General features: G+C 48.8%; 26 protein-coding genes across 26 annotated transcripts; 11 read left to right on the top strand and 15 right to left on the bottom strand.

The window, feature by feature from the left end:
- Positions 1-2,077: 2,077 nt before the first annotated feature.
- On the bottom strand, positions 2,078-2,188 carry FOXG_22535 (uncharacterized protein; the record flags this gene model as incomplete). The annotated part of the gene is made up of 1 exon (XM_018402950.1): positions 2,078-2,188. The coding sequence occupies one exon, from the start codon at positions 2,186-2,188 to the stop codon at positions 2,078-2,080; it is 111 nt and encodes a 36-aa protein (XP_018257399.1).
- Positions 2,189-12,208: 10,020 nt separating this feature from the next.
- Positions 12,209-13,188, top strand: FOXG_16654 (uncharacterized protein; the record flags this gene model as incomplete). Its single annotated transcript, XM_018396682.1, has 2 exons — positions 12,209-13,116; positions 13,170-13,188. 2 exons carry the CDS (start codon positions 12,209-12,211, stop codon positions 13,186-13,188), a joined length of 927 nt encoding a protein of 308 aa, XP_018257400.1.
- Positions 13,189-16,292: 3,104 nt separating this feature from the next.
- FOXG_16655 (uncharacterized protein) lies at positions 16,293-17,652 on the top strand (the record flags this gene model as incomplete). The annotated part of the gene is made up of 2 exons (XM_018396683.1): positions 16,293-16,301; positions 16,363-17,652. The coding sequence occupies 2 exons, from the start codon at positions 16,293-16,295 to the stop codon at positions 17,650-17,652; spliced, it is 1,299 nt and encodes a 432-aa protein (XP_018257401.1).
- A 1,314-nt stretch (positions 17,653-18,966) lies between these two features.
- On the bottom strand, positions 18,967-19,287 carry FOXG_22536 (uncharacterized protein; the record flags this gene model as incomplete). The annotated part of the gene is made up of 2 exons (XM_018402951.1): positions 18,967-19,082; positions 19,179-19,287. The coding sequence occupies 2 exons, from the start codon at positions 19,285-19,287 to the stop codon at positions 18,967-18,969; spliced, it is 225 nt and encodes a 74-aa protein (XP_018257402.1).
- Positions 19,288-19,414: 127 nt separating this feature from the next.
- Positions 19,415-19,928, top strand: FOXG_22537 (uncharacterized protein). Its single transcript, XM_018402952.1, has one exon. It carries the CDS (start codon positions 19,492-19,494, stop codon positions 19,789-19,791), a length of 300 nt encoding a protein of 99 aa, XP_018257403.1. The 5' UTR covers positions 19,415-19,491; the 3' UTR covers positions 19,792-19,928.
- A 1,601-nt stretch (positions 19,929-21,529) lies between these two features.
- FOXG_16657 (uncharacterized protein) lies at positions 21,530-22,021 on the bottom strand (the record flags this gene model as incomplete). Its single annotated transcript, XM_018396684.1, has 2 exons — positions 21,530-21,836; positions 21,903-22,021. The coding sequence occupies 2 exons, from the start codon at positions 22,019-22,021 to the stop codon at positions 21,530-21,532; spliced, it is 426 nt and encodes a 141-aa protein (XP_018257404.1).
- A 5,219-nt stretch (positions 22,022-27,240) lies between these two features.
- FOXG_16658 (uncharacterized protein) lies at positions 27,241-27,843 on the top strand (the record flags this gene model as incomplete). The annotated part of the gene is made up of 2 exons (XM_018396685.1): positions 27,241-27,300; positions 27,352-27,843. The coding sequence occupies 2 exons, from the start codon at positions 27,241-27,243 to the stop codon at positions 27,841-27,843; spliced, it is 552 nt and encodes a 183-aa protein (XP_018257405.1).
- A 4,689-nt stretch (positions 27,844-32,532) lies between these two features.
- Positions 32,533-32,785, bottom strand: FOXG_16659 (uncharacterized protein; the record flags this gene model as incomplete). The annotated part of the gene is made up of 2 exons (XM_018396686.1): positions 32,533-32,587; positions 32,685-32,785. The coding sequence occupies 2 exons, from the start codon at positions 32,783-32,785 to the stop codon at positions 32,533-32,535; spliced, it is 156 nt and encodes a 51-aa protein (XP_018257406.1).
- A 1,309-nt stretch (positions 32,786-34,094) lies between these two features.
- FOXG_22538 (uncharacterized protein) lies at positions 34,095-34,493 on the bottom strand (the record flags this gene model as incomplete). Its single annotated transcript, XM_018402953.1, has 1 exon — positions 34,095-34,493. The coding sequence occupies one exon, from the start codon at positions 34,491-34,493 to the stop codon at positions 34,095-34,097; it is 399 nt and encodes a 132-aa protein (XP_018257407.1).
- Positions 34,494-37,874: 3,381 nt separating this feature from the next.
- FOXG_22539 (uncharacterized protein) lies at positions 37,875-38,269 on the bottom strand (the record flags this gene model as incomplete). Its single annotated transcript, XM_018402954.1, has 3 exons — positions 37,875-38,075; positions 38,135-38,194; positions 38,243-38,269. The coding sequence occupies 3 exons, from the start codon at positions 38,267-38,269 to the stop codon at positions 37,875-37,877; spliced, it is 288 nt and encodes a 95-aa protein (XP_018257408.1).
- Positions 38,270-40,373: 2,104 nt separating this feature from the next.
- On the top strand, positions 40,374-40,970 carry FOXG_16660 (uncharacterized protein; the record flags this gene model as incomplete). Its single annotated transcript, XM_018396687.1, has 2 exons — positions 40,374-40,612; positions 40,739-40,970. The coding sequence occupies 2 exons, from the start codon at positions 40,374-40,376 to the stop codon at positions 40,968-40,970; spliced, it is 471 nt and encodes a 156-aa protein (XP_018257409.1).
- Positions 40,971-46,377: 5,407 nt separating this feature from the next.
- FOXG_22540 (uncharacterized protein) lies at positions 46,378-47,576 on the bottom strand (the record flags this gene model as incomplete). Its single annotated transcript, XM_018402955.1, has 2 exons — positions 46,378-47,399; positions 47,528-47,576. The coding sequence occupies 2 exons, from the start codon at positions 47,574-47,576 to the stop codon at positions 46,378-46,380; spliced, it is 1,071 nt and encodes a 356-aa protein (XP_018257410.1).
- Positions 47,577-56,682: 9,106 nt separating this feature from the next.
- FOXG_22541 (uncharacterized protein) lies at positions 56,683-56,868 on the bottom strand (the record flags this gene model as incomplete). The annotated part of the gene is made up of 1 exon (XM_018402956.1): positions 56,683-56,868. The coding sequence occupies one exon, from the start codon at positions 56,866-56,868 to the stop codon at positions 56,683-56,685; it is 186 nt and encodes a 61-aa protein (XP_018257411.1).
- A 9,603-nt stretch (positions 56,869-66,471) lies between these two features.
- Positions 66,472-67,387, top strand: FOXG_16662 (uncharacterized protein; the record flags this gene model as incomplete). The annotated part of the gene is made up of 3 exons (XM_018396688.1): positions 66,472-66,634; positions 66,741-67,264; positions 67,331-67,387. 3 exons carry the CDS (start codon positions 66,472-66,474, stop codon positions 67,385-67,387), a joined length of 744 nt encoding a protein of 247 aa, XP_018257412.1.
- Positions 67,388-71,779: 4,392 nt separating this feature from the next.
- FOXG_22542 (uncharacterized protein) lies at positions 71,780-72,181 on the bottom strand (the record flags this gene model as incomplete). Its single annotated transcript, XM_018402957.1, has 3 exons — positions 71,780-71,792; positions 71,906-71,943; positions 72,092-72,181. 3 exons carry the CDS (start codon positions 72,179-72,181, stop codon positions 71,780-71,782), a joined length of 141 nt encoding a protein of 46 aa, XP_018257413.1.
- A 1,022-nt stretch (positions 72,182-73,203) lies between these two features.
- On the top strand, positions 73,204-76,552 carry FOXG_22543 (uncharacterized protein; the record flags this gene model as incomplete). Its single annotated transcript, XM_018402958.1, has 4 exons — positions 73,204-75,804; positions 75,827-76,117; positions 76,148-76,410; positions 76,468-76,552. The coding sequence occupies 4 exons, from the start codon at positions 73,204-73,206 to the stop codon at positions 76,550-76,552; spliced, it is 3,240 nt and encodes a 1,079-aa protein (XP_018257414.1).
- A 6,488-nt stretch (positions 76,553-83,040) lies between these two features.
- On the top strand, positions 83,041-83,837 carry FOXG_16665 (uncharacterized protein; the record flags this gene model as incomplete). The annotated part of the gene is made up of 3 exons (XM_018396689.1): positions 83,041-83,148; positions 83,202-83,305; positions 83,363-83,837. The coding sequence occupies 3 exons, from the start codon at positions 83,041-83,043 to the stop codon at positions 83,835-83,837; spliced, it is 687 nt and encodes a 228-aa protein (XP_018257415.1).
- A 1,668-nt stretch (positions 83,838-85,505) lies between these two features.
- On the bottom strand, positions 85,506-87,482 carry FOXG_16666 (uncharacterized protein; the record flags this gene model as incomplete). The annotated part of the gene is made up of 1 exon (XM_018396690.1): positions 85,506-87,482. One exon carries the CDS (start codon positions 87,480-87,482, stop codon positions 85,506-85,508), a length of 1,977 nt encoding a protein of 658 aa, XP_018257416.1.
- Positions 87,483-90,042: 2,560 nt separating this feature from the next.
- Positions 90,043-90,633, bottom strand: FOXG_16667 (uncharacterized protein; the record flags this gene model as incomplete). Its single annotated transcript, XM_018396691.1, has 1 exon — positions 90,043-90,633. The coding sequence occupies one exon, from the start codon at positions 90,631-90,633 to the stop codon at positions 90,043-90,045; it is 591 nt and encodes a 196-aa protein (XP_018257417.1).
- A 4,014-nt stretch (positions 90,634-94,647) lies between these two features.
- FOXG_16668 (uncharacterized protein) lies at positions 94,648-98,690 on the top strand (the record flags this gene model as incomplete). The annotated part of the gene is made up of 5 exons (XM_018396692.1): positions 94,648-95,020; positions 95,084-95,400; positions 95,447-95,580; positions 95,628-96,326; positions 96,764-98,690. The coding sequence occupies 5 exons, from the start codon at positions 94,648-94,650 to the stop codon at positions 98,688-98,690; spliced, it is 3,450 nt and encodes a 1,149-aa protein (XP_018257418.1).
- A 1,962-nt stretch (positions 98,691-100,652) lies between these two features.
- FOXG_22544 (uncharacterized protein) lies at positions 100,653-100,804 on the bottom strand (the record flags this gene model as incomplete). The annotated part of the gene is made up of 2 exons (XM_018402959.1): positions 100,653-100,714; positions 100,759-100,804. 2 exons carry the CDS (start codon positions 100,802-100,804, stop codon positions 100,653-100,655), a joined length of 108 nt encoding a protein of 35 aa, XP_018257419.1.
- Positions 100,805-101,178: 374 nt separating this feature from the next.
- FOXG_16669 (uncharacterized protein) lies at positions 101,179-102,010 on the bottom strand (the record flags this gene model as incomplete). The annotated part of the gene is made up of 1 exon (XM_018396693.1): positions 101,179-102,010. The coding sequence occupies one exon, from the start codon at positions 102,008-102,010 to the stop codon at positions 101,570-101,572; it is 441 nt and encodes a 146-aa protein (XP_018257420.1). The 3' UTR covers positions 101,179-101,569.
- Positions 102,011-104,555: 2,545 nt separating this feature from the next.
- FOXG_16670 (uncharacterized protein) lies at positions 104,556-105,363 on the bottom strand (the record flags this gene model as incomplete). Its single annotated transcript, XM_018396694.1, has 2 exons — positions 104,556-105,172; positions 105,318-105,363. The coding sequence occupies 2 exons, from the start codon at positions 105,361-105,363 to the stop codon at positions 104,556-104,558; spliced, it is 663 nt and encodes a 220-aa protein (XP_018257421.1).
- A 5,195-nt stretch (positions 105,364-110,558) lies between these two features.
- On the top strand, positions 110,559-111,413 carry FOXG_16671 (uncharacterized protein; the record flags this gene model as incomplete). The annotated part of the gene is made up of 1 exon (XM_018396695.1): positions 110,559-111,413. The coding sequence occupies one exon, from the start codon at positions 110,559-110,561 to the stop codon at positions 111,411-111,413; it is 855 nt and encodes a 284-aa protein (XP_018257422.1).
- Positions 111,414-113,424: 2,011 nt separating this feature from the next.
- FOXG_22545 (uncharacterized protein) lies at positions 113,425-113,650 on the top strand (the record flags this gene model as incomplete). The annotated part of the gene is made up of 2 exons (XM_018402960.1): positions 113,425-113,437; positions 113,529-113,650. 2 exons carry the CDS (start codon positions 113,425-113,427, stop codon positions 113,648-113,650), a joined length of 135 nt encoding a protein of 44 aa, XP_018257423.1.
- A 29-nt stretch (positions 113,651-113,679) lies between these two features.
- Positions 113,680-115,366, bottom strand: FOXG_22546 (uncharacterized protein; the record flags this gene model as incomplete). Its single annotated transcript, XM_018402961.1, has 5 exons — positions 113,680-113,943; positions 113,999-114,213; positions 114,272-114,701; positions 114,754-114,766; positions 114,822-115,366. The coding sequence occupies 5 exons, from the start codon at positions 115,364-115,366 to the stop codon at positions 113,680-113,682; spliced, it is 1,467 nt and encodes a 488-aa protein (XP_018257424.1).
- Positions 115,367-115,750: the final 384 nt, after the last annotated feature.

Raw genomic sequence — 115,750 nt, forward strand, 5'->3', positions numbered from 1 at the left:
GGTCCTGGATATGGCTCTGATTGGTATCTGGGAGGGCGTTGATGATCATCTTTTGAACGGCGGCGGCACTGCAGGAGACCTGGATGTAGTGCTGCTCAGCTCGACGTGCGAGGCCACCATTCTGGAAAGAGCGACAAAGATGGGCGACATGGTTGCGGTCGAGGGGCCTGTTACTGCCGCGAGACCAGGAGAAGTCGAGGAGATGGATGGGTAGCTCAGCGACGGCAAGGCGGTAGGGCTCCGCCTGTTTCCTCAGGGAATCGACCTCGGTGAAGGTTTGTGGAGCAGGCTTTGGGGATTTGGCGGGCTTGGATGGTGACGGTGGTGGTGATGATGATGATGGGATGTCGTTGACGACGGGGGTAAGGGAGGGAGAAGTGGATGGATGATGGGGTTCATGAGAAGGGTGGATAGGTGTAGTTTTCCGGCGCTTGGAGGGCCGGGGATTCGTGTTAGATTTGGGAGGCAGAGGGCGACCAATTTTGATCATGGTGGTGGTGAGGATGATGAGGGCAGTGGATTGGTATATATTATGTATGATGTATATTTTATCGTTACTTTGTTCCCAAGTTAGGTGAGATGTGGGAAGGAATAGTTGAGGGGAGAGAAAGAGGATATGGATGAAAGTATGAGGAGTATTATTATATCGAATGGGAGACGGGAGAGGATACAGGGATCAGAAAGGCGACCAATCAAAGAAAGGTAGGAGACAAAGAAGGGAGGGCGAATGAAAAGTGCGGAGAGGGAAATAGAAGGTTAAAAGTTTAGAGGGAGGATGGGGCGCACGGACACTTAAACCTGGGATTGAGATATGAATTGGCAAAAGTTTTGGAGGATTGAGGGTGCACGGACACCTGAACCCAGGTTCAAAGAATGAATTGGCAAAAGTTTTGGGAAAGGTATGGTGCACGGACACCTAAACCTAGGTTTAGGCGGGTCTGGTGTAGAAAAAATGGCAAGTTTACTAGCAAGGTTATAAAAATGTAGAGACCTATAAGTAAAAAGGTCTAAATATTTATGACTTGTAACCCTAACCAGGACCCCTTCGGCGTGTTTTTTGACTACAATATATTCTTCTGACCATTAGGCTTGTTTATTTGTTTGTTTGCTTGTTTACCTTGCCTCTAGGTTCTGCTTCCCCTGCTTAGCTTTTGCTTCTTAGTGAAGTGACCAAACTTTCTTTTCTTTTTCCCTCTCTCGTTTTCCCTGGATAATATGTGATAGGCCTTATCGATAGAGGGCTGGCTGGCCGGCTGGCTGGCGGTTCATTTGGTTTTTCTTTTTCTTTCTGGTTATGCTGGGAAATTATTTTCTTTTTGGACCAATCACCGTCCACTCTTTCACTGAAATCCTCTTTCACTTCACTTTGCTCTGACCCCTGCCGACGCCATGTCACTTCCCCCGCACATTTCGCCGTGCCGGTTACCTCCCCAACCTGGCAGGGGTCTCCTCTTTCACTGAAAGAGTCCCGAGCCATAGCGGCTAGGAACGCCGCGCGCAGCCAAGGGAGCTGTCCTGCGATGCATAAGCCGAGCGTGACCTATGGTACTATAGTCAGACTTGAGTCTTCGTTATAACAAGGAAGAAGTGTTGTTTACTGCTGGGTTGAATAATCCTCCGCTGATCCGGTAGAAAGCCCAGACGTTGACCAGTAAAGAAAATCCGTACGATATTGCGATCCAAATGTCCGTAGTACTTGCCAACCCACCATTGACAGCAGGATATGGTGATTGGAGAACAGCCATCATGTTTCCAGCATAGCCAAAGTAGAGGAAAAAGAATGTCCCAACGAACTCTCCTGATGCGGCGACCAAGTGAGCGTTGAATGTGCTTAGATGACGTCGTGGATGGCCTGGATCATCATGCCCATTTTTCTCAGCGGTAGGCCCCATTTGTCTCTATAATCGATGCTCCTTGGTTAAAAAGGTTTTTTAGTGTTTGATGCCGGGGCAGGAATTAGTTTCTAGCGACAACAAAGAGGTAAGGGTTAAGATGGGTTTATATCTATCGAGTTAGATACGTAGTACTGTCAACTAAGTCTTTATATGTATAAAGCGTCCCGGAGATAATTCTCCTGTTATGATGCGTATAGCTTGGGGTATGACGTATACAAAACTGTTCTCTGGAAATCAGTGTGGCCGCCACCTTGGATCAAAGAGTTAATCATGATAAGCTTATTGTCGCCCATGACATTAAGCGTGCCCCTACTCGGGTAGGGCCTAGAGACCGACCTCCCTTGCTTTCCGTCAGTCACCAGTGACCGTGCCTTAAGCACGGGGGGTACGGTGACCAGGCAAAGGGTCGGTTGACAAGGGAAATAAAGGTACCTATATTTCTATAGGTTATGGTATGGAATTAGAAGTATATTATTTCTCCAATTTCAGAGAAATTTAGATAAAAGTCACATGACTTTTGCAATTAAAGATACCTTTAATAGTAAGATTAGGCCTAAGAAAAAGAGGCATCTTTAATTTTCCGTATCAACCGACCCTTTGCCTAGTCACTCTACCTCCCGTGCTTAAGGCACGGTCACTGGTGACTGACGGAAAGCAAGGGAGGTCGGTCTCTAGACCTTACCAAATAGTTTATGCGCCAACCTCATTTAATGCAAAGACCCTCAATAATCACTAAAGCCACATTTGAGTAAAATGTTTTACTATTCATGCTTTTAAAAAGTTCTGATAGGTTAATTTGGGCATTGAGGACGCTCTCAAATCCTTTGGTTAAAACATCAGGGACTTGGTGGCCAAGCTCGCGTGCCTCAAGCGAGGAGGAGTATCGTCAAGATTCACTAAATCAGCATCTTGACCGAGATGAAATTGCATAATAGCACCTCAGTTCAGTCTCAATCCAATTGATAAGCTCATTCCACGTTATATTAAGAGAATCCTGCCAAGTACCGTTACTAATACAATTAGGTATGTGCTCAGCATGTGGTCTTGTTTCTTGAAGTAGCTGTTGATCTTGTCGCTGAATATGTAGATCTCCAGACAATACAGATGTAGTTTGAGTAGTGGCTGTGCGTGATCCAGGAAATAATCGCGCCGGTTATGGTCTTGCATATGTTTGCGAAGCGTACCGCTACGAACCCAGTGTTATTTCTCTCAGACGTGAAGGGGGTGACCATCCTGGTCTGACTGATCTTGTTGGAGGCGGTAGCGGCCTTCTCGTCATCTTACACCTCTCGAGCGTTAGAGCCTATTCCTTTATCGCGCGTCGTAGAAACACCGACGATTAACTAAACTGCTTTAATGATCGTTCTACTCTGGCTTATCCCTTCCTTGCAGGTGATCTGCATCTAGGGAAACGCGTCAACCATCGGGATGCCATGGTCTTCCTGGATCAACAGTGAACCCTAAAGCCGGCGTCCCGGCTTACGCGGTCATTGTATCTTACCATCTTGACTGCATGCAATACGTAAAGGAAAGTTATTTGCTGTAACAAGGGCGCTTGAGAACAACGTCTCGCAGTTGTGTTTCACTTCGTCGGCTTAGACTTTCGAGGCATTGCCACGGTGTCATCACTAACAATGCTTTACAACAATATTTGGAAAGTGAAGTGATGGCATGTTCTGTGAGCCAGTACATGGAATGTACGACCAGATGTGGAGCGGAGACGATATATCAGTGGAGAAACAGGGCGAGGCGGATCCGATCATTGACTTGATGAACGATTTCATGCTTAGGAGCCTCCTTCGCCGGGGCACAAAGACGTGGCAAAGCGGAGACTACGAAACAACCATTGACTTGGCTCTGGCTTCCGAAGAGCTTGCGGACGCAGACATCAAATGCGCGATACATGGTACGGAGCACGGATCGGACCATCGCACGATAGAGACGGTGTTCGACATTTCGGTCCCAGTGCTGAAACAGGAAGAAAGACTGCTCTTTAAGAATGCACCCTGGAAAGAGATTAATAGCAGGATCACAGGCACGCTGAGGAGCAGGCCACTGGGGAATACGGAGCAGCAGAAAAAGGATAGATTGATGTCGGCGGTCTTGGATGCGGTCCAGGCACTGACACCCAGAGCCAAGCCGTCACCATACGCAAAGCGGTGGTGGACCCATGACCTCACACAGCTGCGGCATGTATACACATACTGGAGAAATCGAGCCCGAGCCGTAAGGCGTGCGGGGCAGAATGTTAAAGGTCTGGAAATTACGGCAAAGGCTGCGGCGAAGCAATACCATGATGCCATACGGCAGCGGAAGAACAATCACTGGAAGGAGTTTCTGGCGGATAACAACAGCATCTGGAAAGCAGCCAAATACATGAAGTCTGGGGATAAGGCAGCTTTTGGAAAAGTGCCCCAATTTGTTCGGGCAGACGGAACAGCAACAACGAGCCATAAAGAGCAAGCCGAAGAACTGCTAGCCAAGTTCTTCCCGCCATTGCCAAACACTATCGAAGACGAAGGACCGCGACAACAGAGAGCCCCAGTAACGATGCCCGACCTGACTTTGGAAGAAGTGGAACGTCAACTGTGGGCGACAAAATCATGGAAGGCACCAGGAGAAGATGGGCTACCAGCGATCGTCTGGAAGCAAGTCTGGCCCTCGGTGAAACACGACGTCCTCGCCATCTTTCAGGCATCACTGAAGGAAGGCGTGATACCAGACCAGTGGAGACATGCTCGAATCATCCCACTCAAGAAGCCAGGTAAGGATGATTATACGATCGCGAAAGCGTGGAGGCCGATCTCGCTTCTCGCCACGTTGGGTAAGGTGCTGGAATCGGTCGTCGCCGAGAGAATCTCCCACGCGGTGGAGACTCGTGGACTTCTTCCGACCAACCACATCGGTGCGCGCAAGCAGCGGTCAGCGGAGCAAGCCCTCGTACTTCTACAAGAGCACATCTTCTCGGCTTGGCGTTCACGCCATGTCGTGAGCCTCGTCAGTTTTGACGTGAAAGGCGCATACAATGGTGTGTGCAAAGAGAGGTTGCTGCAGTGGATGAAGGCGAGAGGGATCCCCGAGGGTCTCTTGCGCTGGATCGATGCCTTTTGTTCAGAGCGAACTGCAACCATTGTAATTAATGTCCAAAGTTCCGAAAGCCGACCCCTACCACAAGCAGGACTTCCGCAGGGGTCGCCCTTGCCGCCGATACTGTTTCTATTTTTCAACGCAGATCTAGTGCAGACTCAGATCGATAGGAATGGTGGTGCCATCGCCTTCGTCGACGACTACACGGCGTGGGTATCGGGACCGACAGCCCAAAGCAACCGGAGAGGGATACAAGCAATAATTGACAAAGCTCTTGACTGGGAGAGACGCAGCGGTGCGACGTTTGAGGCGGAAAAAACGGCGATCATACATTTCACCAGGTACACAGGCAGAGTAGACTCAGAACCATTCACTATTAAGGGTGAGAGAGTCTTTCCGAAGGATCAGGTCAAGATCCTGGGTGTCATCATGGACTCACGGCTTCACTACAAGCAACACATCGCAAGGGCAGCAACGAAGGGTTTAGGAGCTGCGATGGAACTGAAACGACTGAAAGGAATGGCTCCCTCGACAACGAGGCAGCTTTTTACAGCCATGGTAGCCCCTGTGGTGGACTATGCTTCCAACGTCTGGATGCATGCGTGCAAAACAGTATCGGCGTATGCGATCCATCGAGTACAAAGGATAGGAGCACAAGCAATCATAGGATCCTTTACAAGCGTGGCGACAGGAGTGGCCGAAGCTGAAGCCCACATAGCGACCATCCAAGAAAGGTTCTGGAGACGAGGAAGCAAGCTTTGGGTAGACATACACACGCTGCCGCGGACCAACCCGGTCCGGAATCTCCTACGAGGAACCAAAGCCTTCAGGCGCTTCATATCTCCTCTCAGGCGCATCGCGGATATATGCAGAGAGTTACCGAAGGATACCATGGAAGTCATTCAGCCATTCACCCTCGCTCCGCGGGAGGCACGCCTACAAGTCATACTGAATAGTCAAGGAGAAGAAGAAGAAAACAAGATCAAAGAGCTAGCCAAAGCAGGATGGGCGGTCAGGATAGCGACAAGCAGCTCCGCAAGAAATAATCTGGTCGGCATAAGAGGAACTATCAGAATCCCCATATCCGTGGCAAGAGCCGGCAAGATCAGCGAAACCTTTTCAGTCACCCTAGGTACGAGGGAAGAACACAACCCCTACACAGCCGAACTAGCAGCGATTACTCATGGCCTCGGCTATCTGCCAGAGATAAGGTATCAAGTTATTATTATTTTAACGAGTAACAGATCTGCAGCCCAGGCTATAGGTAACCCACGCCAGCAGTCAGGCCAAGGGCACATCCGAGAGATATATATTACTATAGAGAAGCTCCGAGGAAACAGCAACAAAGTCAATATCATCTGGCTATCCTCTAATAGTAAGCTCAACATTCAAAAGACAGCCAAGATGTCGGCCCGTCATACAACAGAGCCATACATCACGCCGCAAAAAGGAGTTACCAAAGCAAAGACTACAATTCTCAGTCGAACAAGAGCAGATTTGCAAAGCGAGAGGAAGTTGCCAGAAGGAGTTGGCAGGCATTCGAGGAAGGTCAACTCAGCTCTGCCTGGTAAACATACCCGCCTACTATACAACCAGTTATCATAGAAAGAAGCCAGCGTGCTGGTGCAGCTTAGAACCGGAATGGCGCGACTGAACGGCTATTTATATCAGATCAGGGCAGCACCGACGGATGAGTGCCCATGTAGGCGGGCAAAGGAAACGGTAGAGCATTTCCTCTTTCGATGCGTGAAATGGACGACACAACGCAAAGAGATGTTTCAGTGTACGAATGAGAAACGCGGCAACCTCCCTTTTCATCTAGGAGGTAAGGCAGCATTAGACGGTCAGGAATGGACGCCAAACATGGACGCAGTACGAGCCACAATCAGATTCGCGATCGCTACAGGTCGCCTAGAACAGAGATGACAGGAACACCACTCACCTAGCAACATTTTATCAACACTAACCGATAACCCACGACGCCCTCAAATAGTCAACAGCAGGCACCGCTTCAGCCGCCGAAGATAGGAAACTGAACACTTGGAGGGATTGGGCTTCAAGTTGACCTGCTACTACTAACACTCACGAGGACTAAGAAGGAAAGCAATGACTAGACTGGAAGGAACAAGGTGAGAATTGTATGGGCTTGGCGAGAGCAAGGCAATAACTAGCGAAGTGTATGTATCTTTAGCTTCAGAGCCCTTTGGGCGTTGTCCTACCGGGCGTAATAGACTTGTATTGTATTGCATCTAGGAATCTCGGCCTCCAGGCATCGATGACCCGTCTTACGACTCTCTTCTGGCTGCTTCGCTCCTGGGGGGGTTAGCCTTGATTTTCAATTTTTTGAATGTCCGGCCTTGGCCATAATTCATGTTCGCTTTTGATCATCAATACCCATCTTGATACTGTTAGTGAATAACAAGAGCGGTAGACTGTGCGTGCGCCACGGTTAGTCCACTTTTGGGCATTTTCCACAAACATACAATGAAGGATTACTGACGGTGGACCCGCACCTTACTGTAGTTCGCAGACATACATTGACTTTCATATATTTTAAAGCGATAAGAGAAGTTGGCTAAGTGCAAGGTTAAACAACACAGGGAACATAAGACTCAGTGGTAAGGGTTTTCACTGGAGTAGTATCAACTATCTAAGCTACTTTGCCTGGGTGTTTTCTTCTAGTCATATATATAACTTATAAGGATAAAAACAGAGATAAAAAGAGAGACTTTCTTTAGGTATCCTTATCCCTTTGAGTGCCACAGCCCTTAGGCGGGGTCACGACAGGGGTATAGAGCCAATGAAGATAAATGAAACTAACGGTACTTTTCCACACATACTAATTTGTATGATGGTAAAAGTCCCAGCAGTTTTGATTGTTACAAAGGGCTACCTTACAGACTTGGCAAATCTCTTACGAACTTCTGGTACCCTGCACGTACTAACCTTATGACTAAGTTGAGTGGGGCGAGTGACCTTCCTAAGGGCTGTGGCACTCAAAGGGATAGGTATCTTTATAGCCTAAAACTACTATCCCTTTGACTGGCATAGCCCTTCGCATAGGTCACTCAAGTGGGGTAGAGCCAATCCAAATGCGGGAAATTCAAGGTACCTTCTCTTCCACCTATTTTAGGTGGTGATAGAAGTCCCAACACTTTTGACTCGGTCCGGCTCAGTAGGGTCGACGTATGAGGGAGGATTACGTACAACTGAACGAGGAGACGTGGATCACTGAAATGGCTGAAGGAAGCGCTCATGGAGCAAAATAGCAAGCAGCAGGAGACGACCCAAAAAAAAAGTCTCTCCCAAGCCTTCCGCTATGACCTACATCGCGTTGACTGTAACCTTGTTAGTAGTTTAGCTGGTGAGATGTGGCAAATCAGGGCAGTGCGACGACCTGGTCCTGATTGGAGGACGTTGCAAGCCTCTCTTGGGTTTGCGTCATGTTGGCATCACCGATGTGTGTGCTCGGATCGTCGACTACTTCACCCTGACATTCACTTCCCGATCCCGGGGGTAGATTGCAGATGGTTCACATGCTACAGTCGGCTTCAGCCCGAAAGTTCAAAAGATCGTGTTTCGCCGGGTAATATGTCTTTCCACTAATATCAATTCAAAGATAACGTCCAGTTCCATCACCTGTCGGTGAATGAGCCTTGTTTTGAGACAGTGTGGTGCAAAAAGTATTCGCATCCCCCTTTGCTCAGGGGTATCTCGTCTAGCCGGATCGAGCTATGGTCAAAGGTGCCGCTTTAAGCTTGTATTTTCAACGTAATAACATCACCTAGAACAGCTTTAGTACTTTGTGTACCAGCCTTCTGCAGCAATTAGAGCGTTAACGCGGTTCGGCATTGTAAGATCCTTTCTTCGAGGTTATCCCAAGCTTTCCACCGCGGCTGAGACTAAGGCATGTTGTGTAGTGACTGTATCCTTCGCGTACGTCAGTTCCGGGTGTAACCGATAGATCTCGGCCTTCATCAATGCCCACAGATTGTCTATAGGGTTCAAATCAGGCGAATACGGCGGCCAAGCCATCAAATCGACCCCTAGGACTTCTAGCAGGGACCTGACGAATTGGGCCGTATGCACAGAGGCATTGTCATGCATGAAGATATCGCCTGACTGAAGGAACCACGGCAGGATAAAGCTGTATACCTAATAGATGCCTACGGCGTTGACGTCGCCGACGAGAGGCACTAATGGCGTACGGGATCTGTGACGATACCCTGATATCGTATGGCCCAATCGAGCCTTTTGCGAGCCTGTAGCGACGTCAGGGCCACGCGTTTTCTCTGTATCCATTTCCTCTTATTCATCTCGCATAGAAGGTATCGTAAAGACCGCACTTTAACAGCATTATCAACGGAGTCAAGCAAATCCCTCATCGTTACATGTGGATCGGTTGTAACGGCATCGTATATCTGATCGCGTTGCTCTTCCGTGAGTTTTCGAGGCGCGCCGGGGCGGGGCAAAGTGCAATTATCAGGGCCGCGTTTTTCTTCGTGTTTAACGGTCGACCGGACCGTTATTTTTGGGATTTCTGAAAACCTGTGATAAAGCTCTCTCCAGCTATAGCCGGCACGCCGTAATTCGCAAATGCGAGACTGTAAAGATGGCGATAATTCCTTGCCTCGAGGCATCGTTATGGTGTTGTTGTAAGCAAGAGAGTGACCTGCAAAAGCAGCGTAGAAAAACGCAGTCCAAATCGGGCTAGGTTGGGTGGCCCCACAGCTAGGGGGTGCGAATGCTTTTTGCACCCCACTGTACCCTCAGAAAAGAGGCCCAGGGGATTTCAAGTAGGCTGACCTTGACGCTGAGTCTGTCTGTGAAACAGATGGTGGTACCTCTGGATCACGGTGGCTAATTAGGTCACTGTGGCTTAGTTTGATCTCTAACCACCCTCCTCAACTGGTGTCCCGCCCCTTCAAATCATGAAGTTAGTGACGCCGCATAATGATTTCCGTTTCTGTGAGCTCTGTCATAACATTATATGCCTAGTGATCGCAAGTGTCCAAGATGTGGAAATTTTGAACAGACATGCCCTTTCGTCTCAGAATGACAGCTCCCCAGGTATAGCCTTTCATGGAAAACACAGACGGAGAAGAAGGTCCGCTGCATCTGTACAGCGCTGTAGTATCAACATCAAGATCATCGATGGCATGACTAGCCATGTAACTACTGAGAAACTGCTAGTGGAGGCGATGGGATGATTGACTTAGGCTGCTATTAAGAAGGGATTGAGCTCCATTCCGACAGGTTTGGGCCCAATGTCTATCCCTGCTTAATTGTGGCCGCCATTTCCACGTAGCCTTACCTGTTAAAGATTTAGCGTAAAACTAGTACGTATTAACTTTTACTCCCCCATTCGTGAAACAACCCAATCACCCAAAGCTCAATCGCACATGTGAGTAAATTGCCCCAACTGGGTTCCATATTAGTATTTGTTACATAATCGATCCCGAAGCAGCTCATGGCAAGGCAGGGCCGGATAGGAAGCACGTAAACCTGCAGGTTCAGTGACTGTGAGCCTTTGTTCTCGAAATAAGAAGTTCCCCGAAAACACCCGACTGGGGTGGAGGGTGGGGGCAGAACATAGAAAAGACATGCCACTCAACTTGTACGATACTGTACAGTATTGAGCACTTGGATCTTCGTCTTCTACTAAACCTTGTAAATTGAGAGTATCCCCACGTAGTCTTAGTCCTGCCTCATTGGAGACTGTGCAAATTACCGAGCGACAGTAAGCGTGGAGGCTGGTGAACTGAGGAAGGTAGCGGCACAGATCACTCGCACGGTCGAGTTGGGCTCCACTTTCCCAGACCCCCACCCTGGCTTTTACATTTTTGGGGGGGGGGGGGGGGGGGGCAAAAAGTATTGGCAGGTGTGTAAGTCGCGTTGAGAGCCTCCAGCTGCTCTAGTTAGTAGCTTACCTAACCTCAGGTATTAACTACTAGAATGACAGGATAAGTTTCGTTAGCAATTAGGTACAGAGAACCTTATGAGATACCCCAGACTAGCTTCCGAGCATGAGACCTACCTGCACAACTGCAAATACTTTTTGCCCCCACTGTAGGTAGTTGAGCGAAAAATCGCTTACGGGCGGATTCAAGGGCCTATTCCTGATGAAACATCTGCTTGTGGGGTAGAGTCATGTACTGTAGGATCATCGTCAAGCACCGGTGCTGGACATGGAGTAAGAGAGCCGTCGGGTTGGCTCCCACGTCATGTATCCGCAAGTTATCCAGCCCAGGCCCATCATGTCCCATGCAAATAAGGCCACAGATATTCACCGCACCACAGGCGTGGGTGACGGCACCACTCCCAAAAGGCGCCGGGGGCTGCACGCCTCCGTTGGACGTTCTTTGATCCGTCTTGTCGCAAATCTAAGAAGCCAAGGCCATATCTGGCAGAAATTGTCGACGCTCACGCCGCTCCACGCGGAGGCGCTTCGGTCATTAACGTCGCGGTTAGCGACCATCGCCAGTCAAGGTCAAGCCAGTGCTTGTCGTCAAAAACTCTTCTACGTATATCACTTGGCCATCCTGCTATCCTTTGAATTGGCTTCTTCTATTTCCCCCCTTTCTTCGCGCTGTGTCTTGAATTCTGGTTCGCTTTATGAATCGGCCGACGACCGTGGCATTGTTCTCTTAGCCTTGAACCATCACGCTCAACCTTCCCTGCAGTCTGAGCCGTGTTAGGATGGGTACATCCCCTCCTTTCCTTTCCTTTCCTTTCCTTTCCTTTCCTTTCCTTTCCTTTCCTTTCCTAGACCAGCTTGTTCCTGATCTTGAACTATCCGTATTAGGGTACCGCCGCGTCTTTTACGGTGGCCTGTCTTAACAACACTGGCCCCAAAAGAGTCGCGCTGCTGGCGTAATAATTGTGTCCGATCCAAGGGGGATAGATAATTACTGAAACCCCCCCCCCCCACAAACCGTTCCGTGCTGGTTTGGTCGACCTCGGGCTTTCTTCCTTGGCAGTGATTCTTCAGCTTCAGTTATGCTCTTTTGCTGCCTCTCGAGCCACATCGAGCATTTCTCTCAATGGGTGTCTTACCTAGCATAGATTCTCGTCCTCGTTTGGTTTTCCCAAATACCCCTCCAGAGTTGGTGAGCCCAGGCGCATCATCCTACTCTACTAACTCATCATCTGCAGATCGACCTTGGATCTCACCTACGCCTACTTCACCATCAATGAACAACTATGATAAGTCTCTAACAACAGACATGCCTGCTGACCAGAAGATGAATGGCGAGCAGACTAGGCCAGAGTCGGCCACCCAAGCTGCTACTCGACAACAGCTTCCTTCATTAAGTAGTATCTTTGGACCTCCGGTGGCTGGTCGACCAACACACTCGCCTCTTTCAGAACACAACAACTCTTACTCTGCTACATCTCCTCTGGGTCGCACTCGTGCACCACCTGGCGATCGGCATCATTCAACATCTTACTTCCCGCCCACCCTGTCGCCTTCCATATCGCAACCTCGAAGCACCTACGACAACAAGTTCGAAGCTGAACGACAGCCATTTCATGCTCTCCCACGGTCTTGGTCTGGCTCAGCGTCGCCTAGGTTCCACGATGGCGAGCATGCCCGCCAAAAGTCCGTCGCTGAAGGACAGTCGGGTAGATGGTCAGTACACCAGGAGAAACGACCTGAGTACTCTCTAGGATCTCGAGATAGTTCCATACGGCCACCCCAGGATCAGTTTCGACTGCACTTTCCCAGCCCCAAGGAACGCGTGGTTCCCACTTATAACGACCAAAGGTCTCCCCAAAGCGCCCGGATTCCACTACCAACACCCAGCACAACGGCGACTGAGGGCGTTCCCTCAAAGGACGGACTAGGCCCCAAGATCTGGACTGGAACACACTTATTGCCCCAATTCGTAAGGGCCGCGGAAGTACCTGGAGAGGGAATGTGCTATTTCTACGACGATGGCAGTCACTGCAAGACAGTGATTGATGGGGAAGCAGTGAACGCTCACTGGGGTGTCACCAAGGCTGGCAAGCCCAGAAAACGACTTGCGATTGCTTGCGTAACATGTCGCGAGAAGAAGATCAAATGTGACCCCGAATATCCCCGCTGTGTTCAGTGTGAGAAGTTTGGCAGAATATGCAAATTCAAGAATGCGTAAGTGCTGCTTATACTAGCTGATTAGTTTTGTTTGCTTACCATTTCTCTAGACCTCGAGGAGGGGCATAACACGTCTCGCTAAACACCACCGGCTGAGCTTGATGATATCCGGACCCTCGGTCAGGCTTTCTATCCATACGGGGATGTCGTATTCCATAAGTATGGCAATACGGCGGAAAAAATTTGATCCTTGTAGTAATCCCGTTCAGGGGCGATTTTCCAACTCTCCACTCTTTCTTTAATTCCAACATCACTGTGTAGGGACGCTGCGTATGTCCTCGCTGATGACGTCCACTTCCACTAACCCTGCGGGGTTATAGTGTCCGCAAGCGAATTGTGCTCTTCCTCAATCTTCAGCACGAACCCTCGATTCTCAAGCGGCGATGTCCAAGAGCGCATGGCTCGAAAGCGCAAAACGACCGCAAATACTTGGGCACACGCCCGTGAACCCCCCAATTCGGAGCCATCTCGTTGCGGTCGCAAAAATGAGAAGATTTACTACTGTATGCATTGTGTAAGTCTGACTTACTCCACGACCGTTTCAACGACATTTCGAAATCATCTGCTCAAGATACACGGCATTGAGCTGGAAGCCCATGAACATCCGATTAAAGAACGGCGTGACCGTCTTATTCAGGATGCTTTCGCCAAGGCCGGCGAGGTGCATGCTGCAAAGCAACTGGCAAAACGAGAAGAAACTCTGAGACATGCCATCAATCACAAAGCAGCGTTGGAGACACTTATTCAGCTCGTGACTGTCCGTAATCTCTCTTACAACTGCAGTTCTTGGGCAGAGCTCCTGCGCTCATTTCTGCAGTCAATGCTGCGGCAGATGACCTCATCAGCCTTTCTCCACGGCTCCATACAGAAGCTTGTCCTCCAATTCCTTCTGTGTGCACAAAGACATGTTGCGAAGAAAATTGCAATCTACACCATGGAAACTTCATCTCTGCTGACGTGTGGTCTGCTCCAAATCACAAAGCCTTCCTTGGGATATGCGTCAAATTTGTAGATCCGGATGCAAAGGAAAGCGCTGCAGGCACTATTAGCTTTGTCGGAGTTGCCAGGTCTTGACGGGCCGGGTAGTCACGGTGGTGCCGAACAATGGAAGCTCCTTCAGCACGTGCTCGAGGATTATAATATCTGGAATAAAGTGGGATTCCACACTGGTGATAATCACGGATCAAACGACAAATTATGCCGCTTACTCGGCAATTATCTCCAGGAGAAGGGCGTTGACTGGGAAGCCAAGACCCGTAGAATCCGGTGCCACGGCCATATAGTGAACCTGGCAGTTCAGGCTTTCCTTTTTATAGACTCAAAAGAGGCTGCTCGAGCGGCTTTGGAGCATATCGAAGACGCCGATGAATCGGCTTTTGGCACTGATTTTTCTGAAAGGATCAAACCACAAAGGGCGCAAAGATGGCGGCGGCTTGGGCCTCTTGGAAAGGTGCACAACATATCGATTCACATGCGCGAAAACGACTATCGATGGAATGAATTCAAGAAGCGCGCAGGAAGATCGCTGGGGCTCGACAACGATACACGGTGGAACTCATGGTTTCTCCTGCTGGCAGTGTGAGAAATAGGCGGTTCGGTCCAGTCCAGACACCCTGGCTGGACCGCCTGCCTTAACTGGACTGGTACCAAGGTCGGACCAAAACTTGGTATGGCGATGAAGTTTCGGTGTTGTAGTGCTTAGTTATGCTTCAGCATCTGCCTGCACAACCATACGGCCAAATTTTTACTCTGCAATGTCTGCTTTATAGATTTCGAAGGTATGTAGGCTGGCCAAACAATCATATTTTCCACCAAGCTCAACCAATCAGCTTGCACTATTTACTCACCTAACAATATGGGCCTTAAATGAGCGGTCCAGTCCAGGAGCCCATTATGGACCGCCTATTTCCCACACTGCCTGCTGGACACCACGCTCAATCTTCAGAGCTATGTTCAGTGGTACCAGAAGAAGCATTACCAGGATTTGCGAGATGATTACCTGACGCCTGATGAGTGGAGTGCTCTAGGGGAAACGCGCGCATTCCTTCAACCGTTCTGGAAGATCATTCAGCTTACAGAGGGTCGTTACGCCACTCTAGACCGTTCACTTTTTACCATGGATGTTCTTCATAAACATTATACACAAGCATTCCAGAAAGACTCAATTGAAAAGTTCAAAGAGCTCCTGGTTCGTTGGATCGTGTATTGCCACATCGCTTTCTTTCAATTTGAAAACCAGTATTTCCGAGAGCTATTATTCTTTTAAACCCGGCGCTTCTCAGTCATCTCCCAAAAGCAGCGAAAACTATCCGAAGTTGGGTTATGGATGCCTTTAGGTCGAAAAAGCAACGGCTCAGGGAGGACCTCCGGCAAGCGAGGAGTAGAATCTCCATTTCCTTTGATCTCTGGACTTCGCCAAACCCTTACGCTGTTCTTGGGGTTACCGCCATGTGCATCGACACTGCCGGCAAGCCGCAAGCGACAAACTACCGTTTTGGGTATACGACGTGTACGGCGAACACACTGGCGAGAATATTGGGTCAGCGGTTCCTGAATTGTTAAGGGAATATTATGTTGGCAGAGATCAGGTCGGATACTTCATGCTGGATAACGCCTCGTCGAATGATACCGCTGTTGAGTTCATACTCAAGGAGCTCTGCCCATGGATGACGCCCAAGCAACGCCGCCATCGCCGGCTTCGTTGCTTGGGCCATATTATCAATCTCTGCTGCCAGGCATTCCTTATGGGCCGGGGCTGTGAAAGGTATCTAGCAAAGCTGAAATGGTCCAGTGCATAAATTACATTTAAATGCTCTTTTCATTGGGCGCTTCAGGTGTGGATTAATCCGAGCCCGGATGAAGTGACTGTACTGCGGGTTGCCCCAGGATATATTATGACGGATTGTTTAGCATGGTCGTGGAGGTTGCAACAAGAATCAGCAGTACTTGAGTTTCCACACAATTTGGGTAGGAAAGAGAGTATATTAGATAGTGATGAGATAGTCAGGCTAGGCTGATTCAGGCAACTCAATGAGTGTCCCTGGCAGACCAATCAGCTCGCGCCGTCATGTCGTCACCCCACCAACTAGCAGCCCCGCCTTATTTATCGTCGTCATCCCCATTGTTATTATTGTATCATCGATCAAGTCAATATGCATCCGCAATCTTAAGAAATGACCAGCGTCAGCATACAAGACAGTCGCGACGACGAGTACGACTTTATTTACTCCTGGCTAAGCACAGTTGAAACTACATCCCGATCCAGCTCCCGATTCAACGCATCAGCGAAAGCGCCGCAAGATAAACAACACCAAGTCCGACCTTGACAGTCAATATCATCGAATTCCAACACCATCTGAGTCATCTCACGCCGGTCGCTTCGCAAGCGACACGAAACCCCGAAAACCCAGCAATACCCGACATTCAATGCCAAAGAAACGCAGAAGACCATCCACCGAAGACCAAGAACCCGTCCACTCCGACGGAGAAGTTGACGCTATCGAGGATACACCCAAGGCTTCGTCAAGAGGGCTGAAGAAGAAAGTCCCGAGTTTAGCACACGAGTCATCAACATCATATGGGTCTTCCTCCGCACTCTCTGGCACGTCATCACCCACAAAACAACTTCGATTCGCCGCAACACAAGAGACTGGCTTCGATGAGTACAAATTCGACGACTACATCGATCAATTGCCACCTTCGCTGCAGACATTGCACCAACAGCTCGTAAACATCGGGTACGGATTTGCGCTTATACCTGATACGCTGAAGCCCGAGTTACAAAGCTTGCGTGGCTTTCCAGATTTCGCGTTTTATGATCCTGATAAGCAGACGAGTCAATGGCGGATTCCTTCGCCGGCATTTGTCCGGAATCTCTTGAAGAGGGCGACCAAGTGTCAGTTTGGACATCACAGCGAAGCATCTTGGAACATGGAAGTACATCGTTGTGTTCTTGATTTTGCATTCCGAGAGGCCAATGATGTTTCGGTCAGCGATTACAGATACTGCACTACTGCGCACATCATACAGGAGTACAGGCCATTTGGCACATCATCAAGATGCATCGATTTTTGCATCTGTATCGAACCCCCAAAACCGAGTCTTGAGCAGCAGAAGATAGAGGAGATGATCAGGACGCGACCGGGATTATCCATCAACCACACCGATTGGGGAGATTTATGCAAGAACCCCATCGCTCTCTCGATCGAGACTAAGCGTCAGGTCAGTTGGGAGAAGGCATTGCTTCAGATCTGCACCTGGCACTCTGCCCAGTGGCGCGCACTCCGAGACCACGTCAAAGATATCGAGTTTCTCGCTGGTATTATTGTCCAGGACCACGATTGGTTCTTTGTTGCATCTACACTCGAAGAAGGAAAGTCGACAACGTATCATCGGCTCCCCCTTGGTAGTACATATAATGCTTTTGACTCGTACAAATTACTCATCTCGTTGCAATGTCTAAGGGCGTGGATCAACGAGCAATACTGGCCTGCTTTTCGGAGTGATGTTCTTAAGTTACCTGTTGAGGAGTAAGCGCAATAGACATCTCTAAATATTTTATAGCTTTTATGATTAACGAAACGATATTATATAATCTCAATTGACGTTATCTGCTACGTAACCATCTCATAAGCAGGAAACAGTATTATTGTCCCATCATTCGCGACCAGGCTACCCTGGATCTGTGGATTCTTGACAGGAGTAAAGCAGCATCCAACTCTCTCCTGTAAAAATTCTTTCTTGGCACGCACTGTTAGTGCGGTGCTAAGAGCGGGATTTTCTGCAGGCCACGCGACCACACAAAAACTGCGGGGACGCTATCGGCTCCCTAACAGCAGTTTTCAGAGAAGGAATTTTGGAGAGTTCGCCTTCTCTGACAACACCTTTGTCGGATCTAATGGCGGCACCTCAGAACCAGAACGCCTTAGATATCGGAGGGCGATGCCCCGGGCATTCGTAGCGACATCCTTCCGATCAACGACGCCGATTGCGATGGGTTTTTCTCCTTTAAAGGCAAGCCGCACCGTCGGCCTCTGATCCCTTCCCGAGGTTTTTCCCTGCCGCCGCGACAGTCGACTACGAGCTACAACTTGGTTACTGGAGATTGTGGACTGCGTCAGCGGATGTAGTGATGCGCGAGAGAATTCTGGCCGGTGGAAAAAGTTCGACAATAGATTGCCCTCGAACCCGCTGACGGGGGACGGGCTTGAGAAATACAGCACCTTTTGTGCCATTGGTATGCTGGATGGTGAAGGAAGCGGGGTATCCTGTACCTAGCTAGCTCAGCACGTCTTTTGCTCCAGTAGGAGATTTGGCTTCGTTACAGCCACCCAGACGAAAAATACACATACATACATACATACATAGTAAAGCAGCATCAACTCTCTCCTGTAAAAAAAAAATTTCCTTGGCACCCGCTGTTAGCGCTCTGCTAGGGCAAAGAATTTTTACAGGCCAAAATGGCAACAAAAGCAACTGTGGGATCAACGGGGCCTTAACAGCTGCTAGAAGAAAGGGATTCAGAGAGTTGACCTTTCTTCGTGACGAGTGTCTTCAACGACACTGAGCTTCGCAAGCTCTTGACATCGCCCCCGGGCGCCATTTCATACGTGGTATTTGCGACTTCTTCTCACCTCGACATTTCGGCTTCGCGAGCCTGCGACATTCCGGCCTCTGTGCCCCTCGACTTCCCGCTGACGGGATGCCCTCTTGAGAGTAATGCGCCTTTGTGCCGATGATATGCTGGGATGAACTAGATGGGAGACGCTGCCGGAGGGAAGCTCTGCGAGGATTAGCTGTATTGATGTCCGGTGGGACGTGCTTCACCGACAACTACTGTAGGGTCAGCTACGGGTAGAGATGCGCCTTTTGGGGGGATGCGTAGAGGAAAAGCTCGAGCATGTATACGGCTCCGACGCAAGAGGCCTTGCAGATGACCTGAGTGATGATCAGTACGGCAGCGACTGTAGACAGTTTAGCTCAACACGTCTTGTGCTCCAGTAGGAGACTTTTCGGGGCCGATGGCCCCCCGGACGAAAAATATACATAACATAACATACATAAGAGTAAAGCAGCATCGCCGCATACACCACAGCGCCGAGCCCCCGGTCGCGCCAACCTTCCTTGACCACCACTCAGGGCTGCCGTCAGATACAGGCGTTTATACATCTGATATATCTGATGTTTCCTGCACAGCGAGCGGCTACCCTAGAACTACCGGATTACCAATTTGTTCCGGCTCCGCACCTTCTTTTGTCATCACACTTTCTTGGCATACAAGTGTTAAGAAAGTGGCTCTGTCTACACCAAAATCCTTAACAATTGCACAACAAACGTCTCAATCTGCGCTTTGCGCAGTCGCAAGCCGCGGCGATGGCTTCGTCTACAGCGAGCCCGCCTGCCGCCCCAGACCCCTTCGATATGGGGATCCACACTCCCGCTAATCTAAACCGAGGAACCCGTGCAGCCCTCTTGCAGAACAGCCCTGCGACTGTGAATGGCACCATTGGTGTTTTGCCCGTTCCCAGGTGGATGGCCCAGACACCATCCTCACCACTTGTCGCCGCCACCGCGTCTGCAGCCACGGAAGGAGCTGCGCGCGCTAACTCATCGTCGATCTTTGAACAGCAACCAATCTCTATTATCGAGTCAGCCAATAATCTCGCGCGATAACACGCGGAAGAATACAACGCCAAGCTGATGGTCTTGCAGACCTTCTGCGCCAAGTTTGAAGAAACGGCCCAGCAATTCGCTATCGGACCGCAACGACGTTTCGCTAGGCAATTTGCTGACAGCTTTCTTGGCATTTGGAAACAAGAGCTCTCCAGCTCTGGACCTACGACCCCCAAGCCTACCTACAGCAGCGTCGCCGCCACCTCGCTTCCCGCTGCCCAGGTCCGCCCAGCCCGCCATCATCAACAACAACAGCACCGGCAATCCGACCCACCTCATCGCCAAGGGCAACAAACAAGCATCGCCCCACCCCGACAGGACCTCCGTGTCTTTATCCGTCTAGAAGCCGGAGCTCCGGCCAGGGCCCACAGTGGCTACGCAATCCGGACCTTGATCCGGGAGAAACTCGGCGCCGTCTCGGACAAGATCCGACAGGTGTTCCTGGTCCGGTCTGGATGGGCCGTTCTGGCTGCTGACTCGTAGAAACGAACAGAGAATGGTTCACCTATGTGGTCTCGGACTTTCCCAAAAGACTGACCGACTTCCACGGCAATGAGGTGGATAGCGACAGCATCGTCAGCGACGAGATAGAAATCCAGACAGGGCTCACGCCTGTCGACATTCGCCCAGCGCGACAATTCTCGGACAACCCCCGGACCAAGGCCCTACTTGTGTCCTTTCTGAAGCCCACCAAAAAGAAATTCTGGTCGCTGTTTTGGCAGCAGCGCGGCCAGACCCGTCGACAAACCAACCGACTGAGACAATGTGAGACGTGCTGGGGCTATCACTTTGCCCGCAATTGTTATAGACAGCCAGTATGCCAACGCTGCGGCAAGACCGGCCACTCTACGGACGACTGCGCGGCACCGGAGCAATCGGCCGAAGAAAGTGCGAGGCGTGCTCCGCCGGCTCACTAAAGAGCAGCGAGGCCATGTCCGGACCATAGGTGCGGAGGCATACCGACAACGACAGCGAGAGCGAGAATCGCAACCGGAATCGCACCAAGAAGCCCGACACGACACGTCTGAACGACAAGGCGAGGATGACACATCACAAGAACAGCCGAACGCTCGTGCTCCGAGCCCAGCTGTATCAGGAGCACCTTCGTGCATCATGGTGGCCACAACGCCCCAGGTCGGTTACGAAGCAGAGGAGGAGCCTGAGCATCCCAGGCCGGGCTCACCGCGAAAGCGCCGAATAGTTCTCATCACTCGTCCTCATGACTAGGAATAGACACTCGCAGACACGAAGGAACGATAAGAAGCCGCTCAGGATCTTTCAGGCCAACGTCGGCAAGATCGCCCCGGCCCACGACTGCGCCCTGGCGCTGGCCGACTCGGAACGATATGACATTGTACTCCTGCAGGAGCCGTGGACGTCTCATACCGAGTCCCGCCTTCTGACCAAAACTCACCCGGCATACGACACATTCACGCCAGTCGACATGTGGAACAACAACGACAGTCGGCCTAGAGTGATGACATACGTCCGACGAGACTCAAGACTTGTTGCTGACCAGATTCGGCCCTTTCAGACCCGAGACATTCTCTGGCTCACGGTCAACAGCATGACGATAGTCAACTTCTACCGTCAGAACGACGAGAGGGATGCCCTGAATACGCTGCTTCGATGGGCTGTCCCCGAACGCTGCCTTGTAGCTGGCGATTTCAATGCCAGACATAGTAGCTGGCAGACAGGCCAAGCTACGAACCGCGGACAAGAGATTGCAGGCTGGGCGTCAGAGAATGACCTCGACCTTCTCAACATTCCAGATATACCGACAAACCCACATGGAAACACGATTGATCTGGCCTTTACCAACATGCCATTGGCCGAAGCTACTGTGGAGGACCATCTCGCCACTAGCTCGGACCATTTCACGCTCAGCTTGACCTTTCCTGACATCAAGGCAGCTCCATCGCAGCCGGGAAAGATCCGAGTGACGACGGAGGACGAGCTTAAACGATTCGTCGAGATCGTAGAGCTGGGAGCCACGGAAATCCCCACAACAGACTCGACCTCCGAAGAGCTGGACGAGCTTGCGTCTTCACTTGTAAGCCTACTAACATCAGCAGCAAAGGCAGCTGGCCGGCCCGCGCGGAAAGGCGGACGTCCAGCCCCCTGGTGGACGGAGGAGTGCGCCGGCGCTGCGGCTGCTTTCCGAGCCATCAGAAGAAGCTACCCTCTCGGCTTCAACCAGGACGTTCAGATCGCCAAGAGAGACCTTCATCGTATAGTCCGTCGGGCCAAAAGACTGTATTGGCGGAACCTCATCGATAGCTTCTCCAGCAGTAGTGCTGTTTTCAAAGCTGTCCGGTGGCTGAAATCCCCTGGCGCTTTTCAGCCTCCGCCCCTGCAGGTCGACGATGTTGTGTACGAAACCCAGATAGACAAGGCCAACGCACTCCGGCAAGCTACGTTAGAACGGCGAACTGCAGAGGACGACATTATAAACCCTTGGACGCCTGTCACTCCTCGTAGACCGATACCGTTCCCTTCAGAGATCTCCATGGAAGAGGCGCAGTACGCAACCCTAAGCACAGGCAACACGTCCCCGGGATCGGACAACATCACAGTCAAACTTCTCGAGGCAGTATGGCACATCATCGGGACACACGTCCGCCGCTTGTTTGAAGGATGTCTCTCCATGGGCCATCATCCGAAATCATTCAAGGAGGCGGAGGTGGTCATGATCGCAAAACCGGGGCGCAGAGACCTCACAGAGCCACGAGCATGGCGACCAATCTCACTGCTCTCTTGCCTCGGCAAGGGACTCGAGCGGCTGATCGCACGCCGTCTGGCCTGGGCAACGGTGCACTTCAGCGTCCTTCACCCACAGCAGACGGGGGCGCTGCCCAAGAGGTCGGCAACGGACCTGGTGACAGCCCTGATACACGACATCGAAGAAGCGTTTGCGAGCAAGAAAGTGGCGACTCTAGTCACAATGGATATCCAGGGTGCTTTCGATACCGTCATGTGCAATAGGCTCGTCCTGCGTCTTCGCGAGCAGGGCTGGCCTAACCATTTGGCTCGCTGGGCTGGCTCCTTCATGAGCGGCCGGTCTGCGCGTGTCAGGTACCAAGACACCGTCACGCCCTCTTCTCCCCTGCAGTGCGGCCTCCCTCAGGGGTCGCCGGTATCGCCGATACTCTTTCTGCTCTACACTGAGCCAATCTATCGACTAGGTAACCCCCAGGGGCGCTTCGGCTATGCAGATGACACGGCCATCCTGTCCATAGGGGACACAGTAGATGAGACCACTGCTATGGCATCTAGCTCCATCGCTGAGATGGTGCGATGGGGCGCGGCGAACGGCGTTTCATTCGACACGAAGAAGACCGAAGTCATGCACTTCTCCCGTAGCAAACTCAGGACTGCCCCAGCAGTACGTCATGGCGACGCAGAGAAGCACCCCGAATCAGCGCTGCGCTGGCTCGGCATCTGGCTGGACAGCAGGCTATCTTTCCGACTTCATGTCGAGAAGTGGGCGGCTAAAGCGAAGACAGTAGCCTATCATTTACGGGGTCTCACTAACACGATACACGGCCCTCTACCGAGCGCCGTTCGAAGTGCTGTCAGAGCATGTGTCGAGCCAGTGCTGCTTCACGGCTCGGAGGCGTGGTTTCCAGGCAGCACTAGGCCGCGATGGAATCAGCCCACAAAGGAACTGCCGTCGAGTAATCAGCATCTCATACAAATAATGAACAAAGCCGTGAATCAGGCCATGAGAGCGATACTACCTGTCTGGAAGACGACTCCCACCGCCATCCTACATAGGGAAAGCGGTATACCACCAATTGACCAATTGCTCGAAGCAAAGCGACTAAGATTCTCCGCACGACTCAAATCGCTGGACGAGGCTCACCCTCTGGTGGGCCGAACGCGCCCGCGTCGACCGCCTGACCAACCTACCTACCACGACCTCATCAAACGAAGATATCAAATACAGACAGAAAGTGTCTTCAGGACACGTCTTCGACGCACAGACGAACTCTTGGCATCTTGTACGCGGCCCAAGCTCGTCCAGCGATGCTCCCATCAAGAACAGATGCCTCCACTCCAGATGGCGTCAAAGGAGAAATCGGCCGACGCCTTTATCCGCTGGGTCGAGTCTCTGGACCCGCTTACCTTGATCGTATACTCAGATGGCTCTCTGTCCTCAGAAGGGGTGGCCAGCTACGGCTTCACCATTCATCAGAACAATGCCCCAACCTTTGACGGATCAGGCCGTCTTGGACCTGCCGAGGTCTTCGACGCCGAAGCTGCCGGGGCATTAGAGGGCCTAAAAGCCGCCCTTAGCCTGCGAGGATCAGCATCACAGAACATTTACATATGCCTAGATAACCTCGCAGCTGCCACGTGCCTGCGAGGCACACCATCCGACTCCTCTCAAGGCGTCTTTCTCGAGTTCCAGGCTCTGGCGACATCGCATGGAGCCGTCCAAGTCCGTTGGGTACCAGGACACTGCGACATCCCTGGCAACGAACAGGCCGACAAACTGGCAAAAGCAGCATCATCGCTCCCCGAGCCCGAAGGCGCTCAGCCGACGCTGGCTTATCTACGAAGAATCGCAAGACAGAAATCGAAAGAAGCATTCGAGGCGTGGTGGTCCACCTCCGCCCCTGAGCTGTATAGGAGACTCAATCTCAAGGCGACTACAGGCTATCCGCCGGAGCTGTTGCTCCCGCGCGCAGCCTTGCACCATCTGCTGGCAGCGAGGTCTCTCCACGGAGACTTCGCCGCATACCACGAAAGATTTAACCACGTCGGTGCACGTCTGGTCTGCTCATGTGGCCGACGCAAAGGACCGGATCACATCTTCTACTGCAGAAAGGTACCGCCACGTCATCGGATGAGGTTGGCACCCTCACCGAATGCAGCAGTCAATCTAGCAATAGGACAAGACTTCACTAAGTTTACCGAACTGTCTAAAGCGAGCGCATTCTTTGGAAAGATCTGTCTTCGCTATTAGACGAGAACAACCCGGGACGCACTCGCATCCCTCCTCCCCTCCTTTACCCTTATACATCTCTTTTGTTACCTTTTTCTCTCTTACCTGTTCTAGGCCAGACAAAGGGCGCTAGCACCCTCCGCCTGACCGCGATGACTTGAAGGCAGCCCTGAGGCTACCGCGCCCAGAGGCTCACGATCGCCTGACAACGGGCTTACCTTGCGGCTGTTGTTCATCAGCCGCGTCTGATCATCCCGCTGACGGGTAACAGGCTCGATAACATGCGCCATTTGTGCCGTTGATATGCTGGATAGTGTGTGGTCTATCGACTCGTCGGCAGAATTGGATAGTATTCTGTAATTAGCGTGTAGATAGGTTCCAATTTCTCTAGCTCAGCACGTCCTGTGCCCCAGTAGGGGACTTTCGGGGCCTACGGCCCCCCGGACGAAAAATATACATAACATAACATAACATAACATAAATCAAGGACCGTTAAGGTGGGAAACTGAGAAATTGGGGGTTGCTGAGATATTCGACGGTCAGCCATGGGTACGTGGGGCATTGTCACTGAGCTTAATTCTACCACATTGGTAGCTAGATATCTGACAAGGACGACCCGTCCCTGCGCTGTTCTGAATCGAGCGGCGAGTTCCAGGCACCCAGAGATGTCCCCTATCAAAGTTTTGGCTTAGGGTCATATGGGAGTATGGTGGTTAGGGTTCACGTGTGAGTTCAGAGAATAAAAGTTGTTTTCGAAGCAGAACAAAAGTGGGATATTTGGTAGAGCAAGAGAAACGTAACTCAATGAGTATAGTCCCCGTGTTTTCTCTTATCTGTGAAATAAGTTATCATGGTCTGAAATATTCAATCGATTGATGTTGGACAAGTTGGTCGCTGATATCGGTTTAGCGTAGCGACTGAATGGCTTAGCGTGCACGATCAGCATGTCGATCAAAAATCTCAACCTTCTTAAGCTAAATCGCAATAAAAAACACAACAAACTGTCTGATCAGTTAAAACTGACTACAATCCTCATCTCCAGCTGCCTCAATATCCTCCTGGCATGTATTACCCGGAACGAACGCATTTCTCCCTGCCAAGGGCTAGGCTCATCTGTAATTTAACGCCAAGGGTGACGTGACGTTGATGCTGGCAACTGTCATGGCTGCAAGCAAAGAGGACCACTCCGGGACTCAGCAGATCACTCTCACTTCTGTAGAGAGTCCAGATTGATAGGACGAGTCTTGGTGTTGGAGAAAGGGAAACGTTATTGTGGGGGAGTGGGGGAGTGGGGAGGGGTGAGGAGCCACTTTCACATGCCAGATCAACAGAGGGCATGAGCATGAGCATCAGCACGTACCTTACAAATGAGAGCTCTGGTAAGCAAGCAAGGCAGTGAAACGACGAATGAGCCTTGGAAGACAGGGAGTGCAGCTGAGTTGGACCACTCTGCTCCAGCCGCGATGATGTCACGGCAGTCCAACAGTACCCCACCATTGACCACCAGGAAAAAGCGAGATAAGTTTAATCATGATGGTGATGATGGTCATCACAAGAAAGATAAAGTGAATATCATCCAATTTCTGTGGCTGACAAATCAGATAATTAGGGGAAGGAAGAAACTGCGATACAAGCTCAAGCTCAAGAAAAACCAAGCTTGGAGAAACAAGAATCAAAGGAAGACTCATCGATGCTCTAGTAACAAATAATTCAAGACGTGGGATCAGCCGCAGATACAAACCATCAAAGCTACGTCAAGTAGCCGCGCACCTAAGACAGCTAGCAAGGATACCCGCTCAAGTACCAGCACATGTCCGCGCATTTGCAACGGGCACACATGCTAGCAGGAACTGCCAAATGTAAGGTAGCTCGCGGTGGTGCAAAAGCTGCGAACAATTGGATGTCGATGTCGATGACAAGGCCCCAAAAGGTAGGTCACTTTGCGGGTTTTTGAGGCACTTTTACCCTACCTAACAGATTTTAGATTCTTAGGCAACTTTAGAGAATTCCCTGATAAGTAAATCACCCTGTACAGGCGACTTCTTCATTGCTACCTACACTCTATCGTCGACCTGGTCTGCTTGTGGCGCCAGACCAATACCTCCTCCACCTCCTCTTCTTCCTACCACGCACACACACTCATAATACTTTTCTGATTTCACTCGCAGCAACTTTTTTTCTCCATTTGTCCTCTTTTTAGCGTCTGCAGGGCCCTTTTAATTATTGTTATCCTAGTTTCTCTCTTCTTGTCTTCCCATTTCTGTCACCACTACACCACCGCCTATGTCTACCTTGGAATATCTCACCTCAAGGTTCATTTTGCGATTTCATCGCACCTAACTTCGAATCCAACCTTATCTACTCGTCATTCAGTCGTCATCTCAACTCGGCATCTGCCGCGGCTTGACCGACTGAGCCCTTCAGCTTAACTCCAACGCTACTACCTCATATCATCCCCACTTACAACAGTTCTTGTTCGATCATCCACAACCATCAACATGTCTTCTCCTCAGGTGAACGGCGACATGAGCGTTGCTCAGTACTCTGCTTTTATCCAGGTATTTAAAACCATGCGCTTTCTCTCGAAAACTTGAACTGACCCCTCATAGCATCTGCTCAACTACCCAGTTATCAGCGACGGCGTCCATATCTTCAAGTCCAACGAATACGGCCAGCGCTCTATCAAGCTCGGCGAAGCCGCTTACCAGACCTTCGCAGCTCCGGTCATTCCCTACTTCTCTAAGCCCTACCAGTACGTCTCGCCGTACGTCCAAAAGGTCGACTCCCTGGGCAGCAAGACCCTCGATCGCATCGACGAGCGATTCCCCGTCGCCAAGAAGCCCACCGAGGAGCTCTACCAAGATACGAGGGCTCTTATCCTCCTCCCATACCATAAGGGTCTCGAGGGCAAGGATCACGTCTTCCAGGTCTTTAACTCGGAAGTCAAAAAGAACGAGCAAACAAGCCTCGTCGCCCACGGAAAGGCTGCTGCTACCACCGTCCTTGTCGTTAGCAACGAGACGCTCTCGTGGATCAGCTCCTTCTTGCACCAGAAGAAGGCCGAGACTACCAACATGGCCAATGAGAAGATCAACCAGTAAAAAGGTTGCCATTATGCCATGGCACCACGTGATGACCACCCTCAGCTAAATCACACTTATATCCTCCCCGTTTCCTTTTTATCAGAGAATTACCTTATGCATATGGGTCTTTCCCGTTGTACTTCTCTTTTATGATTCCGGAAGTTCAGTCTGTGTCGAGAGTTGGCATATTCACATTTTGCATTTTCTCAGGGTTTACTCATATGTGTTTCTTAACTTTTCTTTCATCCAGGACTCCGATGGTCCTTGTTCGCTCTTACAGCATACTTATGCCACTTACGATCCCGTGTATTTGCTACTCATCGTGCCTCATCGGTGCGCTAAGGGAGCTCTCTGGATTTTACACTCTGTATTCACACACACGGGTCGTCAGGTCGATGTTGAGAATGGCAAACGCAACGTGCCCACATAAGAGGCGCGACAATTAGGCGGATCGGCCCTCGAGATCTATGTGTTATAGATGCGCCTATGGTAGAAGCTGCAATCGTCACGCGGATATGGACTCTAAAAGACCTGAAAATGAGAACTAATAGATTTCTTGTATTCTACATCTGACATGCTTGATGTGATCCACCATAAACGTCTTCAAAATGATTCTCTAGACAGCCAAGGTCTGTAAGCTTCAAAGCAAAGGCTTAAGCGATTAAGCTAAATGTTACTAGTGCGTTAAGGAGTAGAGATTTCCAACAATCCAGACAGTCGAAGAATGGAAGGTATAAGGGACAACACTGGAGTTCAAGATCAGGAGTTCTTTAGTTTTTTTTTAATTTTTTTTATTTTTTATTTTTTATTTTTTTTTTTTTTAAAAAAAAAGGAATATTCTAACATTTGTCGCCTTCCATTAGAATAGACGATAGTTCCATCGCCACTCCGTCACTTTCAACACCAGCAGCCTATTTTGTCGCCAAATCGAGCCAACCGTGATGCGCTGCCGCAGCCAGACCCGAGCGAGATGGAGACCCACCAGCAGGCGCATCACCCTGCCCCTGACAACATAAGCGGATATCACAGCCATCTCCCGCACGCACCGATAGACACCGATTTCGCGGACAGCAGCGACTTCGTCACACCGCCCAGCATACAATATTGTGGCCACTATGATAGTGGCTTCCCAGTCATTGGGATAGTCCTTTGAACCATAGAACTAGTACTCCGAAAGTATCGATACCCACTGGGCACGTCACAAGGTGGCAATAGTAGCGCAGGTGCCGGTGCTCTTTCACTGTCTGACGCAGCTAGCCCCGTCATAGAGTATGTGAGAGTATACTAACCCGTATTGCCGAAGCATTTATGGCTTAGGCAGTCCTTAAATGGTTTGTGGTTGGCATGATCCGTGATTTACATGTAGGACAGGTGTCGTGGCGCCTGAAGAACCATTCACCGAAGCAACTTGAGTGAAAGACGTGGCCGCATTGTAAATGACGGATTATGTCCTCGTCCAGCATAGGCTCCAAACAAATTGCACTGAGAAGTAGTAAGAAAATGGAGTCGGCGTGGCAATAGACTTTGTGTGCTTACCAGGCATTAAAATCGAATTCGATGTCGGCCACATAATTCGTTTCGGCCTTCCACTGCCTGTAAGCTCGTGCAGGGGCAGTCTGATCTAGTGTCACCGGCTCAAAAATATCGTCATTAATCAACTCAGGCCTATCGCCGGGTCTTAAGAGATAAGAGCTTGATGCACTTCAGTACATTACCACAGAGACTATGAGGTCGGAGAACAAACAGCAAATAAAATGCTAGCGCTAGGATGAAGATGGCGACGATGATGACTACGAATGGCAAGTCCGTATCTGGAGGCAAGTGATCACTAGCCGGGTCGGATGTGGCTGTAGGATTAACGACTATCATGGTGAAGATAGCTGGTCTATTTTCCGGGATAGTTAAACTCTGAATGCAATAAATCTAATGGCGGGTTCACTTAGTCTGATTATATATAGCATAAAGCGGAGGTATCCCTCACCTCGTCCTCCTAAACAAGATATGCCTCATCAATCCCTCCAGCTCATCCTCAGGGCCTCTTCCGCTGCACCACTTCCGCCACACCCTCGGTCACGCTGTCGAGGCCACTTTGTTGTCTCGAACGCCCGTTCCGGGGCTGCACAGCGCCCCGTCGACCTGCTGCCCCGTCGCGCCCGTCGGGTCAGTGACTGTATTCCATATTGATACGTTGCACGCCACTGCTCCTGTGACGTTGACGAGTGAGCTCGTAACAAACTCAACGACGGGCGTGGTCTGGTCAGTAGTGATGTTTCCGTAGATTTAGAGGGCATGGTGTTTTGGGTATGGGTGGTTTGTTGGTCTTAGTAGGGGGTCTTGCACATACTCTTGGTTGGATTATTGAGTTTATCTGGCAAAATGAAACAAGTTCCACCCACCAAAAGACGCTAAGTAACACAAACCTGTCATCTGCACACCTCCATTGAATTAACTTTCCCACGACATTCGCCTCCCTCGCCCATGATGACGTCTCTGGGCAAAACTTTAGGACAAAAGTCTGACAACACCAGCCCCACTTCCAATCACTCTTATTATCTCCTTGAGCGGCTGAAGACTGTAGCTGGTCACTCGCCCCACTTTGGTTACTAACCCCGCTAGTACCTGCGGGGTACGTGAAGTTCTCGTCAGACAGCTGCTTGATTTTTTTCACCACCAAATTGATCAAAATCCTCAGACAAATCATCCCTAAGAAGTCGCAAAGGAAACAATAAGCTCTCCAAAGATACAAGATAGCATAGATGATCACAGCTTTGAGACCCCGCCTTTGAGGGCAGCTAATGATCCTACCGGCGTGCCTCATTTTCCGCCCGAGAGGGCCACGGTGATGATTTTCAACCTTTCAACCTAGAATATCATGATTTCAAGATCAACCCTCTATTCAAGGAACCACTTGATTTATTCCAACTTTTCCTACCTATTTCCCTTTTTGAATCATGGACTAAATACACTAACAGTTGGGTCGTTTACCTACTTGAAAATTCCGTTATTGATAACTGGAATACCCCCCTTTCCAAACACTCACGCATCCTCAAATGGGAAGGCATCACCACAGCATCAGCTTACGTATAGCTTGGAGTCATTATTTACCTAGAAATTCGATTCATAGAGAAATTACAATAAAGGACCATTAGAAGGCACCCAGCCTAGGAGATCAGCACCGTCTTCACTCAATCATCAAGTTCATGCCGTTACAGAAGTTCGAGCTAATCAACAGGTATTTCCGCACTTTTAACTACACCTAACTCAATATAAGGGATGAGAGCGATCTTCCAAAGACCTTCCAAGCGGCTAAAGAGTGGTCTGATCACATACAGAAGGTGTTAACCAAACTCTATCCTCCAGGGACTAATCTGACTGTAGATGAGTGCATGATCCCGTTTATAGGCAGATCAAAAGAGACAATAGTCGTCAAGAATAAGCCCACTCCAGTGGGGTTTAAAGTCTGGGTTACTACGCAACAGGGCTTCTTTCTACAGTGGCTTTGGCATGTCAAGTCATCACCATATACCGCTATGATCATCGAACTACCTATGCCGAAGCCGCTTGGCAAGAGGGGAAAGCTATAGACCGAGATTCCTCTCAGCAATACTCAAAGCGTCGTTGTTCACCTAGTGAAAAGTCTGCTTCCTTAGACATATCACGTCTTTACAGATAACCTCTTCTCGTCATCGCAGCTCTTCCGCCTTCTTCGGTAGCTTGGCTTTGGTGCCACAGGCACGGCACGCCCTAACTGAGGCATCAGCACCGAGATGAAGCAGATAAAAGAGACCAGCAAAGCTCCTGACAGCACGCCTTTGAAGTATAATGAGGTCATACTGATCCCGACGCATGATAAACAGGTACGGACGACTGTTAGCTGTATTCCCCTTATTAATTTGTCTCTTTTTATTCCCCCTAGGTCATCTAAATTGCTTGGAAGGATAGCAGCGTGGTGCTCTTCCTTTCAATTGCGCACAGCGGGGCCTCTCACAACCGCACACTAAAAAAGAGGAAGCTGCCGGCTAAGAGAGGGACGAAGGCAGAGGCACAACAGCTGCAGCAGAGTTTCAATGGGGATAGCTTCAAGATAATCCCTATTACTACTATAGCTGCTCAGTATAACGATGAAATGAATCACGTTGACCGCAGCGATCAGATAAGGTCCTATACAACATACGAGCATCGCTTCCGCCGCAGTCCTTGGCAGGCGCTGCTTTGGAATTTCCTCCTCGAAGTCGCACTTGCGAATAACTTCATTTTGCAGAAGAAGACCCGGCACCCTCGTTGGAAGCCCCACGGCAGGCTACAGGCTTGGAAGGAATGCATTTATAACGCCATTTTCAACCGTTATGCCACTAAAAGTCATGAAAGGAAGAGAGGCCGCACAGGGAAGGAGGAAGACATTGAAGATAATGAAGCACGGCAAAATCACCTACTGAGAGATATCAATCATGTCTATAGAGGCATAAATTCCGACTGCTTAGCTTGCAAAGGCTGCCGGCAGGGACACCCTCAACCCTTCAAAAGGAAGAAGGAAAAAGGAGGTTATCTACAGCCAATATCAGGAAATAAACGAAGGGTCCAGACCCGATACGGCTGTAAAGTATGTGATGTAGCTATTTGTAACACGGCAAACTGCTGGTACTTCTATCACACATAGAAATAGGTGTGTGAGAATGTACCCTTCGTTGCGCTCATTTGATAAATCCTTTACCCCGGTCGTGACCCCGCTGCTGTCTTATGCCGCTCAAAGAGATAACACCAACTACATAAACAGCAATTGCAATAGGAATATTCATTCAATTTAATCATAGAGTATATCAATCAATAGCCCTGAATCAGAGCTTCAATATTGTACATACCACCCCGTGCCTGAATGACTGCACGAACTTGCTCTCGCATTGAAGTTGTCAGCTTCAAAATCAGGTGGGGAGGCAAGGCTGCCCACGCCTCTTGGCACCATCTGATCAACTCGGCTCTATCGGTCTTGTTATTCTTCAATTTATAAGTTCAGGGCGCATCCGACGAACCTTGTCTTTTAAAGCTTTCCAGATGTGTTCAATGGGGTTTAAATCAGGCGGATGGGACGGCCAATTAATGGGAATAATCCCATGTAACAGCAGCCAATCCATTGACGGTTTTGCGATATGAACCCGGGCGTTGTCTTACTGAAATTGCTCAAATTCATCAATAAAAGGAAGAAAACCTTCTGTCAGGGCTTTACAATAAGACCATGCTTGAATATCCCTTCTTATTTGCTGTAATATCTCTATTATAGGAATAAGATAAGACTGCTTGTCTCTAGCAAGGGCTCCCCAGAACATAATAGAAATAGTCGGTTTAATATGCTGCCGGATAGTAACTAGATCTGTACGGTATTTCTCATTAGGCCGGCGAAAGACCTAGCCGTTAGGGTTGTTCGGCGCATTCGAAACCGTGACTTTGTCTGTAAAGCAGATCTTTGAGAAAGTTAGCGTTGAAAGGGTTGGATTTTAGCGGCATTTACTAGTAAATATTCGTTAATACGGTGAATCCAAAAACGCGCATATTATAGCCGTGCTTTTGCATCGTCTTGTGACAGTTTAATCCTCTTCTTTTATCTCTATTTGCGCCGCCAATATCACCCCAACCGACGACGTAGTGTCCGGGCTGATACCTTAACACCAAGCTCTAACAAAGCTTCATTCTAAGTAATTGAGCGGCTCTGTTTAATAAATGAGTTAATCCTTACAATCTCTAGCGCGCTGAGTTTCCTGGGACGCTCTTTTTGTGGTCTAGAGACGTTATTGTGGTGTTCTTTCTACTGTTTGATTGTCCGGGAGACTGTCCTGGGATGGGTAACTGCAATTGTACTCGCATCCAAACGAGTCCGCTGAGGAGAGACCATATTACCAGCGGAGGAAAATGCTCTCTCACATTCGGCAGCCATTGCAGGGACTGATAAGGTGTCCATGATGTGAGCTTTGTAAGTATGGAACTCGGTGATAATCCTGATCCGAATCGTTTTATGCCTGAGGTTTGCTGAGGTCTCTTGAACCAAAGAGTCAAGGTAACCAAAGACCTTCTAGAGCCCCTCGTACTCAGAGACACGTAAAGAGAGATTTGCGTCTGTGATCCACTGGGTAAGCAGGCGCTGAAAAGTTAATTTGTCAAAGCGAGCAACTAGCTCATCACGGAAGTCGTCCTCCTTCCGGTTTTTTTTTTTTTCTCTTTTTTTTTTTTTTTTTGCGGCAAGGTCTTGAAGTGTTAGTTGATTCAGAGTCCGGTGTGTATCACTTTACCTTTAAGGGGTCTGGATTGAAAAGGTTGTGGGCTTTGCTAAGGTGTCCCTCAATTTTCCGGGTGTTAGAAGAGACATAAACCTTTGGCTTATGCACCTTCTGCTGGATACAGTGACAGCAGAGCCAACTGGACGGGTCAGGCTTGCTGGCTGTATTTCTGGTCTGAACGTCATAGCCATGAGCCCAAAACCCCCCAGTGGCTAGCTCAGTCCGGATTGAGAGGACCCAACGACCCCGAACAGGCTGAGAAACTGCGTCCCAGTCTTTGATGATCGCGGAGATGCCGAGGGATAGTGACAAATCCAGCTTTCGTAGCTCTGCCAGACTTGATATATCTGAAGAGCCATTAGGATCGGTTGAGAAGCTGAATATATCGCTAGGGGTTGCCATTATGAAATGGTTTTGTGGCAAAGACCAGGCCCACTGAGTCCGGGACACTTCGCAGGACGAGCAAAATTTGCATGCATGATCTCAATAGCAAAATTTGATCTACGGTTTGACGAGGAATATGAGTGCAAAACGAACGAAAAAGGCAAGACATGAACAAAAGCAAAAATACAGGGAGGGGTACCAGTACTACCCCACATTTCATCTATCTACCTGGCGGCCAGATAGATAGGTGATGCACAAGGGCCAGCAGTAGATAAATAGATGTAGTCTACATCTATCTACATTTACATTCCATCTACATCGGTAAATATATTCCCCACACTGATCGTATGCTTTTATTGGCCGGTATTTTCCTATTCTTCCTTGTTCACTCCTCATCAGCACCAGTATGCAAGTTGAAAGAAAGAGCATGAGGTTGTTATCTTTCCAAGCGATTTGAGAGACCTAGGAAGGAGGGAAAGAGATAAATTGGTAAAGGAAATAAACACAAATATATCTAATACACTCACAAGGTTGTCCACTGTATGGGATAGCTCTCACCTGATTATAGTGAAAGGCGGCGCCGGTGCCCGCCTTATCCCTCCTTTTGGCCTCCTTTGGCTCCTTGCTGATGCCGCAATTTGGGCGTGCTGTGCCTGTGGCCCTGTTGCCTGCCTCGCGAAGGGCACGGAAGAGATTTGGCGAGGAGAAGAGGTTATCTATGAAGACGTGATATGTCTGCTTTGGCAACATATTACATCAGTGAAAGACGACACTCTGTGTATTGCTGAGGGCCACGACGGCCTTGGGCTTTCCCTTCTTCCCCTGCGGCTTCGGCGGAGGCGGCTTAAACAACCACAGCAGTGTATAGTGATCCCTTCAAATGCTAAAGCCACTGCAGAAAGTGGTCGTGTTGCGCAATAATCCAGACTTTGAAGCCGACTGGTGTGTGAGGGTTGAGGTATTTCACCCGTAACCCTAGCAAGTCCAGGTTGTTTTTCCGTTGTAATACGCCAGCTACAGCACAGCTTCCCCCTTCCACGATGATACCCTGCTCATACCGTACATGAACAGCCTTAATATTCATCGAAAGAATTCAGGCTCATTCAGTAGCAAGACTTTACGCCATAGTTAGGGGTACAGGCCGCAGAAATGAAGTTGCTGGAGCTTGAGGTTCTGTACGATGTGGACCGGAGAATTGTGCCAACCCAGAGATTCTGATGGCATATGACTATGGCCTGTTCGAGCGCACTCCTGGGTACACATTGGCAATGCTCCGCCGGAAATAATGGTAGGTCGCTATACAAACACGATGTCGCCCGCTAAGCGACTTATTCCAAGGCTCCAAAAAGCATTTCTTTTTTCAGCAATACTCCGGCGAGGCGGATGAGTGAGGGCAGAGGCAAATGCGGCTGTGGTTTCAGAGGCTCGCTGAGTTAGAATATGTAGGTGTTGGGGTTCGGAGGGGGATCCGCCTCGTCCCGATGAAGGGACTGGTCGAAAGTTATCTCTTCGTACCGTCGATGTAGTATTCTGGCTTGCCGATGATGCAGGTTCAATTGTCTATGACGGTGAGGCACGTCGTTCGATGCAAGTGATGTCCTGGGACAAGATTCACAAACAGGAGTGAATAGCCCGGTGATTTAAGGCTGATGGGAGTAAGGCATAGGCCGAAAAGAATATGGTAAGGGAATGGGGCTGGTTATTTCGGTGACTGAAATATAAAACTCCCAAAGCTCGCTGCCGTCTCCGCCATGAGAGACCCCGCTCTAGTCGGATCTGCAATCTGTCATCATTCTGATGCATACTATTTTGTGCTCTCTTCGCTTAATCGGATAGAGAACTGACCCACCTGCCCAAAGGGCACTCGGCTTCTCCTGGAATTTCCAGATAGCACCTTCATTTATACAGTAAAATTGAGCCATTGTCAGGCATTCAATTACAAGCTTGAAGCTACGGCCACCTTCGACTCGCAGAATGTGGGGAATTTCTGTATTTCGAGACCTATATTTCTCGCTGGTGTTGGCGTTTCGAGCTGGAAGAAAAAAAAAGACACGAAGTGCTGTGAGTTACAAATCTAACATCACACCTTACAGCATCCTTGCTGACCGACAAAGAATCATGCTTATGTGCACGTTGACTGCTACGACAACTTGCTATTGTCTGATTCTGTAGGGTTCCTTTGTTCACGAATGCACCAATAGGCGGATGGGCGGTAACCAGAGCTTTAGGAATCCATCTCCTCTTACGAGCGGCCAGCCAGCGACGAATATCGCAAGGGATCCCTCCGCTTGTGAGGGAGTGATTTTCATTCCCTAAATGAATGTCTTTTCTTCTTCTTTTTTATACAAAAAAAGCGAGAAAAGAAAGAAGAAGAAAATGGAAGAAAGGAAGGAAGACAAAAAGAAAAATAGTCGAAAACGACCAGGAGCATCAGTCCTCAATGTTCAAGCCATGGTATGCATCAATGGCTTCATGTTGGAGGCCACTTATGAAGGAGACCATTTAAGAGTGTGATTCCTGGACAAGCGAATACGATATGGGAAGGCAGAATACCCTTGTTCAACCCGCTAGGCTAAAGACTTTCTTCAGTGGTAGCTACTCACTAGTAGCTGTTCCTTATGCACCGCTTGCTGGCTTAATGGCCTCCAAGCAGTCTGTCAATGGCTGAATTGTAGGATCCGACGTTTCGAACTGAACGTTGACGGCAAGTCTTCCCCGAGCCTTGCAATATGGCGCATAAAAGAAAATATACCTGTTCCCAGTGACCGGCAAATAAAGAACGGAACAGTTGAACGAAATCAAAATCAGTGCGTTTCCCTCGCAGAGTGTTTTAGTTGAAGACAGGAATTCTTCTATGATGACTGGACGGAGGGGAATATGGCAGTGAGAGTTGTTGGGAATGCTAATATTTTCACCCTCTAGGAGAGAGTGTGTTCCTCATATTTATGGCAGTTCCCCCTCACCCTAGCCTCATGCCCCCAACAGCCTGATGTGGTCGATTTTGGAATGAATGGGCTATAGACCGCGCAAGGATTCTCTTTCTCCCGGAACACATACGCGTCACTGAAGAATCATATGGCATTCAACCATGAATATCAGCTTAGAGCGTTTGAAGACATGATTCTCCCGGCCTCGTGACCGGGTTTCAGTAAGATTTAAATGTTACTTACTCTAACATGCGTCTAGAAGGATTTGAAACGGCCGCTATGCCCCTTGATTCAATGGCCTGACCAGCCAGTTCCAATATCACCCCTCACTATACGTGGATGGGGCTATCTATCAATATAACACCTCGAGGACTTCCAGTGGATGACATTGCTTGCGACCCATTTAGGAGGTTCCATGACAGTGGCAGTCGCTAACACTTAATATCAGAAAGAAGGAAGCAGAGTTGCCGTCTCAGAATCCTAATTCACCTGGATATACAAGTTTCTGAACGGACCAAGGAGAAGCATAGGCCCTCTTCAAGTATGCTACACCCTCCTTACTAGCAGCCGCATTATTCTTCCGCACGTTCTTATTCATGGGTTTGATATATTCGCTGGATGGAGTCGAAGGGTGTGGCAGCAAATTATCAATAGGCATCCCAGCACCTGCGGTCTAGTACCATATTCGGGGTCAGCGGGGGAACGACACAATTGCGCCTGGGAAGACCATACCAGACAGAAATCGCATCGGGCACCAAACACCAGGACACTATTGCGGCACTTGGCAGAGCCCTGTTCGTGGTCAGTACTCTAGACTTCAAACCAGGAATGGAAGCTTACATAGTAATTCGCGCAGGGGCTAGTCATCTTAGGCAAGATGCAGCAGATCAAAGATAGCTTAGTCGTATATCGATTCTCCAACGGAACGAAGAGGAAAGATATAAAAGGATCAGAAAGAATGAGATCAAGGATCCGCAGGGCCAGGGTATGAAACCTTCCTAGTACAGCCTTCAACGCAGCACAGCCGGAAGGGGTAAAATACTATCTATAATTAATCAATAACCCAACAGCTAGAGCGAATGTCATTCCGATGGCAAAATCCGCCAGCTCGTGCCGTGGCGGGTTCGATTTTTGGCTGTATTAATTAAGCAATTCTTACATTCAATGGGCGGGTGGCCACTTACGCTAAACATGGATGTTACTGTAGTTCAAGAATTGCCAAATTATTTTGCCTTATGGAGCCGGCTGCAGTGTAATGTTGTGTCTGCACGGTGGTAGGAAGCTTGTTCTGACCAACCAAGTCAAGATGCTGAACCAATCTCAAACGTCCAGCTATTTGCTGTGATAGGCGCTGGTTTCAGAAAGTTCGCCATTGCCATGCCATGTCGTTGCAAAGCCGTATGCGTGACACCTTGCTGATCAAATCGTGCATGTGGAAAGCTCCCTGCATCCTGGCTCATGTTTGGTTAGCAACAGGTAGGAGGCTTGAGAGGGTCACATGCTAAATCCATGCAAACTGCACAGCCGACGCTGTTTAACGCCTATTATGCAAGCCCCAAAGCCATTAGGGATGCGGCTAAGGGGCCACGGAGTTACATTTTTAAGAGTCCGAGTTAGTCGCAAACGGCACGCCCACGACATGGCACAGCTCTTTCTGAACTCTGATAAAGCCATCATGGAAGTTCTCAAAATAAAGGCGCTCCATGGGCAGGAACTGCGAGGACTAGAGGTCGTTATAAGTGATGCATAATTTGATATGTGAGTAGCTCAAACATAATCCCAACTTCGTCTCTAGATAGTACGCTATTTTATATCATAAGCTGGTATATAATAGCTGCTCGTAACAATGTAGCAGTATGATGTACGCTCGCTGACGTCAGAAAACAGATATAGTTAGCACTAACGATTACGCCACGTTTCAAGATATCATCGAGGCGCTCGCTCTTCTTTAACGCTTACATTAATGGCTTACTGTGACCAGCCGACGCGCAAACTATGCGGTGCTGCTCAAAAATCCAATCCAACAAATTATCAAGCAAATCAAAACAAATGTACGAATGACTCGTTGCGTATCGAGAATATCAAATGCTGTATTTGAAATTTAATTTGATATATTTGTGACGAAGCAATATTGTGGGTGTCGAAGGTATCACTAAAAGGTTTAATTAACAACTCCTTACATAGGATCCACATCTTAGCCACCGGCAGATCGAACCATCTTAGTCATACGGTCTCAACAATTTAACACGCACCATAAGTGAGCGGCTCTCGGGGAGGTGGCCGTGCCTACCCGGAATCTGTCGTGGTTTTCACGAGGCTGATTAGGTTATTACAACCTCCACTTATAATCCCATTTTCTTGGCATGCAGGTTTTGAGAAAGTAGCCTTATCGACAGCTTATTCTTTAACAAGTGCGCAACAAACGTCCCAACCTGCCCGAAAGTGGCGGCGATGGCATCCTCTACGACAAATTCGCCCACTGCTTAAGACCCGGACGGATGGCTCAAACGCCGTCATCGCCACTCAACGTCGCCAACACTGCCGCAACTACGGAAGCAGTCCACTCTGCGTGCCTCTTATCCCCTCAAGGATAGTAAGCGGACTGGAACGGCAGTTCATCCAATAGTTTTCCAATAACTTCCTAGACTTCTGGAGCCGCGAGCTCTCTAGTTCCAGATCTGCCTCCAAACCTACCCACAGCAGCGTCGCTGCCTCGCCTCCTGCTGCTTATGACCACTTAAGCCATCAGCGTCAACATCAACGACAATGACGAGAACAAAATACCGACCCCCTCATCTCCAGGGGCAACCGGTTACTACCGCCCCCATTCCGTGAGGACCTTCGTGACTTCATCCTCCTGGAAGCCAGAGCTCCGGGCAGAACATAATAACTACGCAATCCGGACCCTCATCTTGTGAAAGCTCAGCACTGTTTTGGACTGGATTCGGTAGGTATTTCAACTTAACTCTGAATGGCTATCCAGACCACCGACCCTGACATCCGTGACTTCCTCGTAGAGAAGCAGGCGGAGTGGGCAGCAGACTCTAGGACCACCACGGTGGAGACTAACAAGAAGTGGTTTACCTATGCGGTCGCAGTCTTTCCCCGTGGACTAAACGACTTCCATGGCAATACGTTGGACAGCGGAAGTGTTGTGAACGATGAAATAGAAATCCAGACGGGGCTCAAGCCTGTTGACGTGCGCCCTTTGTAGCATACCTCGGATACCCTCTTGATAAGACCCTGCTTGTCTCTTTCTTGAAGCCAACTAAGAAATACTGGTCTCTATTTGGCAACCACACGGCTACCCTTGTTGACAAAAGCCGATCGTCATAGGCAGTGTAAAACACATTGGGACTATCCCTCCTTCGGCGCCTTCCACAAGAGGCCTCCCTGCTGGCGTTGCGGCAAGACTGGCTACGCTCCGGATGATTGTATTGCCCCAGAACAATGTGTCAACTGCATCGGTCCTCACCGCGCCAGCCTTCACAAGTGCCCAGCTCGCCCAAAGTCCATGGCGTCTTTCGCCGACTGGCCAAGGAACAAAGAGAGCATGACCGAACAGTAAGCGTTGAAACATGCTGTCAGCACAATCTAGAAACGCAACCAGAACTGCAACCACGCGCAGCTGAACTGCAGAGAGACAACACTGCGAACAGAACCGAGCATCGATTTGTATGGACGATGGTAGTTAAATCGCCTGTTGATAATACCGAGATAGATTCGAATGGGCCGATCCTTGAAGGTCGCAAGGGAAGAAAAAGTGTTGGTCATTGTTCTCATGGCCTCGGTTGCCCTCCGTGTGATGCATGGGGGTCAGCGGGACGGAAGAAACAACAAGGTTTGATGACGTCAGAGCCGCTCGGTTGGTAACGCCGGGGATGTAGGCGATCTGTATAATATTGGAGGCTCGAGTAAGAATGGTGGGAGCCATAGAGTGAACGGTATGTGTCGATAAGAGAGAAGTTCTCCTCGAGGCGGCATCCATTTCGGAACCTTGCATAGGGTCCATGTCGAAGACATGGATAGATGTGGGACTCTGTGACCTCTTAGGCTTGATATAGAGCCTCCAAACTAAATATGTAGCGGCGAAAACTATTACAATGCTAGCGATGATACCGCCAATGATGCCGCCAATGGTTAGGCCGCAGCCGCCTTTCTTTGATTCGGCCTCTGTATTCCTCCTGGAGGCAGATGTAGCATATTGGACACAGTAGAGGGGAACGGTATATCGGCAGCTCTTGCTGTCTGAGCACTCGGGACATTGAAGCCCAGTGCTATTGCCACAACTGATCGCGTCGTTTCCCTGAGGGATTAACTCAAGTACTGTGGACAGTTGTCAGCGGCAGTCGATAGGCATGAGTACAAGGGGCTAATAGTCACTCACCACGACTTAACTCATCCCAGACTCTAGCACTGATACATCGAGACACACCCATATTAATGTCCCAACTGTGAGAGCTCGGTAAGAAATTGAGAGAATATCAGCGCTCGAGATTTGGCAAGTATCGATTGTTTGGGCTGATAATTCAAGCTTAAGTTGGGTAGGTTATCAGCACTGGCTTCGCAATGGCTAGATTTCGATATCGAATTGTGATAGAATCTGACAGTGGAGGAAGAAAAATGAATGATCGAATGGCTAATTGGAGAAATCTGGGGTGAGGAACAGCTATGGATAGAGCTGACTGGGGCTGGACTTTGGGTAGATTCTAAATACACCTTCTTCGCTGGAAAACTAATTGGTCCTGGGTTCGGGAGGAGTTAATAACTTTTCTGTAGGAACGAGCTGTAGGCGGCCTTTCACGGGTTCCTGAGCAACTCCTCCGGACTAAACATTTCAAATCACCTACTGGGCTGAGCACGGACCGTATGATAACAAAATTATGTGCCAACCTATCCGTGCACACATCCGTGTCCCAAGCCCACTCGTTTTTGGCATGCTGGAGTCTTACTTTTACCATAAGCGTAGATGCGGGCCCAGGAGAAACCCGTATAGAGCGGGAATTTCGGGTTGTGCAGGCGACTGCGTAGTATAACTAGGTGATGTTTGGACTGACAGTAGCTCATAATACGATTATGTTCATATGTGGCTCCAGGAGTGTACCGCTTCCCCAAAGTCGGGATGAATTAGTTAACGGCTTCCATAAATGATATGCCAAGCTGAGTATCGGGTGGTCAGGGCCTGAGATTAATGTAGCCAAGGCGGAAGCATAAGAGGGATCGAGAGTTGGGTGAAAATAAACGCTAATTTTATATATCTCTTTGTTAGAGTCGATGTATATATGATTACTACTTTCTTACCTGACTGCGTCTACCTCATCCGAGTCTGTTATTCCACGAAGGTGCTTGGCGATTCTGCGTCATATGATCGCGTTTTCATACAATCTGGCTTGCCCAGGAGGCTGTCGTGAGGATCTGGGATTCGATTGGGCAGGATAGGAGCTCCTGAAATTCTTCCCTTTTGCATCTTCAAGGAAATCCATAGATTGGATTGGATGAGTATTTCATTTTCAAGCCGTGTTTGCTGTCGAGTTATCAGATCAGGCTGTAGACCCTTTGCCTCAATCCATGGTGAGATAATCAGCACATCAGTGCTTCGGAAATATTGCTAAGAGGCTGCATATTGTTCGATATTGATGGACTGTCCTCTGCTGCTTCGAGCCGGGGCTCATGCATAAAAAAGGTTGCTTGTATCCTAGTAGCTCCTTCTGCGACTGCTGATGGTGCAAGCGTGGTGTTGTATCTGACGTAGGGGTGCTGAAGTGAAATGAGGTCAATTTCCTAATCCTGGGCTGGAATATAGGCAGGCCGAATCGATGGAGGATATGCTCGATTAGGGACTTAAGTATGGTCACGGAGGAAGCTATTATCAAAATGGCCTCTTCCATTTGAAGCCAAAAGTATACCGGTATTAGAGTCCTGAACCTTTCTGGAGAAGCAAAGTCCAATATGCATACCTTGATGAGCCTCAAGATGATGGTTATAGCTGCAACCAGGCCAAGCGCCATCAAAACGGTGATAAGACAGTGTTCCACTGTCGATTAGTTAAGCTTCCAGATTAAGAACATTAGCATGATTGCTAAAGTTAAGTCATCAAATAAAGCAGCTCCTTGCAAGAGGAGTTAGCATCATGCAATAAGGGCCAATATCACGCGTGGTTGATAACTTACCTATAGTCACGCAGCCACATATCTAAATCTGCTGCGCACTTAAGCACCGCGCATCTAGAACCTCTTCCCAGTGTGAATTAATTGGTCGACACTGGATGGGCTAGAAGATTTCAGTGCTGACAATGCAGGCAGCTTGAATACCAATTATCCCTTGAGTTGTGTTGAGCCTCCCACCAGGTCACGGCAGGGGGTTACAGCCAATTAAAATGCATCAGTACAAAGGTACTTATTGCCCCCCCCTAATTTAGCCTATGATAGAAGTACCAGCAATCTCTCGAGTTACAAATCGCTACATCACACTGCTCACATCCTCAAATTGACTGGCGCCTTCTTTTATTATAGCTTACCGGCGCCAAAGACCTCCTTGTACTTTTTGACCTTGGCTGCCCTAATTGAAGCCCCTTACAAGCAAGGCAGTCTGACTTTTTACCTCTTCGGATGTGTTTATGTTGTGATACAGGCGTAAATTCGTCCCCGGCTCGGAATGCCTGCCTTGATTGGCTCTGTAGATGGAAGACCTTGAAGACCGCGTTATAGAGGCATTCCCTCCACTTCTTCTGACTCATATAATGGCTCCAAACCGGCTGCCCATGTAGCTGTAAGAGGAAGCTATTTATAAGGACTACATCTAATAAGAAGGTCCAAGCAATAACCTGCCAAGCGCCCCGGCGGATAGGATGATCATAGCCAAGATATGACCTCCTTTGGTCGCCTCGGTCAACATGATTCATTTCGTCGTTGTAGGAAGCGGCGATAGTAGGGATCGATATGAGCTTGACCGGCTCGCCACTAAAAAAGCGCTGTATTGGCCGTGCCATTGGGGTCTTCGTTGACGGTCTCTTCCTCCAACGATCACACCTCTCATCGCCAGTGAAGACGGTTGAAAGGAGCAATACGAGGGCATTATCCTTCCAAGCGATCTGATTGACCTAGAGAAGAAGAAGATAAGTTATTGGCTGAATTATCAGGAAGAATGTCGAGTCTTCCTACCTGATTATCGGCCGTTGGGATGACCTTGATCTCATTAAATTGGAACCCTGACTTCCCTGCCTTATCGGCCTTTTTGGCGTCTGCAAGACCTTTGTAGATGCCACAATTAGGCCTGGCTGTGCCGGTTGCACCGTGGCCGTGCTGACGAAGGGAGCGGAAGAGGTCTGGCGACGAGAAGAGGTTATCCACAAAGACGTGATATGTCGACTCCGGCAACAGGTTAATAAGGGCAATAACGACGCTTTGGATCGAGTTCAATGCCATGATCTTATCCCCAGCTTCTGTAATGACGTGGATAACTTCCTTGACCTCATCAACCTCGTTAGGAGCCCTCCGTTGGTTACTTCTTCCTTTTCCTTTCCTCCCCCCTCGTTGCGATGCCGGCTTCTTCCTCTCAATACCAACTGGGCCGTATTTTGCGCCAGGTTGGTGCCAAATCCACCTCATAAAGAGGCCTAGCTGGGCAGCTATCCAGACCTTGAGGCCTGTGTCGATAGGCTTGTTGGGGACGTATGTAACTTGCTTATTCCTTCCGGTATATCGGATCATACCCTCGTCTACGGCAAGATGTGAGCCCGGATCACAAAGCTCTGTTGTTGCAAGTTGAATATGTTGAGACCATAGCTCAACGCATTGGAAGATGATAGGAAAGTCGTCATCGTTAGAGAATTTAGTGTGGTCAAAGAGCCGGAGGTGACGATGAAGGAGTTGAAATCGGTCATAAGTCATGAACTTAATGATTGAGTGTTCAGGCCGCTGATCCTCTAGCTGAGGGGTCTTCCAATGGTCTTGGACTGTTATTTCGCTATGGACCCCTATATAAATAAGGATCCCAAGCCATACATATACCTCTGCGGCGGTAGTTGGCTTCCAGGTACGGAGGCGTGACCTTTCTGTTATTTCATGTTCTTGGCTATCAATAACGCCGCTCCGAAGTAGGCTATTAACCCAGTTATTAGTATATTGAACCCAGTTATTAACTAAGGAAATAGGCACGAAGTGTTGGAAAAGTAATAGCGGGCTTTGGGGCAGCTTGTTAACGAGTAGCTCTCGTCGCGGCACCTCGAAGGGTTGAAAATCGAAGCCTCGGTCCTCGGCAGCTGGAAAAGCCGGTCTCCGGGTGCTATCACCCTCATGCTCTTGACGGCTATTCTCTTCGTTGATGAAGCTACTATCATCATATGCGTTAAGCGCCTCCGCTGATATCTCTGTAAGTATTGATTGGGAAGTCATCAATTAATTCGAAATGATTTGTAGGGTAATAAAGGCGAAATTAATTAATGACGTATTACTATGTTCCCCTCATGTACCTCATGACAAATGTGGGGATGTGGGGCTCGGTACGGCCGGGAGGCTCAACACAACTCAAGGGATATCGCTTGAGAAGCTTGTTTTCCTCATCGGCCGCAAACTCATAACTTCTTGCGTTGATATCGTGAATATTATTGAATACGACATCTAGCTCCAAGTATTCATTTGAGGCAGTTACAGCGGCCACAGTCGCTGGCTCGATTGCATGCGATGGCGTGGGTACAGCTGTGGCTGTACAAGTCAGGAGGGAGGCAATGAGGTTCTTGCACGCCACTGCTGAGTGTTTGCGTAGGTTTTCGAGTATTTCGATTCGTTCAACGGCAAGGCATGGTTTTATTTTTATTTTTTATAGTTGTGAAGATGCGAACGGTGAATTTGATTTTGATATGAAATGCGTGAAGATTAGGAATGGTAAGCAAGGAATCAAAGAAATGACTTAGGAAAAAAGGGATGAGGTATGAAAAGGAAGGCTTCACATCATCTGAACAAGGCAGGAGGCGGGTTTTATAGCATAGTACTCCCATGCTGAAAGTCCATCACGGAGGGTTGCCACATCGTACCCATCCCGGTCGGCGAGGGGTGGATTGAACCATCTAACATAACATCGCTAATCGTGCTCCTCCTCGTGCTGATGGTGGACGGACTAGATCCGTCCACCAAATTCTCGCTCGTGTGAAAGAATATCTGATGCTCAAATCCAGTAAAACAGTCAAAATCCTCGTCGAGGGTTTGGCTCAATGGTATCTCATTACAAGACGGCGCAAACGATGAGGCCTGTTCCAACGCCGTTGATTGCGGTAAATCACTGTAATGGAGGGTATGGGGGTTTGTAGTCGAGCTCGGTCCGAAAAGGAAACCCTCAAGGTCGAATTCAGTGTTGAAGGCGGCCATTGGCGGCGCTGTCTGCAGGCCTTTGCTGAACTCTAGGCTGCTCAAGGTGTGCGTTTCCAGCTTGGGCAGCCCGTTCTGCACATCTCGGAGTCCTCTGGCAGCTGACATGCCACCAGAATTATGGTCCAAGCTGTGGATGGGCGAATCGGCCAGACTCGAGTGTCGGCTATGGGTGCGGCTAGGGTACATGCCTCGTACGACGGAGGAGTTCGCAGCAGCCATCATCTGCATCGTGCTGTCGTCAACATGGGTGATAGTGTTTGCCCGCGGCCTCATAGAAGTGGCCGGTGCATTGGATGCAGTTGGGTTGGGTCGTGCGACGCTATTCTTGCGAGCTCGGCTCTGGCCGGGGGCGACGCCGCTGGCAGAGCCGCGACGATTTTGGGGACGTGACGAGGGGATCGAGGTCTGGTGCAGCTTCTGCCGGTGGTGCAGTAGCAGATCGCTGCGGGCGAAGCATCGTGAGCATTCGGGACACTCGAAGGGTTTCTCCTTGGTGTGGGAGCGCTCGTGTCGCTTGAGATGTTCCAATCGGGCGAACGAGTGCTGGCAAGTGCCGCAAGCGTGCGGGCGAGGCTTGTCCGTCTTGGGAGGAATATTTGCCGGCGCCTTGATGTTCGGAGTGATTGTGAGCGCTGGAATGGTCAGTATGCAGTGTCGGGGGCAGGGTCGGAGGGCGGGGCCGGGCAGAAAAAGAAAAAAAAGAAAAAGAAGAAGAAAAAAAGAATTGAGGGGTAGTGCTGGCAACGGCGGGATTGCTAACCAGAGGGCGGGCTACCGACAGTTGTGTTGGACGAAGGCGGATCGCACATGGCGATTGAAGAGCGTGAGACCCTGACGCCAGAGTCGATTAATCACACTGCCAAGGTGTTCCAAACTCGCACGGGTACGCTCGGGCGTCAGGAGGGTTTCGGAGGCGGTGTTGTCGTGGGTCGGCGATGAGCGAGGTTGTTGGGCGGTTGCAATAAGAGATAGAGACAGAGGTAACAATAATAAGGTCAAAGCTCCAGTGTGTGGGCACTTTGCAAGCTCTTCCTGAAGCTGTAGGGCGGCATGACGCGAAGAAGCCTGGGCACCCGATCTCCAAGGCTCCGGGGGCCCGCATCGCGGGGGCAAGAGACAGAGACCCAGAAAGAGGCAGGTTCCAGCGAGAACGTTTGTTAATGCTGGTAGAACCGTCAGAATGCGTCATCCCTGAGACTCGCGGCCGCGATAGGACTGGCTATAAAATTTCCAGTAGCACAGCGGCAAGGTCGTTCGCCTTGGCCAATGTTCAGATAAGAACATCATGACTGCGTTACACCTGCGCGAGCTTAGAATGGAGCTCTCACGGAACTTCCCGCTACTTCCACGTTCAATGCAGCTTCCAGTGGTAGAAATAATCCCGGAGAAAAACATGAACTATCGTCATTTTCGTCTCATAATCCTGATTCACCCAGATGTGTAACAAGAGTTTCTGGACGGATCGAGGAGCAGCATAGTTGTTCTTCCATCAGAGTATTAGCCGCCGCCTTATTCCCCCAGACCGTCTCGCTCATGGCTTTGACATCGCTGAATGGAGACGAGGCATGTGGTAACAAATTCTTCATGGGTATTCCAGTGCATGCGATCTAGTACACATTCGGGGTCAGCATGGAAACGACTCAATTGAGCTTGAGAAAGGCACACCAGACAGATATCGCAGTAGCCGTCGAAAATCTGAACCCTGTCGGGACACTTGAAAGAGCCCTCTTCGCGATTAGTACTCTGGACCTCGAGCCAGGTATGGAAGCTCACATAGTAATTTGCGCAGGGGCAACTCATCTTCAATGGAGAAGCGGTCGATCGACGATAGCCTGGTCGTGTGTTGATTCTCTCACAGAACGAAAAGGTCAGGCCTGAATGTCGATTTGTCCAGCTGGCGCGACGCAGCTTTCGGCGCGGGACCCACTAAAGAACACTGCAATTTCAGCTCAGACAAATGGGAACGCGAATTGACCACGTTCCACCGCATGGAACGGATGTCATTCTGACGATAGAATTCGCCAGCAGTGACGGCGTTGCCGAGGAGGCGAAGAGGACGGCCGCTGGCATGATGGCACTCATCATTCTGCATCAAATGGATGTGAGTCAAGAGGATTTGGGAGATTGCCTCTCTCGCTTGACGTAGGTACAAAAAGGAAGAACAGATCTCCGCCACGACGACGGCCGGAAGACGATCACGTGGGGTCTTAGCTGCCTTCTGTACACCGTGATGAGGCGCTAACAAAGCCATCGGGTCAGCAGAAATTACCCATTTGAATTTCGCGGTCATTAAGCTAGCCTCTTCGGCTCTTAGCATAGAATCTATCCAACCAACCAGATTTTAGTGGTCATGCACTAACTTCTTTCGATTTTCACGGTCACTCTACTAACCTAACCAGGATTTAACGGTCAATTCAGGGGCATCTCATTTCCTGATGACCAGCACTCTATTGTTTTCTATCTATTACGTTCTGTCGTGTTTGCCATGCCTCAAACGCCCAGAAAACGGCGGTCAATAGGCGAACGGGTACCCGTCCCAATTTCCATATTCGGTCTAACTCTCTCCGCTACCTCGAGCGTCTCGTTCAACTGCACTCGCTGGTGATCGTGTCAAGGTTACGTGCTCGCGACGATTCTATTCATATGGGCACTGGTCAGTCTCAAAGTTCAGCACTGTTGCCTGGTGACTGCCTCCCTCCCGAGGGCGAGTTCGAGTCACGGGAGGCACTTTTTGAAGCGATCAACGCCTGGGCAGCCACCAGGGGCTACGCGTTCATAACTGGAAGGTCAACCAAGGAGAAAACCGGCAGGAGGACGATCACGTACATGTGTGATCGTCGCCGTAACCATCCAATCCTTTCGAGGGAACGGCAGCGCAAGACGACAACTCGAACAACGGGCTGCCAGTTCTCGGTGTTGGCGAAGGAGTCTATAGATAAGAGTACCTGAACTCTACGGCACCGTTCTGACAGCCGATTCTCACTACATAACCATGAACCAAGCCAAGACACCACCGCCCACCCAGTACTTCGAACACTGTCTAAGGAGCACCTGTCTCAACTGACTGGCCTTGCCAACGTTGGGATAGCCCCTAAAGAGATTAGAACATACATACGGCATAATACCGACAATAGCAACACAGCAGGACATCTACAACCGTATTGCAGATGCTAAACGAGAAGTCTGCTAAGGACAAAGCAGCATTAACGCAGTTGCTGATCAGCTGGTTAGAGAAGGATTTTGGAGTCAATTCCAAACCGGGCTAGATGGCCGGGTCAAAGCTGTTCTGTTTGCGCACCCCGATTCAGTGGCATACCTACAGGCTTATCCGGATATCTTAATCTTAGACTGTACCTATAAAACTAACAAATACGGAATGCCGCTTTTGGACTTGATAGGGGTCGACTCTTATCAGCGTTCATTCTGTGTTGCGTTTGCTTTTCTGAGTGGGGAATGTGAACAAGACTATTTTGGGCCTTGAATCGGTTCCGATCGCTATGCGAAAACCAAAGGATTAGACATCCCTCTGTCATCTTGACTGATCGCTGCCTAGCATGTGTGAATGCTGTCGATACTTGCTTCCCATTGTCAAGCCCGCTGCTATGTCTTTGGCATGCTAATAAGGCAGTTCTCTGCTACTGTCAGCCAAGATTCACGCGTCAGGCTCAAGGAGATAACCAGGGAATCGAGGCTCGGAATGAGTTTTACGGCCATTGGCATTCGATCATTAAGTCACCGAATGAACAAACCTTCCATGAACGTGTGTCCGAGTTTGAGAAGAAATACCTCCCGGATTATGCCGAAGAAGTCAGATATGTCAAGACAAACTGGCTTGATCCATACAAAGAGAAGCTAGTGAAGGCGTGGGTCAATCAACATCCCCACTTTGATAACGTCGTCACTTCGAGGGTTGAAAGTATACACTGGTTGCCTAAGAGCCACTCTAAAATATCTACGATGGACTTGTTCGAAGCTTGGCGATCGATCAAGCATGCATTGCTCAATCAACTGGCGGGGCTAAGGTCAAACCAAGCCAAGCAGAAGATCCGGATACCTATTGAACTCTCCGGCACCCTCTATGGTGCAGTACGTGGTTGGGTATCTCACGAAGCTTTGCGAAAAGTTGAGCAACAACGAAAGCTTTTATTGCATGAAGACTCGACTCCCTCGTCGGCCCGTACTGGTTCTTTTTCACGGTCACGAGGGCTACCCTGCGCTCATAAGCTGGAAAGTTTATTAGCTCGAGATCAAGCACTACAACAAGAAGATTTTTATCCGCACTGGCACTTGACTCGGAAAGATAATCGACGACCCCTTTTAGACCCCCGCCAGCGAGTCGATCCAGTCGCTGTTAGTTCATCTCTGCCGTTATCTAGTGTAAGAAGAGAACTTAGTGGCTTCGAAATCATCTAGAACGCAAGACCGATGCGTAACCCTCCTTTGTGTAGCAAATGTCATATCCTAGGTCACGCAAGGAATTCGGAAGATTGTCCATTACGATACTCGGAACTAAGAGCATTGCCAGTCGTATCTTCAGACCAGCCGCAGGCGTGTTCAGAAAACTTTCAGTGGATATCCTACGCAGCCCCCCGTTCCACCTACTCGGCACTCTAAGTTGCACCCGATTCCTTGTTTCATCTGATGCTGGTCAGTTCGGTATTTTCTGTTTATCAATAAGATAATCCATTTGAAATCTCTCTACGGCAAAGGCAATGAAAACGTAGGAGATAGAGCTGAATGGCCTCTGATGAGCACAATTTGCGGGAAAAAGATAATTTCGGGCATGGCCATACCATCCCCCACCACATAAAGAATCACACCACTTAAACATAGCACAAAAGATCATCGCCCCATACAAAATCCAATATTTGATTCACGCAGAAACCAACCACCTTGTCCATTGAAAATGAAGCCACTCGAATTTTATATAGAGAATTGCTTAAATTTTACTCTCTGCATGGTTTTTTGATCTCCCGACTGCTCCGTGTGCGCTGGCAGTGCTTTGTTACGACCTTAAAGTCCTCACGTTCGTCCTCTGACCTGACACCCACCTCAATCACTTCCTCGACCTCCTCATCCACATCTACCTCTATTTCTGCCTCCTTTGAGTCACGAAGAGCTTCTCCAGTCGCTAGAGCCTCCGCTAGAGCCATGAATCGTCGGTTCGGGTTCGGTACCGCCTTTCTTTTCTTCCCTCGCCGCACCTGGGCCATCTGCTCCTCGAGGCCAGTAATCTGCGCATTCTGAACGGCCACTTTCATCTCTAAAGCTTACAATCCCTTTGCGATCTTACTGTACTTCCGCCTGGTCGGAAGGCTTCGGTGTTTGGCCATTTCTCTTACTTGCCGGCTCGTTTTCGGCATATCATCTGAGTGCAACTGAGGAGGGCTCGGCGTCTTGAACTCTTCTAGCAGTTTTTCTTTGTCCGGTTAAATTTCCGGATGTGTTAAAGCTTTATAACGATTTATTGGCCAATTTCCAGTAAACCTCCAGCCGGATAAGATAATCTCCTTCCTCATGCCCGCCTCTCTAGCTTTCGCATATGCCCGAATAAAGTTGACTTTATCAACTGGCGCAGAATCGGTTAAACTAGCCAGATTTTGGAGTTCTTTCCGATACGCACCTTTAATGCCATTAAAAATTCCATTGTCTAACGGTTGTAAACCATGGAAACAATGTGCTCGTAGGTAGCAGCGTAGACGTTGTTCAGAAAGCACGTCGCCATCCACTCGTCCTGACTGCTCGTTAACGACCCTATAGCGGGTGACTCCGCAGCGAAAACACCAAAATGCTCACCTGCGCATGGCTCCCGTGACCGTCAAGGATAATAAGTCCCGCATCCGATACATCACGAAGCTCCGTTTGAGGTGGATAAACATCCTTCAACCACTCGTGAGCTATGTGGTTGTCGGTCCAGCCGTTAAGGGATGTGATGTAATGCCAGTCCGCTATTAATTGTTGGAAAATCCGGGAATCCCCCTTCCCTTCAGGATTCAGACTGTTAGTCTGAAAGTCCTAGATTTAAAGTTCAAAGTCCTAGATGAAATCATCCGGAGATATAAACCCGAGAAGAACTCTCACCTCAATAATGAACAATTAAGTTTCATAAAATATATTTTCACCCGGCACTACTGAGCAATATAAACAACATTAATTCGAATTTGTTCAGAAACCACTGCTTCTACAACACTTTTCCTTTAAAGATAATTCCCTATTTTAAAGCACGGTTAGTTGCGGTAATAGCCTCAATAAACGAAGTCTAGGTGCGCGACTGGACGCCTTTTAATAACGAAGTCTTCTTCGGGTTGGAACTCCCAATTATGAGGTTGTCTAAGCCTTATGGACAACTAATTAGTTATGGTGTATAAAAACCCATAAGGAATTTATAGAGGACTTACCGAAACCCGCCATTATGCCGCCCTCATCCACGTTAACCCTATTCTCAGGCTTGATCCAGCCATACTCGTTCTCCCGGATATCGAAGTACCAATTGACCGCCTTCGGAGTAAACCCGTCAAATCTGGCGGCTTCCTGGTGTTTTCCAAGCTTAGTAGATAGTTTTGCATGACGATTGATGAACCTGGTAGTCCAGCTTTTACCCAATGGCTTGTTATCTCCCTGTTGATGGAGGAGAGCTTTGAGGTACCTTCAAAGTTGGCTATGTGTGAGAGCGTAGCCCGAGGATTCCTGCTGCAGAAGCCAATGAAGTAGGTGGTCCTCCTGGCTTGTAGAAACACATTGGTGAGGGTGGGTAGACTCTTTCCTGCTCTTCTGGCCAGAAAGTCTTTTCGAGAGGACGGGTTGAGGCACCCCGTACTTATCGGAGGCCTGGTAATTATTGTGATAGATAATCTTCAGTAATATCGAATATAGCAGTAATAACGTTTTTTTCGGTATAAACATCGCGACACATTTTGGAGATATTTTACGCGCGTAAACTACGCCGAGAGTCTTTACAAGTGTCGAAGGATGAGAAAGCGAGAAATGCAAATTTTTCAATATCCTGAAACCCTTATGATATACACGAAGTCAGAAGAAAAATGGCCTAGGATAAGACACAACGTAAAAAGTAATTTACCATAGGTTTTTTTCTCTTGCGAATGGCTTTATTATGCCAAAATGCGGTGCAAATAACATGGTAGGGCTTGTATAGAGCGGTGATCTTTTGTGCTATTTTTTAAGTGGTGTGATTCTTTAAGTGGTGGGGGATGGTATGGAAAAGACACAGATAGGCCTGCGCTTAGCTCACTGGGTGAAACCCAACCATTCTGTTCATTGGATGGCTGCTTTCAGTATGACCGGCTTTGAAGAGGAATGCGGGAAGCTTGCCAGGAAGCTTGGCATCCGATGCTCTGACCATGTCGATGTTAAAGAGGCAGTGCGACAGTATCTTAGTTTGAAAGATGCAGGAAATTGGTTTCTTATCTCGATAGCGCCGACCATATGGAGATTTTCGACAAGTCGACGCCTGCAGGTGGGGGAATCCACGATTTTCTTCCTTGTAATGGTGACGGACGGATCTTATTTACCACATGCTCCAAGCAAGTCGCCCTTACTGCAGCAGGGACTGCGGTAGTAAGATTACCACAGTTGTGTCTAAAGAGGCAACAGATCTCCTGAAGGAGTCCTTGATCGATGATGACGAGCTACACGGTGACATCAGACAGCTGCTTGATTTTTCACCACCAAATTCATCAAAATCCTCACACAAATGAATCCTATCCTGTCGTGATTGAAACGATGAGCTCTTCAAAGATACAAGGTAGCATAGATGATCACAGCTTTGATACCCCCCTTTTGAGGGCAGCTAATGACCCCACCGGCGTGCCTAATTTTCCGCCCGAAGAGGACCGCGGTGATGATTTTCAACCTTTCAATATAGAATATCGTGATTTCAAGAACAACCCTCTACCTAAGGAACCACTTGAATTATTCCAGCTTTTCGTACCTATTTCCCTTATACAGTCATGGATCGAATACACCAACAGCTGGGTCGCTCACCTGCTTGAAAATGCCGTTATTGACAACTGGAATACCCCCCTTTCCGAACACTCACGCATCCTCAAATGGGAAGGCATCTCCACCTCAACGGCTTATGTATGGCTTGGAGTCGTTATTTACCTAGGGATTCATAGGGAAATAACAATAAAGGACCATTGGAAAGCACCCGGCCTAGGAGATCAGCGCCCTCTTTACTCAATCATCAAGTTCATGCCGTTACGGAAGTTCGAGCTGATCAACAGGTATTTCTGTACTTTTGACTACACCAAAGTCGATGTGAGGGATGAGGGTGATCTTCCAAAGACTTTCCAAGAGGCTGAAGAGTGGTCTAATCTCATACAGAAGGTGTCAAACGAGCTCTATTTTCCAGGGACTAATCTGACTGTAGATGAGTGTATGGTGCCGTTTACAGGCAGATCGAAAGATACAACGCTTGTCAAGAATAAGTCCACGCCGGTGGGCTTCAAAGTCTGGGTTATCGCCCAACAGGGCTTCTTTCTGCGGTGGCTTTGGCACGTGAAGTCATCGCCATATACCGCTGTTATAGTCAACCTACCTACGCCGATGCCGCTCAGTATAAGGATGAAATGAATCACGTTGGCCGCGGTGATCAGATAAGGTCCTATACAACGTACGAGCACCGATTCCGGCGCGGTCCTTGGCAAGCGCTGCTTTGGAATTTCCTCCTTGAAGTCGCACTTGCGAATAGCTTCATTTTACAGAAGAAGACCCGGCACCCTCGTTGGAAGCCCTACAGCACGCTGCAAGCTTGGAAGGAGTGCATTTGCAACGCCATTTTCAACACATATGCTGCTGAATGCGGCACAACGAAGAGAAGCCGGTCAGGGAAGGAAGAAGACATCGAGGATATAGAAGCACGGCAAAATCACCTACGAAGAGATATCAATCATGTCTATAGAGGCAGAAGAAGCCCTTCCTCTTGCCTAGCTTGCAAAGGCTTACGGCAAGGGCAGCCTCGACCTTTTAAAAAAAGGAAGGGAAAAGGAGGCTATCTGGAGCCGATATCAGGAAACCAGGGGTGCCGGAAGACTAGATACGGCTGTAAAGTGTGTGATGTAGCGATTTTAACAATGCTAACTATTGGTACTCATATCACACACTAATTTAGGTGTAGGTGGAGGTACCAGTCGTCACCGTCATTTTGACTTGGCCCCCCCCCCCCCCCTGTCGTGACCTTTTGGTAGTCTTGTGCTGCTCAAAGAGATAGCTTACCTCCGTAAATTAACGGAAGTAGGGCTAACTTTGTAGGTTCGGCGGGTTGACAAAGTTTAAATGCTATTCGCCTACCGATTCTGATAGGGCACAGCTACCAGATCTGCCGCATGTGATCGTGAGGGGCATTACGCTCAGACCGGTACATACTAGAGTTCCTCAGGTTGCTGTGCAGTCGGGGCAGAGGCAGTGCCGCGTTCAAATCCCAACCAACGTGCACGGATAAAAAGGATGTAATTTTATGAAGATAATCGAGACAAGGGGGGGTCAGCGCACGGACGAAAAGCGTAATTTACTAAATTACAAGTAGTCCTTAGTACAATAGTAGGGAGTCGGTTCCTTGATATTGTACTGGGGTAGCCACACACGATGAGGTTTAGACACTTTGTGGCGCACGTCTGATCACCGTGCCGTCGCCTATGATCCTCCCATGCTTGATTTGGTGGCGTCGAATAGCGGACGCAGCTGGAAGTTCGTTTGATAGCCACAATGCCCAAGTTCACGTCAGACTGCTGCGGCTGAAATCTGCCTTGCTTTTTTCACAAGGTCCAAAATCAGGCTGGCAGCAACAGGTGCGATGCGATTCTCCCCCTCGAGGTCTAGATCACCGGTACTGTAAATTAGCCGAGGCGCCTGCCAGCCACAACTCGTCAACCTTGACAGAGTGCCATATGGGAGGCTTTAGCGAGCGCACCTGGCAATGCCGTGCTTGCCCGGGTGCTCCGATGCACGTTTGGGACTTAAAGCGAAACCACACTTGGTACATATGATGGCTGCCTCCGGAAGGTTGTAATAAAAGACCGAGCCTCTCGAGCTTCTGCAGCTTTGCTGGGGGTAGAGTGGGTTGGCTATGTTGTTCTTGGTCATTCCCGCTCTCGTCGGTAGAGAAGCGAGCCATCATGATTAGATCTGTGTGATAAATAGAATAATAAATACGTGGAAGTTAAGCAGATATTCTATATAGAGATGATAAACATATGAATCTAGTAGATGACGATGATTGTTGTTGTTTCGTTCTGGAGTAACTAAGTGTCGCAGGGTAGGCATGAGCTTCACGGTCTCAGGAAATAACTGCATTAGTAACCTAGCTATATGCTTTAAGTAACTCTGCGGGATGGAATACCCCGCACAAGAACAAGTCAAGAACAATAATCAATCAACATATTTGCTGCTGCTCATCACATTCACTTTAACCCTTTAGGCACGCTCAATGCGTCACTAAGTCATTGAACTTAACAGGGGTCAGAAGACGGAAACGCGACGCGTTTCGCGTTCAGGTTTTTTGATTTCATTAGCGCTGTACGACAAACACAGTGCGTTTCCATAGGGGGAAACACGGAGCGAAGATGCTAGACGGTGATTGGTCAGAACCAGGAACCGCAGTGCGTTTCTGGTGGTAATTCTTGAGCAGGGTAAAAAGCTAACCAATAGACCAAAAGTCAACAGTTCAGTCACTAATTGACTGGACTGCCCTCCAAATATAAGGAGCCTAGGCTGTCTCCAGCAGCTACAGTAGGTCTTCCGGGCTCGCAAGCCACTATATCATTATAAAAGCGCAAGAAGCATCCTAGCCTTCGTATCTATATTTAATATTATTAGTAGTGAAGGAATTAATTAATTAGATAAAAAAATTAAATCTAAGAAGGAAAAGTACGTCACATACTTGGATGCATCGCATGCTTATTATATATGTTAGTAATATAGTTAATGTAAATGATAAGCAAGCAGCATAGACAAGCAAGTGGCACACTCTACTTTTTACCTTAAAAGCAGTTTTTTAAATAATTCTTAAAAATTCAAAAGTCTGAAAACCAGAAATAACCTAATTTATTTAACTATAATATATTTTTGATATATTTTTCTAGAATTTCTTACTATTGTCACAGCTCGACCAGACTGGCCTACCCTAGACCACTAACAAGGTAGATCCGGATCACGTGGCGATACGTTATCGCAGAGACTTTGTTTACCGACCAGATAGTTCCTGAACGTAGCTCCTCGAGCTACGTCTTGTTAATAGAGCCTGACCTGCCTGCAGTGCCTATCCGTAGCAATAGACCGTATTCTGCCTGAAGCGTTCCCCGTTCACCTGCCCTACCGAGCCCAGCCCGTGACACTACGTAGCTCCCACCAATTGGACGCCGAACGCAATGCCTGCCCACCCGACTCCCCCCGCTATCCCAGGAAGCCGCGCCGAATATGAGGCATGCTATGCAGAGGACCCCGATAAGTGGTACCAATACCTAAGCGACGCCTACGCCTGGATGAAAGAACAGGAATCCAACCAGGTCGCAGCCGATAGGAAGCTCGTAGAGCTCCAAGTCCAGGTCGAGACCCAGCAAGAGGAAATCCTGAACCTCCAGAACACCCTACAGGCGGTACAGATCGAGAAGTCCGCCGCCATGATGCAGAGGTCATGGGTAGAGGACCGGCTTGATAAGAAAGAAAAGGAACTAGAGGCGGCCCGGGATGAAGCCCGCCAAGCTATAGCCTCTAGACTACCTACTGTATCAGCCCTAACGCCCTCCGCTACGCCTGATCCCCTTGCTAAGACGCAAGCAGCTGAGATTGTGGGAGCGGCTCCGCCTCCTACTACCCGATCTACCGCCTCCGCCTACCTTTCAGAACGACTACCCGACCCTGAGAAGTTTGAAGCTACCCGCGCAGACTTACGCCGCTTCCGTGATGCCATTACAGAGAAACTAACCGTTAATGAAGACCGATACCCGACTGCAGTGAGCCGTATGGCTTATGTGAATAGCCGACTGAACAAGGAATCCTACAAGCTCATACAACCTTACATCTTTAAGGGAGCTTGCCGCCTTCCAGACTATCAGGATATCTTGGATATCCTACAGGGCGCCTATGGGGACCCGAACGAAGCCAGAACAGCACGACGGAAGCTAGATGTTATCAAACAGAGAGATAGAGACTTCTCTACCTTCTATGCCGAGTTTCAGAGCCTGAGCCTTGATAGCGGCCTTGAGGGAGATGCCCTGGCCCCTTTCCTCGAGAAGGCCGTATCGAAAGAGCTATCCGAGATGCTCCTGAATAACCCCCCTGCCGATTACAGCTATAATACATTAGTATCGCACTTCAAGGAACTGGATATACGCCTGCAAGAATACCGTGAGAAGAGCCGACCCTATATCCCTAAGAGGTCGAACCCTATACCTCGTGTAGGTCCTACACGCACACGGGCCGAGAGACAAGAGAGGAAGTCCCCCTCGCCCCGTAGGGGTCGAAGCCCCCCTGAGAATCCCCAGCTTGCCGGAGACCCCATGGACTTAAGCAATCAACGCCGCTATATCCGCCCGAACTACCGCAGAGAGAATAACCAGTGCTTCCGTTGCGGGTCGTCATCTCACTACCTCCGCGACTGCCCTGAACCCGACACCCGGCCTGCTAAATTCCGACACGCAGCTATTCCCCAGAGCCCTTACCGCTATAGCCGTCACTCCTCTCCAAGATCCCCGGCTCTAGACCGATCCGACTCCCGCAACTCACGAAGGCACCAGGAAAACGGGGCGAGCCTGTCCTAAGTCGGCGGCAGGCTCCCGCCTCACTACCACCCGCACTGAAGATCAGACTATCTGCCGCCTCGGTCCATGGGATTCCAGTTGAAGAGGAAGGGAACCAACGTTCTAACTTAATGATTTTACCTGCTAACCTAATATCAACTGGAAAGGAACCAATACCTTCTTACGCTATGACAGATAGCGGAGCAGAAGGGAAAGGATTCATTGATGAAAGCTGGGCTAAGTCCCAGAACCTGCAATTCCGCCCCCTGAAGAGGCCTTTCGAAATAGAAGTATTCGATGGCCGCCCTGCCGAGAGTGGACAGATCACCCACTACGTCCGTGCCGGACTCCGTATCGCCGACCACTACCAGAAGAATATGTTATTCTACGTCACCCGGCTAGCCAGCTATCCTATAGTCTTAGGAATGCCCTGGTTAAAGCAACACGATCCACAGGTAGGCTTCGCAGCCCACACCTTTACCTTTAATAGTCTATACTGTCAGAAGTTCTGTAATACACCAGCCAAGCCCACAAAAATCAAAGCCCTACAGACCGTCCCAAAGAAATTCCTCCGCCAGCTAGAACAGAACATTCCCCAAAGCCTGAGGAGGAAGGATATCCTTCCTATATCCCTACAAGCTGTCAGACTATATAGCCGGAGAACCCGCTGTCGCTTCTTCGCTGTCACCCTGGAACAGATAGACAGAGCATTACAGAATAAGAGTGAGGATCTGAGACTGCCCGAGGAACTACGAGAGTTCCAGGACGTATTTTCGCCTAAAGAAGCAGAGAAGCTACCTCCGCACCGAGCCGGAGATCACCACATTGAACTGATACCCGGAGGGAAGCTGCCCTTCGGCCCGCTATATGGAATGTCCCGAGAAGAGTTGACAGCTCTACGAGAGTGGCTCGATGAGAACCTGCGCAAAGGATTCATCCGACCTAGCTCTTCACCCGTCGCCTCCCCAGTGCTGTTTGTCAAGAAGCCAGGCGGCGGGCTACGATTCTGCGTGGACTACAGGGCCCTGAATAATATCACCGTAAAGGACCGCTACCCGTTACCCCTGATCAAGGAATCCCTGAACAACCTGTCCGGCATGAAGTACTTCTCCCGCATAGATATTGTATCCGCTTTTAACAACCTCCGGATCGAGAAGGGCCAAGAATACCTCACGGCCTTCCGGACCCGTTTCGGATTATATGAGTCCCTGGTCATGCCCTTCGGCCTGACAGGAGCCCCTGCAACGTTTCAACGTTATATTAACGACGCTCTGCGAGAGCACCTGGATATATTCTGTACAGCTTACTTAGACGACATCCTGATTTACAGCCGGACCCGGGAGGAGCACATAGAGCACCTCAAGTTGGTGCTCCAGAGGCTGAGATCCGCTGGGCTCTTCGCAAACCCATCGAAGTGCGAATTCCTAGTGAAAGGGACGAAATTCCTGGGCCTGATCGTGGGCCAGGAAGGCATCAGAATGGACCCCGCGAAGGTTGAGACTGTTAAGAACTGGAAAACACCGACCTGCCTGACAGATGTACAAGCCTTCATTGGCTTCGGGAACTTCTATAGGAGGTTCATCCGTGACTTCTCAAAGCTCACAGCACCCCTGAATAGACTGACAAAAAAGGATGTACCCTTTATATGGGACGATACTTGCGAGAAGGCCTTTGTAAGGTTAAAGGAAGCCTTTATAACGGCACCAATTCTACGCCCGTTTGACTGGACCAAGGACGTGATCCTTGAGACCGATGCCTCTGATTATGTCTCAGCAGGCGTACTCTCACAGTATGATAACGAAGGAAGGTTACACCCGGTGGCGTTCTTCTCAAAGAAGCACACTGCTACAGAGTGTAACTACGAGATCTACGACAAGGAACTGATGGCTATTATCCGCTGTTTTGAAGAATGGAGACCTGAACTGGAGGGAGCACCCTCACCTATCAGAGTTATTACAGACCACAAGAACCTCGAGTACTTCACGACCACGAAGTTGCTGAATAGGAGGCAGGCTAGGTGGTCTGAATTCTTGTCCCGCTTTAATTTCCAGATCACCTATAGACCAGGGAAGCAAGGAGTTAAGCCCGATGCCCTGACCAGGAGGTCAGAGGACCTCCCTAAAGAGGGGGATGAGCGCCTGGCGCACCAGAGCCAAGTAGTCCTGAAGAAGGAGAATTGGCAACTTCCACCGTTAAAGGTCCAGAGAGCCCGCATCCGACAACCGCACCGACAAGGTTCAATACCAATAGAGGAACCCATCCTTTCCTTAGAGCTACCAGAAGACATTAGCCGCCTGTTAGACCAAGCCTATAAGACCGATGAAGATCTACAGTCGATACTGCAAGCCCTAGAAGAAGGAGCCCCACGCCACCCGAAGATCACACTTGCCGAATGCAAAGTAATACAAGACCGACTGCTATACCGAGACCGCGTTTATATTCCGAATTACGACCCTCTGAAGACCGCACTCCTGAAGGCTAGCCACGAACACCCTATAGCTGGTCACCCAGGCCGCGCCCGTACTTATGATCTACTCTCCCGCGATTACTACTGGCCTGGAATGCTGTCATATGTTGAACGATGGGTTAAGAACTGTCATACCTGCCGAAGAGCCAATCCTGCCCGAGAGGCAAGGCAAGGAGTCCTAAAGCCCCTACCGGTACCTGAACGAGCCTGGCAACACATATCAATGGATTTTATCACCTACCTGCCGCCCAGCGAAGGACACGACGCCATATTGATTATAGCCTGCCGCCTCACGAAGATGAGACATATTATCGCCTGTAAAGGGACCTGTGATGCAGAAGACACCGCCCGTTATTACCTGAAAGAGGTGTGGAAGCTACATGGCCTCCCACATACAATTATATCAGACCGGGGACCCCAATTTGTGGCTGAGTTCTGGAAGAAGCTTACCCAGCAGCTATCAATCAACTCGCTGCTATCAACCGCCTATCACCCCGAGACCGATGGACAGACAGAACGCTTAAATGCGATATTGGAACAGTACCTGAGAGCCTATGTATCTTACTTACAAGATGACTGGAGCCGATGGCTCCCTCTGGCCGAGTTCGCTGCGAACTCCCTGAAGTCTGAGACGACCGGTATGTCCCCGTTCTTCGCGAATTACGGATTCAACCCGCGGATGGGCTTCGAGCCTACAATTACAGTCAAAGGAACACCTGCCACAAGAGACGCTGAGAAGTTCGCGCAAAAAATGAATGAGATACTGGAATACCTACGCTCCGAGAGTATAGCCGCGCAAGCCCGCTACGAAACCCAAGCGAACCGTCACCGACGACCTGCCAGACAATATCGTGAAGGAGATCACGTTTGGTTAGACGCCCGAAACATCAAGACATTGAGACCGCAGAAGAAGCTAGACTGGAAGAACATCGGCCCGCTTAAGATCACGAAGGTTATCTCCCCGTACGCCTACCGACTGGAACTGCCTGCCAGTATGAAGATACACCCGGTATTTCACACAAACCTGCTTAAGCCCGCCGCTACCGACCCGCTGCCGGGCCAGAATCCAGACCCGCCGCCGCCTGTCGAAGCTGAAGGAGTAGAGGAGTGGGAAGTCGAAGATATCGTAGATTCCCGCTGGGACAGACGCGGCCGCGGAGGCCGTCCTAGACTGAAGTATACCGTGAAATGGGCTGGATACGCAGACCCAACAGAAGTCCCCGCAGACTATGTGGAGAACGCCGCCGAGGTTGTGGCTAACTTCCACAGGAGATATCCCGATAAACCTGGACCACAGTGACCTATCTCGACAGAGCTCGATGCTAAGAGAGGGGGGTACTGTCACAGCTCGACCAGACTGGCCTACCCTAGACCACTAACAAGGTAGATCCGGATCACGTGGCGATACGTTATCGCAGAGACTTTGTTTACCGACCAGATAGTTCCTGAACGTAGCTCCTCGAGCTACGTCTTGTTAATAGAGCCTGACCTGCCTGCAGTGCCTATCCGTAGCAATAGACCGTATTCTGCCTGAAGCGTTCCCCGTTCACCTGCCCTACCGAGCCCAGCCCGTGACAACTATAGTATTCTATATAGTTTGACAAGAAAGTAAGGTAATATTGTGATATGTACTGTATAATAAGGTTTTACTAAGAAAATAAAAATTTAAAAATTTATAAAAATTCAGCTTAGTATTGTTACGATTGGTTACCGTAACAGCGCTGTAAGGCTTCTATAAGGCAGCTGTAGCACACCTATAATTGCTTGCATAGCGATTATGGCCCGATCTTTTGCCCTATGGTTTAATGGCTTGTGCAACTGTTACAAGTATAAGTTAGTAAACCAAGCCTAAGAATTTATTTATTTATAATTCTTTTTTATTTTTATTTTTTTAAGCCACCTTATTTAAGTTTTGAAGTACTATAGGGTAGGCTATTTTCCACTACATAGTATACTGTACCGCCCGCTTGTCCGTTATGTAAGATTTAAGAAATTAAATATTATGTTCACCGCCTGTATCGCCTTGCCGATAAGGGTCATCTGGGGCGAGGTACGGGCTGGAAACTTATGATAACTTAGGGAGATAGTTGTATTGATACTCTTAAACGCACTAGGCTCTCTAGGACTTAGTTTTGCAATTTTGGAGTTTCACACCGAGGGTCAATACGCTGACGAGGCTCTATAAATGGTCGACCGGTGTCACGCTTTAAGTATCAATGCGGGTGAAAGTGCTTGAGCAAAAGGACTCTGTTTTGCTTGTGTGGAGACTTCACAGTGTTCAGTGTTCAGACAAGGCAACCGGCGTGATAAAGAACAACACCTAGTACATGTTGTAGGAGGGGGTCTCTGGTCAACAACTTCCGCTACTATTTATCTTTTCTCATGGCTTTATGTGATACATAGCCGCGTACTGCGATATAAATCTACCCCGAAAGTTCAATTAGAACCTGAATTTGCTGTAGCGCTTGATTAGATCTCCAGTCTGAAAGCTGGTTAAGCAATGCTTTCCTTAAACGCTCCCTCGTTCATTGAGCCCATGATGGGGTGCCAAAACTAGTAGAAGTCAGCCCGACCGGTGTTGTCTGTAGTACTGCTTGTTGCTTGGCCGTTCATAGCTGGTTGTGGCTTACGAGAGAAGGCGGCGTGGAGTTAACCGAGCACTACTTTGTTCGCATACTATGGACGAAGCATTAAGGAGGGGGAAGGGGTAGCATTCACACCAGTATTCATACTGGCAACACAACAATTCGCCGCGCTATTTTGTTCGTATAAGAACTTCAACGGATCTATTGCCTAGATATATCATCCTCCGTCTCGCCACGGACGAATGCAAGGGCTGTGCAAAAAGGTCATTAGCAAACATCGATTCTAATCGTACCGAAGATCGGCATCCCATGCTTATTCGTCTTGTACGTGCGGTCTAGTAATAGTATGTCGGGGTAAGCCTGATGGGATGCTAAGAAACCGGGCGAGCTAACGAAATAGCGTGATCCGGCTATGTGGGCCGAACTGTACTCGGCTTAAAAGCGTTCCTTGTGTAGCTGATTAGCGAGCGCATGCATGTAGCTTTGTCTTCCAGACTTTTCGTCGCGTAGCTGCGATATAATGGTAGAACGAAAAGTAGATCTATGGATACACGTGAACCTAATGGCTTCTGCCTCCTCTTGGCTCTGCGTGCGTGTCGAGACTTCATGAGGTCGCAACTGGTCCTGGAATATAACAAGCAAGGTCTATGAGGCGCCGAGTATTAACCCACCCGACTCTACGTTCTATTAGAGCACAGAATGGTGTCTGGTACCGATGAACTAGCTCACCCACCCTCTCCATCGCCCCCTCTTTCCCTTTGTACCACGGCTCGCCCGCTGGCTAGCGCCTATTGCCGAGCACGCAGGAGATCACCACTTGGCAATCTTTCACCATGTCTGCGTTCGCCTTATCACCGCCAGCCTCACATCCTTTCAGTGCAGCATGCTACGGTTACAAGCACATGCTTCGCCTATGTGATACTGACTCACGTCACACGACGCGCCAAACATTACACTGCGCCGTAGTTTAGGTGTGTAGTTGTCAGCTTGATTGGGCGCTAGCATAGCTGGCTGTAACACTCCCCTAGAAGAATAGTGGTGCTACGAGCTAGCGCCTTCGAAGAACATTCCAAGCACAAGCTTTGCCTATGTGATACTGACTCGCGCCACACGGTGCGCTAAAATTTAAGCTGCGCGGTAGTTTAGGTGTGTAGTGATCGGCTTGAGGAGGGCTTCGGGAAATTTACCCGTTGCAGGCTGTTGAAACCGTATGACTAAGATGGTCCGACCTGCTGGTGGCTACGATATGGATACTATGTACGGAACTGTGCTACTCTCAGACACATGACTTAGGCCCTTTTATAACACCCTCGACTCCCACAGTATTGCTTTATTACAGGTCCAGTTGACCGATGAAAAGAACTTTATCCCCACTTCTGCATATCACACGCCCCTCCAATATACCCCAGGCACATGCCGTCCGATGTTGAGCCGCACTGGGTGGTACTTCTGCCATCTGAGTCCGTTATGCCTCTTGTCTCTTTCTCTTGCTGGGTTGTTCAGTCTCTTGCCCTTCGGTTATGAGCATTCCCGGAGATGGAGCGCCTCTTCGTGACTCGTGCCGCCCGCAATGAAACGACAGACAGCTTTGGGGAGAGCCCCGACCGTGTCTACAGATTGGAGCTTCGATCCCATCTTTGTCACCTCCATCTCCTCCGTCTCTTACTGTAACCCTAATACCCCAGCTTATAAGCAAACTATTGGCAGTCGTAACGACGTCGCGCTGTATTAAAGGTGCGCTTTGGCCGGTGCTGTTTGTTACTCGTTCACCCATGCCGTCCCCATGTCCGTCGGCATATAAGCCCGTGTATTCTCGCCCATCTCGTCCACTCATTGCTAGGTCATGGCGACACACCGACTCAAACTCTCTACTCAACCAGCTACAACCACCATCACAATGTCCATGTTCATGTCACTACCCGCCTACGCGGAAGCTCCTCCTCACAGACGCTACTCGAGTACCAGTAGTGCATCTGCTGACCCTAACGAGGACTGGACCAAGATCTCTAACACTGCTGAGCGCCGACGGATACAGAACCGCATTGCTCAGCGCAACTACCGTACGCTCTCTCCGCTAACTCCGAGAGGCTGACTTCCACCGGAATTGCCTCCCGAGGATTCCAAAGCTGATTCCCAACCATAGCTGACATAAATGCCTGCTTATAGGCAAGAAGCTCAAGCGACGCCTCGAGGACCTCGAGCGCCGTGCTAGCTCTTCTGACCCTGCCGGGTCCGATAAGCAGGCCCAGGAGACCACCAAGTCGAAGCGATCCTTCAAGTCCCATAAGTCACAGCCCGCTACTTCAGCTAAGCCAGTCGTCTCTCAGAGCCAGTTCATTCCTTTCGGGGAGCCGACCGATCTCTTCTTCCCTGGCACCCACGACGACCGGGCTCGCTCCAACAGCTTTTCCCAATTCACATACTCAAGTTATCCGACTCCTAAGGAGATTTTCGTCGCTCCCTACGATTCCCCTGAGACATCCTTGGCCATGGCTACTACTGACGCCCACCCCAGCTACCTGAATACTTCCGCCGCGCCCATGATGCTTTCCCCAATGACGCATTTTAGCGATACCACCAAGGGGGAGTTATGCCCCAGCGACGACGAGCTGACCCCTTATACGACTTATGGCTACATGCGACCCATGGACTTCAACGCTCCAAGCCCCTACGACCAGTCTAACCCTCATGTGAGTTGTGCCAGCCAAACACCCCGCAGGGTAACTCAAGATCCATGTTGCTAATAGGGTTCGTAGACTCCTCCGCTCTCGCGATTTTGGGACAACTCAGCCAACTACTCAGAGGTCGAATAGGAATATCCTATTATGCGTCGGTTAATGCCCGATTCGCTCAGGCTGATTCAGCTTTAATAGAGTGAGGGAAAGACTACGTCCACGTTCTCACCCGCCTGAGCCAAGATGACTAATAGTCATCTTTTTCTCTGGGTGCTGGGGACGGTCCAACACAGTATGTGAAAAGTAGCCACCGAGGCACAATTGGGCGACCATAAGCTACTTTGCGGCTGCTTTGAGCCCTAGAATCAGCTCTAAGAGGCATGGCATGGCGGGATTGATCTTTGGACTTTTTATTCTCCATTTCTTGGATACAATGGAAGTCTGAGGCATTATTTAGTTTTCTTCCGTCTGCTTTCGTTTTATCCACCAACCGGCCAAGCGTTCGGCTTGGTTAGGTGAACCTGTTCTCCTCGGAGTCGAGCGATGGGAATCTGCCAAGGATGGGGGTCGCCGAAGGCCCAAGATTGGAATAGATGGAAATCCAGGCGGACAAATATTTCTCTTGATCAGTATTGATATATGTCGCTGTAGCTATCTTGATCACTTTTCCGTCCCGAACCAGGAACCCACCCGAGATTGCCATCAATTCGTTCGATACCACCATAAGTAAGCAGTGGGTGCCCAACCGGGCCCGCACGAGCACTTTAGGACTTGGATAGCCGTTTGCGTACGATTAGATAACTATGCATTCTTTGTGACAAAGAATTGTTCGAGAAGGATGGCCTATTATCCAAAGCTTAGGTCGCCAGCAGCTCGTTATCTATCCAACGAGCGTGCTACATGACATGAAGGCGAGCATTATGTGTTTTCTCAGGGCTTCTACAAGTTCACATCCTCGTCAACAGTCCAATGGTCAAAACTATGCGGCAACCAGTGGTGGCGAAAGAGATGCAATTCCAACAACAAGAGAAAACAGGTCACAATGGACCCGTGCAGTGGCAGAACGATCCGAGTGAAAATCGGATTCTTCAGACCAAGGATGGGAATCACTCAACGTACTTCAATATATTGAATGGATTGATGATCAACGTCAATTCAACTCAATCAACATCGAGATTGGATTATATAACACGTCAATCCATTTTGATGCTCTGTTGATTGAATTAGTTGAATTAGTTGAATTAGTTGAATTAGTTGAATTAGTTGAATTAGTTGAATTAGTTGAATTAGTTGAATTAGTTGAATTAGTTGAATTAGTTGAATTAGTTGAATTAGTTGTATGTATGTATGTATGTATGTATGTATGTATATTTTTCGTCCGGGGGGCCATTGGCCCCGAGAAGTCTCCTACTGGAGCACAGGACGTGCTGAGCTAAACTATCTACAATCGCTACCGTCCTGAACCTCACTCAGGTCATCTGCAAGGCCTCTTGGGATCGGAGCCGTATACATGCTCGAGCTTTTTCTGTACTCATCACCCCCAAGAGGCACCTCTCTACCCGTAGCTGGCCCTACAGTAGTTGTCGGTGAAGCACGTCCCATGGACATCAATACAGTTGACCTCAGCAGAGCTTCCCTCCAGCAACGCTTCTATCTAGTTCATCCAGCATATCATCGGCACAAAGGCGCATTACGTTCAAGAGGGCATCCCGTCAGCGGGAACCCATCCCTCTCCAGCCTAGAATACATTTTATCGTCAAGCTCGCGGTGAAGCCGGTATCTTAAGCCTAGCAACGCGGTTGACTTCAGAAACTCTTGGTGTTGTGACTTTATATAGAAATCACCCGCTGTGAATAGCTTCTTCTTCTGAGAATAGCTCGGCTGGCTGCTATGAAGGTCAGCAACCCGTAATAGCTTTAGACTTATTCTCGATTGCTTCCTGACTGCTGCAATCCATCGTCGTAGATAGATGACTTCGTCTTTTACTTCCTTATTGTGGAGGCGCGATTCCTCTGCTGCCTGACCGGCCAGTCGGTTATGCTGATCCTTTGCGACGCGAAGTCTGGCATCATAGACAGTAATTGGCCCGTAATTTGCTATAATCGTTGTCCCCTGATCCCGGGCAGAGCGTCTAAGGTTCTTCTCCTCAAGCAGGCGCATCTCCTGAGTCGCTGTAATGCCATTTAAAGCGAGAGTTGAGTGTGCCTTTCGCACCTTCTCATTAATATGTGACACTGAGGGAGTCAGGGGCGTGCCCGAGGCCACTGAGCATTCGATCCTGAGGGCCACATATTTCTCGTACTGACGGATCTTCCGTAAATTCAGCTATGGCGTGTTCATTTCGATCCAGTTGACGTGCGGAGGCGGCGTTGACATCAAACGAATCTCCTGATCGAAAGGAATCGAATGGTATAGCTCTCGAGACGATTGGACTTCAGAAACCTCATCGGATTCGGAGTTGTTATCGCTGCTGTGGGTAGAAGATGGGCCCTGTGATACGTAGCCGGGTAACGATTCCTCAGCTACCTCTAAAGATAGTGATGATAAGGGGTTGATCATACGGTCGATCACGGCCGCGGGATTATATGGATAGATGCCAGTCTTCTTCCCACATGAGATGATAGTGCTTTTCTTAGCAGTCTTGCGGCGGATTTCCTGTAAATGAAACAGGTAGTCAGCTTTATTGAAGTCTGTAGCGCCATCTGCAATCTCACGAGAAAGGACCTCTTGATGCCAGTGCTTATATGAGCTAAATAGCCCAACATCTAGCGGCTGAAGAATATGCGTCAAGTGAGGACGGAAAGGGAAGAGCTCTACGCCTGCATCTTGGGCTTTTTGGAAAAGCTCTTTGGTGAAATGATTCTCACAGGCATCTAGTAATATTGTTCTTTTTTGCGGATTTTTTTGAGACCGGGTATGCCGTTCAAAGTGATCGAAGAATTCTAGCGCGGCGATATCGTCGATATAGCCTTTTGGTGTTGTGATAATCGTTGTGCCTTTTTCTAATGCATTATCAACCCACCGAGACGGTAACTGTACCCCCGGCATGATAATAAAGGCGGGAATAATAGCTGCTGTTGCTGATATCGACTCAATGACCGTGACGCTTATTGTCTCATGTGCATCGACCAAGATAGGCCGGTCAACAGCTCGAAAAGTCCATACGATAATCCCGTTTCTAAGATATCCAATCTGGAAGCCTGTCTCATCGATGTTCCAAAGACCCTCATAATCTATGCCTTTTTGGTGTAATCATGCCACTTTTTAAACCACTCTTCGACATTTGCTCGGTCTTCCATCGCCTTTCTTTGTGCTTCAAGCGTTGAACTCTTCCTTCTATGAAAAACAGAAGAATGACGGCGTAAGAAGCGCCTTGCCCAGTATCTAGATGCAGTAGGGGCTCTCCCTGTAGCCTTTAAAACAGAATTAGCATGCTGTCGAAGAGTGCGCTGCTGAATATGATGTCCTTGAGTGACACGGCGCCAGCACCAAGCTAGAATCGCCTTCTCTTCTTCCGGAGAAAAAAGGGTATGGTTGCCGCCATTCTCAGAGATAGGATGTTTTCCTTTTTGTCGAGAAAGCAGCCTTTTATATGATACCCTCCATGCCGCAGCAGCTTTAACAGCTGAGGAGTAATATCCTTCCCGAAGAAGTTCGACAGCCGCGACAGTACGCATCTCAAGGTTATGATCAGTATCAGCGCTGCCCATAAATCAAATCCAATCAAACAAACTGCCAAACAAATCAATCAAATATGCCAAAATCTTATTTCAAATCAATCAAATGCAAAATACCGGATTTGAAATAACATTTGATATATTTGATACAGGATATAAGATTAGGGATTTAACCTGCTTCGCTGATGAGTGCCTCTTTGTAGCCTACCCGGAACCTGGTGAATGCCTGGGGAGTGGATCTGGCCAATCAGAGCCTTCGCTGATACTACCCATTAATATTTCCCCTCTTCGCCCCCACATCGATAGATCGCGTCGTTGGCAGCCTGTTTACTTCTCCCGACGCGTGCCCGACCCTCCCCCACCCTTCAAGTTGACGCCGCTGACAGCTACAATGCATCGATGACTGGGGTCAGGCAGGGGTAGTGCGGTGAGCTGAGCCTAAGAGTGGCTAGGAGAGATGAGCTAAGAGCACAAATGGTGAGGTTTGAAATATTTGAAATATTTGAATAAATATTTCAAACAACAAATCCAGCATCGCGGGCTATCAAATATCTCAAATATGGCCCCGGATTTGATTTGTTTGATTTGTGGGCAGCGCTGATCAGTATACCGCGAGACATTAGGGTTTCGGGTGTCAGGATCGATCCATCTTTGTATTGCAGAAAGAGCAGGCTGAGGGCTTTCAATTGATATACTCATTAGCTCAGTTGAATGAAAATTGCAATTATTGTGATTGAGTGAAGTAGTTATGTTGTTGAGGTTGAGGATGTTAAGTGGTGATTTCGTTGTGACGTTTATGAGGGGTAATGACATATCGCGGGCATTATCAGTGCAGCAAACGGTGACAATTCAATTAAACGAGTGACCTATTTTCTTGGTGGGACTACATATAAGTTAAAAGTAGCTCTTATTTATTTCCTTGTCAACCGACCCTTTGCCTAGTCAAGCTACCCCCTGTGCTTGACGCACGGGCACCTACGGTGTGAAGGAAAGCACGGGGTGGCCGGTCTCTAGGCCCTACCCAAGTAATCAAAATGCACCAAATAAATGGCACAAAACTCCTCTGCTAAATTAGGGGGTGATAGAAGTCGCCGCGATATTTACTTTGATAAATTGCAATATTATAGATATGGTATCCGAAGGTAGTCTACCGTAAACTACGCACCTTAGGCCGCTTCCTCTTCTCCTCATTGTCGTTGACCTCCGTAAGAGGGCTCCATTTCGGGCTTTTGTTCTTAGCTGCACCTGCTGACATTCTAGTCCTACGTACCAAAAGCAATTATCTCCTAAGGGCCCAACAGGCCGAAATTAGGTCACGATGACGGGTCATAGTCAATTAAATTGCAAAGAACAAAAGGTACTTCTACCGCCTCCTAAATTATGCGGTGGTATAAGTACCAGCAGGTCTCATCATTACAAATCGGTACATCGCGCACCTTGCACCTATCCCATTGAGTGCTAACTGACGCCAGATACAATGTGAGATACGCAGCTATACGATGGGGTGAGTGTATTAAGATGTGGACCCGAATGTGGTGTTATTGATTGTCGACTTGATTTTTCTGATCAGTCTGTCAGAGAGGGGTTGGTACAATTCCCCCTCCTTTTCTGGATACAAGAATAATATTGTGATAAAGGAAAGTGGAGCCCATTCCTGCTGGATTAATGATAGCGCCTCGATAAAAGAAACGTGTATTTTGTGGGTCCCCGGATATATCAATACGGGGTGGCGGGAAAAACACCTGGAAGAAAAAGAACAGAGACAAAAAAGAAGGACGAGCTCCTGGGGACTAGATTGATCCTCAAGTGTGAAAGTCAACCTCATTTTAGTTGGACATCAACCCCACTGGCGTATTTAACAATTCCCATCCGCCAATCTAACATCTTTCAACCCCACTTGGCGTGTTCTGAACGCGCTTTAACTCAGATGCATTCCACATCAGACGCGTAGCACGTAACAGTTCAAATGACTGCGGACGTTCCGCGTCGGCACCAGACATTCCCGTCAGAAATGGCACTTGGGACTTTTAATGCTTCTTATGCCCGAGCCACCGCCTAAACATCCACAACTATCATAGTCCAAGCCTTGTCACTACATCCCTTCTGCATTCAAACTCCTTCATTCAACACATTCTTTCATCTAATCTTACTCCTGACTAACCCTTCCCCCTAGCTCTCTATATCAACTTCTCTCCTCGCTTCATTTTGAGCAAGCTATCTTCTGAGCACTGTTCCTACGCTACAAGAACGCATCAAGAGCTGTGAGCTCCTCGAAAGATGACCGCAGGGGAAGATGTCTGGGACTCTCTCCCAAAGGTGGAGCAAAAGGCTATCTGGGATGAGACAGAACGCAATTTCTGGGTTAACCTCCGCAGCAAGAAGGATGCCGAGAACAAAAAGATCGAGAAAGATTTCCAGCTCTCAATTAATGAAATTCGGTTGAAGTTCAGTGATCTCACAGGGCAGCGAAGTCAACTGAAAGAATCTCAATCCCGATTAGCTAGGGAACTCGCCAAAGTTGAGGCGGAACTGGCACGCACCACTGATGAGTGTGAGGAGAAGGCCAATCGACTTGAGCGCATTGAGCAAGACTACCGCGCGTCACGTCAGAAGAGAGCGGAAACGCTGCATGATATTTGGTTCAAGATGCGCCGATTCTTCAGACAAAAGAGAGGGGAGGATCCTGATGCTCCGGACGATCTCGGACCCGAATCAGAAGGAATTGTTCTGCCTGAAGTGTTGCCAGAGCTATCCTCAGCGTTTAACGGGCCGATTCCACGAATAGAGCCTACTAATGGCACTGCAACGGTAATGGACAGACCCGATGAAGTGGATGATGATGATCGTATGGAAGGCATTGAGCACCATGATAATGAGGCAGCCGAGACCCTCGTTGATGTTGTTGACGCTGATGGAAATGTGATCGGACCCGTGGAACAGATCGAGCCTTGGAACCAATGGGTTGAGGGAATCCAGGAATTGGAGATACGAAGACCTGTCAAGATTCGCCGAGGACGGCGCTTCAACGCTAGACATCTTACCAGCATTTACGAACGAACTGAGGCGAAGGGGGTCAAATGGCTCTCTTGTATGATTCAAGCTACAGGAGAAATTCAGGCCAAGAGATGCCACTCATGCGACAAGAACCAAGGCGCGTTTGACGACTGCATCATTGTCGGCGGAGATCTCTTTCAGAAATGCGGCAACTGCGAATGGAACCGTCAGGGATGCCATGGTGCCTCAGGGGACACGATTGATATACTAGCCTCGAGGGAGAGAGCACGACGGAAGAAACAACTAAAAGAAAGAATTCAAGAGACTCCCACAGACCGTTCCTCGGAAACAATACATCCGACAGTTGAAGTTCAGCCAAGGCCTGAGCCAACACGTCAACCAGAACCCCAACGAGTTGAACAACAAATCTCTGTGCCCTCTCGGCCACCTTCACCACAGCCCATTCTACAGCGTACACTTGAAAGATTCCCTGAGCGACAGCCCGAGAGACAACCGGATAGACAGATTGAGCGACAGCCCGAGCCACAACAGGAACAGCAACCTGAGCGACGGCCTGAACGACCAATTGAGCCTCAACTTGCACGAGTGACTGAGTGTCAGGCAGAACGGACTACAACACGACAGCCGGAACGGCGCCCTGAGCCCCAAACCGAGCGAATTCTGGACCGATCCAATGACCCGTTCCATGATGTGATCGCTGCAAGGGCCCCGGAACAAACTGTCGAAGTAGCACCAGTGCAAATCGCTGAACGTCCTCGTGAAATGCCCCATAGACCAATTTATGGTTCACCTCACGGACCTCCAAGCCGTCCGACAACGGCTCCCAGGTCGGATTATGCTCCGGAACGTATGATTGACCCTGTGGACTCGCCCTTACCGACACCAGTCTATCCTCAACCCAGGCCCTTGGAGACACTGCGCTCTGTGCTTCCTTCGAGTGCCCCCCGCCACTCCTCTCATGACATTCTCCACCCATCAACAGAGCTCGATGGCTCTACCAAAGACCATCGCGGTTCTGTTCAGGTCCACACACCACGAGAACCCGAACGGATGAATACTCCACAAGAGTATCGTATAACTCCTGGGTTTACGCCGGCCAATATTACAAGTCGACCTCCATCCAGCGAACGAGGAAGACCAACTCCGCCATCGTTGCCCATTGATCCTTCGTCACAGCCTCCTGAGTCTCCTCCTGCTCTACTATTGGAAGAGATCACCCGAGAGAACATGGTCCTCAAGAATGATGAAGTTGTTTACACTTATCCTGAATGCGTTGCGGGGGTGCCATTGGTCAAGATTAACGAGGAACACCCCTATTGGGAAGCCAACTGGCCAAACGTCAAAACACTTATTGAGCCACAGCTTGCTCGATGGCGCGAGAAGCATCAGGCTGCTATTGAAGCAGGTCCTAAGCAGGATAAGGGAGGCTCTTCAAAGTATCAAATTGGCAGACAGGTCAACCGTGGTATAAAAATTCTCGAATTCCACGAGAAGGGCCCCATCAGCCCTTATCAGTTGTTAGGTAAAAGATATATTCAGGCTGGCAAGGGTGGTATAACCTCATATGACACCCTATTTCGCCTGTCAGAGACAATATCGGAGCTCGAAAAATTCAATCTTGACATATCGCCGGTTGACTGGATGCGACAGCGTCTCCACGAACTGATTCAAACTCAGGGTCTCAATTTCAACCTGCCACGAACAATTCACGACTTCTATCATGACTCAAAACTCACAAGTCTTCGTTACAAGCATGGCTTTAAGAACATAGGACGCCCTTCTGGAGCCATGAAGGCTCGCTTGAGCCATGGCAGCCCTAGCACTATACCCAAACCCCCCCAAAAGCGCAAGTCTATGCACTCGGTTACTACTACGCCTCGTGAAGATTCCTTCGTCAACCACTCCTCTGCCTGGTCAAATATCCTCAGGCTACAGAACTCCAGCCTCGATCCCGGCCCCTGCTCCTCAGCCAGTCTTCAGCACCCACCTCAACAAGAAGCCCAAATACATGCCACCTGCACATTATCGCCCCGATCACGACGAATTTTATTTTGAGGCTTGGTCCGATACAGATTCATGCAGTGGCGGCAGCATTACTAAATATGATTGGCGTCTTGCTGTAGTCAAGACTCGATTATATACCAGCCACATCAATGTTACACAGTATTGGACCTGGGTAGGTCAGATACAATGCTTTCAACATCAGGTACTCAAAGACGTGAAACCTGCGAAGTGGGGCTTGTTTAGGGACGAGATCGATTTCCATGTCCACATCGCAGAGATTGAGGAAATGGAGTGGAGTATCGAAGCACTTCGCGTTCACATCATTACGAAAAAGGATGTCGGAGAGCTTGCTCCAGATGGCAAGCCTCGAGGCGATGTCATGGCATCTTTCCCACGAGCACGTACAATGCGTCGCTTCCTGTTCTTTTGCAGAGAAAGGGGTATGAAAATGGCTACGAAGGAGCCGTAAGTGTAGCCCCAGTGATGGAACTGTGGCAAGTAGAGAACTAACCTGGACGATAGTGAGGAACTTAATGACCTGTGGGATTCCATGGTTTCTGAACAATTGCCTGGTCGAAGCGATTCTAATCAACAGTTGGTGGAATGAGTTCGTTGACCACGAGCGACGTTCTTCGAGGGGTAAAGATGGCCCTGTTCTGTATGCCTATGTTTAATCATAATGCGATTTCTTACAGTTCTCTATTGTTTTCTTCTTTCTATCGATCGAGCAGATCATTCCGCATATATCAGCACAGGAATCTGTGTGCTTAATGGAAGTTGTATATGTCGACGCTTTAGCTTCAAGTGGTCGCAATGCGATGGCTTAACTGAGCGTAGGAGGGGAGTAAGGAGATCGAACCCAAGTCTATAGCGTTTGGCACGCCGGCGTTTGTGCTCCTCGGGGAGGACCTGGTAATTTTCGGTGTAGATGGTGTTGCCAGCAAGAAGTTTGCCCAAGATGATATCGTGCTCCATTTACCGGTCAATAAGAGGCTGAGTGATGTTAGTTTCAGGGGCGGAGTACATCGACTTGACAGTCGCGAGACTTTGGAAAGCCTGGGTCTTGATCCTTACCCACGGAATAGACACATCCGAGTTCATCGTCTACACTAGATATATAACAAAGGAATTTTTAGAGAAGTTCACGATCCCCTTCAAAGCTCCGCTCGACAATGACGATGCTGCTATTTCTGGCCTCAAGATAGAATACATAAGAGTTCATATTTGGCCAATTCTAACTCTGCGAGAGAGACTTACCGAGGCGTTGAGTCCAGACGTTGTCGGAGCTTTCAAACCAGACGAAATATAAACGTGGGAGAAAGACCCTGGGGAACAGAGTGGCGAGAAGCGAAGGTGAGATGTTCTTCCTAAAGCTGTAAACAGCAGCTTAGAGGAAAAGCCTAGGGAAAAGCCGGCAATTGTCTCCAAAAGCTTTGTTTGGACGAGGGTCCACTCGTGGATTTGGTGATATGAAAGTAGAGTTTGATAAGTAACGTTGGATTCTGAGAGGCTTGAACGACCTGTTGTTCCACAGTTGATCCCGTCATGGCCTAGTTGGCGAAATTCGGTATTATATAATAAGCATGCACTGGTCGCATGTCTTGGCATGAGGTTGAATGTCGGGCTGAGGAGACTACCGTCACAGCATTTCCGAATCCGCCCCGACCGTCCAAGGAGACATCAACGGAAGAACATCCCGCTAGCGAAGACCACTATTTGTAGTACATTATCGTGGACACGACAAGCAACGAGGACATTATCACTGAGCATGACATGTCTTTGGCAAGCTTAGGTTGAGTTGTAAACTTGAGTCATACTAGATGGAGACTTTTCTGAAGCAAGAGCTTCTTGGAACTCTTCCTGTTGTGTTTCTGTTTCTAGTTTCTCGATGGAATATCAAAGAGGCCTTCGACGACCATGACGATAATGCGGCCTCATCAAGTACTCGAATTGGAGTGGCTAGACAAGAGCCCACGCCGACGCGACCATGACGCAGCTAGACGATATTAGATGACCGTTCACGACGATTGGGCTCTTCTAGTCGATCCCCTTTGGCTGATACGAGTGAAGACAATGAAAGATTACGACGTGGAGAAGCTGGCTGTCAAAACGCTGAACGGACACTCAGTAACGACCAATACCAGGCCATCTCCGAGACCGCACCGGAGAGGAGAGAGCGGGGTGAGTGTATCTTGGTACCTAACTAGCGGAAGTTGAGCAGATGACCTATGTATATATAATAGACATAACGTACATGATAAGCGGGTGCAACAGACAAGCGAGTGCAACACAACATCCCAACATCTCAAATAGAAATAGCCATAAAAACACAACAGACTATTAATTAAGTAAAATTAATCACTATATTCTTCCAGAGACATAGCGACAACTATCTGACAGGTCCTTGCATTATGTCCTGTCTTGCCGCACGCTCCACAGCGCCTTTCCTTCATTCGCGCAGGCCCTCCTTGACCACCACTTCTCGATGGTCCAGCCACCGCCTGCGCATCAGCATCCGTTTGATCAATTACTTGCCTTCCTTCCTCTACTGTCATCACTCCTCCTTTCTGTAGCCGGGTTCTTTTTGCCCTCCGCCGCCGGCTTAGTATCTCATTTGCCTGTTCAAGATCTTGGACCCTGGCCTCTAATAAGGCAACCTTATGCATAACTATCTTTGTTCCCTTAGAAGAAGACCTCAATGCTTCTAGAATCGACTCTGGAGAGCTACTTTTATGCCTTTTGATTCTCCTTTCAAGATATTCAAGCTGAGAGTCGGCTTCAAGGATAGTCTTTGGGGTCTTTGAGACCCAAGGGGTCGAGGGGCTAACTACCTCCTCCGCAGGCGTCGGAGTCCGCAGCTGCACATCAAGCTTCGAGATTATACTTTCTGGGTCGAGAGGAGCAAGTCCGGCTCCTCTAAAGGCTGCTTTAATATTTTTCTCTGTCATTGTGGCCTGGTAGGCGGTGTAAAAAGCCGGGAAGAACTCGGTTTTGGAAATGTGGGTTACAGAGCATCTGATCAAATGCTCGATTTCTCGCCCGTAAGCCTTCTTAAGCAGGCCAAAGCATCCGACATCAAGAGGCTGCAGCAGATGAGACGAATGAGGCGGCATACAAAGCGTGATAATTTTATTTGCCTTGCAATATCTCTCAAAGTCGACTGAGTGGTGACTTTCGTGTCCGTCGAGGATCAGGAGACGATAGCGATTCTTTGATTGCTTGGTAGTACACCGGTCGAAGTGCTTTAGCCATTCAAGGCCTATCTCATTATCTGTCCAGCCATTTGGACTCGTCGCAATAGCCCAATCGCCCGGGAGGCTGCTTTCTCGGTACCAGTTGGCGAGGTGATATTGGCCCGCACCTATGATGAACGGCGGGATCGCTTGGCCCTCGGCATTGATCGCCTGAATGACTGTAATCCATTCCCCATTTCCAGGCTGCACTGATTTTGGTCTTCCACGCCTTTCAGCACCTGTGACGACCATTCCGCTCGCAATGACGCCCATCATAAAGCCAGTCTCGTCAAAGTTATAGATTTCATCAGGTCGGATGCCATACTTGGCGATTACATTCGCTACGAGCCTAAACCAGTTGCGAATAATGGTCGGATCTTCACATTTGGCTCTCTGGTAGTCATATTTACGGAAAAAATGCGTCTTGAGGTCTTTGTGTCGCTTGACGAAGTTAGAGGCCCAGCGCTTGCCGACAGGCAGCATCTCGCGGTCGGCGAGCAATCGGTTAGCCATCTCCTCAACACAATGCAGTCGCGGGGGGAATCCTCGCGAATCCAGATCGAGAATGAACTGAACTATGATCTGTTCCTCTAGATCAGATAGTTTGCGTGATTTTGGGATAGAATCACGCGTAGAAAGGATACCCTTCTGTCGGCGATGTAAAGTCTAATAACGGACCTGGTAAATGCCTGCGGCGCGTCGGAGACTTAATTTTGGGTCATTTTGAAGGGCACGAAGTGCAAGAAGAATCCTAGCCTCAATATTTAGGTCTGACATATTTGGTGGTTGAAAATTAATTGATTAAGTTGAGAATATGTAAATTGCGGGATTTTTTGTTGCACTCGCTTGTCTGTTGCACCCGCTTATCATGTACGTTATTTGATTACTTATTTCTCAACCACCTAATATGCCACAATCAATTAATGAGGCAAATATCATTCTTGCACTTCAAGCCTACCGGAATGACCCAAAATTGAGTCTTCGACGCGCTGCAAAGATCTATAAAGTTCGCTATAGTAATCTCCTTAACCGATATAATGGCATTCCTGCTCGACGCGATATAATGCCTAATTCACGCAAACTATCTGATTTAGAGGAACAGACTCTTATTCAGTTTATTCTCGACCTGGATTCGCGAGGATTTCCCCCCCGGCTATGTAGTGTGAAAGAAATGGCTGATCAATTACTTGCCGACCGCGACGCGCCACCAGTCGGCACGCGTTGGGCTTCAAATTTCGTCAAGCGACACCCAGACCTTAAGACGCGTTCTTTTCGGAAATACGACTACCAGAGAGCCAAGTGTGAAGATCCAACTATTATCCGTAACTGGTTTACGCTTGTGGCGAATACAATCGCGAAATACGGCATCCGATCAAATGATATCTATAACGTCAACGAGACTGGCTTTCTTATGGGCATGATTGCAAGCGGAATGGTCGTCACAGGTACAGATAGGCGTGGAAAACCAAAATCAGTGCAGCCTGGAAACCGGGAATTGATTACGGTCATTCAGGCGATTAATGCGGATGGCTGGGCGGTCCAGCCGTTTATCATCGGTGCGGGCCAATATCACCTCGCCAACTGGTACCGAGAAAGCAACCTCCCGGGCGATTGGGCTATTACAACAACCCAAAATGGCTGGACCGATAATAAGACCGGTTTAGAGTGGCTAAAGCACTTTGATCGGTGTACGACCAATCGATCAACTGGTTCCTATCGTCTCTTAATCCTTGATGGGCATGAAAGCCACCACTCGATCGACTTCGAGAGATATTGCGAGGAAAATAAGATCATTAGGCTTTGTATGCCGCCTCATTCGTCTCATCTGCTGCAGCCTCTTGATGTCGGGTGCTTTGGCCTGCTTAAGAAGGCTTACGGGCGAGAAATAGAGCATTTGATCAGATGCTCTATAACCCACGTTTCGAAGACTGAGTTCTTTCCGGCCTTTCATGCCGCATTTCAAGCCACTATGACAGAAAGAAATATCAAGTCGGCCTTTAGAGGAGCTGGGCTTGTTCCTCTTAATGCGGAAAATGTGGTCTCAAAGCTTGATATGCAGCAACGGACTCCAACGCCAGTTGAGGAGGTGGCTAGCCCGTCAACACCTTGGGTCTCAAAGACTCCAAAGACCGTGCTTGAGGCTGGGTCTCAGTCTGAATATATTGAAAGACGAATTAGAAGGCATCATAACAGCTCCCCAGAGTCAATCCTAGGCGCTCTGAAGTCTCTTTCTAAGGGAACAAAGGCAGTTATGCATGAGGTTACCTTATTACGGGGTCAGGTCCAAGACCTTCAACAGGCAAATGAGGTATTAAGCCGGCGCCGGAGGGCAAGAAGGACCCGACTGCAGAAAAGAGGGGTAATGGCAGTAGAGGAAGGAAGGCAAGTAATTGATCAGATGGATGTTGATGCGCAGGTAGTGGCCGAATCATCCAGGAGTGGTGGCCAAGGAAGGTCGGCGCGACCAGGGGTTCGGCATTGTGGTATATGCGGTAAGCCTGGTCATAATGCAAGAACCTGCTAGGTAATAATTGAGACATCTGGGGAAGAGTATAGTGAGTAGTTTTAATTAATTAATTAATTAATTTGTTGTGTTTTTATTCCGATTTCTAGTTTAGAGGTTGAGAAAAGTGACCATTTCGCTTATCATGTACGTTAAGCTTAAAAGTTACTTACTATATTAGCAAGATAATATATTGCTTAAACTGTGGGTTAATGATATGCGTTTGATAATTATACCAGAGACAGAAAACTTCTGCGTTTTATATACTTGCAAATCTTAGATTAAACATATATCCTAATGTTGATTAATCCTCCAGATCTCCTGTCTAGTCTAAATTAGCATAGCCGATGAGGTGTTTTCGTTCTCTCTTATATTCTAGTTCTAGATCTTGCGATACCTCAAGAACTTGAAAGATTCTACCGATATCCCTCTGGTCTATGTCTCCTGTACTTCCCAAGTGCCGCTTGTACAAGGAGGCAGTAGGACCAATGACAGATCTCGATCCAAGCTTGTGACAAACCAGGAATCCGTTCACCGTGGCATACCACTTTATGAGTTCGTCCGTTACCTTGTAGCCCGGCGTATGTTCTCCGAATTCGTCTGTCAAAACTGGTTTCGCACTGGGGGTGCAGCGCCCTTGATCTGTATGGTGTTTTCTATGAAACAGTATGCAAATTCGTCGCTGACCTCAGGTTGGAGCCAGCGATTACATGCACCTTCACAGAGCTTACTCGTTTGTAGATAGGAATGCGATGTGCAACACTTGCAGGGAAATGACGTGATAATCGCCCAATTTATTTGCAGCGAGGGTGTTGACAAACAGTGCCATAAAGAGACTGTATCATATGCAAACGGGCCGGAATGTCAGCAGCGTGAAGATTTTGTAACAATCAACGATGCATAAACCCTACTTATTGGTATTGACAACATACGCTTTTCCACTTCGTGCAGGCGTGGCTGTAACGGAAACAGTAGATTGGGTGAAGCTGCTGCAAGTCTCAGTGTTTCATAAGCTCATTGTTGTAATTATCGTCATCATAGACATGTTTGTAGTCTGGTGCGGGGAAGGGAGTCCGTAAGGTTGGAAGCCCTTGGTGCTGGATCGCATCACCTTCCCCGCATCTCTAATTCATTAGACGTACAATTGCGCAACGATTACCATTACACACCCACACGGAGCGAACACTCCGGGTAGCTATGTTTGAATGAAGGTGTAATTGAAACACTCGAGGACTATATCTATGAACCAGTGCACCCTTGTTTCAGCGGGGGGTAATAACACTGAACGTCCGACCTAACCACTCATACATTATTCCAAGTTGCCCCTAATATCGAAAGATCCTTAACTGTGCTGCTACAATGTCAGGCTCAAATACCGACAAGGTACAGGAGAACCTCAAGAAGTTTTCCGCGGAGAACATCGATGCTCACATCCAGGCATCTACGTTTACTGATGACATCCAAAATGTAACATTATACTTTCAAGACCCTAATACCTGGCAATTTGTTAATACTTGCAGGCTATTCGTCAACATATCCAAACCGAGTACAAGGCCTGGTTCTTCTTCCGCAAGCTTGGAGCTGACTGCTTGCGCTCCAATGTGTCACTGCACGGCTTTGCAGCGTAAGTGTATACGTGCCGCTGGTAGTTTTATATAGTCGTGACTAATGTCAATTACAGGCTTTGGAAGCGCTCCGCCCAAGAGGCCTTTGCTGATGCAACCTGGCTAGAGTCGTACCTCGTCCAGCGTGGTGGCCGAGCCAAGCCAAGTGACATCCCTGCGCCCGATATAGAGTGGCCCGATGACCCTGTCGATCCCGTCCAGCCCGTCTACGCAGCCCTGCAGACTGAGAAGGAAATTCTCGAAGATCTTCACCGTCTATGTGCCGCTGCAGAGAAGGCCGGTGACAACGCACTGGAAGATGTTATTGAGAGTCGCTTCTTGCGCAAGGAGACGCGCCATGTAAAGGATATGGGCGACTTGCTGCAGCAGTGTGTCCGTATCAGCAAGCAGGCTGGTCACGGCTTGTATCATCTTGACAAGGAGCTTCGTGCTAACAACGGAGTTGTGCCTTGGGCAAGCTTCAACGACCCTGACAAGTCTGACGAACTACTTCGAGGTGTTGTTAAGGACCTTTACAAAGCTGCGGTCTAGGGAAAAGCTAGAGTCAAGGATATAAAACGGATGAAGGGGAGCTTTCCGGTTATGTACACTAGTAAACGTTTTAAATGTCAACTCGCACTACTAGATTACTCATCCACTATCCTGAGCAGTTGCTGCTTAAAAGTGAACTGGCATCGAGCTGGCGGTAAGAATAAGCGTCTGTCTCACTTCTCGTCCGGTGATATTTAATAAAGTCCGAGTTAATCTACGCATAAGTACGTCCAACAAATAACAGACTGGGCTAAAGGCCTTTTGATTCCTTATTGTATTTAGTCTCTAGGTAGTTGAGGAAGCTGGTTAATTGGGCAGTATTACGGCAATCATTATCGGAAAGAACTCCAAAAACTAGCTAGTTTGACCGATTCTGCGCCGGCTGATAAACTACTTTATTTGGGCGTATGCGAAAGCTAGGGAGGCGGGCATGAGGAAGGAGATTATCTTATCTGGCTGGAGATTTACTGGAAATTAGTCTATTAACCGTCATAAAGCTCTAATATTTCTGCAAATTCAATGGGATAAAGTAAAACTGCTTAAATAGTTCTAGATACTGAGCCCTCCTTCACTGCACTTAGATGATATGCCGAAACAAGCCGGCAAGTGAGGAATATGGATAAACACTGAAGTCAACCGATTAGGCGGAAGTACAGGAAGATCATAAAGGGTTAGAAGCTTTAGATATGAATGTGGCCGTTTAGAATGTGCGGATTGCTGGCTTCGAAGACCAGATGGTGTAGGTGCGGCGAGGAAAGAAAAGAAAGGCATAAATAGAGGTGGATGTGTATGAAGAGGCTGAGATGGTGATTGAGATTGGTGTTGGGTTAGAGGACGAAAGTGATGACTTTAGGGTCGTAATAAAGCACTACCAGAGCACATGGAGCTGTTGGGAGTAAAATTCAAGCAATACTATATAGAAAATCCAAGCAGCTTCATTTTTAATAGACAAGGTGGTTAGTTCCTGCGTGCATCAAATATTAGACTTTGTATGGGGCGATGATTTTTTGTGCTATGCTTTTTCAGTGGTGTGATTCTTGAAGCGGTGGGGATGCTAAGGTGTGGTTGTTAGGTCAATTACTCCAGAGGGAGGGACTTATAATTATTAATTTGTTTTCTCTCCTTTTTTCTCGTCCTTTTCTTTTGATATTTGGGCCAAGAGTAAAGCTTTCTCAGTGGGCAGTCATGAGTACAGATTACACGACGTCATGATTTACCTTCCATTGATTGATGTAATTGATAGCGGGTCTTAATGTCCAGCCAGATATAACAGACAATTTTCATGTACTACCGAATCTTCGAAGCCTCACAAAACAACATTGGGGTCTTGTCTAAAGATCTTGGGTCACTATTCTTGCGATGGCTTAACCGGAAACATACATCATTTGCTAGTTCTATGGTATTTCCAACGCTGCAGATTTGAAATGTCTTCACCCAGCCTGGGACGCGAACAACCATGGGGCATATACCTCCCATTATTATAAGAGCTTTAGCTGGCACCAAACCTGCCGAGGCTTTCGAAGCGTATAATGAACACATCCTCATAATACAGAGAATAGTAAAAGGTGAATGGGAAAAAAGAGGAATGCTGTATAATTTGCCTTCAAACTAAGAATGCAAATTACTTTCCTTCATGCTGGATATCCGATAACCATAACCCCCCAAATCCTATCGTGCATTCGCATAGCTCTGTTTATGGCCTGACAGCAAACCCTCTCTTGCAGCAATTGGCCCATCGTAACCCGCTGGACAAGCCCCGGTCTCCATGTGGTTCTTAGCGTCCCCCATGTATGGTGCTGGACTCGCCGTAGGTTGCTGCATTGGAATGGAAGTCGGATTGTATAAAGTGACCATCTTGCCATCCACTGCCAGAAACTTCTTCTTCTGGCCTCCAGACTGTAGTGCTACATCAGGCGTGCGTAGCATATATCCAGGCTTGGTCTTCCTTGGCTCTGATGTTGTGTTGATCAAGTTTGCCATGAGAGAGCTGGCCCAGTGCGCATCTGCAAAGATCAGGAGGCCCAGCCAGAGAACGATGGCGAGTAGTAGGGCCAGACAGCTCAGAACAACTTGGAGGCGAGACATAGCCACCGTAAGCTTGTCAACAGTGATGTGCACAAGAGACGGATCGATGCTGACAGTATATGCTCTTGCGACGAGAAGAGATTCGAGAGTCTCAGAATTATTCCTAATCCATGTCAAAACATCGTTGTTAAGCGATTGCGCACTGATATTGGACCGTCCATTGCCAAGGCCGTAAGCAACCATAACAGCTGCTGTGTCAACTTGACCAAAGAATCCAGGTTTGCCCCTGGCAGGTCTGGATCCAGCACAATCAGTGCGAGTGACCTTTCCACCAAAAGCCTCATTCTGGAAGTTCGATCTCTCACATTTCTCAAAAGGCTTTGGTGCGTCAGAAAGGGTCTCGGATCTGATGAGGGTGATATTCGTGGTGGTGATACTGATGAGAGAGTACATAGTCGTCCCATTAGACTCTGCAGTATAAAATCCCCAGTTACTTTGCAATGCAGACTTATTGCCATTGTCGGCTGTATTGGCGCCGAATTGATAGCTTACCTTTCGGTCTTGTGCATTCATCATACTGTCCACAATCCGACCGGCAAGCGGGTTCTTTCTTTCAGTCTCATTGGCACTCCAGGTTCGTTGAACAAGATCGGTAACTTCTTCCCTGGCAAAAGGTGTCCCAACAGTTGTCAACATGGTGGCTTTGAAAGTGGACTGGCTGAAAGTATGGCGTCTCTTCTCTTTGGTAATGGTAAAGACTTGGTTCATGAGAGCTGAGCCACCACCTCCACCCAGAGAGAACCAGATGTTGTCCTCTCTGTTGGGCGACATGTATCTCGAGTCGAAAACTGTATCCGTTGTATTGTTCCAGTGAATCTCGGGTTTACCGGCTACAGTTGCGATGAGGCTGGTGGAGAAGACATTATTAAATGTGCAATTCCAGGCGGCAGATCCGTTATCAAAGATCCAGCAAGGCTCGAAAGTTTCGCCGTCAAGGGCGGAGTTAGGAGGTACCATGGACCCAGTATCTGGAGATACAGATAAGCCATCACTATCAAGCCAGATGCGCGCACCAACCCCTCTCTCTCTTGCAGGCGCCACGATCTCTGGCAGGTCGTTATTGGTCACTTGGCCAGTGAGTGTGTAGTTGAGGCCTGGGACGAACAGGTCAGCGCCAATAATTTGTGGAATCTTCTTTTCCACATCTTGCAGTTGGCCGGAGTCGAGAGAGAGCTGGATAATATAGCTAGGATTCTCGTTTCGCTGGTCTTGGTAATCGGCGATTGTCACATTCGATGCTCGGAAGATATAACCCGGGGAATCCAGCGCCCAGAGCAGTGTACCATAAAGTCCCAAGACGATGTTGAGAAGACTAAAGGCAAGTACAACCAATCCTGCACGCGATAGACCTCGAGATGTAATGTAGAGAGTTCGTTGAATGTAATCTTCAGTGAACATAAGGTATGATGTGAATTGATTTGATCGGGCAGCAATTAAGGAGAAGAGCTTGAAGATAAAAATACCCATAAGCAACTCGGCGCATTTGAAGATAATTGATTTGACCGCATTATGATACAAGGGTATCGACGATTTGATGAACGATGAAGTTGATTCGATCATCTTGCGGGAGAGGCTTGGAAGGCTAAGGCTTATGCTTAACTGAACTGAGTTTACAATCTGGAAACAGGAAGAAAGTGAAGGAGGGGAATGACCTCTTGGCTCAACCTGCCCTGCAGACTAGAATTCCGTCCTTTCCGCCACTTCGCCGCTTAGTTGCAGTAAATATCTTCGCGATATCCTTATACAAGCTGGTATTTCCCTCGGTGTAAATGGATATCTTGACGCCACTTAACAGGCGATTACTAAAATAGTGTTCCATAATTGGTGGGCATCTGAAGTAATGCTAATCATTTCCGCATCAGGCTAGCATTGGCTTTCAGCTGAGAGTTGAAAATCAATAGTGTCTGGCAACACAGGGGGAAGAGCCAGGGGTACTCTTAGTCTAGACTCGCCGAATAACGCTAGTGAAGCCCACGCACCTCCATTCAAGTCTTTATTCACGCTTAGGTCGCGTAAAACTTGAGAAAACAGAAGGACGTATTATTAGGGGCTGACTTTGGGCCCAAAACGAAAAGATTCCAATACTCGTAGAGAACCATAAGCGTGATGGTAAGGGCCTCAGAGAGTGCCCAGAGCGATGGTCATGTGGAGTTTGTATATGTGTTTCGGGATTATCTGCGGGGGATTTGGAGAGGGCCTAAGCACGCCGTCTGTTCTGGCTTTACACTATGATTAGATATGCAGTTGCGTTGCTGCACCCCCAGGAAATATGCCAAGGTGTCAGTGACGAGAAAGGCAATTAATTGAGGGCTTCTGTGAGGCTCTTCTGTAAGGCTGAGGATGTTATTCTCGTTGTCAGGTATATCAGTGGCGCATATCATGGTAATCGCAGTGAAACTGTCGTTAATTGCAAGCGATGGATGGCATTCCAAATTCATGCGAAGAGAGGGTGGTTTCTTGCCCTATACTTCCAAGTTCCCCGCCACGTCAGACAAGTCAGCATATCCAGTAAGAGGCCATCATTCACTAGGAAGCTCATTTCTGCTGCACATAACTTACAACCAACAGCCACACTGGTCAATAGGGGCACAGCCAATAGAGCTCATAAGCTCATTGTATCAGCACAGATGATGGTCCTGCTGACAGCCAAGACCAGCACCTCAGTCTAACAGTTTCTCTGTTGCGTGAGAGTTATGAAACAAGGACAGCCTACTCATATCATCAACTCAATCGTTCCAAACTCTGGTGGTGTTGAGCTTATGTTGGAAAATCCGGAAATCCCCCTTCCCTTCAGGATTCAGACTGTTGGTCTGAAAGCCCTAGGTTTAGAGTTCAAGCCCTAAATGAAATCATCTAGAGATACGAACCCGAGAAGAACTCTGAAATCAATAATTACCAATCAAGTTTAGTAAATATACATGTTCCACTCAGCAATACTGCGCAATATAAACAACACCAACAAAAAGAAATGGACCCATGGGAGGCTGTAAAAGGCATGGTTCCTAGTATCGCTCCACTCATGTAAGGCTCAGGACGATCTTTTATCTAAACCGATACCTCCTTCTCCCCGGCAAAAACAGTTACAAAAAGCATCAGACCCAAAGATGCGTCGCTAGGAACAAGTTGACAAACGCTAGAAGTGCTTCCGATTTACCCACTGAATCCTAGGTATCCATAGTATAGTAAAGCATATCTAGAGAAGGCCTACATCAACTGTCTGAAAATCAGGTATTAGTAAACATCGAGATTGTGTATTGTTAGGGGATTGCGGTATAAGCGAGGTATGTCTCGAGTACCCAGCAAATATCCACGGGAAAGTGGCCTAGGATGATTTATGCATGGCAGAGGATTTTGAGAATCTCTGCACCGTAGTCGACAAGTGGTCAACCCTTGTGCACGAAGTGTGAGCCTCACAGCCGATGTGCTTCTTCAGGTTTCGGGCCGATCGGACTTGCTTCGAGTTGACGCTCCCTTTCCAGTTTGTCATAGTGCAGGCCGCATGCATTGCTCAGTGTCCTCACTCCACCAGGTCCACAGCGCCATTCAGGCGTGTTAATTCGGCTGCAGCTGTGGCATCTACCAGGGCGGGCCGCACGCTATCAAGATGTGAGTTTTGCGTTTTCCCCTCTTATAACTAAACTTGCAGCTTGTCGCTTCTTAAGTTCCGTCATACAAAATGACAGTTGCATAGCATGTCCATAAATGGGTACATGGTGCTCCTCGTTGTAAAACTAATTCAGCTACAAGTATCTGGTGATCCATTTACCAGCTTTTACATGCATTTCAGCTTTTCTCAGTACGAACAGACTTTCAAAAGCCGATATTCGCTATAATTACACAGTCATGATCGATAACTCATTGGCAGCCAGTGATGAGTTCGTGTGTAATTGTCATGTTGTTGTTAGATGCGCTGACAACCAGGAAGATAAACGCACATACGAACCTCCTCGTCACCAAGACAGACACTAAGCAGGTTTTCTTTGTCTTCAAGCTCAATATACATGGTCACGTTACCCATATAGATCAAATGCAACATGGTAACACAATTCAGCATTTTGCTAGACACACAACGTTCTCATCATCACTTCCCGCATAGATATAAAGAAGAACATATCTTTATCTACCCCATAACCTTAAACCTAGGTCCAGTCACTCCGATATCCCAGCGAACCTGCACCCGATCGCCGACACCTACATATTCTACCCCAATGAGTTGCCCAGCTGGGCAGGGGATCTTGGGCCACCCTTGGTACGACTGTTCCCATGTAGCATTACCAGGCTTAGGGGCTCTGATACGACCGACATGGTTGTCTCTACTCTTCGTGGATGCCCAATTAGCAGCGTCTGCAGCCGAGAAAGCTCGAGGTCCCGTTGGGGGATCTGAGTAGGTGAAGACGTCCAGAGTCTTTGTTCCAGTGGACACATCTCGGTCCCAGAGCTCAAATAGAAGCTCGCAGGTCTTGCCGCGAGTGCTTTCGTCGAACTCAAAGGTCACAATTGTGGTCGTCTCGGCAGCGGCCTTGCCGTTCTTGACGATTAGAAGCTGATCCTGTGGATCCCAGATGATTTTGCCACTTTGGACCCAGTATCGGTAGGTTCCAGCTGGGTAGAGAATGGTGTCAACCGCGCGTGCATCAATCTCATGCGTATCGACAGTAGGTGCAGCGAAGGAAACAGCTGCAGCTGATGCAAGGAGGGCGAAGAACTTCATTGTCATACAGCAGTGTAGATTCAGGATTTAGAGAACTTTCTAATTGATTGAATTGGCTCTCAGAGCAAATAAACGCAAGATCCGGAGATGAAGAGAATAGGATACGGAGGTTAGCTTTCATCCTTCTTATACCTCACTCACGACATGCTTGTGAAGGTGTGATGATGTCACACCCTCGTAACTAGACCTAGCTAACAAAATGGGAACCTCGTATAAACCGTTGTTCTTGACTGGCCGAAGATAAGGTCAAGTGCAATTTTCCTGTTCTTGGCTGAGCGTATGCTTGTTTATTGACGGTGGGAGAGATTACCCAAAAGGGTACCCTACGACGATCATGAAGATCAATCGCCCGAGTTGAAACTCTAGCAGCTTATTTCGACTACTTGCTCCTCGTGAATGACCTCGTGGTCTGATGAATGTCATACTTGGAGGGTCAGAAATTACGCATGGATGGGTCAGCTTGCCCTATCGGAGAAGTATGAGGTACTCGTGAATCGAGGAGCTGCCTTGGAAATAAGTTACAAAGTCCTCGGCAGATGTCGACTGTCGGGTCATCTTGTCTACGGTACCCTGACCATGACTGAATGTTACTATTTTTAAAAACGATCTGAGTGGTTTTCTTGGAGCGCCAAGAACAATCTTACCCTACACCTTGCTGTGTTTTAGTAAGACGGGATAATTTCTGAGAGCTATACTTCCCGTTTGGAAGACAACACCTATTGCTGCTCTCCACCGAGAAAGTGGGATACCGCCAGTCGCACAACTCCTCGAAGCGCGGCGACTCCGATTCTCTGCGCGACTCAAATCGCTTGACGAGGCTCACCCTCTGGCGAGTCGAACGCGCCCGCCCAGCCAACCTGCTTACCACGACCTCATCAAACGAAGATATCAAGCACAGACGGAAAGCAGCTTCCGAACACGTCTTCGACGTACAGATGAGCTCCTTGCGCCGTGCGCGCGACCGAAGCTCATCCAGCAATGCTTCAACCAAGAACAAATGCCACCGCTGCAGACAGCATCGAAGAAGGAAACAGCCGACGCTTTCCTCCATTGGGTGCAGTCACTCGACCCGCTCACCCTAGTCGTATACTCAGATGGCTCTCTGTCCTCTCAGGGTGCCACCAGCTACGGTTTCACTATTCACCAAGGCAACTTCCCCGTCCTCGGCGGATCAGGTCGCCTTGGACCTGCAGAGGTCTTTGATGCCGAAGCTAAAGGAGCACTGGAAGGCCTTAGAGCCGCCTTAACCCTGCAAGATTCAGCAATACAAGACATCATAGTCTGCCTAGACAACCTCGCGGCCGCCACGTGCCTGCGAGGCACACCGTCCGACTCCTCTCAGGACGTCTTTCTCGAGTTTCAGGCACTAGCGGCATCGCATGGAGCCACACAGGTACGCTGGGTGCCAGGGCACACTGACATCCCTGGCAACGAACAGGCCGATAAACTGGCCAAAGCAGGATCGTCAGCCCCCGAGCCTGAGGGAGCTCAGCCAACACTAGCATACTTGCGAAGGATCGCAAGGCAGAAACCGAAAGAAGCATTCGAGACGTGGTGGTCTACCTACGCCCCTAAGCAGTATAAGAGACTCAATCTCAAGGCGACTACAGGCTGCCCGCCGGAGCTCTCGCTCCCGCGCGCAGCCTTGCACCATCTGCTGGCAGCGAGATCCCTCCACGGGGATTTCGCCGCATATCACGAGAGATTCGACCATAGCGATGCACGCTGGGTCTGCTCGTGCAACCGACGCAAAGCACCGGATCACATCTTCTATTGCAGAAAAGTACCGCCGCGTCATCGGATGAGGCTTGCACCCTCACCGAATGCAGCGGTCAATCTAGCAATAGGAAAAGACTTTACCAAATATATCGACCTGTCCAAGGACAGCGCGTTCTTTAGAAAGATTTGCCCTCGTTATTAGGCGACCGCGACTGGAGAAGCACTCGCGACTCTCTTCCTTTCTTTATCTTCCACACATTTCTTTTGTTACCTTTTCTTCCTCTCTCGTATGCTCACGGCCAGACGAAGGGCGCCACCACGCCCTCCATCTGGCCGGGACCACCTTGAGGTAGTCTCGAGCTGCCGCACACACACAGACTGATCTCAACTCTCCTGATATCAGGCCAAAAGCGGCTGCGATATGCCAGCTCCGCCTTGTCGTCCCGCTGACGGGTAACAGGCCCGATAGGATGCGCCATTTGTGCCGATGATATGCTGGATAGAGTGCGGTCTACTGACGCGTTTGCAGAAATCGGATACCGAGCGGAAGACTAATTTCGCGTTGCGAATGACTAATCCTTTGTAGCCAATAGCATTTCTGTAAATAGCGTGTAGATAGATTCCGACTTCTCTAGCCCAGCACGTCCTGTGCCCCAGTAGGGGACTTTCGGGGCCGATGGCCCCCCGGACGAAAAATATACATACATACATACATACATACAGACGGGATAATTTCACCTCTTTTCTGTAAACACCTTTTCTTAGCACCCGCTGTTAGCGCGCTGCTAGGGCAGAAAGTTTTTGCAGGCCAAAATGACAGCAAAGACAGCTGTGGGGCTAACGGGGCCTTAACAGCTGCCTGAAGAAAGGGATTCGGAGAGTTGACCTTTCTTCGCGACACTTGTTCCAAACGACGCTGAGCTTCGCGAGCTCTTGACATCGCTCTCGGGCGCTATTTCCTACGCGGTATTTGCGGCTTCTTCTTACCTCGATATTCCGGGCTCTCCACCCCTCGACTTCCCATATAACCGACCCCTACAGCCCTGGCTACCTAGACGATATTCGCGGCATCTTACTGCTTAACATTGAGGATCGTCGTACTCTCACCCTCAACCTCACCTACGGCTTTACGATGCCTCGACCGACCTCTGTAGCTTTTACTGCCCGAACACCACCTACAGCAGCTAGCTGCTCGACTTCTTAGGCCCTCTGGTATCCCCTTATCTCGGTACACGGGCCCTAAATGGCTAGTTGCCCTTTCTGTAGCTCGAAAGCTGCAGAACCGATCTCTGTAGTCGTGTATTGCCCGGGGAACCTCTTTTTCTCTGCAGCCTCGGCTGCCGCCCAAAACACTATCGGGCTTCAATGATTTATGTCACTAGCTGAGACTGCTAAATAAAACTGTTGGGTCAAAATGGTATAGAGCTTACCTAGAGATCATAGAAAGAAACGATTATCTCATCTATAAAGCAGCATTCTAGCCGCCTCAGGTTTTTCTCCTACGAGAGTTTTCTCCAAGGATATACGGTTTTAGGTTATAGCTACTAGCAATCTGAGATATAGACTTCCTACCTTAGGGAATGGAAAGCTACTTGATCTATCGATACAAGAGAATCCTAGGCTAGAGATGGATCTATTCCCGCTGATGGAATGGCCGTTTGGAAGTAAAGCACCATTATGCCTATAATATGCTGAATAAACTAGATAGAATAGCAGTTATATAGAAATTTACCTGAACTACCTGCTTTGATGTCTAATATGATATGTTTGAAACTACCGTAGGGCTGGCTATGAGTAGGAAAGTGCCACTTAGGGGAAAGGGTCTGTGAAGCTCTCCATTGATGCGAGTAGATGTTGCAGGTGTTCGAGGTGGAGTTGGATACGACAGCAATTGTAGATAGTTTAGCTCGGCACGTCCTATGCTCCCTTGGGAGGCTTTTCGGGGCCGATGGCCTAGACCGAAACTATATACATATAAACATACATACACACATGTATTTGGACGTTACAGGTCGCCTTGGATAAAAAAATGCATTTTCTTCGGTGAAATCTATCCATAGAAATTCTCATTAATGTATAGTATACTTTTTAGTCTGCGACGCCATTGGTTTCATTGAGTGCCCGCCCTTAGGGCCGTTTCTTAGGGTGGTCCAGTCAAGCGAAATGTGTGGTGTGCGTTTTAGCGCCCTGGATTCACTAAAACCTCCAGTACCGTCTTTCGTCCTTCCATCTTAGTGATCACACAGATGTCATCCATCAATACCGCAATGAAGCAAAAGGTCAGGCCATTCCAACATGTCGTTCCATGCTGGGAATGCTCCAGGCGACGACTGGTGTGCGATCTGGGAACGCCCAAGTGCCGAAAATGCCGTGTTCGAGGCGTGGACTGCCCTGGGTATCAACACAAACCTCTCCAGTGGATGCGGCCCGGCCAGATCAGATCCAAGGGAGCTCGATCGACAAAGACACTACGTGTCTCCGGCCCCCCTGCGAGAAGCAACGAGGTTATCGCCAATTGTACCTTTCCGGGACAGGAAACACCGACTCAGGTTCAAAAACACAAAGCGTCCGAGGACTCAAAAGTTGATGATGCCAACAGCGCTCCTGGCTTCGAGGTCCAACCTGCGACGCGGTGCACTGTGCTTAGAAAAATTGGCGACCGAAGCACGTTTGGGATATTGATACGAGCGGTGGTATATTGTTTGTCGCGCTCATCTCCTGAAATGCGAAGCACACTGGATTAATGATTTCACTGATAATATCAACATCGCGCCCGATTTATCGGGGATCAGCCTGGAAGGCGTTGCCAGCCCCTTCATTATTCCGCCGTCTTATGTGCCGTGTATACCTCCTGCGATATCCCAGACACTCATATGCAGCGCACTTGGCCATAGTATCCTGCGGGCCGCTGAAGGCTTTCACCGTGAGCGCAACGCGATGGCCATGAACTTGCGGCAATGTCGAGGCGAAGCTCTCAAGCTAGTCCACAGTGCGTTGACTGGCCGCCGCGATTCCATTATGCCAATATTATGCCTACTGCTCTCCGAGGTATACCGCCTGGCAATCCGCAGCTCGCATCGTGCTGACTGAGCAGATACAGCACTCAATTTCACCCTCATGGTGGCACCACGTCGACGCAGCCTACACTTTGATTAACATGCACGGTGGGCTCTGGTGCTGCTCCCTGCTACACCCGCATCTCCGACATATGTACCAACTTCTCATCCAGTATGTTTTGTCCAAGTATTTCGTCACGTTAAACTGATCTTTCTGAGCGTCGACGTTCTGGGCGCAACTACGTCCCCGTGCGTGAACTCGGCCCGCGCCCAACGGCAGCTGGAACTTCTGCCATACTTACAGGACCTCTTCGGTGACAGCACCTTGACCTGTATACCATGTGCTCCCGGTCTCTTAGCTGAAATCATCCGCATCAATCATTACCGCTTTCTTCAGGACAGCGCAACGGCACTCCCGTCGAATAGCGCGGACCAATTGCCATCCAGCCCAGACATTCTCAGACGCGTCTTGAACTTCTCGCCTGAGTTATGGGCGTCTGAGGTCCTAGCACATTCTGATTCTGGCGCGGGAGGCAGCTATGACGAGACTGGGCAGGGCTTTACGGTGCGAAGAATGGGCTGGGAACGTATTGGTCGTATTTATCAGGCCGCCGTGGTCCTTTACTGTCTAGCTTCTCAGCCCCAGCGATCCGACCACGTTCGCAAATCTAGCCAGTGGACGACCCTTCGCGCCGGCCTGTTACAGGATCTAAGAGACTCGTCGCTCGATGCCTACCTCCATCACCGCAAGCTGGTTCTCTGGCCGCTTACGATACTCGGCCTTGTGCTCGACTACGACGACGGCGGCACCCAGCAATTTGTTCTGAAAGAGCTGAAGTGGGCGAGCGCGGCATTGGGCACTGCGACACCATTGGTGGCGATGCAGCTACTCGAGCGCACCTGGCGCTCTAGGCAGAGGTACAATGGATGGGACGAACTCTTTGATCGGCCTTATATTTTCGCCCTGTGAAGGCTGTGCGAGCGCAGATCAAATCAATCCAGGCAAAGCTGCCATCCGCCGCAAGTCGAACTCGGCAGATTGCTGCGATTGACACGGGCACCAGGACAGCGTTAACAATGCTGCTCGCCGCGGGCACCGAGCAGTGCCAGGTCTTGGCCATTTATTTTGCCTATTTGGGTAACGATCTACATCCTGATATACTCCAGCGTCAGCGTCAGCGCTAACACCAGCCGCTTCTACTCCTTCTACGAGGCGTCCATGCAGCTGCAATGATTTTTCCCAATTCGGCTAAAGGGAGTCACTTCCATTGAGCTCTTCTAGCTCTCATTGCATTCGATCAATGTAGGACTTGGTGGGCGTTGTCTATAAAGCATCGTTGAACCCCATGCATCAGCTACTCGATCATCAAAGACCTTGAGCTCTATCACTTTCGCCTATCGCCATTGCGCACAAATTTCTCCCATCACCATGCGGACCAGCTGGCTAATCCTATCTTCGTTGCCACGCATGTCAGCGCCGGCCTCATTAGCCCCACTACACATCCGCTCATCCTCGCAGACACGAACCGAGATGGAATCGTCAACGGCAAAGACATTACGGAGAAATATACCTGGACAAATGAACGTGGCGCCATTTTCCTGCCCAACATTGGCGACAAACACCGCCGATGTGCTGCCTTTGATCTCAATGGTCTCCCCCTGAGCAACCAGGAGCTGTCGAGCTGCAACGATGCTTCAGGCCATTTGCTGCTTGCCCCTGAGCTGGCAGCCCCAGCCCGGACCGCTCCCCTTGACAACATCTCTGAAGAGGCCACCGGGAACATCTATACGCTTCCAGAGAGCACTTTGGGCTCAGTGCGTGTATTCTGGAAACAGCCCGGATTTCTGTCAGATGAACATTCCCCCTGGAGACTCGTTGATCCTCAGTTCATGTTCAACGCGACGAGTTTACGTGCTGGCATTGAGCTCGCTATAGACGCGAGAGAGTTGGTTTCTGATCTCTCTGCCTGGAACGGAACACTTACTTTGGAGTTTCGAGTCACCGACGGCAATATGACGACCTACGACGCCGTGGCGATGAAGCAGGCGCCTGTCCTATTCCACCATCATCTGCAGCGAGTACAAATGGTGATATCAGGAAAAGGAAACGAGACTTCCAGTCCAGTGCAGCAGAAGTTTGTACGCGGACTTGAAGACGCGCTAATGAACGTGACTGACACTCTGTCCCTTCACTTACTCAACGGGACCTACGAAATATGGGCACAAGACTTCATGGAGCCCGGCTTCGCCAGTATGCCTGGGCCAGAAGGTCCGATATCACTACGCGTCCTGATGCGGAGTGCGCAATCCACTAGAGTTGCTGGACGTCAGGTCTTCGAAAGCTTCAGAGGTGATAGAGTCGGAGGCCATCAACCGTCGCTGGGGTCTGGCTTTGGACACGAGGAGATTGACTCAGGTGGCAACATCGAGATTATCCCACCGTACGTATCCAAGAACAGGACATCATATACGCACGGCAGGGTCATCATGGGGAAGCACTTTGACAAGCATCCAGCCAAGTCCGTGACAAGCCTTATCGAAGCTCAGATCTACCAGTCTCCCCTCTTCCTAGAGGCTGGCTGGCTGGTCATTGGACATGTTGACGAATTTGTCCAGTTCTTGCCTTATCAGAATGACCTAGGATGGACTATCGCTATTGCAGATACCCAAGCTCCGTTGGCTTCATTAAGAAAAGCACAAGACAGTGGTCATGGCTCCACCCTTGTCACTAGCTATCCCAATCTCCGCCAGCCGGAAGGTTTTTCTTTCTCCGATTCTACGTTTTCTTTCTACGATCCTAGGCTTGAGAACCTTACTATCGACACGCTGCTGTCTGACGACGACTTCCTGCAGACGCAAAAGTATGCACAGAAGTACATCGACCACAACTTGGGGCTTCTGCTTGAAGAAGTACCATTGCCTCACAACGAAGTTCTGCGAATCCCCGCTCTTTACAAGAATGTCACGTATCCCTGGCCATCTTATCTTGATGGACTCCCCCCGCGCCTGCACAGGGTCACTCCTGGACAGAGTCAACTAATTGCTTTCCTTCCAGCTGCCATCAACGGTGTTGTCATCGGATCTGATTATGTGGCTGCGAAGCCTTGGGGTCCAATTGTTGATGATCAGGATATCTTTGAGGAGGCAGTGCGAGACGTGTACGGCCAAGCGGGGATGAAGGTACATTTCGTTGACGATTTCATGTCCCATCACGTAAATGGAGGCGAAGTCCACTGTGGCACGAATACCCTTAGAGACACCAGAGTCAAATGGTGGAGCTAAAAGTCCATACCAGAGCCATAATGCACAATTAACGTACAGGTAATGACTACTGGACTGATAGCATGGTATTAATGCTTTTTAAGTACCTGGCTTTTTATTGGTGCTGCTAGTCTAGGCGCTTACATTTCTAGCGGTCTTAGTTACTAAATAGAGGAATACATAGTAATATACTTATTACTAAGGATTTTACTATTAAGTTAAATCTATAATAGAGGGGATAAATCCTTTTATCTATTTATGAATATGTTTACTTTTATATATAAATTACCTAATAAGAAAACATATTCAATTACAATATGTCCCCAACATCTCTCAGGAGCCCAAAGCGTTGAGTGAATCGAAGAAAGCGAGAAAATGCCTGTGAAAAGACTCAACCCAAAATTATGTCAAAGCCACCCACTAAAATAAAAGCTTGTACTCCAGAAATATCAACACGACAAGCGACATTTTGTGTCTTGTCAGATGAGTTACCCCACTGTTTTGTGCGAGGAGTCTTCAAGGTGACGGAGTTGAGCTTCGAGGCACTTGATAGGTACAGAACGTATGCTACGACAGGTCCACCGCACATCGGGGACCCGGGCTCTTGGGACTCTGGGTACTCCACTTTTACTCCACTAGTGGGCCTACGCTGACGAGTGACCTGTCCCCTCAACCTCACATCCTTTCCGTTCTCGTACGTTCCTCAGGGCACGCCCACGATACACCGACTGATCGTCACGACCATTTTTATGATCAATCGCCGCCATACGACTATCAGTATTCAACCCCAGGTATATCAACCTTTTTTCTGTCTACCGCAGCATCTTCAGCGACCTCTGGGCCGGACTATTGACTTGGCCAATTGCAGGGAAGCATTCAACACGACATTATTTTCCCATCTCTATTTGAGTTCATCGGCTACTAAATTAGCCAAGCTCTTGAGAACGCATCGCAGTTAACACATCCCTTGCTGGATTACCTCCCGGTGACTACACCAACAGTGCATCACTTCTCAGCAACCAAGCCTTCACCTAGAAGAGCAGATTCACCTTGCAATCTCCTGGCAAGCTAGTTCCGGACATTTCGTCAGCCCAACGAACCGCACAAGGCTCAACTATAACAACCCCTACATGAAACAAATTCTAATAATCTGGAAATTATCTGTAACCCGCTGTTGCCGGTTATCCCTTTGAGTGCCACAGCCCTTAGGCGGGGTCACGACAGAGGTATAGAGCCAATCAAGATAAATGAAACTAACGGTACTTTCCCACACATACTAATTTGTATGATGGTAAAAGTCTCAGCAGTTTTGATTGCTACAAAGAGCTACCTTACAGACTTGGCAAATATCTTAGGAACTTCCGGTACCCTGCACGTACTAACCTTATGACTAAGCTAAGTGGGGTGAGTGACCTTCCTAAGGGCTGTGGCACTCAAAGGGATAGACTGCTCGTTGACGTAGCTCTTCACTCAAACCACCAGTATCACCAAAGGGGGTCAGCCCTTATTCCGCAACATGACATCTCGTGTCAATACGGGAAGCCAGACCAATGACGAATTGCTACCTCGAGCTGCATTTTCACGTAGGTTTGACGTAAATTCTTCGAATAGCTCATAAGCATAAGTGACGATGGCAAGATCCGTTGCAACCATGATTTCATTTGAGCTAGAGCTAATACTCACAACTACCATGCGTTCATTCGATACGGCTTAAAAGAGTGGTAGTAGTCAGGCATTATTGAATGAAGTGCTTGGTCACTGGCATAACGCACAGTGATGCCGCAAGGCGTAAAACGCGCCTTGCGATGTATGGGGCGTACCAAACCAATGCTGGTTGCCTACGTGACACTGCGTGATTAGGTCTGATTTTAGGTTAGGCGATGTTACAATGGCTGGCATTGATGGGGGCGCCTCGACTATAGCAGGTCCATTTCAAACATGGTTTCCCCTTTCAAGCCCCTTCGCACGTTCCACATCACAATGTCAGCCACCTAGCAAAGCATCCAGCCAGTGGCGCTGCTCCTTGAGAGACAGGGCCGCGATATCTATGTCTTGTAAAAGTGTGGACCAGATCAGAGAAACACCTTACACCTGGACTGTCCGGCTAGAAAGATCTTGGTAAAGGCGCCCTTCATCTAATCAAGTGCCGCCATTGGCAACACAAAAAGACACAGGGTTAAAACAAAATATTGAAAAAATGAGAAAGGCGCAAGACAAGGCGTCTGGTATCAAAGGTGCTTCTGCGTTTGGCTAGGACCTGCGGGTCGTTGCTTGATTATCCTCGGTATGTCTGCTAGGCTAATACGGGGAATTTATTAGGTTTAGGCAAAAGGGACGATGTAGGTTAATTCTGTAAGACTCTAATGTCAAGAAAGTAAGAAAACAGGACGGAGTAGTACTGTATTGATTTGGTTGGCTGGCGGTAGTCAGGAGCGAAAAAGAAGGCGGGAACAGGGAATGGAAGAGTAGAAGGGTACACGGACGCCTGTCTTTGGATTTGGAGCAAGGAAGGGCAGAAAAAGGTCTAAATTTAGCCGCATCAGGATCAAATCCAGGTAGTTTAGGCTCAGCAATGCAGCAAACCGAGCTCCAATCAACCACAGATTCTGAGTAGAAGTAATGTGCACACTTTGACTAAAGTTTATCCATATTTTAAATTACAGTACTCGTGAGGGCAGAAAAACATAGTTTATTATGATTTAGCCACTCCAACCCAGAACCCAACATCTAGCAAAATGCATTAGTAAAAAGCCCTGTATGATACGCTACAAAGTTGAAATTACTGATCATGTACTTTAAGACATAGATTGCGGGATTATACGGGAATATTTGGGATTCGGGACATTATGGATGTTCAAAGTACATGCGTTTTCAGAGCATCTTGCTTGCTTCATCTCCCCTTATACTGCAGGCTTCGCACTTTTGTATGAATTGGCCCTCCCCGCTGGTAATCTCTGGTATGTATCTCGTGTAAGGCGGCGTACACTTCTTTGCATACCTGTAGCAGGATCGTAACTCATCATATTCAAGTAACGAACCGCGCTCTCTACGGAATTGACATTCTGTGCTACCTTTATAGCGAGGAAACCGGCGGAATCAGCCGTACAACCGAGGATTCTACTGAAGTACACTAGCAAGGTTGAAGCTGGTCGCCCATCCATCACTTCCTCCGTGCTGAGTGCTATCATAAGCCTAAACAGCAGCTCCAACACTTCGGTCAAGTCTGGATTTTCTTCACTCGAGTTAGCCGTTATATCGGCTCCATCCTCCTCCTCCTCCTCCTCATTTTCAGATTCGCCACTTTCTGAGACACTCTCCATATCGTCATAATCTTCGGCCATAGACTCTTCGCTGTTATCTATTCTACTACTGTACGAAGGATTGTCCGAATCCCGCCGCAGTATCTACTTTTCGTCCGTGCCAACCTGGCGACCCTGAATTTCCCGGGCGTTTTTCTCAAAAAATTACCCCGCAAGAGAGACAACTGAAGAACAATCAATCAACACATTTTACTGCTGCTCACTACTAGTGACCCGACATTCTCCCCTTTAAGCACGCTCAGTGCGATACTTGTCTATCTCTTTCGTCAGAGTGCGGGGGCGTTGATCTATTTTTGATGTTTTCACAGCCACGCGCCACACATATTGTTATATGGAAGGGCAAACTCCCTTCTATCCGCACACAGGCGCCAATCTAACAAAATCGTAGCATCATACACACATCCAATGAGAGATATCAGAGAATCAGGGCTCGTGACACTGCATTCTTGGCTTAAGCACTGCTGGTTCCGGCTGGGTGACACGCACACATGTTTAGGCTTGAAAGTACAGCCCGTAGCCGCCATGCTACCTGTCTTTGCGGGGACCATTATTACACGCCTACCAGACTAAGGGACTTATTGCCCAGGAAAACCAAGATATGGGATGCATAGGATTTGGCCCGCAGAAGACAGGGCTCACAAGTTGACACTACATGAAACCGTATGCTACTATGAAGGCAGTCTTTTATCCTCGAAACTGGGTCGTTCGGCTCTCGATATGATAGCGAGGTCTAGACCGCGGTCCACTCGCTAAAGGGCTGAAGATCTAGACCACCATGCATGTACCATGTAGCAGTACTAGGGTAACCCCGGAGCAATTCTACCGGTAATGGGGAGGACTTGTATCGCAACTGGCCAATCAGAGTGAACCATTCGTCTGAGCGACAAGCCACGGAGTCCTTCTTTGTCAACTACCAACCAGCCCGTGACCCGCAAGGTAACATCACACAAATCTGACTAGACTGTTTTTGTCCTTAAGCCCATCTCTTCGCCAAGAAGCCTAGCTGAAAGCCAAGAACAACTATCAGCAGGAAAAATCATGATACATCACAACAGGTGGTTTGACAACAACGATTAGCAAATCACGCAGCTTGAAATGGAAGACCAGAGTCAACTATAGTAGTAATCCCCGGGCTTAAGGGCTAGAACTGGATCCCATCCAAGAGATTAACGGACGTTTCCATTGACGGCCAGAGACCAGTTCTCACAACGAACCGATAGGCGCATATTGCTTATTCTTGAACGTTTACTACGGATATAGTACTGTTATATAAAAAATCTAACTGTACGATTCTTGGGAGCATAGTCAATAATTATCCTAGAGTTAAGGCTTGGAAAGTACGCAAGAAAACAGAAGGTGACTTTAATGTCCCCAGCGACAACAACTCATTAACTTTATCCAGGTTGCACATGATATTTCGTCTTGGAATCCACAACCTCTAACCGCTCTGGAGTAAAAAGACTTGGTATGGGATCTCCGAACAGCTGTGCATTAAGAGCCAGAATATCCAGAATCAGACCGCTTTCAAAGCACAGACGCGGACACAGTCGCGCAGTGCAATCATGCTCTTTTTATTTATTTTATTTTTGCTTTTTTTTATTCGGGATTTTCATCTAATCTTGGGCTAAAGGAAAGAAGGTTTTCCTAGAAATATAAAGTTAGCGCCTTAAGAGTTCCCCTGGATCTTGGGGTACCATTTCCGAGGAGGATGGACTGTAACGTCAATCATGATGGGTTTCTTCGTGTCATTCGTTTCCTTCGCGCCGGAAAATGGCTTGTCAACATGATCATCAGATCATCCACATGCTGTAACCCAAACGCAGTGGCCGACTCCGACCCTCCTACAGCAACAGTTCGCCAATCACCGTTCACCGATTAACGGCGGTAACTAACCCCTCAATGCCAAATCACGACCAATGGCAGCATGTTGTCATTCAGACTAGCCCTGCGCATTACACTTGCGGCATGCGTGTCAACATCCCAATCCCACATGGCTTTTTCCTACCGTCGCAGGGGGTCAAAGTTCTGCCAATTCTATCATAGCTAGCCGGAGTTTCTTGCTAATGCAATTTCAAGCTTAAAAATAGTTCAGAGTAACACAGTTCATGGCTTGCAGCCGGTCACGTACAGGTACAGAATCAGAGTATGGGGAGCGGGATTAAACGCGTCCCAAAATCTGGCAGATCGCCTTGGCCTGGGTCCGCTGGCGACAGTTCCGGACGAAGCCGAGGAGAAGATCATTGAGGCGGCACGTCAACGGCATGATCAGACTGGGTACACGCCAGTTCCAACCGCCGGAGTAATTTAACGAACCGACGAATGTGGCTGAGGGTAGTACATGGGATACATGATCCAGATTGACTGCTGCTGCTGCTAGTGATGCGGCATGTAGATGTTAGAATAGGGAGTGCCAGGATGCAGCGGAGGATTACTGAGGCGGAACCGGGCGTCTAGACATTGAGTGTGACTAAACTCCTCGCCATGCTTCACGTCGGGTAGACGAAGCTCTTGGGGTATTGTACCATGATGGCCCACGTCGTCATACACCATCTTGACAACGTCCTTGTCACACATGGCGCTGATGCTTGAGGAGCTGCTGTTGTTGGAAGGGAGGATAGAGGTGGGCACGCTGATTGGGGATATAGCCGGCGCCATAGTCGGCTGATGATGATGGGATCGAGACGCTGGAGGGGATGGTGCAGGAGACGGTGCTCGCCAAGGATACGCAGTTGTTGGATAAAGGGACGTATTGTTGGCTGTAGTCGGGGAAGGAGTTGTAGTCGGGGAGGGAGTTGTAGTCGCCAGGGAATGGTGATCCACGAGGGCTAGGAATGGCATCGCTACCAGCGCTGAGGTTGCCATCGTAGACTGTTGACATTAAGAGCCCGTCTGGCAATGAGAGCTGTTGCGGAGTTAGACCTGGTGCAGAGTAAGGTGACGAAGTCGTTGGCACCCTCATAGTCTCCTTGAGTCGAATCAGCTCTTTCTCGATTGCCTTATTGCGGCGCAACAACTCTTGGACGGTCTGGTCACGGCCTTGCTTGCCCTTAAGCTCCGCCAACTCGCGCTCTAACCGCTCGATGTGCTCTTTGGTGCGGGCACGGATGGCCCTCTGGGCCTCGCGATCGTTGGCTCTCTTGCGGGCGAGTTGTACGGGAGTAAGGGTAGAAACACTTCGGGTGCCTGAATAATATTGTGTTAGCATGGTAGGGATAGGCTGTCCTGCCTGGCTTTGCATTCTTCCTGTTAATTATAATGCGCCGAAGATCCATGGCATGAGAACAATGAAATAAGTCCAACAGACAAATAAAGTAAAAAGGCAACATACCCTTTCGCTTGGGTTTGGCGGGCTCTGCTGATGATGATCGGATCATGTTAGTTTTGAATGATGAGGTGGGAGGTTGATTAAAGATTGTGGGCGGGTGGGACCGGGAGTGTTAAATATACCATTTTTATGGTCTGATCTGTCTTCTGGCCAGTGCCTATGCGTGAGTCTCTCACTCCTCTCTCCAATTTGTGAAATTACCTACGGGCGGTAGTAGACTAGTAGTAGTCTCCATATCCCTAGTCTCCGAGAGAGGTATGCGAGTGAGGGTATGTGAGAATCCGACACACCTCGGAAATATTTCCTTCAACCCTGGGGAGACCCCCAAATACCTCTACTCCTCCCCATGTCCAGGCCATCATCTCAGACATTGTGTCCGTGGCCCATCCATCACAACTTTAGATGATCGGGGTTAAGATTAGCTTTGGCGGGGGACTGCACCCCAGGAAACCGAAATCTCATTTAGGCAAGAACGATTCGACGTTGCTCACACCCCTACAGTCAGCTTCGTTCTTTAACGCTCGGTCTAGGCAACCTTGAGCGGTTTTATATCCCCTTTTTGGGCTTGTCCGGCATCTAAGTACACATTTGTGTTGCTTGCTGTGTCAGGTGGCCATTGCCGGCGAAACTAGATTTTTCTCGCCCTTAACGATCGAGCAGAGCCATAACATAACAAGTGCGCCCCACTCCGATCAACTCTAGAGACCTGGTTCACAAAGAGGTCAGCAGACCTTGGGAAGCTAATTGGACAGCCGGATACCGAGGCAGAACATCCTAACACGCCGAGGTCCAGCGCAAGATCCGCCAACTACACGAGGGGCTCAGGAAGAGACAACCGTGCTATTCACCTAGATGCGAACCGAGAAGATAGGATTGGAGGACTGACAGGTAGTCAAACCAGCATCCTTTGCCCTCCTACCATTCGATCTTGTTCCTCTACTATAACGTGCATGATAAGCGAATGTCGCACCTCCAAATCCCATAAAAAACGGCGTTTTCGACCCCCTTGCAATAACCATGAACTTTACTAAAACTTCATTAGAAAGCTTGGCTTATTACGGCCGACCAGACAAGCAAAAAAAGAAAAAAAAGAAAAAAAGAAAGAAAGGCATTTCCTAGCCAGGATGACTTGTTCTTAGATTTCTCCCATGTATCCAACAAATTTCTTGCTAATTGCTATCGTAATTGACCACCAGACCACCCTTCCCCCCAGGCTACCGCCCCGTGACAGCCTCACTTTTGGTTCCACTAGTTAACAACACTCAACCATTCCACAACGAATACAGCTTCAAATTTAATTTCCTCTTGGATGCTTATTAAAAAAAGGCCTGCTCTTCCGTTATTGGCTTTTTCCGCTTATTCTGACGATTTTCCGCAGCTGCTTTATTATTTAACTTCCATGTGTTCAGGAAAAGCTTTATTGGGGTCGAAATTGATTTGTGAACGGCCTGACGGCTTTATCGCGGCCTCGTGAGTTTTTATATGGCCAATTTCTTCTGTAGGAATGATTCTGATGCGTTCTTTTTATCTAGGGACCTTCCACACTTCCGTAGGACCAGTCTGATGTCTCTCTCGGCGTTTTCTGACGACCAATCGACCTTCAAAAGCAGTTTTTCGATATCGCAGCTTGACGAAGGCGTGTTGAAGATCTGACCCCTCTTCACGTTGGATTTGTGGTGCTGTGGCCCGATTTCTAGTAAGCCGCGGCGCTCATGGGGCTTCAGCCTCGCAAGAGCCTCATCAGCATCAACTGGGTAAATATCAGTTGCCTGAAACGAATGTCAGAAGTTCTTCTGACTGAAAGCTTTCTCCGAAGCTACTTTATATACCTATAGGAACAGTTGTTTCTGTCGTGATGATGTCGCCGCGTAGGTCTGCATTCCGGCTGTCTTCCTCGCGATAATATCGCTTTAACGGTCTAAGAATGCCTACATCGAGAGGTTGTGTAATATGTGGCGAATGCGAAGGTAGCCAATTAAGCCAAACCTTATTCATAAATGTCTTCTTCATGAAGATTGCTGTGATATGAGTCTTATGTTAGTCAAGGACGAATACCCTCTATAAAGACTCGTCTTTTGGCTTAGTTTCTGGGAGAAATACGTCATAGAACCATCTAAGCAGTATTTCTATATAAGACCAGCCTTTCTCGCTGCAGGTGAACTTCCATTCAGTTATAACGTCCCCAAAATTCTGTCCTTGTGAGGTTTCTCCTGTATATATGATAAAGGGAGGCAGCCTTCGGCCGTTGGCGCAAATTGACTCTAAAATCGAGATCCAAGTGGAAGCATCACTTTGTATCTTCACTGCTGAAGTCGTTAGTACAGTCCCGACGACTATACCATTGAAAGACTCTCCTTCTTGCACTCCAGTTTCGTCAAGGTTGAAGATACGGCCTGAGCCGATGAGTTTGTCACGTATGATAGTTCCAAGGCCGAGGTAGTAATCTCTGAGACTTTTCTTCAGTGACTAGTTGTTTTCTCGCCGCCGAAATAAGTCGTGATGGCTTCAAAATAATGCTTGTATGACGGCTGAAGAACCGATCAACCCATCTCTTGCCGAGGTGTGGTCCCCAGTCGTTAAGTTCAGCAAGATGCTCAGCATATTGATGGATCTCTTGTTTCGTAAGAGGTTGGCGACCCTTTTCTCGTATGATAATAAAGTCAATGAGTTCCTGCTCTTGTATACGAGTTAATGAGAGAAATTTTTCATGTGCTATTTGCGTAGGTTGTGTGCCCTTGATTCGTCCTCTCAATTTCGAATATGGAACTCCCTCAGACTTAGCTACACTGCGAATACTCGACTTCTTGATATCCTGAACGGCTCGGGTTAATACTGCTTCACTATCTGGTATCGAAGAACTCATATTGAAAATTTGAAGAGAATTGAAGCATAATCGCGACCGTGAGATGCGTGTGTCATGGTGATGTGTTGAGGCGTTGAGACTATCACGAAACGGGCGGTGTGGGGGGGTGGGCGGCCTGGTGGTCAATTACGATAGTATGATGGCCCAGAGGGCATAACTGTACTTCCTAACACAGTGTGAAACAACGCTAGTGGCTAAGCGCGCCAATGAACCCACGCTATGAATGGTCTTCATTACAATCGAACATCAGGACAGCCGTTTCGATATTCGTAAGGCCGGGCGTCGAATATATCTATTGACTCGACCTGCATTTGAGAGATGCCCCAACTTTAGTTCCCCTCCTATACTCTCGAGATGACAGGTATAGTGCGGGGCAAGGTCGGTAGTGGAGGCGCTTGTCACAGTTAGAGTTGAGGAGATACATATGGAAGCGTCATGGTGCCAGCTAATTATCTGCGGGAATGTAAATATCACAGTTGCACACCTTTGGGGGAAAAATTGCGTTAGGAAATTTGTCATCTCCTAAATGCCTTTTGCGGCAGCCGTCAACACCGGTTGGCATAGAGCATCGCCGAGCGCTGCTTTTTTAATCCTCCCCATTTGCATCTTTCGAGAACCAAGAATGCATACCAGAACCCGCAGAAACGGCGATATGCATGTCAAATCTAATCTGGCCAATATCTCATCCAGCAAGCCGCAATAGCTGTGGATAAGAATGAGACAGATGGAAGTCAGCTCTTGCAATCACGGCCTAACTTAGCGATAACCAATCAAATCACTCCCAAGACAGGCTCCCGGTAAGAGGTATAGACCAGTTGAAAACAAGAAGAACGTACTCCACGCAACTTAGGGGGCCTAATCTGTGTACGTCGGAATTTTCCGCTGGCCCGCGTTGGATGTTGTGGATGGGCGTGCGGGTGGGCGCTCTTTCTCGGCGGCCCCACTAAGCCCATGCCCTCCGTGCACGGAGAAAGAACATCCCGACAAGTAATTCAATTCGAATTATTTCACTCCAGAGACATATTAATGCTACTCAATAGGCATGCATTCATCTTCAGGTCGAAACCCACGCCTCGGCTGAATGTCGTTACGGATGGACTTACAAGTTATCAAATACACGCTGCCGCCACTTGGCTTGGCTTTTTTATCGCTTCCACTTGGCTTCCCTTGAAGCTGCGGAAAATAGCTGTTGATAAAGGCTGTTGATAAAGGCTGTTTCAAGCAGAAGGTCCAAGTTTTTGGACCAGGTTGGCGCTACCCCACCGGGTATGTCGCCTAGTGAGATTTCCAGGGAAGTAAACCATGTACATGGGTATGCAGAGCGAGTCTTTGCCCGTGCTCGTGAAAGTGCACGTTAGGGCGATGGAACCAATAACTACGGGAAAATGTGAGCAACTCGGTGAAAGGCGGAGGTTTTCCTCAGTACAGTAGTCTATCCCAGAACAACATCAAATACAATCCTTCGCTTTGACAATCACCATTGCATGTTTGCACCCTATGAACTATGCCAAATTAACTTAAATAAGCCTCTACTAAGGAGAGTTCTCTCTTTTAGCTCCACATTTGGAGGCCATAGACATGCTTCAACCTCCACTGCCCAATGGGCGGGGCTTCAAAAACTCTCGCACGGTCCCCAACACTAAAAGGTTGGGTCCCAGGCTAGCCTCACAAATTGCCCTTAATCTCAGGCAAATACCACCTTCGTGAACTGGTGGGGATGAAATGCAAGCCGTTTCAGCCCTTCAGAGCGAACGCACGGATAGTCCAATCAGTTTCTTACACGTTTCGGTGATCCAGATACCATGCTAGCGTCCTCATCCCTCTCGCGCCGTCCCTCCCAGCAAACAGGGAGTCAGGCTGTGGGGCCACTAAAACTGGATGCTGGATCGAGGACCTTAGCTATGAAGACTAGGCACTTTTTTACGGAGAATTTCTTCCGAACCTATGCTTGTTAATGGTATGGAGTACTGAGCTACGGGTTGTTATCCATGCGGTTTCACATGCTTAAATTCAATCTTTCCCTTCCCACCGCCCGTTGTGACCTGATCGGGCTAGCTGTCGGTTGCTCCGCGTCCTGTATTCGATTTTCATGAATATTGCAGGGTCATTTCGATCGCGGCGACCTGTATGAGCGTCAGCACAGTAGCTTCTTTACCGCTAGTCATCCCGAGTTTCTAGCGTACGGTTCTTCACCTACTCAGAATCACCATCAGTAGCCCGGAACAATAGCCCAAAGGGCATCAAGGCGCTTCTAGATGTTTAGAGCTCCCTTCGGCTCTTCTCCTGCTGCTTTAGCCATCAGCTGAACTTCTTGTATAGAGATATACCCTGCGATCTCTCTTTACCTCGCGGACGATAGAGCCCCCAGGAGGCCGATAGACATGGGAGGCAACTCGACCTTGGGGACATCCTACTCTCCCGAATCCCTTCCATGGGAGCAATGCTGGTGGCCAAACCAGCTAGTCCCGTTTGATTTATCAAAAGACAAGAGCAGTACGTCAAACAGTGTTTATACGCAGACTGGTCCTCTGATCTATGGCCCCCTACATGACTACAACACTGATTTGACACGCCATTGGCAGTATACCGGCCATGAGATGAACTATATGAACACGGGGAACAGTCACAATCCTGTCGTAGAGGATATACCCCTGTTTCCGGTTTCTGAGCATGGAAGTTCTAAGGAATCACCCGGCCAGGGCCATTGGCACTCACCCTCGCCACAAAGGACACCAGATCGAAAGACAAATTGCTACTCTGACGACCTGACGCCTCGCAAATCCACTGGAAGAACTCCCCTAGGTGATCGAGATATCAATCCACAGATAAAGAAGACGAGAAAATATTCACCTATTCGCCGCACGAGCAAAACCAGCAGCAACGGCGCTCATGCAGCCCAACAGGACAACGATCGCATGAAAAAAATCCGGGAACGAAACAGAATTGCTGCCAACAAGCTCCGTATCAAGCAGAGGGAAGAACAGCAGGGGCTTGAGTCTAGCAAGCAGGACCTGGAGCGTATCAACCGCGATCTTTCCACCTGCGTGGCCGACCTGACAGTCGAGGTGTATGAGCTTAAGATGCAACTTCTACAGCAGTCAGGATGCAATTGCACCCTCATACAGAACTACCTCGCCCATGAGTCCCAGCGATACATGCAAACGTTGGTAGAGGAGCCGCAGTCAACGATCTTGTTTTTGCAGGCAGAGACCCCCATGCGATGCGAGCAAAAGTAATGCAGGATTAGGACGGGTCTACGGAGGATGTCGCGGAGATACCCCCAGTCGTTCGATGTATATGGAGACGAGGGATGTCAAAGAAATGTCAAACAAACAAGTGGCGCCAGGCTTGAAAACTACATAATACTAATTTCTTTTTCCTTCCTACTTACGTGCCGCTAGGCCAGTGACCCGGGGTGAAGTACCTAGCCTTATAGGTGGTCCAGCTTCCAGGGGCAGCTGACCGAGCTAAACGCTCGGGTGGATAGCCCATATGATGTATCAATATGTGGTAGGTGCCGGATACCGGCCACACAAAAATGTCTCAGATTATCCTCCACCTCCCCACGATATCTAAGAGACTTTCATAATATAGGCAAAAGGTAACGGCGAGGAAGTTGTTGATATGTACATAGTCTGAGAGAGTAGCAGCGTCTGACGAAAGGATAAACACAATAGGATTAACTCTATGATAAGTTGGCTTCTCTTTGTCCATATCTTCCTCACTTTCGAAATAGGAGTCAGGATGAAAACCAAATCATAGTCTCGGGTGGAGGAGCTCATGCATGCAAGTTTAATCAACTCGTTCGCATGTAACATCGCTTTTCGCAGAGATATAGAATTTACGTCTGCGCGTTGACCCTTGATTTAGCGAACTGATGCGGAGCTAAGGTAAGCTAAGATCCGTGCTGCCCTGACCCCTGCAGCGGCCTTGTTGCCCCCTTGTATTCAGCCTTTCAATGCAACATGCTGCTTTTGGGCATGTAAGCCAACATCTGTCATGCTTAGCCCTTCCAAAACCCTGCAAGGCCCCACACTTTGTTTTAATATCAAACGAACCAATCCGAGCCACAACATTAAGGGGCTAGGTTCCACCCACGGCCATAGCGGACGACGCTGCAGACCTGCAGTTCTTCTCTCGCCAACATATGTAGCCACATTGACAAGGTGGAACCATCAAAACTCGTCCCGGTCGACGTTTCCCAAATTAGCGGAACGCATAGTTATAGTTGGCCGTTGTCAGGACGGCGCTTAGTGGTGGAGACGTGATGAGTCCGTGCCCAAAGCCCCAACTGAAAACAGAATCCTGTCCTGCTGGGAAAGAGAACGATTTGGCAATAACTGCCGTCATCAACCAACAAAGAATGAATAAATGAATGAATTCATTCCGTCCGGGAGGATACGCCTCATAGGGCCCACAACGTTGTATCTCGTTACATTGTTTTCCCCACATTTTACCCTGACATCCTTAACCGTACCAGTCCTTACACCTTGCCACTCTCCCCAGCCTCGCTTGTCCCTGCGACAGTCCTGCGGGAAGGTCGACTTCTCCAAGTGTTCAGCATCCCTGCCGGTAGCCTTTGCAAGCTAAGCAGTCGGAATTTATGCCTCTATAGACATGATTGATATCTCTCAGTAGGTGATTTTGCTGTGCTTCTGTATCTTCAATGTCTTACTCCTTCCCTGTGCGGCCTCTCTTCCTTTCATGACTTTTAGTGGCATAACGGTTGAAAATGGCGTTTAAATGCATTCTTTCCACGCCTGTAGCTTGCCGTAGGGCTTCCAACGAGGGTGCCGGGTCTTCTTCTGTAAAATGAAGCTATTAGCAAGTGCGACTTCGAGGAGGAAATTCCAAAAGCAGCGCCTGCCAAGGACTGCGGCGGAAGCGATACTCGTATGCTGTATAGGACCTTATCCAGACTTGCCTATCCTGATATCATATCCGCTTAGCAGGATAGCAGAGATGATATCAGTCTAGGAGTTTTAGCAGCTTTAGCAGAGATGATATGACGACAGATATGTCTAAGCTTAAAGGTAAATATTTCATCCAATTCTAATCTAGATCATCATCCGAATCAACATGAACACTGCCGTTTATTTCACCGTTCCACAACAAGCCCTCTACCACCACGTGATGATGGTATAATGAGTCCTTCACGCAGCCAGTTGCCGATGCATTCAACCTTCTCCAGATTAACACATGACATCCTTTCCCGATCCCATGATAAAGTGCGTCTTCCTCCACTGAATGCAGACTCAGGGTCAGCAGAACCAGGGGGCACAGACAATATGTCGATGGCCACGCGACTGAGACGCGGATATGTTCGAACCTGGTCCCTCTGACACCACCAGACCAGAGGAGAGCCTTCGATCTTTATCGGCTGGTTGTGGATAAAGTTTTCGAGGTCAGCTACGTCCCTGGTTATGTCCTCGGCGACCATAATCTCGTTCAGAAGCCGATCGAGCTCGTTTGAGTGCCCTTGCTGCGACCTAGACGCTTCGCTCAGCGCTTGGGCAGGTCCGAGGGTGGGCACCATCTTGTATTCTTCCTCCATATCGAAAGTGCGTCCCTAATGGCAGCCTCGGCCCAGTCTCCCTTCCAGTTTATATCAAGGTATCGCGCTCGCTTCGACGGATCAAGGAGAAGGGCAGTTGCGTAGATAGGGGACTCCCCGGATAAAGCATAGTATTTATCGAGTACGAACCAGCCCATATCAATAGAGTGCAACATGAGAGGATCATGTGTCTCCTCTGCTTCATAGAGCTCCTAAATAGAGGATCAGAAGCTAGTTGATTGAGTTAGGCGAAAGCTGAGATGATACCTTCTTCTGCTCGTAGTGGCAAAGTAATATATCCATGATCATGAGGTTTTGCGAGAGCGTGGCCGTCACGCCTTGAGCCCACAAGGTCGTAGACGTGAATGGTTGGAGAAACGCGTGCGTTTTCTCCAGGTAATCCCAATCAGAAGAGGTGAGAATATTGTCACCTAGAGCTTTGTCGTAGTCAAGTAGGAACTGCTTTACTTGCTGCTTTTTTCCTTATCAGATTGTCGATCATCCTGTGCCATGAATTCCAGCGCGTATCGTTATCAATACCGAGCCGTAATTTGATGCGCTCATCCCATGCATCACTGTGGATAGGTGAGTTACGTAGCCACAGCCCGATCCGGTGTAGTTTGCGCAGCGCTGGCACCATAACCCAGCCCCCCCTTCTGGTGTTGTCTGACTTATTATCTGGCCTCAGTGGAGGATTTACCTTCTGAATGGAAGTTCTTTTGCATGCAACGCCGCCAGGATGCTCCGTCTGAGCTTCCATATGATCTGGCTGGTTTGTCGTATCACCACCAGACGCGTCGTTTAGGATGAAGTTGAACGGTTCGTAGTGCTCATCCCCAGTGATATCGCTAGCAGCATCGAGGGCGGCTTGAAGTGCTTCACGTGAAGACGCGAAAAGAAAGGCTTGAAGTGATAAGTTGATAACATGAAGGATACATCGGATACGGTGCCGTTTTGGATCCCAGTTGATCTGCTATAGATTAGGCGACTAGATGGGAGAACAAAGCTGGAGTACGACGCACATTGCGGTCCTGCCTAAGCCTGGTTGATAAATGCTGCAAGCATGTGTCGTTTGATGCCGCATTATCACCCGTATGACAGCCGAGCTGATTCGCGATATCGTAAATATCGTCCACTTCCTCCGCCAGTGGATTCAGTGGAGTGGTTTGCAACCTTGGATGTGTACCAGCCTGAGTTTGTATCGGCATCAATTAGATCCTCGGAGAATCTACCTGACACTTTAGGTGGACGAGATGCCTCTTGTGGTGAGAATGGCGAAACACGATGACTATGTAAGGCGCTAGAGGTGTAGCGTATGACCGTTTCTGGGACTTGTACATGTTCTCGATGTTTTAGTGTTGTTGATGGAAGCATCGCGATCGTCTTTCCATCAGAGAGTACTGAATTGTCCTCCTTCGCCGGCTTTCGCGACCTGTCCAGCTTCATTATCATTCCGTCTTCGGAATTGGTATCGGTACTGATATCGCAGTCGTCGTCATCGTCGTCATCTTTAACTTCAACGGCGATACATTGCTCGACTTGATAACTGAAGTGGATGTGTTTACGCTCAACACCTGACGATGAGATCCCTCTGTATGCTGACAATGGTAGCATACTAGAGGTATCACGGCTCATTGGTATCGAAGGGAAGGGGAATATATTGTGATCCATCGTCACTGCTCGATCAAAGGAAAGCTCTCTTAATCGCCGGCTGTCTTTCTGCCTCGCCTGGGCCACTGGGGTTGCCTGCTCGTGGAAGGATGATGTTGACAATGGCCTCAGCAGTATGATATCTGATATGCTCCTTTTCTTCAGGATAGTCTTCCTGTTAGTGTCGACTAGTGAGTTGGACTGGAGCAATGAGGCACCGGAAGGTCCAGTCTGCGTACAGTAGACCTTGCTAGCACCTTGCTGAACGGGCCCATATAGCCAACTCACATCACTATCTTTCAGCCTGCACAAAGTTAGCTTGATACTCCTGCCTAATTCCGTTATGTCCTTACCAGTTGAGTGTTTCGG

This window comes from Fusarium oxysporum, chromosome 15 (assembly GCF_000149955.1).
Source record: "Fusarium oxysporum f. sp. lycopersici 4287 chromosome 15, whole genome shotgun sequence".
Classification (NCBI taxonomy): domain Eukaryota; kingdom Fungi; phylum Ascomycota; class Sordariomycetes; order Hypocreales; family Nectriaceae; genus Fusarium; species Fusarium oxysporum.

Excerpts from the sequence above, each read along its gene's own strand:
- FOXG_22537 (XM_018402952.1), top strand. The coding sequence starts at position 19,492 with ATGGCTTCGTCTACAGCGAGCCCGCCTGCCGCCCCAGACCCCTTCGAT.